General features: G+C 42.4%; 11 protein-coding genes and 3 long non-coding RNA genes across 15 annotated transcripts in view; 6 read left to right on the forward strand and 8 right to left on the reverse strand.

Annotated features, from left to right (window-relative positions):
• Positions 1-649, reverse strand: part of galnt14 (UDP-N-acetyl-alpha-D-galactosamine:polypeptide N-acetylgalactosaminyltransferase 14 (GalNAc-T14)) — a 141626-nt gene extending 140977 nt beyond the window's left edge. Inside the window, exon 1 of the mRNA XM_070849359.1 lies at positions 348-649. Coding sequence (XP_070705460.1) covers positions 348-515 — 168 coding nt within the window. The 5' untranslated portion in view covers positions 516-649. The remainder of the gene's footprint in view (positions 1-347) is intronic.
• Positions 650-8786: 8137 nt separating this feature from the next.
• On the reverse strand, positions 8787-19351 carry LOC139218055 (AN1-type zinc finger protein 3-like). The gene is made up of 6 exons (XM_070849589.1): positions 19188-19351; positions 13894-13934; positions 11428-11619; positions 10159-10224; positions 9896-10066; positions 8787-9010 (listed from the first exon to the last, which is right to left on the reverse strand). Exons 1-6 carry the CDS (start codon positions 19253-19255, stop codon positions 8856-8858), a joined length of 693 nt encoding a protein of 230 aa, XP_070705690.1. The 5' UTR covers positions 19256-19351; the 3' UTR covers positions 8787-8855.
• A 1773-nt stretch (positions 19352-21124) lies between these two features.
• Positions 21125-29161, reverse strand: btbd9 (BTB (POZ) domain containing 9). Its single transcript, XM_070849215.1, has 11 exons — positions 29058-29161; positions 28490-28698; positions 27561-27924; positions 26978-27245; positions 26623-26842; positions 26178-26297; positions 25156-25265; positions 24787-24976; positions 24398-24505; positions 23395-23473; positions 21125-23223 (listed from the first exon to the last, which is right to left on the reverse strand). Exons 2-11 carry the CDS (start codon positions 28672-28674, stop codon positions 23002-23004), a joined length of 1866 nt encoding a protein of 621 aa, XP_070705316.1. The 5' UTR covers positions 28675-28698; positions 29058-29161; the 3' UTR covers positions 21125-23001.
• Positions 29162-30750: 1589 nt separating this feature from the next.
• On the reverse strand, positions 30751-38108 carry LOC139217771 (uncharacterized). 2 transcript variants are annotated; one of them, XM_070849216.1, is made up of 9 exons: positions 37981-38108; positions 37382-37714; positions 36966-37253; positions 36769-36843; positions 31928-32017; positions 31811-31839; positions 31526-31582; positions 31114-31182; positions 30751-30951 (listed from the first exon to the last, which is right to left on the reverse strand). In XM_070849216.1, exons 1-9 carry the CDS (start codon positions 38039-38041, stop codon positions 30847-30849), a joined length of 1107 nt encoding a protein of 368 aa, XP_070705317.1. In that variant the 5' UTR covers positions 38042-38108; the 3' UTR covers positions 30751-30846. The 2 variants fall into 2 exon arrangements, with proteins under 2 accessions (XP_070705317.1, XP_070705318.1); XM_070849217.1 differs by lacking the exons at positions 30751-30951; positions 31114-31182; positions 31526-31582; positions 31811-31839; positions 31928-32017 and adding exons at positions 35315-35726; positions 36096-36124; positions 36220-36312.
• A 945-nt stretch (positions 38109-39053) lies between these two features.
• Positions 39054-41480, reverse strand: LOC139218218 (uncharacterized). The gene is made up of 7 exons (XM_070849779.1): positions 41403-41480; positions 40804-41136; positions 40391-40675; positions 40194-40268; positions 39645-39737; positions 39520-39548; positions 39054-39150 (listed from the first exon to the last, which is right to left on the reverse strand). The coding sequence occupies exons 1-7, from the start codon at positions 41461-41463 to the stop codon at positions 39085-39087; spliced, it is 942 nt and encodes a 313-aa protein (XP_070705880.1). The 5' UTR covers positions 41464-41480; the 3' UTR covers positions 39054-39084.
• A 9119-nt stretch (positions 41481-50599) lies between these two features.
• LOC139218247 (uncharacterized) lies at positions 50600-51718 on the reverse strand. The gene is made up of 3 exons (XR_011585650.1): positions 51616-51718; positions 51507-51535; positions 50600-51321 (listed from the first exon to the last, which is right to left on the reverse strand). It is a non-coding gene; the product is annotated as an uncharacterized lncRNA (long non-coding RNA).
• Positions 51719-53817: 2099 nt separating this feature from the next.
• On the reverse strand, positions 53818-59213 carry LOC139218382 (proline-rich nuclear receptor coactivator 1-like). Its single transcript, XM_070849943.1, has 2 exons — positions 58630-59213; positions 53818-56409 (listed from the first exon to the last, which is right to left on the reverse strand). The coding sequence occupies exons 1-2, from the start codon at positions 58960-58962 to the stop codon at positions 55939-55941; spliced, it is 804 nt and encodes a 267-aa protein (XP_070706044.1). The 5' UTR covers positions 58963-59213; the 3' UTR covers positions 53818-55938.
• Positions 59214-61383: 2170 nt separating this feature from the next.
• Positions 61384-70374, reverse strand: LOC139217837 (cysteine-rich protein 2-like). Its single transcript, XM_070849308.1, has 8 exons — positions 70298-70374; positions 66417-66511; positions 63735-63792; positions 63492-63623; positions 63092-63160; positions 62860-62954; positions 62704-62761; positions 61384-61886 (listed from the first exon to the last, which is right to left on the reverse strand). The coding sequence occupies exons 1-8, from the start codon at positions 70338-70340 to the stop codon at positions 61822-61824; spliced, it is 615 nt and encodes a 204-aa protein (XP_070705409.1). The 5' UTR covers positions 70341-70374; the 3' UTR covers positions 61384-61821.
• A 5643-nt stretch (positions 70375-76017) lies between these two features.
• On the forward strand, positions 76018-78003 carry LOC139218039 (uncharacterized). The gene is made up of 7 exons (XM_070849575.1): positions 76018-76122; positions 76247-76567; positions 76692-76952; positions 77093-77140; positions 77233-77334; positions 77415-77443; positions 77629-78003. Exons 1-7 carry the CDS (start codon positions 76059-76061, stop codon positions 77710-77712), a joined length of 909 nt encoding a protein of 302 aa, XP_070705676.1. The 5' UTR covers positions 76018-76058; the 3' UTR covers positions 77713-78003.
• A 2998-nt stretch (positions 78004-81001) lies between these two features.
• LOC139218380 (uncharacterized) lies at positions 81002-81377 on the forward strand. Its single transcript, XR_011585654.1, has 3 exons — positions 81002-81072; positions 81163-81264; positions 81345-81377. It is a non-coding gene; the product is annotated as an uncharacterized lncRNA (long non-coding RNA).
• Positions 81378-88267: 6890 nt separating this feature from the next.
• On the forward strand, positions 88268-101442 carry LOC139218292 (integumentary mucin C.1-like). The gene is made up of 6 exons (XM_070849856.1): positions 88268-88499; positions 95672-95749; positions 99963-100163; positions 100795-100896; positions 100977-101005; positions 101191-101442. Exons 1-6 carry the CDS (start codon positions 88268-88270, stop codon positions 101272-101274), a joined length of 726 nt encoding a protein of 241 aa, XP_070705957.1. The 3' UTR covers positions 101275-101442.
• Positions 96135-96717, forward strand: LOC139218041 (uncharacterized). The gene is made up of 3 exons (XR_011585644.1): positions 96135-96233; positions 96314-96342; positions 96528-96717. It is a non-coding gene; the product is annotated as an uncharacterized lncRNA (long non-coding RNA).
• Positions 101443-108419: 6977 nt separating the features above from the next.
• LOC139217517 (fatty acid-binding protein, brain) lies at positions 108420-112524 on the forward strand. Its single transcript, XM_070848841.1, has 6 exons — positions 108420-108686; positions 108785-108895; positions 110476-110749; positions 110946-111118; positions 111558-111659; positions 112289-112524. The coding sequence occupies exons 3-6, from the start codon at positions 110677-110679 to the stop codon at positions 112337-112339; spliced, it is 399 nt and encodes a 132-aa protein (XP_070704942.1). The 5' UTR covers positions 108420-108686; positions 108785-108895; positions 110476-110676; the 3' UTR covers positions 112340-112524.
• Positions 112525-114770: 2246 nt separating this feature from the next.
• On the forward strand, positions 114771-121691 carry smpdl3a (sphingomyelin phosphodiesterase acid like 3A). Its single transcript, XM_070849616.1, has 7 exons — positions 114771-114890; positions 117267-117411; positions 117532-117628; positions 118459-118622; positions 118756-118936; positions 119649-119773; positions 120310-121691. The coding sequence occupies exons 2-7, from the start codon at positions 117334-117336 to the stop codon at positions 120613-120615; spliced, it is 951 nt and encodes a 316-aa protein (XP_070705717.1). The 5' UTR covers positions 114771-114890; positions 117267-117333; the 3' UTR covers positions 120616-121691.
• Positions 121692-136072: the final 14381 nt, after the last annotated feature.

Consider the following 136072-nt stretch of genomic DNA (forward strand, 5'->3'; position numbering starts at 1 on the left):
TCCTCGACTTCTATGCAGCAGTTTTGTTTGTGTCTGTTGTTGGTGACTTTGGAGACTTTGTGAATCACAAACTATCCTGGAGGTTTGAGGAGAAAGTGCACACACACACACACACACACACACACACACACACACACACACACATGTAAGAACTCACTCTGAGGGCGCTTTAAGTGAAACTATTCAGGCTTAATAAAGAGTAGAAGTCAACAGTGTGACTGCTCTGAACTCCACAAACACCCTCAAGTCTCCAGGGGGGGTTCAAGCCCATTTTTCCGTAGGACAACAACACACACACACGCACACACACACACACAGTAGGAGAGGTGATGGTGTGTGTACTTCACCTGGTTGTGCACCGTCTCTCCCGCTGCTCCTCCTCCTGCTCCCGCTCCTCCTGCTCCGGTACCGAGCTCCGGCAGCCTCCTCCGGCTCAGCACCAGCAGGTAAACCAGCGCCCCCAGCCACACCAGCACCGCCACGGCCACCGCCAGCCTCCGACAGAGACGCTTCATTTTCCGGTCAGGAGGAGCCGGCGGCGCCCGCAGCCCGGCTGCTGTCAGAAGCCCATTTTTACGGAAACAAGCCAAACAGGCAACTCAGTCACTCACACACACTCTCACACACAAACACACACACACACAAGTCCGTCCGGAGCCGCTGGAGGTGAGACACTGACTACGGCGCGCGCTCTGCCTCCCTCTCAACTCACAGAGGCTCGAGCGCCTCTCTGACACGCCTGGCAGCCGTGTGCGCGTGCGTGTGAGTGCGTGCATGCGTGTGTGTGTGTGTGTGTGTGTGTGTGAATCGGTGTGTTTCTCTGAGGGAGTCCTGGACCCTCCTGAAGGTTTGGATGGGAGAGCATGGAGCTCCACCTGCCGACACCCACAACCACAACCACAACCACCACAACCACCACACCACGGCACAGCAGAGCAGAAATATAGTAGAGTAGAAGAGAATAGAGTAGAATAGAAATATAATAAAGTAGAATAGAATATAGTAGAATAGAATAGAAATATAATATAGTAGAATAGAATAGAAATATAATATAGTAGAGTAGAATAGAAATATAATATAGTAGAATAGAATAGAATAGAATAAAGCAGATGACTGGTCGGTCAACAGAAAACATATTCATCATGTTTTAAGCAAACTTGGCAGAAATTCACTTCACACAGATCTTGTAAAATCTCCCGAATCTGAATTTCAGCTGTTTTCTCAAACCAAAAATGATGAATCAAGAAAATAATCGGTGCATAAAAAAGGTCCAGAGTGTCCTCAGTGTCAAAAATAAACTGGTTAATGGCAATATGGTAATCAGAAATAAGATAGGATAAGAGAAAATAAGATAAGAGACTTTATTTATGCACTAGTTTTAGCAGCAGAGGGTCCAGAGATAATATAATGTAAAAAATATGAAATTAAATTTAAAAAAATACAATAAAAAATACAATATATGCATGCAAAATGCAGGTAGAGGCTGTGATACAGATTTATGTAACGCTGTTGTTTAACAGGCTGACAGCAGTGGGGATGATATATGGACAATATCTAATCTGAAGCACAGGTAAGTGTGCACGGCTGATTTAAAATCACTTCTGATGATCGCAATCCACAGAGAGACAGTAAATCCAGAGAGAAATGGATCGATACACAGTCATACTAGGTTAACTTGGGTTGTTTGGATCCAGTGTTAAGTGTTATTTTTATATTTCTGTTGCTGTTACTTGATCAAAACACGTGTACAGGGTCAAGTCTCGGAGCCATATTGACCCAAGGTGGGTCATTTTTTGTGTAGACTGAGAGGAAAAACAGCCAAAACAACAAAAAACAAAAATAGAGGAGGTGGAAAAGGTGTAGTGAGAAAAGATGGAAAGAAGAACGCAGAGGGAGAGAAAAGATGGAGAGAGGGGGGACGACAAGGAATGAGAGGAGGAGAAGAGGAAGAGGAGGAGGAGGGGAAGAGGAAGAGGAAGTCACAAGAACAAGACAAGCTGACAAGAGGAAAACCATCAGTTATCCCAAATTTTATTTCAATAAATGATCAGACACACCAGGGAGCACATGGCTCCATCTGAGCGTCATAAATAAAACATGTGGAGTGACGACCCAGAGGAGAAACTGTACTGTCTTAGTGCTCCACCTGGTGGTGGAGCACAGATGTTTACTTTGTCACAACATTCAAAGTCGAACAGAAGTACCAGCATCTATAAGAGCCCACAGGTGTCACACAGGTGTCACACAGGTGTCACACACCTTTTAAATATTCTGGAAATGTCCCTTTTTTCAGCTTTGTCCTTGAATTTAACTCCAGAAGTCCCTCAGTGACAGATACTAAACATCCTGATCTGCCTGACACAACTAGCTGATTTTAAATAACTTGTTTTTGTTTTGTTAAACAATTTAACAACTCTAATACGGTCCTAGATTACAGGTAACCTGTCCTGACTGTATTTTTATGGAGAAGTTAATATGAACATATGGACATTTAACATTTAACATTTCAGATCTTGGATAGTATCTCAAAAATGTGCTCCATCTAGTCTGTTTTATATCCCCCATAATTTTATTTAAAGGAGAAAAGGGTTCTTATGGGTTAAGAATCAATGTAGAAGTGCTCAGTGTGCAGAATAGTATATCTTAAATTAGTAGATTATAATAAGTTATGCATTGGTTGGTTGGTTAAAGGTCCTATATTGTGCAAAATGCAGTTTTAAATAGCTAGAGCGCATCAAACTATGATAAAAGACCGTCCTCTCTCTTTTTCTTCTGCTCCATCTTTCAGTAAATGTGTGAAAACACGCCGGCTCCCTTTCTGATGTCATAAGGCGATCTGTTGACCATGTGACCTTCGGCAGGTCGACCAACACCAGGTGTCGGTAGAGCGAAGATATGGAGAGCAAACACGTTTCTGTTCTTAATGATAATCAACAATGTGATTTTTAACATGAAACCACATTAACCTGCTCTAGTAGAGCCTCAGAATACTACTAAGAATATTAAGGAAGGGTAATTCACATTACGCTTATTATGCTGTTTGATATCTTAAATAAAGTCAATCTGCAAAGTAACTAAAGCAGTCAAATAAATGTAGTGGAGCAACAGTAGCACAGTAGAAGAAGAAAGTATTATAGATATAAATAAATACTTAAATAACATATAAAGTAAATGTAGTTAGTTAAATCCCACCAATGCAGCAGCAAATAAGCTCTTTAATATACTCATCATGGGGAATGTCCCATTTCAGAACAACATGTATAAATATTACTGTTCTAATACTAATTGTAGTAGAATATTTAGTGGAGTCCAAACTTTCCTATAAGTGGAGTAGAGGTAGAAAGTATTAGAATATGGAAATACTCCGGTAAAGTCAGAGTTTGTTAAAGTTGTACACGTCTACATCTACATGCAGTCAAAGTACACAAAGAGTGTCTGGGAACACGAGCCAAGTGTCTGAACACTGATTTTAATTAACAAGCCTTGATAAAAGGTGAGTTTGTGGACAACCTGGTGTGCTTTTATCATTTAGACTGTAATTAAGACGCTCCAGCTCCAGCCCAACGTGAACTCCACTCAGCTCATCTGAGTCTGCTTTAAAGACGCTACAAGTGTGACTGAGGCTTTCTGAATGATGGGACCGGGTCTTTCCTCTCTGCGTTATCAGAACGGGCAAACAGACTGAAACACCGAGGCCGGTTTGTTGCTGCCAGACCTGCCTGAGCTCCTAATGGGACTCTGCATCATGTCACTTCAGAGGCTCTGCAATGTAGAACATCCTGCACACACCAACCTGGAGATGTTTCCCTCTTTTCTTCTTTAAAAGGTGACTTTTCAGCAACTTCCTGCTCTTCTTCCTCTTTCTGGGTGTTCGAGTCCATCAGGTCTGCAGGTGGAGAAGCTGAGCGAGAAGATGAAGATGTGGGATCAGACAAAGTGGATGCGTTCACTGAAAACAGAACCAGATGAAACAAGGCCTCTAAAGCCCAGTTTAACTCTTGTTTGCAGCTTAGGAACATTTTTATTTGCCTTATATTCACACTTGTCTTTAATCATGTGGCCTTGTGTGTCTTTTATAGCTTGGCTTGTGTCTTATGAAGCCTTCCAGACTTGAAAATTGCTGCAGAACTAAACTCACCTCTGCTTGACATGCTTAAACCCACTTGGCTAACTGTCTCACATTTTTGCCAAATTTATGACTTAACTGCTGAGAATCGCTTCACTTTTCTTCCTGAGATGTTTAAGGAGCTGTTGACACTGTTTTAACAAGAGTTCATTCACATGTTCAGTGTTTTTTAGGAGGGAAAAGTCAAAGCTGCTCAGCAGAAATTGTTTGCTTTAGCTCCATGTGGCATGTTGGCGAGTTTACAGCGCCCCCAGTGGCCGGCGGTGGAAGTACACACACTGAAAAAAGTATAATCTGGAAAATGTGCTTAAAATATTAAAAATATCCTCCCATGACTCTACTATTATATATTCTATCATCAGCTTATTATTCTTCACGCTCTCATGTAAAAGCAGGATTTGACTGGAGATCATTTCGGGCTATTTTAAATTGAAATGATTATTGTCACTGTGGATTAATCTGCTGATTGTTTTCTCTGTTAATCGATTGTTTGGTTGTAAAAAAAAAGAAATATAGAGATTAGTGAGAAATGTCGCCACGATGACCAAAGAGACCAAAGTTAAACCTTCACAATGCTCATTTTGTCCGACCAACAGTCTAAAATATAATTAACCAAACCTAAAAAATAATTAAAAAAAAAAGCAGCAACTATTTTATATGAAAAATTATAATAGCTGCCAATTAATCAATTGTTTCAGGTGTACTTGTATGAACTGTTGAGCAAATAAATCTATTACAAAGCACCACATTTATTTATTTTATATTATTTATTTTAAGTTTTTTATATGTTTTGTGTGCAAAACATTTATGTATTGTAAAGTAACTAAAGCTGTCAGATAAACATAATGAAGGAAAAAGTTGAATATTTTCCTCTGAAATTCAGTGAAAAAGTAGAAAAAAAGAGAAAACTCAAGTGCTTCTTCCCCACAACATATTTCTATATTATAAATATTGTACTTTTCAAGTTATTTTTCAGAGTTCAGGTATCTTTACACAGACTGTGTTCATGAAGTGAGACACCAACAGAATATAAAACATCTTAAATGTAATCTGAACATTAACCTGATTATATATATCAGTTAATATATATCATGGTGTCCACTGCCTAATAAAGCTTCATATGAGCTTCATATCTCAAGGTCCACTTACTTACATTCTCTCAAGCTTTCGGCCGTATTACACCGTCCTCATCAGCAGAACAGGACTCAAACTCACAGATAGGTCATTACTGTCGCCCTACATATTCCCATAATGAATCCCTGAGCATCTATAAGTAGCTTTGTATTCTTAATGTGTTCATTAGTGTTATGGTGAAGCTAGTTTGCAGTGACTCGGCAAAGTAATATCCTCATGTCTCATTTTCTAGGTCTGGATTTTGATGGGAAAAGTTTAGCTTTGCAAGTTTAATGAACACGTGTTGGTCGTAACCTCCAACCACAACATACATCGATATTATGGCTCATCAGTAATTTAAGGATATCGGCTAAAGCTCCAAACTGTGACCTCTCATTACGAGCTGCACGCTTTAATCACATCCTTCTTAGGAAGCAGTTCATGTTAGGTCCTCCTCCTCCTCCTCTTGCACCAGCCAGGCAGATATAGAACATATACAGAACACATTAACATATATATTATGTTTTAATATCAAAACGGGATCACCTCCAACAAGATTACTGCAGGAAAAAACAAAAAAACAAAAATGGCAGCTTAAGATCATGCCCAGCTGAACATTTTAGCTGATAATGACAAAGTGGGAAGGATGTTATGGCATTTGTTCATTGTTTATTTCCAGAAAGAGAAAACCCTGTGTTGAACAAATGTTAATATGGGGGGGAAAAGAAACATATTAACACACACCACATCCTCTAATCCAGTTTATTTTCCTCAGCAGAAAATGGAACACGATAAAATTAAAGGAGAAAATAGGACAGAATTATGTTCTTGCTTTTTTTATACATTTAACTAAATATGCCACTCTATGCTAGGGTGTAAGTAACTCAAACTGATATAAGGTTAAATAATTTTTTTTCTCTAAAAAGGTACAGAAAGATATTCCATTTCTTCCATTTCTCATTAGCACTCAAAAAAAAAAAAAAAAAAAAAGGAACAAGTTTTTCAAAATATCAAAATAAGAACCAGCCGCGACGTTTCTCCAGGCGTCCTTTATCCTTCGCTGGGTTCTCATTGGGAAAGACGGGAGGGGTGAGGAGAGGTGAGGGGGAGAAGAAACGATAACTTGTGCATGAGGATTAGCATAGTTAAGTGGTGTCTGGTTATTAGGGCTCTCCACCTGAATCAACTTAACTGAAGTGAAGATTGCAAAAAGGGACACTATTCAAGGAAATCTACTGCTTCGTGTTTCTCACTTCTCCAAACTGAAAAACAGTGACATACGATTCAACATCATCAAACTGCCCTTCCTGTGATGCTGCAAAGTACTTTTCTTTTTAAAAAGAGATTCCGTACCTGTATTAAACAAATCACAACTTATGCTTTTAATGCACTTATAATGTGTGCTAAATGCCAAACAACAAATTTGAAGAAAAAAACAAAACAAAAACAAGTCATCTTCTGCAACATTGCAAACCCAAAAAGTTGATTTTGGTAGAACACCCCTTTAGGAGGAGGAGGAAAAGAGGTGTGCAACTGAACAATATGCACAGCACAAAGTCCAAGCAGTCAGACCGAGGAGGCTGATTAAGAGCAGGGGCCGGAGACGATGGCAAACAATGACAGAACAAAAAAAAAAAAACGGACGAGGAAAGGGGAAACCACTCAATTTAAGGATTCACATGTTGTTTCTGCAGGCAAAAGCAGCCGGAGCACCATTACACACAGCGTGAATCTGTGATGTCGACAGATGTACAACCTCCACAGGGCGTGAGGGGGAAACCCATGTTTGATCTTACACCTACAAACACCTGAATCATTTATAAAGAGACCTGAACAAACCGGAGCTGAGGAGAGCCCATCGTGGCTGTTGAGTTAAGAGTCCAGCAATGTTCAAAGCCCGTCAACATTTGGCATCCTCTCGTCTTTTTAACCTGTTTTTTTTTTCCCCCCTCTCTCCTTCGGGTGTAGAACGTCTCCATGTTAACCAGCTTTTGGTTAAATTTCTCCACCTTGAAACCAATATTCACTTGTGCTGTGAATCAATGTGACATCACTGATTTAAACTGTGCGACAAACCCATTTAGTGAAAGCTCACTAGCATCTGTGGCAAAAAGAAAAAAAGAAAATACAACATTTCAAGAATTGTGAGCCAAACAGATATCCCCGATGTGAAAATAAAATGACAGCTAATCTCACCCACAAACACAAAGTAAGAAATAAATTATAGAATGATTTAAAAAGGTTTGTAAGTAATCGGCAGATCGTCTACGACTATACAGACACTCAGTGATGAACTTCGGTTATTTGCCTTTATAAATGAATACATGGCGTTCTGGCGAAGACTTCTTCGTTTGAATACAAAAATTCAGTCGTATTCCCCTTTCTGTAAAACAACAGTACTACTCAGTAAATTGAAAAAGGGGAGGGAAAGAGGGAGAAGAGGATCTGCTACACAGAGGATTTATCCAGGTGACTCTTGTCCATTAGTGTGGTTTTTATTCTTTTTTTTTTTATATTTTTCTTTTTGTCAACAGTCCATGTGAGCAGAGGCAGGGATTGGCTGTATTGTCCTCCACGACACCGTGGTTAAGCAGTAAAAACAGAGCTATTCACCATGATGGCCACACCAAGAAAGAAAAAAAAAAAAAAAAAAAGGAGAGAGAGAGAGAAGACAATCAAACCATGACAGCATCCTTGGACTGCCTCACATTACCACACTCAAACCTGCACAAATACACTGCTGCTGGCACCATGCACGAGCAAAACACAGTTAGTGATGCTGCACGTGGACCTAAACGTTGGTGGAAGAAAAACAGAAGCAGTAGAAGAAGAAGAGGAAGGCGGGGCTACAGGTTTGATACTCCAACCCCTTGATGACGACCTGAGGAGTGGTCGTGGGACAGAGCTGGACCCGTCACCCGCGACCAAGAAATGAGAAGAAAAAAAAAAAACAAAAACACACACACGTTGCCAAATGACAATCCAAACGGATCAGTTCAGCCAAACGCTACGACAGTTCATCTTCCATAACTTCCTGCACTGACAACAAAGGAGCGCGAGCAAAGAGGAGGAAACCGTGGCGAGAAACATCAGAGCTGTGCGCGATGTACGACCGACTGGATCCGTCTCTGCGGCGTCCTTCCTCTGAAGACGGGTAAGGGAGGAGTGGTGGTGGTGGTGGTGGTGGTAGTGGTAAGGGGGGGGTTGGGTTAAGGCTGTGTATGTGTGTGTGTGTGTGAACATGCGATACTGAACGTGGCTCCGCAGATCAACCACCAGCTCCCCGATTGGCCCCCAGCGGCCTCGTCCAGAGCCGAGTCCAAACAGACGCTCCACGCAGGAAATCAGGACATCAACAGGGCGGCGTCAAGCTCAGATCCAGAACTGTCAGGTCAGATGCAGGATGTTACGACCGTGTTCCCTCCCCTCCACACCTTCCTCCTCCTCTTCCTTTCCCTCCCTCCCCTCCCTCCCCTCCCTCACACCCTCCCCTCCCTCACACCCATCCATCACCCCATTTGTCATTCCTCCTAGCTCTCCTTCCTCCTCCTCCTCCTCCTCCTCCTCTTCGTAAGCGCCTCATCTCTAACTGGAGGGCTGGTCACGGCGTGGCCAATCAGGAGCACTCCTCCCCGATGCGTTGGCACGAGCGGCCCACCTTGCGGTCCAGCTTCACCATCTTGAGGACGGCCTCCTCGCGCCCGCGGCCCAGATGGTCGAACAGACAGTCGTGCTGCTCGGGTAGACGGTGAAGCATGCAGAACACATAGCCTGGGAGGGAAACAGAGAGCGAGCGGTGAGGGAGGAAGTGACCCCAATAAAAGCTCTGCTGTTCCCGCTTTGCACGGGAGAAAACACCACAGCAATGGTTTTACCTCGCACAGCTTACTGCCAAACACAAAAATACTGAATAAATGCAGCATAATGCAGGCGCATAAGCATTTGAATTCTTTCTAAACATGATTCTGACATATTTGAGACTTAATCTATGAGAAAAATGGTGTTGTTAAGGTCAGTACTGGGGTTTGAGACACAGACACAAGTAGTTACATCTAGAATTAAAATATAATTAGTTGTACTTAACTGTAAACAGTATAATAAAGTCATTTACACTGAGCACTCTGAAGTAAACCATTCATATCTGATACATCCATATTTATTTAAGCTTTGGAGTGAGTTCTACATAATCATCGAGTTTAACTAAGACGTGAACAAATCTTTACCAAGTTTCTAAGATTTCATCACTAAAAATCTTCACTCATGTTTTTACTTGTGTGAGCAAACTTCTATCTGCATTATGAAACATTAAAAACTGTTAATCATCTTTACGTGTCAGCAGCTGATGGTTGTGCTCTCTCTTTGGGGCAAACTATTAATTTATACAATAGGATTACAGACTGTTCCCTTAAAAAGGTAAACTACTGATAAAAACTACTGCTAATTATCTCAAAGTGAGAATAAAACCAGGGGCTGACATACGTGCTTTGGTGGCTTCTGCAGTTTCAGTTTTTCTGGTCACACTAAAAACACTAGAGCAGCTGGCACAGTTTTAACCACAGTGGGGGAGCGAGTGGAACCAAAAGCAGCTGTTTAAAAGGTGGAAGTTAAAGGGGCCTTTAACGGTGACACGTGACTGAGAGATGGCTTGGTACCGACCACAGCGACAGGAGCCCAGTTCCTGCTGCACCAGCTCTAGTTTGGTTTGGCAGCGATAGCAGCGCCGGCGGTTCTTCTGCTTGGGCGTCCCGCGGGCCTCCTCGCCGCTCCCCTCCTTCACGTCTGTCCGTGGCCTCTTCTCTGGCGTCGCCTCGCTTTCCGAGCCCGATGCTGAAAACACACACAGTAGGATCACGAGTTAGTCGCTCGAAGCGGCGCAGGTCACACAGAGCTGCTGCCGGGAAGAGGAGTCAAGACCGTACCCGATTCTCGTGGACGTTTTGTGGGTGTGCAGAGTGTGCCTTGGGCTGTTTCTGTGGACGACACGCCTGCAACGGGAAAAGGAAAAGGCGCGTGAGAGCGGCGCTCTTCTCCGAACATAACAACATGTTGAGAAAAGACAACTACTATGAAATAATAAAATACAGCAAGTGTCAATGAACCACCTTTAAAAAGACAAAGAAACAAAATGTGGCGTTCCACTTGTAAGTGAAGACGAAGAGGTGAAATGATTTAGTATCAACTGTAAATGTCACATATATTAGGTTTCTTAATAATAATAATATCTGAGGGCAACACCTTCTCCTCCACAGCTTATTAAAAACATTAGATTACTCTTTAGATGTTCCTAAAATGTCTGAACTGTCCAGCTGAACAACATAATTCCACTACTTAATCTTTGAGAGCCCCATAAAATAACAAAATAAGTATATTTTTACAGCATTCATGGATTATTTATTGTTGTCAAAAAGTCAATTGTCTTCCCAAATTGTCATTTTTTTTCATTTGTAATTTCATATCTCAGAAAACAGACTAATAATCATGACTTTATATGGTGATTTCTGTACAGAGGCGTACAGGATAAACATACAAAGCGTTCAGATTTTCCAAAAACTGAACGCTTTGAGGGAGAAAAGCTCTCGACTGTATGTGAGCATCACTTGTCCCAGTACCATGTGTCACTTTGTACTGGGACATTACTGTTGTCGTGGCTGTGTGTCAAGAAGCACAATTCACACACTGATTCCTACGTCTTCATTGTGATTCCACCACCGAGGACAGAGAAGGCTGCACAGCGACGTTTGTGCTCGTGCTGCTGGTCCTTGAAGACGTCATGCGACTGATATCTACAAAGAAACACTGCTGATGCAGCCTTGAGCTCAGCAATCGGTGGGAGAATTGCAGCATGAAATAATGTCCCGACTTCGGCAACAAACTTCACGCTTGTACTTCACTCCCCACCAGCCTGTGAGTCAATCAGTCCGGATTTAACCTCCCGTTTCTCCTGCTTTACCTCACTCTGTGCTTTTCACTGGATGTAAAAAGACATCAAGCACAGACAGTCCTGTCTTCGTTAACAGCTTGTCGTGAACAAGAAGTGCTACGTTTATCAATTCTGTGATAAAACACTTTATTTTATAAACTGATATGACTTTTTTTTTTGTCTCTGTTGTAGGATGTTTTCATCAGAACATAAAATGGTTTGTTAAAAGTGGATATTATAAAAGAAAAAATCAGTTCTTCCATCTTACCTTCCCTCGTGTTGGGAAACGTGGGCGAGGGCTCTTCGGCTGAGGGCTGCTCGGAGCTCGAGGGCGCCGACGACAATAGGGATTGGCTACTGCTACTGCTCGTCTCGCTACTGAAAACTGGTGACTGGCTACTCCCAGTGCTTTGGATGGGCTTGGAGGTGCAGTCCTCCCCTGGCTGCTTCTTCTCAATGTCTGTGGTCAAGGACAGTAAGTAAGCAAGCAGAGGGGAAATGTAAAAATAGGACAGGGAAATGGACGGATACAGACAGAGAGGGAGGAAGAGAAGAACAGAGACGACACAGAAACTGAGTCAAAAAACACTCAAGTTTGGACTCCGGTGCCCAAATGTGGTGCGTCTAGTACAGAAATACAGCCACACACGCTAAACCTGCTAATGCTGCGTGTGTAATAGCAGGTTATAGGCAGCAGCAGAAGGTAACAAGTGCAAGAAAATGCACTACTTTAGCTACCAGGCCGCTTACGCCATCTACATTATGACAGGGCTTCTTGAACTTTTAGCAGAGATTTGGTCGATCCTGTGAACATTTAGCTGCCTCATAGACACAAGAGCTTTGCAAACTCCTCCTTGTTGGTGCATTCAGAGAAGCTACAGCACCAGTTGATAGTCCGCTGCTTTAAGTCAAACTATGCAAATTAGTTATAATATCTAACAATTAGTCAAATAACTGAAAATTAATTGGTAGCATTTTGATTAAAAGTTGCCAAAAACTGGTTTTAGCGTCTAGTTATTTTAGCCGTAACAGTAAATCAGATACTTCTGGGTGAGTGTTGGTCAGTGTGGTTGTGTTGGTTGGGCAGCTTCCAGCACTGTCTAATAAAGGCAGATCCAGTGACCCCATAAAATACCTTTACAGTATATTTTCAGGGGTCTTCCAAGTGCCAAGTGCAGAAACAGAAAAGTTTTAAAAACAGTTCCTGCTCTCCGCTGCATAACCACATGACTGTGACTTAACTTTGCCAACTGAAACACAATGTGGCAAGAGAAAGGCACGAGCAGTTTGGACAGCCGAGCCGCACTTCAGACCTCTCTATATTCGATGGTGATCTCAGACCATATCGATCCACGAGGATATTGTCTTTACTCTCTCGCCTCCGGGGAGGGTGAGGGAGGTCAGCCTAGATTTGAGTTTCTCCTCCACATGTGGACTAACCCACTTCTGCTCAGCCTCTATGCTCATGTGTATTGAGTCTATTCTGAGCGTTCCTGCTGTCTGTGATGCTAGACTCAAAGCCGGGCCCTTAGGTCCTCGCTGTCTGCCATGCTCGCTGGTTGCCATGACCACCGACAGGGCTGCAGCGCACCTTCAACTCGTTCTCCCAAACCAGACTGGAGGAGTCAGTGGGAAAACTTAATGCAGACCGTGACATTTTCAAACTTTAATTGGGCATTTTTCTTTGTCTGACACTTGTCACATTGTAGGGAAGAAAAAAAAAACTTTCTGCATTTAGAGAGGGTTTCACAACAAGATGCTGAATGAGGCAACCGGCCTGAGTTTGCTTGCGGCCTTAAAACAAAAACATAATGGAAACAAGCAATTACCTTTCAGCTAACATTTTTTCTCCAAATGCTGCATACATCATCTTGGAGTGACACTCCTCTACTTGTGCTTCCATTTTCCTAGAATGGCTTCTTAGCATTGTTGGCATTCCTGACTGAAATCAGCTGGCACACCTAGCCTCAAGCTGCCGCTCGCTGTGGCTGCGAGTGAGAATAGCTCCGCATGCCACGAAACCAATGTGGAGCCGTTTGGCTCATTTATACGCAACAAGTAACCAGTAACCCTCAAAGACAACATCAGAGAAGCGTTAATTCAGTACCCTCTTCTCATCGCTCCGTCTTATTCTCATGAGTGTGCATTAATGTGATTTGTTTGCATCAGTTGACAGAATAGCTGAGCGACAATTACACATTTTACAGGTTAACCACTCAAGGCAAAGTCATGCACAAACATGCTGATATAACGACAGCCATCTGAGCAGACAACCGCGTTTCTTTTTTTTTTTTTTGTTGCTTGCAGGCCTCAAATACTGCTGTATCTGTATCTTGTGCTGCGCAATTTTGGCAGACGACCTGAATTTCAGGACAGGAAAGAAAGAGACACCGAACGGCAGCTGGTCGCACGCCAGAGAAGAAGGGAGCAACTTTTCAGTCACAGTTACAACTTGGCATTTGTCAAGACATTTCATGACAACTGTGTGTACTTTAGCTGCATATCAGATTCATTGTGTGGGGGGGGGAGCCATCATTATAAGCCAAGTGGTTGTAATGATGGCTCTGATGTTGGTGGGAATTGTTTTATTAGCCAGTTTGAAGCACAGCTGCACAGTATAGAGGCATTTTGCCATTTCCCTTTAACCACTTGGTTTTCCGTCTCATGCCCACGTTATTGGCTCTGAACTCTTCGCTGCTGATGATCATGATAATGATATGCAGAAAAGACTTACCAGCATAACATTTGGAGCACAGATTCATGGTTTTACTGGACCTGAGGAGACAGGTGAGAAAATGAAATGTCAGTGACCTCCTCAGACACCCGAGCTTTGTCTCTACTTATCAAAACTGTTTCTACAACATAAACCTTGCAACCATAAACTGTCACGGAATAAAATTAATTCAGCAAAATGTAAAACAAAATTGTAACGAATGAAGCACATGATTAGAAGAAAATATCAGTGCGTAATATTCTGGCAAGATAATCTCTGTGTAATACCTGTATCAACATCATGCAGGGGGGCTAAACGTAAATGTGGAAAGCAAATGTCCTTCTGAATTGTGTTACTGCCTCCATAACAAGCACTCGGAGGACCGTACCCCATTTTCTGTGTTTCAAATGACAGTTGCATCACATCCTGAGTCAACCATGACATCTTTCATAAACACTCCTAATGTTTCAGCTCATCAACCCTTTTTTTTTGTTTTTGTTTGTCAGTCTGGAAACTGGGCCTTTGTGTCAATAAATTCAAGGCAGGATGACAGGAAGTCACAGAGGACGAGGAGGCAAAAGGCACTTATGGGGACACGCACACAAAAAATAATCACTTAGTGAAGGAGCATAAGGCTGCGATAAATTAGGTTATTTTTCAGTTTTACTATTGTTGTTCATTAATTTCCTGCCAACAGAATAATTAAGTCCTCCTGTTACATATTGTTGCAGATTACTGTGCTGCAGTGAAACGATGAGGGTTATGCTATAATTAGCGCTGCAACGATGAATCAATTAGTTGTGAGCTATTAAATTAATCAAATCGATGAAATCAGTAGCCCTCGGGGCACCTTAGGGCCCAAACCTCTGATCCCTGCTTCTTAAATGTGAATGTTTCCAGGTTTCTTTACTCCTCTAGGACAGCAAACTATCATCTTTTTTCTGATATTTTACAAGCCAAACAACTAATCAATTATTCAAGAAAATAGTCATTAGCTACACTGGGTTTAGATCAAAACAGCACTGGGTGTCCTGCCCAGTCTGCTCACAATGCTTCTATATAATTGATTAGTCTAAATCCATCAGTCGGCTACTGTCTCCATATCTTTCTAGCGCTGAGCTCAAAGTACAGCTGAGGCTGACATAGTGGTGCTGAGCGTGACAAAGGCCACTTAAAGATGACAGCACGCACAGCTCAGTCTGATCAAAGTAGAGCCAAGATTGACCAGGAAGAGGCGAGTCTGACAACCTGAGTGCGAGATGTCCTAAAATGGCCACCGTACCTTTGAGGTTTGGCTCGACTATACTCAACATGCTATTGGCCGCCTTGAGGGCGAAGGGGGTGGATGTGTAAAGGATGCGGGTTTCATTTGCAGAGTCGAGTCCAGCAACAGCCCCGAGTTCTTTGTCAGTCACCCGTTTCAGACATGGCTGCACAGTGAGCCAGCCTGCTTAGGCTATTTTCAACAAAAACAACAGTGACGTGAACTTTTCTGCCATGACAGGCAACGACCACGAGGACACAGGGAAAGCATCGTCATTACACAGTTCAGGAGAAATGATTAAGCAGACTGTAACACTTCCTGTGACTTTACAGTTCAACAACTCATTGTGAGACCGTCTACGGGACAGTGGGTGGTTTTTAAATCTGATCACTCTGGAAATGCACCTCTGTCTCCTTGCTTTCTTGGTGGTGCCTTTTTCTACAGGTATGTCATAACCTTCCCTCACCTTCTGGACTCGTCTTTAATGTTCACACCGCTACAATGCAGCCATTTCAGTCAGCTGTAAGCACAGTCAATGGTGCAGAGGCTGGAACTCCGTAGGGTGTTCAGATCATTGTTCCTACAGGAGGTGTGTGACTAATGCAGCAGGACGAGCCTGCACAGTTTCTGCCTCCACTGAGGAGGCCGTGTTTTTCACCTGTTACATTCATTGCATATGGGGTGCCAACAAGATATGTCATTATCTATAAATGGATTCCTCTGAAATTTGGTAGAAAGATGTGCCTCAGGCAAGGCAACAATTGATTAGACATTGGTGGTGACCCGGATCTGTCACCATCATATTTTTGCTATAATTATCCAGCTAGAGATACAGACACAGACACAGACAGGGGCTTCTACCATTTCGTCCATCCCCATTTACAAATGTAAGGCAGACAGAGTATGTAAGCTTCAAACACTGCCGGAGCTGAATTACTACGCTCTCTATTTCAACAAAAACTGAACAACGGAGGCTTCATGAGGATAGCATGTATGTAATCCTGGACTGTTGGATTTATTAGCCCGTGCAGGTGTGCCCAATGAACTGGAAACTCTGTAATTCTTGACGGATAATAAAGCCCGAAGAGCAGTGGCACTGTGGCGTTCTGCATGCCTTTCCCTACGAGGACCAAACCAAACCGATCATATCGACTCTCTGAGAAAAATGTGAAAATAAAAGCTGTATATTTTCACAGCTACTAAAAGGTCGTTAGTTTAAAAGTTTAAAAAGAAAACCAACATCCCAACATGAGGCCATGTTTAGTCAAAACCTCTCTTGCCCTGAACTACTGACTTAAAGGAACACGTTTAACGGTGTGTTATAGCAGCGTTATTATGGTTTAGTCCTATTATTTTGACAATGTTGCATAATAGAAAAAAAGAAAACACAAATATAGTAATTTTTCCAGTTGGCTCTCGTGCACCCTTGAGCAGTACAGAGGGGGAGAGCAGCACAGAGAGCCCGACTGTCTGCGCCGCCTTTCGAGCCAAGCTGACGCTCCATCCCACGAACAAGCTGCATTCACACACACACACACACACACACACACACAACGTAAAGTGAATTTTAAGCTCGCTGTGACTGCTGGAGTGTTTTTGCAGTCTGTGCCTTTTGGCCATAAACTGTCAATGGATGAGTTCCCAATGGACATTTGCTATGACAAGAAGAATGGAGTGTGTATGAGTGTGTATGAGTGTGTATGAGTGTGTATGAGTGTGTATGAGTGTGTAAGACAGCTCAGACTGACTTATTTCTTTCCAGTACTCTCCATCATGTACATTCATGGAATCATACAACCTGGGCTAACTGCATATTTTTGCTGCTTCTTTCCATTAATCTTGCATCCATGCTGCCTTCAAGTATCACCTCGTGTTGTAAAATGTAACTGAGCAGCAGAAGGTGCCCCATTTTCTTTGAATATTGAAGGTTGTGGCCAACAAAAGTGTTCAGAGGAGCTTAGTCCAATCAAGTTTAAGGCATTTTCACTCTTTCCTAATGAGGACAGCCTCACTTAATACTCTACTTTTAAGATACGGGTTGGCTGGAAAATACGGTGATTTATTTCTTCGGAGGAATTCATAACAAAAAACGTAAGGAAACATAAGGAAGTTTCTTCTTATTTCAGAGGCTTGGCTACTTTACAAATGAATCCATAAACAATACAAGAAGCTAAACTGATTTCTAGGGAGACAAAATCTCCTTTGTGTAGTTATAATAATACAAAAAGTATGGACTTCAGGGCAAGAAGGTTATAAAAACGAGTGACGGCAGAGTGCCCCCATACTCAATACAGATGGGGATATTAGCATAGATTAGGCCACAGCCAAGTCAAACAGCCTTGTTGAGGTGCTTAAAACACACCTGATTCATCAGATAGCAGCACGGGGAAAGAAACAAACACAGATAAGACGGCACTGAAAACAAGTCACTGACCTTGGACCCTGGAAAGGGATTGAAGTAGGGCTGCAATTGTTCTCAATATTTTCTCTCATTACTCCCTGATATATCATTTGATACTAGCAACTGCAGATAAATCTTTACCGGTATATGTCAGCTGATATACAGGTGCTAATACATTGGGATCGGGTATCAGTCAAGCTGTTGTGCTTACCCACCTGAACAGATCTCAAACTGATTCACAATGGAGAGTGTTAGATGATGGGTTAGTCAGTGGAATCACCATCTAGTGCTGTATTGTATTTGAAACTGACAAGAATTAATATCATTGAGGAAACTGTACTGAACTAAAACTGAGAGGTTGAACACTAAAAGCAAGTACTGGCATCCTTTATCAGCCAGACTTTACTTTAAATTAACCACAATGTTGTTCAAATCACAAAACCCCCCCACTGTATTTGCACGTCATTAACACTGCCAAGGTAAAGGGCTGCGATCCAGGCTTTAAACAAGCTCCAACACTGAATTCAATCCTTCAAAATCCTGAACTTAACCTTATTCCAGATCCTTTGAAGAGGCCTTGGGTTTCTGTGACATGTGTGGGGAGCCTGTGTGGGAAAGGACAGCCAGCAGCCCCAGGCCAGGTGTTATTCTGAGCGGAGGCAGGCAGGCAGGCAGGCAGGGCCGTAAACACACAACGCTGCCATTTGTGTCACCTGACATTGACAGGTGGGTTACTGGTACCAGTTAGCTTACTGGACACCACATAATGAAGGCAACTGGGGGATGGGGGGGGTCGGTAACCAAATGAAAAGTCATATGACAATGTTCTGTAATGATAATAGCTCCACACAGGGGGCCTATTGTCTTACTGATTGAATTTCACACAATAGTAGCAGGTTGTCACCCTAAAATCATTAATATTGCTGTAGTGTAAGTAGGTGTGTGTAGTGTGTCTATGTGAGCATTGATGAGCTGACAGTAATCTCATCCTAAAGTGCTTTTGCCCTGCAGTTTTCCACCAACTTGCATCCCTGTAAGGAGCAGCAGTCACCTAGTCAAGTTTGAGTGTCGTAGTTAAATCGATTAAAGGTTAGATGTGGTCATTTTTCCTGTGTGGTAACACGGGAGACATCAGTGAATCACATCCGGTATGCAACACACATCCACCACTTGACAAGCCCGAATGTAAAAGGGGTGTAAAATAAGTCAAAAGCAGCTCGATCGGTGCTGCTCAGCCCGAGGATTTGACGAAAGTAACGCGGTAATCGTTAAATTGTTGATTATCTTCGAGGGGATTCAAGAAAACTGGGCAGGTTTAAAAGGAACCTGCTGGCAATAAATCATGTTCTGTCTCGGGTACGTCATCTCCTGCTTTACAAATTGCCTTAAAACACGATTCAGCACGAATTAAAAATAACAGCCGACGTTGGGAACGACTAAAGTGGGGCTATAGACTTAAATATGGAGCTATATTTAGCTAGTTTTCAAGCTAGGAGGTTTATTTATTAGCCAACTTCCCAACCCCCCACCCTCGGCCTGTACAACAGAACAACAACAATGGGTTTGGACTAGTTGAACCCGTTGAGCATATTTTCCACCTTTCACTTCAAGATAACAGGTTTAATCTGGCTCGTACAAGGTTTATCTTACCCCCAAAACCCGCAGGGACACCGGGGAGGTAGACTCGGAGGTTTGCTTCGTTCACTAGTGTCCCCCATGACTTCCAACAAAAACCCGATGTGGAAACGCGAGGCTGGGGATGAGTCCGGGGCCTGGTCGCTCAATGGGGGAAAAAACGATCCAACATTCAAGTCAGACGGGGAAAAATAAATGTCCTTTTTGCTTTTAAAGTCCACAAGTCGGCGAAAAAGAGGGGTGGCGGGCGAACCGGGCCCGTTTGGACCGCAAAATGCTTCCGTTAAGTCAAACAAAACGGCTCAGTTTGAACTGGAATAATTGAACGGCACTCAAAGCAATCAGCTGGACGTTCGGACGTTACGATCGACTAGCGAAAAGAGAGGGGCGCCCCGGTGTTTTACTCGACACAAAAAAGCGTAGAAACCCCGCCAGCTGTCCACTAGTGCCGATAAAATGTAATTATTTCGATTTTAAATGCGTGGGAAGGTGCGAGAAAAGGCTAAATAAATACACCGAGGAAGGCCTTCCCCTCTTATCAGTTCATGACCACCCCTATTCACACGTCGCTCCTACCAAGTATGCTGGGCCGGAAGCGCGTCCATCAAACCAGAAATGTCAATATTGCCCAACGAAATGAAGGCAAAACAGTGCCACAACCTAACGTGTAAAAATGCACTGTTACGCGACTAAATGGCAATAAAAAGGCACAAATTCTCATTGCTGCATTCAGATAAAATGAGCACAAAGGCGAAATGTTTAAGGGTTTGCCTGGCTTTGATCACTGGCTTTACTGTAATCCGTTTTTATCTGATTACAGTGAGGATCTTCCTCTGTAATACATTTAGAGGAATAAAATCAACTTGAAACAGGATTCCATCACACCACTGTCAGTATTATCAAATGGGAGGGCTGGCGTGTAACACAGAAGTGTGGGGCTGTAGGTTGTGAAAGGAAACCTGTTGAGACACATGATTTACTTAGCATTGACATGTGTTCATCTAATGTTGATTTTACACAAGCACTGAACAGCATTTCCAGATCAATGATTTAGTGACCGGCCGGGTTGGATTAACCCTCTACACCATCTTGGGGCACCTATTAACATCCCTTCGTTTCCCAGTCTGGGTGCATTGTTGCTAAGTTCTACTTTTAATTAAATCAGCATTGATTGAGTTTTTTTTTTGTTTTTTTTACCACCACAAGCTGCAAACACTGTCTTGGCATATTATCACCTAATAAAGCTGATACGGCCACACATCAAACAAACACTGAGCTAGATTAAAATTCATTTGGAGACATGTTTCAGGCCACCCAATGAATGTAGGTTCAATATTTACTCTTCTTTTAACTCAAATTTGGTCTCCGCCAACTCCTAGAGGATATATCTGGCTGTTTAGCCGCTAAATGCTCCCCACTGTTTACCAGCTGGTCACTAACTTTGTTTGTCTGCTTTTTGCTGCTCGACAGGGAGCATTTAATGGGTTTATTGGAGTTTTTTCTCTGCAAACAGCTCCCTGCTGAAGCTGGAAACTTAAACAATGTGCTGAAAGATGCTGAAAAGCTCAGAAGAGAGGTTTCTCACCGTGAGTGACACCTTTCAGATGACTCATCGTCGTCTGATCCCTTGTGTATGTAAACGCATTAATTAGAGCAGATCTGCTGTGCATACAGACTCATTTAGGAATGCTTGCCACGTGAGCCCAAGATAAAGTGAAATAAAGGCATTAAAACGATCTCATCCCAGGGTCTCTACAGAGTGCCCCTGAGGGACCGGTGTCCAGGGGCAGTTCCAGCATTGCCCTTCAACTTTTGGGTAACAACTCTGCTTACAATCAGTGAACACTCCACAAAAAACACAGAACTTAACAGAAGTGACCATTTAACAGGTCAACTCTGCTATTCATACGTAGCAATAACTTGAGTGACAAAAACAAGACAAAAATGCTATATGACCTTCAAAATGGGATGTTTTTAAATGTTTCATGAAAATAAAACACCTCTGGCAGCATTACACATCAACATTTTCTAAAGAGCTGCCAGGGCGTCGCTGCCTGGACCTTGATGAATACATGTTCAGTGATCAATCACCACCCTTGGTCTGTAACAGAAGCTCTCAAGACTAAAAAGAAGATAGAGATCACTGTATTGCTTGTATCAAAGACCTCCACTGTGTTTAACAGCAGCGATTCAGGCAAGCAGACGGGCGCGACCCCTCACAGCAATGAGCATTAATAAACGTCTGATGTTTAAATGTCAGTTGTTTCCATAATCACATTTTTGACAGGCAATGTATTGAACAAGAGGCAGTGAAATGCAATCACACGTCAATGGTCAAAACCAATATATATATTAAGTAAAACTATACAACAAACATAAAGTTAGATGGGGAATAGGGAGTGTGTTCCTGAACAAAGCCCTATTTCACTTCTCTGGTTAGTTATTAAGGAAGACTTTATCCCACTATTTCAGCTAGGGGTGTTCTAAAATGTAGGAGGGGATGACTAAAGGATGCTTACAGAAAACATCGGTGGGTCACCCAGGGTAGTTAGGTATTTCAGGTTACTTCTAATCAAATAAAAGTATTGAAATAAAGGAGTTTTTCAAGACAAAACAACTCAAAAGTGCAACATCAGGACACAAAGGAAGCAATCAGGAACCACAGCACTGATAGCTTAATTTAAAAACAAACCTCCAAAAACACACAAAAGACAGCTTAAACCTGACAAATCCTGACAGAGCGAGGAAGTGTTTAAATTAATTTAACATACAAAACAGAAAGTTACCAAATCCAGCACTTCAGTACTGTACTTCAGTCAGGAGACCCAAGCTGCAACCTTTATTTCTGTGTACTTGAGTAAAATAAAGTGCCAGTAGCAGCTGCTCATGTATCTGCTGTATATAAACCTTCTTCCCTGCAGCCCTAGTGCATACATAATTTGGTCCGAGCCCCTCAGCCCCAATTTTTACAATCTAATTGATTCCCCAATCATTTGTGCTAAGCTATTCAAGTGCTTAAAATACTAAATTAAGACACTTTATTCAACCTAGGTTTTAATGAGGTTTCTCTTGAGGTATGGATTTTAGCTATCAAAAAGTCTCACCAGATGACCACCACAGGTTTCAGGTGTGACAGCCTGTCAACAAATACTCAACAGCTATTACTTAATATGCAAATGCATAATTTGATTAAGTGCAAATTGCATACAAATGCCACAGAATGCATTAGCTCCACAGCTTTGGCAAACTTTTGAAGAATCTAATTCCAAACTTTTGAAAAATATTGGACTGCTACTCTGTCTGATGGTATGAAAAGTGAGTAGAGTCGCTTTAAGACGGTTTCTTAAAAAAATAGCTTGTTTAAGGATAAAATCCATCTCTTTTGGAAATATGAACTCGTAAAATTCAGATAGCAACCCCCCCCTCCCCTCGCCCTGGTCTTACTGCTCTTTGGTGGTGCAGCATAACCGTTCAGTTCAGTGTGTGCCTCATCTTTAGAGAAGTAAAGATTCCACTTTGATGGTTTTTGAAGGAGAAAACTTGAGTCTTAGTAGCTAAAAAGTACCTTCACAAATTTGTATGAGCCAGTGGATGTAATTCCTAACTTTCTGTTTCATAACTGGGAAGACTGAAGCCCTAAATGCTGCTGCTACAGATATACCAGTCTCTAATGTTGCACTTATGACAGACGGACCATGGGTTACGACAGTGAGACGATCGCCTTTAGCAGCGTTGTAGCAGTGCAGTCTGGATGATGAAGGCTGTGCAAAAATGGCATTCTGAGGTCGTCCTTCCTCGCAACACCTTCAGTAAGGGGGCGCAGGGGCTCTTAATGATGGGACTGTGAGGAAGATGATGATGATGAGGAGGGCTGGGAGGGCTGAGTGGGCTGAGAGGGCTGAGAGGGCAGCAGGCTGTGTGTGCGCGAAGGCCGCTGGGGTCGCGGCTGCTGGGAGGCGGCCCCAGAATCCGAGGAGTCCAGGCCCGGGCTGCCTTCATCGACCTCTGTGTCCAGCTGGGCCGGACACTCAAAGTGAACGCAGTGGAACACCTGATGAAGAGCAAACAGGAGAAATCACCAACACACACACAACACTGGACACAATGCTAACAAACCATCACCATAAATTCAATGAAAAAAGGGGCCACAATCACACATTAACACAGAGTTTCTTACAGAAAGAAAAAGAAGGCTGATGACCATAATGAACTGTGTTTTCACCTCGTTAGCAGTGTTGTGAGTCCCAACTATACGGATGAAGGAGGCAGGCTGCTTATCAAACTTCAATGTCTGCCATGATCTGTAAGAGAGGGCGGTAAAAAACGTTAAGAACAAAATATAAAACACTCTCACTGTGTCTCATGTTTTTGTTTACAACATCTATGACTCTGTATACGCCTTGATTTTTCTGTGTTGTCTGCAGTACCTTCCTACCTAAAGGGACAACAGCTACATGAGTGCACGTCTGACAAAACTGAGGACTTTGGAGGTTTACACGTTTCCAGGTACACTTGGCCCCGAAGTCTAGTCCGTTTGACTAGTGTGAACACTGCATTGCACCCATGCATGGATGAATGACATGCACATGGATCTATTTGAAAACCAGATCTCCAGGTCTTATCAATCCTGCTACTTCGACAAAGTGATTTTCAAACAAGCCTGCTTCTGACTTAGTGAGGAACATGTGGCTCAAGGTTCCTTTATGATTACACAGGCTGTCAGAAGAGAAGTTCCTCTGTGTTTTTTAAGGTTCAAGGCTTAGTGGGATAATTCAACAATAAAATGTTTAAAACTTTGTACACAGGACAAAATATACTTTTTTTTAAAACAGGTTACCACAATGATGATGATGAAGAGTTACAAGTCGCTCTTGCACAACGTTATTAAACCGATATCACCGAAGCTCGCATGAAGTTGTGACTCCTTCTTGGAAAACTCTCATGCTGGTGTTGATCTGTTTTCTGACACACGATCGGTCAGAGTTGACCACTGACACTGAGTTGACCAATATACCGCTCCACTCCAGATAACATGCGCTTCTGTAATGTTATCAAATTATGGTTGCCTTCTTTATCAGTGCAAGTTGCTGTTTCGCATGTCGAAGAGGACAATGGAAATGACAACGCACAAACAGAGCGAGGGGAGCGGCAGGCTTTCATCCACAGCCTACGTCCTGTCAGTCAGACTCTAAAGGAAGTGACAGAAGAGGAAATGGGAGCCTCACCGACATGCCACCCTGGTGCGGTCGACCACTTTCGTCCACTGCTGCTGGTTGGAGGAGACTTCAATATAATAACTGTAGGAGCGTTCGTCACAGTCCCACAGCAGCAGCCTGAACACAGAGAGTGAAGGAAGTGAAGACAACACTGTTTGCCTTTTGAGCTTAACTGTAAAAATGTAATTTTATCTTTCAGTGCTACTTCAGACTGCAGGCTGAACGACCCTTAGAAAGTGTTTAGATGCCTAATTTTACTCTTACAAACTGTAATATCAGCTGAGTGAATGTCTGACTAATAAGCACAGACTAGATAATTACTTCACCACAAGTGGAGATTTCTGGTTTTTAACGCTCAGTTTTTGTACCGTACTCAGAGTTAATGACGCTGGATGTACCTCAGGGACCTAATGGAGTAGGGCTGCGCCAGCTGGATGACGATTGCTCCCGAGCCCAGCTGATGGCAGGTGTAGCCAGAGTCCCAGTCGTAGTTGCGCGTGTCACCGTTGAGCAGGGCGTTCCTGCTACGGCTCACGCCCTCGATGACACTGGCACAGGCTGCAATGGTTGCCACATTCTCGCTGGGCACTGCAGACGTTAGACGCAGGGTTAAACACTTGTTTAGCTGTGATCTTTAGTTTGAACAAGTTAAACAGAACAGGCAGGTATCCTGAATGTTTGAAACCTATTACCACAAGGGTGAAATGAACTACACATTTCATATGTACTCTAGGAGTAGAAGTTAGGAGTCCATTCGTGCAGCTTACCCAAAAGTCCGTTCTCCAGGGTAAACGAGCGGCTGGTGAACATGCACTCAAAAGCCACGAGGTGGAAGACCTTGTTGACTGTGTTGTGTGTTCCCACAATGCGAACATACCTGAGACACAAAGAGTGGCATTACATCGCTGAGAGTGAGCAGGTAAACCAAACAACTGTTATCCAATCTTTAACAACCAAAAGAAAACTGGTATGAAGGGACAACCCTTCATCTACTCTGTAATGGTAGAAACAGCTGTCAGTATAACACAATAAAATTCAATAGCACCACAAACTACAGCCTCCAAAATGATCATACAGTTGAATCAACATCTCTCTACAACAGCTGAATATAATCTACGCATGATAGCCTTCATAAAGATTGGATTTATTGTAGGACTGATGTATTAGTTTTAGCTAGATGTACCTAATAAACAGGTAACTGAGTGTGTGTATATTAATTTAGGGATTTTCCACTGAGCACAGTTCTTCAGAAGTACAACACTGGTTTGTTGTTGCCGCACCATTATTGCAGTCCTTAAGGCGAGCTTGAGTCATCCCTCTGGATGTTTACACATGGTTATCTCGAATCAGGCATGCCCACAACACATCATTCCAATTCTGTTGTGAGTGTTTGTAGCCTCTCCAAGTCATGAGGAACCAAAATACTGTATTGAAAAGCTTGAAAATGTGCTTCTCTGTCCTCTGCCAAACAAACATCAGTGTGGTGTGTAAACACTGAGAATATAATCCATATCAATTACAGAGAACAACTTCAAAACACACTGTAATTGGTATGTATTGCAGGTTATGGCAGAGACCACAGACAAGCCCTCATGCTGGCAAAATGAGAGAGATAAAAGAGTTTGTTTTGACTCATGCCATCTCCACTCTGGCAAGATGACAGAGGAAGACCAAAAAATGCTGAAGTACTTGGAAGTACAGGTGTTTCTTATTAAGGAGCCCTGGTTTTCTTGTAAATCGGCAGGAAGAACAAGTATAAAATGCTGCAAACTGGTTTAGCTTCATTTACCTGCAAACCCGCGGTGTGAAGTACAGATTCTGCCAAGAGCGGCAGAGATACTTTGAATGGTCCACAACACGCACCCAGTCCAGCTCATCCATAGACACCTCGATGTAGTAGGAGTAGGACCTTAAATAGTCAAGAATGGCATTTAAATTCAGTTGGAAAACTCAGACTCACTTTGTCATATAAAGTCAGAATAATGAGGCAAATAACTTTACACATATTTCTTAAGAAATATGCCTAGAAACTGAATAATGACAGGTCTAAAAAAAACATAGTAGATAATGAACTTTGCCCATAATGGGTTCTGTCAGCCAATCATTTTGTGAGAAGAGTGTTTATTTTTTCCACTGGTGGACTACGCCTTGTCTCAGCTGTCTGACATGCTTCAAGAAAACACTACTTGCAGCTGCATGTTCAATAAATGCACTGTAAATCATTACTGTCTCACCGACTGTCTCTGTCCCATAGCAGCAGGCGGATGTGGTTGATGATGAACGACTGGCCCAGTTTGACCTGGATCCCTGCACGGCCGTCCTCCTCGATGGGATGTCTGGAGAAGCCGTGGTCCAGGTCGTAGTTCTGCGTGTCTCCGTCCAGCAGCGCTGACTTCAGCTCCCCTTTCACCACCTGAGCTCCGTACTTCATGGTGGCTATGTTCTCTTCTGGGACTGAAACCCAAGAAGTGTTTGTGTAAATAAATACATGAAAAAATAAACACATGATATATGAAAAACTACATTTTTGATTAGATGTAAGATGTTATTCATAGCAGTAATGATAACAGTAAGGGTAAGAGCACTGACTGAGCATGCCACGGTAGTTAAGGTCCATGTTGCGGCTCTCAGAGCGCGTCTTGATGGCATCCAGCAGGTCGTCTGGACTCAGTAGGCCCGACGGTCGCACCACATTCAGCATCTCTGTCAGAGTCATGAGCGGCAGCCGCACTGCTGCCATCACCTCTTGGGTGTCGCTGCCATCCACGTGCTGCCGGCACCACCGAGACAAGGCCTGGAAGATCTCCTTCTCACTGGCAGCAAACGAGTCCCGTCTGACCACAGTCAGCAGGGCAGTCTGGAAACACAGGTATTAATCAAACAATTGTTTCACTCAGAAATGTAAAACACGCAGTGGTTAAAGCTCCTTAACTATGAGTACTTGCTTGTTTTCCTGCATTTTAAACCACTATGAGTCAAATACTGTTTTGACTGTTGGCAAGACAAAAAAACAAAAATAATGAAACTAGTGACAAACATTACTTTAGGCTCTGGAAGTGTTGGTTAAGAAGCTGTCATTACCTTTTTCAAGCATCATATAGCTTGATAAGATTGTCAGCGAACGATGTATGAAGAAATAAAGCCAAAAGGCTTTAATCCTGTGAACTCTTACCTTGGAGAGCATGAGGAAGCCGTCAGAATTTAACACTTCAGGTGCGTGTCTGTCCATATAGGAACAGCAGGCTGCACTGAGCGCGCTCAGAGAGTACAGACTGGCCACATCAAAAACCAGGCAGACGTTGTTGGTGTGCAGGATGGTGCGGAGGAACTCGGACGTCGAGTCCTCCAGTGGCTGGAGGCCGTAGCGGTGAGCCAAGCCCAGGAAGTCCAGCAGCACCTCTTCCCGCGCGGAGCTCAGGCTGGCCCGGCCCGTGTAAAGGTAGTGTAGCAGCATCGAGAAGGCTTCGGCACGCGTCTCCTCTAGACACACCTCCGCCTGAGGCTGGGACTCTTTCATCCCACCATACAGCAGGGCCCTAAAGGAGCCAAAAGAAGCAACTAGCGTTTATATTTTTTACTTTGCAGTGGCCACAAGTTTTCTAATTAACTTTGTCCACAGAAGTTTCAGAAAAACCTGGACAGACAAGCTTACAACTGTCTCAACCAGCTCACAAACATTCTGACAAGCACACTGAATAATAAAAACTGGCAGGGCATCAAGATTGTGTAGATAAAATGCTTAAGTGGGCTACTGGTAAATGCCCCTCATATACAAAACAACACAAACATTGTGTGCTTCTGGATACAACATTAAAACCAAATGTGAATAAATTCTGCAGTGTGAGCTTGTGTGTCACTTTGAAAGGAGCCGGTTGTGGAAAAAAATATAGAAATAAGCAGCCCACATGCACAAAACACAAAAAAAACACCTTATTTTGTGCCATTTACTGTGTTTTCAACCCAAAGACAAAACATATCTACTCTATTGTTGCATAAGATTGAGGAAATCGCCAAATCCCCATAGTTGCTCAAACGAGGAAATGTGTGCATTTGTTTGTGCTCTAGTCTGAATAAGGTTTACACCTTTACAGCTAATGTTACCTGAAGTAGTGACAGCGAGCAGCCAGGATGACCCGGTGCGCCGGGAAGCGCTTCCCCTCCACGATGAAGGTGACATCGCTGTACTCCTCACCCAGCACCAGAGCTCCCAGCTGCTCCGACAGCAGGTGGATGTGGTCGATCTCCGACACGGAGGCCAGTGGACGCAGAGGGTGGCTGTTACTCATGGTGGTCGGCTGCCAGAGTCACATCTGACACAGGAGGACACATGTGAAGCAGATATGCTCACAACACACACACAGCTAGCATGATGCTAACGCTAAATGCTAACTAGAATGCCATGAAACATACAGGCAGGCGTAAACTAAAGCAGTGAGCTAACGTTAAGATACAAAATCCACTGCTTCTCGGTGACTGTTGTTCATGTTTCAGCAAAACAACCCAATTAGCGGGTTAAAAATACCCTGACAGCGACAACTAGCTAAGATGTTTTCTTGTTTACAGCCGCTGCTGTCGCGGACATTTGACACCTGAACAACCGTTAGCTAACAGCTAGCTAACAGCTAGCTAACGGTTCCTTTGCTCCGCTCACTCTGCGCTTTAAACTTACCGAGCAGCTCTTATTCACTCCTGCGTTTAAATAAAGATGGGTTTAAAAAATACAGTCGGGAGTATTTCCAGAAAAATGTAGCACCAAACACACAATCCCACCGACATCACACCGACGGAAACCAATTCTGGGTCAAGGGGCAGGCACTTCCGGTTCGAGAAGCAGCTTTTCAAAATAAAGGCCACCCACTTTTCATCAAGCGTTTATTTATCTCTTCAGCGTAAACCACCCTGCGTCTTAAAAGGTTTGTGCAATTTCAGATAAAACACAACTCAAGGACTCAAGTAATGCACTGAAAGTATCAGTTTATTCACGTTTTTTGTTTTCACATCCAAGGAATTTGCTTTGGTATTTTGGTGCACAGCAATATGAGAAAATAAGAAAGTGAAAAGAAAGTAAAATAAGATTAATCCCACGGCAGGGAAATAAACATAGATATAAAATAGAAACATTTACAATAAAATATATGAAATATATGAATAATGTGTTCAATAATTACGTTCGTTTAAAAAAAAAAAGCTGTACAGTTTGTGTAGAAATGTGTAAAACATGAACCAAATGTTTGACAGTATGAAGTATAGAAATATGGGCAAAGATAATAGTCCAAGTACTATTCTGAAGCACTTGTTTTATACTTGCTATGGTTTCAAGCTGATCTTCAGATTAAGTTTTTAAAGACCTATAATGAGTATACAGATGCAATGCATTGTTATAAAATAGATTAAAACACCCACATAACATTATGTACAATAGATAGATCTAGCTCCACCACAACCTACATAAGTATGCTGCTTCATTACATGTTAATGCATCAGTAAAATACAGACTTTTAATTGTAAGCAAAACTTTTACTTGTAATGGAATACTTTTACCTTCATTAATCTAAATAAAGGATGTGAGTGCTTCCTCCACCACCAAATCTGTCTGACTGATACACTCATCGACCCTGAGATCGTTCTTTTGATTCTCACCAGTACACTTTCACAGCATTGCCCCAGTAGGTGGCGCTGCAGTGACATAACAGAGTGACATGAACAGAGCCATAAAGACATTTTAATCCACGTGTCCCTTCTCCTGCTCTTCTCAAACTTTTCAGAGTCTCTAAACTTGATGCCTCTTAAAGGCAAAGATCACCCACATCCTGTGGTCAGCAATGTGCCTCTTCTCTCATCCTTTTTTTGTTTTCTCATGTACTCTCATCTGCATAACTTCCTTCCCACTAACTCGGTGACAGCTGCACTTCGTCACCTGCAGTCTCTTCCCACTTCAGTGAGCTAGTTCTTGATTTCTAAATAAGATTATAATGCAGAAGACACGGTGGCGGGGCAGCTACTCTGTGATGTCTTCCACAGTTTAACATCACCTCATCAGTGTTGGTATGTGTCACTGGTGATGAAGATGTTAGGAGAGAGAGTTATTTATGGTCGTATGATTCAGAGTTACATCTGAATTTGCACAGTTCCACGTCTCACCTCCTTTGACTTTGACATCAGGATATTCAAACCTAATTAAGACAAACTATTGCATATTAAAACACGAGCAGGTAAAACTTCACAAAAGTGAATAGAAACAAAGAATAAAAACATTAAGAAACCAGTAAAAGATCAGGACATTAGCATGTACATCACTGAGCACAGTAAAGTGCAGAACAGCAAGTTCATCAAGCAAAATGTCTCCTATATTTAACTCATGTACATTTTAAACAGTCACCCATATAAACGTTGAGTTGCTACCTCTCCTTTTCCCCTTGTGTCTCCTGAAATTGATCTTAAGAAACACCAACAGAGATTCACTTGTTGACGGTTGCGTAGAGGCTGCAGGGATCAGTGGAGGGAGCTTTCACAGTGGTGTAGGTGACTGCATCACCTTCATCATCACCATGTTTCCTCTGAACCTGGGAGGACACAACACAATATAAATTACACAACAGGAAATGACAGCAGCAACTACACCCAGCAGTAAAACGCAGCACAACACAACAAAACAACACAAAGCACAAAGTGTTTTTCTGTTTTCATTCACTGCCATCACCACTATAACCAAACAGACAGCGCACCTGACTGTTACCGCTGGTCGTCTTGGTGTAGCTGACGGTGGCGTAGGAAACACCGTCTTCAGGATCAGCCTAACAGAGAAGACAACATCATGGCTGCTCAGTAACGTGTGCGTTCAAACTGACTCGTGCTTCTGATTCTATTCTTTTTTTCTCACAGTGAACATTATAAAGTCTGTCATGTCTTGTTACGTCTCTTTTAAATGATGCCTCAAGTTGAAAAGTAGTTTTTTTTTGGTGGTTTTTTGGTGTTTCCCTTCTGGTCTTGTTGCATCATCTAACTTCCCTTTTTATATTTCTTACACATTCTCACACTCTCAAGGCCGCACAGACTGTAAAACACAGTTATATTTCATAGAGCAAATGCAGCCAGCTGTGAGTGCGGCACTGCACCGGGTGTGGTGTATGATCTCACCATATCCGGACTGGTTTCTAGACCGGACTGAGTCCCTGCAGGGTTTGAGGTCAGCCTCTGGACAAACACAGTCTAGTTACATTTGTTACAGTTCAGTGAATGCAGATAATGTCTGGACACAATGCAAACAGCACCTGTGCAACACATGCAGTATATCTGTGCAGGTTTTAAGCTTATAGTGTGCAGCTCCTCGAGCTTTGCTGCTGCAACCGTCAACACTGTTTATCTCCTCACTTCTCAGCTTTAGAGTAAACTTTATAGTCAAGACCCGTTTTTTAAACTCACAACATTGTCATTCATCCGCGTTTTGTTCCCTGAAAAGACAGAAAAGGGGGTCGACAGTAAAAACAAAATCCAATTTTATCTTTATCGTGGGAAAGTTTGATCTGTGGTTTCTCTCACCTCTAGCTTTCTTCCATCTGGTGACTGCGACAACAGTTATTAAAAGAGCTACTAAAACCACAGCCACAAAGATGTACAACCAGGACCAATCTGGAGAGATGATGAAAACATTTAAAGTATTTTGGCGGCAGCTTTCTGTTCTGTTCTGTAAAAGTGATTTAGCTAAAAACAGAAGAGAATTACATGTGATTTTCAGAAGGGTTTAAACATTCATTTGACAGGTTCCTCACCAGATAGTAGAAACAGGTCAAAACACTGAGTCACTACCTTGTGGTTCTTTGGAAACCTCATTGGTTGTAGACGTCGTTGTGATGTTTCCTGTTTCTGTGCTGCTCTTCTGACCTGAACACATGAACACAACTTAAAGAATTATGTTGAGCTTTAAGATGAAAACTTCAAATCCGTAAAATAACCAAATGTTTCAGGTCATTGCAGCGACTTTAAACAGCTCATCATGATCTCACCTGGTTTCTCTCCTGCAGACTGAGGTCTGAGCAGAAACAGATGCTTTCTTCTAGTGTTACCATCAGTCACTTCACATTTAAAGGTGTTTTTATACCTTAATGAGTAACTGAAATGATCAGTCTGAAAGGTCACAGAGGCAGAGCAGGAAGACTGTGCTGTCTTCAGATGTGGGTGATTTGGATCCACATGGGTACCATGATACAGCCACTCTACCGAGTGTGTGCATCGTCCATATGTCGTTACAGAGCAGTTTAACGTCACCACATCAGCGTTCTCATGTTCTGTCACTGGTGCACAGGGAGATATTATGAGAGAGACAAAGGAGTAAAATTAACTTCATCCCTGTGATCATAATTATTGTAAAGGTTCAGTAAATTGTTCTGACAGTTTGAGCTGAAAACATGTTAATACTCACCGTTAATCAGAGACAGATAAACACGAGAGTCTGAACCTTGTTTATTTCCTGCTTTGTATTGTCGACAGGAGTAAATACCAACATCCTCGACTGTGACCTTCTTTATAACCAGAGAACAGTTCGCTGTCACACTCAGTCTGGCTGCTTTATTTTTTGCATGTCCACCAATCTGCCCAAGTGTAATCAGCTCGACTGTTGTGCCTCTTGAATGACTGTAGAGCCACGTGGTACCGTTACAGTTATCCTCATCACGCAGCACATTTTCACAAGACAAAGTGACTTCATCTCCAACTCTGACATACAAGGAGAGGTCTCCGGCTGCTACTTCAGCTGCTGAGAAGACGAGAGACAAAAACATAAAGAATAATAAAGAGAAATAAAAATGTTTTAGATTCAACAAAAGAAATGTTCATGATGTGAATCATTCTTCATCTCCAAGACTTCACTCAACTCATCATCTCCAAACAAACACAATACTTGGCTGTCTTTCTTAAATGAGCCCAGGTTAGGTAACAGACTAACATTACTGATGTCAATAGATGAGCTTGTCTAATGTCTCTGTCATGTATCCGTTATATATATGTTCTGTGTATCTTTACCTGGAAGCTGAAGCACCAGCATCAGAAACAAAGACATTTGAATCCGTCTGAATCCAACCATCACACCTCTGTCTCTCTTCTCTCTCTGTTTCTTGTGCTTGTGAGTCTCTAAAGCTGCTGCTTCTTAAGGACAAATGTTGTGTCTACTTCCTCTAATCAGTAAAGCATCACTTCCTCTTCATGACTGGCACCTCCTTTTTCTCTCACGCTGTCATGTATGGCCCACATGAGCTGGTGTTGTCGTGGAACCTGATGTTCACGGTTGTGTCGACACCAAATGATGAAGAGGCGGAGACGCAGTCTTTTCGTGCAGGTGAGGAGACATTTATCTGAACACAATCTGTCACAGCCACCGTTAATATTAGAAGCACTTGCCTCCAATCAGATGATGTTCAAACCACAAGTGATGCAGGAAGCTCCTCTTGTCTCTTGAGAACCACTGTGGTGAAAAACAAGAGCTGATATAACAGTCAGGCCTCTTTGTGTCTCCTGAGTTTAGACTCAGTGAGACTCAAGCAATGTTTCTCCCATGTTATTAGATGGAAACATAGAAAGAACCACTGCAGTGTGAGGGCCACACTGACTGAGATACTCAAGTTCAAATGACTGCATGTCCACTACGTTTGTCTGACGGCTTTAGTTACTAATCAGATTACATTCTTTCTTTTTGAATGTTTCTGATAAAGTGACGGATGAAATGTTTCTCGACTGTACTTTTTAAGCACGTGTAGTTGCGGTCTGGAGTATTTCCACAGTGCAGTATTAGGACTTAAACTATGTGAACACGTCTCCCATCACTGCTGATCACTTCTCCTCCTCACATTGTGCTGCAGGTTAACCTACGACTCCCCCTTCTGGACAAAAAGGCTTTTTGCAGCCACACGTCCTAATGATGACCACAAAATAATGATAATACTACTACTACTACTACTACTAATAATAATAATAATAACAATACTACTACTACTACTACTACTACTAATAATACTACTACTACTACTACTACTACTACTAATAATAATAACAATACTACTACTACTACTACTACTAATAATAATAATGATAATAACAATACTACTACTACTACTAATAATACTACTACTACTACTACTACTAATAATAATAATAATAATAATAGCAATACTACTACTACTACTACTACTAATAATAATAATAATAATGATAATAACAATACTACTACTACTAAAACTACTAATACTAATACTAATACTATTACTACTACTACTAATAATAATAATAATAAAAAGCACAGTCAAATGCGATCAGTGTCAGTTATCAATATAAAAACTGTAAGTTTAAGTGTACAACAATTATATTACAGCAGTCATTGGTGATGAAAATCTTAAATCTCAGGCTCCCTCCAACAACACTCAGACAATATACTGCATATAAAAAAGAGAAATTTGCAATTAAAAGTCAGAATACAAATCTGAGGCATAGTGTAGAAGTCAAAAAGGAGAAATAAGATGTGATGTAGATACAATAAAACAGTGAACTCCTGTGTTATAATGATAAAATGGGTCTCAGGATAGAAGGTGTCGTACTCTCACAGACTGTGAAGCTCCTGAAGTAAAGTTTGTGGTTTGTGATGCTGGGCTGTGTAAAACTGACTTGACTTGAGGAGGGTTTTTCTAAAAATACAGCAGCCGAAGGAAAAGTTGTGGTTCAGTTTGGAGTTAAAGGAGCCTGATGTGTTTTCAGAGGAGCACTGGGCCTGTTCAGAGACCAGCAGCATCCACCGGAAACCATCACACGCTGAGTGCACGAGGACGTCACAGAACTCAGAGGAGGATTGTTAAACACTTTTTTTATTCGCAGATTATATAACTGTCCCATAATGAAGACAGCGCTGTTAATGACGTCATTAAGACTCACCACGCACAGAAATATGCCAACAAAAATGCTAAATGTAGGTTAATTGAAACGAGTTCTTCCTTAAGCAGAGACATGAAACTAACGTCAAGCTGCTGCAGCTTTGATATTCATCACTTAATCTCAATATCAGGACAAAATGCTTTAATTATGTGAAGCCAGCTTAATGAAGTTAGAGAAGAATGAAAGGATCTTTCTGGTTGACTTCCATTAAAACTCAGCTGCTGTGTGTCTGAATTGACTGCACATGAGAAAAGTCTTTGTAACGGATGCAGGAGAAACACGTTGCACTGAAATAAGATCAGATGATCTCAAGAGTCATCTGTTTTTTGTTCTTTCTGATAGAAGCAGAAGGGTTTGGTCACACTCCATTTGAAGATGTGACGTTTTCATAGTTCACTGTATCATCATCTTCATCATTGGGCTCCTGTGAAAAACAGCAGTTGAAAGAGCAAAGTGAGAAAATGCTGTGTGATGTGATGTGAATTAGCTTCAGATCTACGGTCTCTGTGGAGGCTGATATCATCTGATATTTGCTTCATTAATGTGTTTTTATGTGGCTTTTCCCTGCAATGAATCCTTTACAGTACAGCACAGTGAGCCCTGTGTGTCTTTGTCTTCTTCTATGGTGGCAGGTCAATAGTCTGAACTGGTCTAACACCTTTCTAGTCGTTTCAGCCGCTCACCGTGCTTCTTCTGTCTGGTTTCTAATGAATAACAGACATCACTGACAGTGGTTTGCTGTGAAGAGTCTGGATTGTAAAAAGTATTTTATTTCTTTGTTGTAAAAACTCACCTTGTTTTCATCCATCTGAGTTTTCCTCCCTGAAATAATTCAGAAAAAAAAGCGGCGCCTTTAGTTTCCACAGTGAAATTCCAGATTAGTCAAAACTTTTCTTTTCGTCTGTGAGTGTTGTCACCTGTCGCTCTTGTCCATATGTTGACTCCCACGACAGTTATCATGAGCGCTGCTAGACCCACGGACACGATGATGAGCCTCCACACGCCTGCAGCTGAAGGAAAAACATGAGGAACATCTCAGCAGCAGCTTTGTGTTCAGTTTAAAACAGGTGACCGAAAGAGAGGAGAGATACACGTCGTTCATTTGTTATTGGAAGCACAAATGAGTAAAAAGCTGCTGAACACTGACTTTACCCATTTTAAATGACTGTTATTTCAGAGTAAGCTTATTAAATGTCATCTTTTATTATTTACTGCTTTTTTTTTGTTGCTCTTATCTTTATTTTTAGGGCTCTTATTGTAAAGTTGTCTGAATCTGACACTGTTCATCTGATGTGAGCACATCGTGCTCCTCGTAGGTGCTTTTGTCCAACTATTTGCTCTGATGTCACTGTAAGATCTCTAATCTTATCACACACACTTTTGCCTGCACGTCTTTACTAATTTAAAATATCTCCAACCACAACCAAGTGTCAGAGGGACAGACAGAAGAAACACTGAGTCACTACCTTGTGGTTCTGCTGAAGCCTCATTGGTTGTAGACGTCGTTGTGATGTTTCCTGTTTCTGTGCTGCTCTTCTCACCTGAACACATGAACACAACTTAAAGAATTATGTTGAGCTTTAAGATGAAAACTTCAAATCCATAAAATAACCAAATGTTTCAGGTCATTGCAGCGACTTTAAACAGCTCATCATGATCTCACCTGGTTTCTCTCCTGCAGACTGAGGTCTGAGCAGAAACAGATGCTTTCTTCTAGTGTTACCATCAGTCACTTCACATTTAAAGGTGTTTTTATACCTTAATGAGTAACTGAAATGATCAGTCTGAAAGGTCACAGAGGCAGAGCAGGAAGACTGTGCTGTCTTCAGATCTGGGTTATTTGGATCCACATGGGTACCCTGAAACAGCCACTCTACCGAGTGTGTGCATCGTCCATATGTGGTCACAGAGCAGCTTAACGTCACCACATCAGCGTTCTCATGTTCTGCCACTGGTGCACAGGGAGATATTATGAGAGAGACAAAGGAGTAAAATTAACTTCATCCCTGTGATCATAATGATTGTAAAGGTTCAGTAAATTGTTCTGACAGTTTGAGCTGAAAACATGTTAATACTCACCGTTAATCAGAGACAGATCAACACGAGAGTCTGAACCTTGATGTTTTCCTGCTTTGTATTGTTGACAGGAGTAAAGACCAACATCCTCGACTGTGACCTTCTTTATAACCACAGAACAGTTCGCTGTCACACTCAGTCTGGCTGCTTTATTTTTTGCATGTTCACCAATCTGCCCAAGTCTAATCAGCTCGACTGTTGTGCCTCTTGAATGACTGTAGAGCCACGTGGTACCGTCACAGTTATCCTCATCACGCAGCACATTTTCACAAGACAAAGTGACTTCATCTCCAACTCTGACATACGAGGAGAGGACTCCGGCTGCTACTTCAGCTGCTGAGAAGACGAGAGACAAAAACATAAAGAATAATAAAGAGAAATAAAAATGTTTTAGATTCAACAAAAGAAATGTTCATGATGTGAATCATTCTTCATCTCCAAGACTTCACTCAACTCATCATCTCCAAACAAACACAATACTTGGCTGTCTTTCTTAAATGAGCCCAGGTTAGGTAACAGACTAACATTACTGATGTCAATAGATGAGCTTGTCTAATGTCTCTGTCATGTATCCGTTATATATATGTTCTGTGTATCTTTACCTGGAAGCTGAAGCACCAGCATCAGAAACAAAGACATTTGAATCCGTCTGAATCCAACCATCACACCTCTGTCTCTCTTCTCTCTCTGTTTCTTGTGCTTGTGAGTCTCTAAAGCTGCTGCTTCTTAAGGACAAATGTTGTGTCTACTTCCTCTAATCAGTAAAGCATCACCTCCTCTTCATGACTGGCACCAGGATGTGACTCCTGACATCCACGGTGTGATGTGGTGGTGATGCTGCAGCTCAGAGAGATCACAGATAAGATCATGTCTTACTGGTCTGAGACCTGTTGGTTCATCGTTGTGTCTTTGCACTCGTTTTTCTCAGAAACCTGAAGGGGAAGTAGTTTGGTGAGAATTTAGTGAACAACAGCAGCAGAGTCCACACTTTATTAGGACATAAGACAAAGAGGTAAAATGAAATGTATTTACATTCATATTAGGTCAGAGGAAGTGGTCATGTGCATCCGAACCGTCTGTTCTCACAACTATTTGTGACAATTACACCATTTAGTGGTCTGTCTGTAGCCTGTAGTCTCTTTGTGGTCATTTTGTGTGTATTTGTGCTTGTCATTGTCCTGCTAGGCCTGTTCAGAGACCAGCAGCATCCACCTGAAACCATCACACGGTGAGTGCACGAGGAAGTCACAGAACTCAGAGGAGGATTGTTAAACACTTTTTTTATTCGCAGATTATATAACTGTCCCATAATGAAGACAGCGCTGTTAATGACGTCATTAAGACTCACCACGCACAGAAATATGCCAACAAAAATGCTAAATGTAGGTTAATTGAAACGAGTTCTTCCTTAAGCAGAGACATGAAACTAACGTCAAGCTGCTGCAGCTTTGATATTCATCACTTAATCTCAATATCAGGACAAAATGCTTTAATTATGTGAAGCCAGCTTAATGAAGTTAGAGAAGAATGAAAGGATCTTTCTGGTTGACTTCCATTAAAACTCAGCTGCTGTGTGTCTGAATTGACTGCACATGAGAAAAGTCTTTGTAACGGATGCAGGAGAAACACGTTGCACTGAAATAAGATCAGATGATCTCAAGAGTCATTTGTTTTTTGTTCTTTCTGATAGAAGCAGAAGGGTTTGGTCACACTCCATTTGAAGATGTGATGTTTTCATAGTTCACTGTATCATCATCTTCATCATTGGGCTCCTGTGAAAAACAGCAGTTGAAAGAGCAAAGTGAGAAAATGCTGTGTGATGTGATGTGAATTAGCTTCAGATCTACGGTCTCTGTGGAGGCTGATATCATCTGATATTTGCTTCATTAATGTGTTTTTATGTGGCTTTTCCCTGCAATGAATCCTTTACAGTACAGCACAGTGAGCCCTGTGTGTCTTTGTCTTCTTCTATGGTGGCAGGTCAATAGTCTGAACTGGTCTAACACCTTTCTAGTCGTTTCAGCCGCTCACCGTGCTTCTTCTGTCTGGTTTCTAATGAATAACAGACATCACTGACAGTGGTTTGCTGTGAAGAGTCTGGATTGTAAAAAGTATTTTATTTCTTTGTTGTAAAAACTCACCTTATTTTCATCCATCTGAGTTTTCCTCCCTGAAATAATTCAGAAAAAAAAGGCGGCGCCTTTAGTTTCCACAGTGAAATTCCAGATTAGTCAAAACTTTTCTTTTCGTCTGTGAGTGTTGTCACCTGTCGCTCTTGTCCATATGTTGACTCCCACGACAGTTATCATGAGCGCTGCTAGACCCACGGACACGATGATGAGCCTCCACACGCCTGCAGCTGAAGGAAAAACATGAGGAACATCTCAGCAGCAGCTTTGTGTTCAGTTTAAAACAGGTGACCGAAAGAGAGGAGAGATACACGTCGTTCATTTGTTATTGGAAGCACAAATGAGTAAAAAGCTGCTGAACACTGACTTTACCCATTTTAAATGACTGTTATTTCAGAGTAAGCTTATTAAATGTCATCTTTTATTATTTACTGCTTTTTTTTTGTTGCTCTTATCTTTATTTTTAGGGCTCTTATTGTAAAGTCGTCTGAATCTGACACTGTTCATCTGATGTGAGCACATCGTGCTCCTCGTAGGTGCTTTTGACCAACTATTTGCTCTGATGTCACTGTAAGATCTCTAATCTTATCACACACACTTTTGCCTGCACGTCTTTGCTAATTTAAAATATCTCCAACCACAACCAAGTGTCAGAGGGACAGACAGAAGAAACACTGAGTCACTACCTTGTGGTTCTGCTGAAGCCTCATTGGTTGTAGACGTCGTTGTGATGTTTCCTGTTTCTGTGCTGCTCTTCTCACCTGAACACATGAACACAACTTAAAGAATTATGTTGAGCTTTAAGATGAAAACTTCAAATCCGTAAAATAACCAAATGTTTCAGGTCATTGCAGCGACTTTAAACAGCTCATCATGATCTCACCTGGTTTCTCTCCTGCAGACTGAGGTCTGAGGGGAAACAGATGCTTTCTTCTAGTGTTACCATCAGTCACTTCACATTTAAAGGTGTTTTTATACCTTAATGAGTAACTGAAATGATCAGTCTGAAAGGTCACAGAGGCAGAGCAGGAAGACTGTGCTGTCTTCAGATCTGGGTGATTTGGATCCACATAGGTACCCTGAAACAGCCACTTTATCTCTTTACATCGTCCATCTGTCGTCACAGAGCAGCTTAACGTCACCACATCAGCGTTCTCATGTTCTGTCACTGGTGCACAGGGAGATATTATGAGAGAGACAAAGGAGTAAAATTAACTTCATCCCTGTGATCATAATTATTGTAAAGGTTCAGTAAATTGTTCTGACAGTTTGAGCTGAAAACATGTTAATACTCACAGTTAATCAGAGACAGATAAACATGAGAGTCTGAACCTTGTTTATTTCCTGCTTTGTACAGTCGACAGTAGTAAAGACCAACATCCTCGACTGTGACCTTCTTTATAACCAGAGAACAGTTCGCTGTCACACTCAGTCTGGCTGCTTTATTTTTGGCGTCTTCACCAATCTGCCCAAATCTAATCAGCTCGCCTGCTGTGCCTCTTGAACCAATGAAGGCCCACGTGGTACCGTCACAGTTATCCTCATCATGCGGCAAATTTTCACAAGACAAAGTGACTTCATCTCCAACTCTGACATACGAGGAGAGGTCTCCGGCTGCTACTTCAGCTGCTGAGAAGACGAGAGACAAAAACATAAAGAATAATAAAGAGAAATAAAAATGTTTTAGATTCAACAAAAGAAATGTTCATGATGTGAATCATTCTTCATCTCCAAGACTTCACTCAACTCATCATCTCCAAACAAACACAATACTTGGCTGTCTTTCTTAAATGAGCCCAGGTTAGGTAACAGACTAACATTACTGATGTCAATAGATGAGCTTGTCTAATGTCTCTGTCATGTATCCGTTATATATATGTTCTGTGTATCTTTACCTGGAAGCTGAAGCACCAGCATCAGAAACAAAGACATTTGAATCCGTCTGAATCCAACCATCACACCTCTGTCTCTCTTCTCTCTCTGTTTCTTGTGCTTGTGAGTCTCTAAAGCTGCTGCTTCTTAAGACAAATGTTGTGTCTACTTCCTCTAATCAATAAAGCATCACTTCCTCTTCACGAATGCTGTCATGTATGGCCGGCATGAGCTGGTGTTGTCGTGCAGGTGAGGAGACATTTATCTGAACACAATCTGTCACAGCCACCGTTAATATCAGAAGCACTTGCCTCCAATCAGATGATGTTCAAACCACAAGTGATGCAGGAAGCTCCTTTTGTCTCTTGAGAACCACTGTGGTGAAAAACAGGAGCTGATATAACAGTCAGGCCTCTTTGTGTCTCCTGAGTTTAGACTCAGTGAGACTCAAGCAATGTTTCTCCCACGTTATTAGATGGAAACATACACTATATGGAATATCGAAATGAATGCAAATATAACAAAAAATGTTGTGTCTACTTCATCTAATTAGTAAAACACCACGAACTGGTGCAAACTTCACACTGGCCTGAAGTAAGTAGAACTGAACATTTAATATGAACTTGTTAATATTAAAATTACAGAACAGGTGGTATGAAAATAAAAACAAGTTTAAAAAAAGGATACATATGCAACAACAACCCACCATTAAAGTGTCTGACCGCAACTTCATCCTGTAAAATATATCTTAATGTACACTGTTGCCCATAAAGTTGGAATAATTGTTCAATACCACCAATTTAGTTAAAGCCTGAATACACAGTTTGTGAAGGTTAATTGTGGTTTAAGTTTCACTGTGATGTGTTTGGAGGAGTTTGATCAATAAAGTTGAGAACATATACACTTTATTTATCAAGAATAAATCACATTGTCACAATCATTTCATGAGAAGAGGTAAAAAACATTTTAGTCCAACTAGTCCACCAGTGTATTATTGTATTTACATCACAAGCAGCCGCATAATGTTAGGACAACCTGCGACTCCCCCTTCTGGACAAAAAGGCTTTTTACAGCAGAAAATATTAGGGTTATATATGTGTGTGTGTATGTATATATATATATATATATATATATATATATATATATATACATATATATATATATATATACAGAAATAACTCCACTGTGGTCTCTTATGTGTTTGGTTTGTTCATGGTGGCGTAGAGGTTGTTGGGATCAAAAGAAGCTTCTGGGAGATGAAGAAGAAACTTTCACAGTGGTGTAGGTCACTTCATCATCATCATCATCATTATCATCATCAGCAGCAGCAGCAGCTTTACCCAGAACCTGTAAAACACCAGACAAGCAGCACAGCAACATGAATTACACAACGTTAAATGGCACAAAAGAATGCAAGTGAATGCAACACTATGATGTCCAGCAGCACCTGAACACAACACAGTGCTCAGTGCTGAAACAGAGAACAACAGTACACAATCCTTACATGCAGACGTGAACTTTAAAGGTTAAATAAAGAATCCGTCACGTGTTTTCATCGCTGTAACCGAGCAGACGGCGTACCTGACTGTTACTGCTGGTCTTGTTGGTGTAGCTGATGGAGGTGTAGGAAACACCTTCTTCAGGATCAGCCTATCAGAGAAGACATAATACATAATGGCTGCTCAGTAACATGTGAATCTCCTCAGTTCAGTTCAGTTCAAGGTGCATCATAACTAACACGTGTAACAGCTCAAATCCTCCACAAATAGTCTATTTACCGGTTAACATGCACGATAATCACCACTTATGATTGAATTTACAATGGTTGAAGAGGGTATTTCTATTTACTGAGCCTCACAATTCATTACATCGCACAAAAATCTCATATATTTACATTCAGTCATAAACATCTGCATAAATCTATCAAGCATCTTCGTGTTGATATTTCACAGAGCAAATAGCTTTTTTCATCTGGTCTCCCTATCAGGACAGTTTCAAAATGACTTGTCTTCGTCCATCTTTCAGCTGAACTCAGCAGTGATTGGCTGCAGCCAGAAAGGTCGGCGCAGCTCACATCAAAGTCCAGCAGATCTGAAACTGACTGAGGCTATGGTTTGTGGTGGAGTTCATCTTTGTAGCTCACATTTCAGCTGACTTTGGTTAGTACTGAACTTTTCTTTTCCTCACAATGAACCTGCTTAGACATAGTTCACATAACTCACAGTGTTTTCATCCGTCCGTGGTTTGTTCCCTGAAGAGAGAAACATGCTGCCTTTAGCTTCCACAGTGAAAATCCAGGTTTATCAAAACTTCTCATTTATAAAAGTCTTCACCTTTAGATTCCTTCCATCTGATGAGAACCGCAGCAGCTATGAGGAGCGCTGCTAAACCCACAGCCACGATAGGAAACCGCCACCAAGCTGGAGAGAGAATTAAGAAACATCAAACACTGGCAGTGGTTTTGTGACCATGAACTCTTTGGTAACATGCTCTCATGCTGCATATTTTCTTTCCTATATTTGAATTGGATCTTTTGGATGAAATATGAAATGTGAAGTCACCGTGTTGTGTTGTTGGACCGTGGTTTGTAGTCGCCGTGCTGTTCGTCCCTGCTTTTGTTCTCTTTCCCCCCGTTGTTGTCGATTTAGTTGTGGGAGCTCCAGTGGTTTTTGCTGTAGTTTCTCTCGTTGTTGGTGTTGCTGTCGGCCTATTCGCCGCTGTTTTTGTGTCCTCAACTAGAGGAAAGGAAACAAATAATCACCATCCATCGTCCGTGTTCCCATCTTCAGCAACTACATGCAAAATGTCATCTAAAAAGGTCAGATTTACAGAAGATAAAAGAATAATGTGAGGACTGAGGGTGAACTGCTGAGGACATTACAGCACTCTAACACTGACATGGTGGTAAAACTGTGGCATTTCATGTCTTTGCTCTTTGTATTCGCAGAATTTGACACCATTTATAGATGTCATCCCAGGATTAAAGCATCTCCATAACACGTAAAAGTAAATACTCACGGTCAACAACAGACAGCTGATACTCAGCATCTTTACTGTGTTTCTGTCTGCAGGTGTAAAGGCCAACATTCTTCGCAGCGACCTTCTTTACCGTCAGAGAACAGTCGGATGAAACACTCAGTGTGTTCGATTCACGGCCGGCAACGTCGACAATGTTCCCGTGTTCAAACAGCGTCACCATGTCGGCTGACTGGCTGAAGAACCAGGTTGCGCTGCTGCATTCATCCTGATCCTCCATCGTATTTTTCCCACAAGGCAGATCGACGTCAACTCCAACGGTGACGGTGAAAAGGTGCGGACTTTGGACAGTTACTGGTGAGAAAAACAAAATGAGACAGAAAGATCTTTAAAGAATACACTTCAAATTTGAGTAAGACTCTTCTGGTCATGACTGACTTAAGGTTCTGTCTCTAAATGTCTTCTCTTCTAACTCAGCATTCACTTCCCTTGGCTGTCTAAGTTAACTGAAGGTTATTTCCTAATATCAATCAAGCTTAAATTCATCGTTTTTATCCTCACCTTTAAACTGAAGCACCAGCATCGGAAACAAAAACATTTTAGTCCTTTCGAGGGCAACCATCGTTCTTCTCGGTGAGTCTCTGAACTTTAGTTGTGCACAGGTTCTCAGTGCTTCCTGTGAGCACCTAAGTGTGACTTCCTCCCAGCGTCCTCTTCAGCTTAGCTCTCTTCCTTTCTCTCCCTCTAGAAGCCTACAGCAGATAGCAGGTGCTGTGTGCTCGCTGCATGACTGGTCGGCCATATAGGATGTGTGAAATGTATTTGTGTCCGTATGAGGTCAGAGCAGGTGGTTTCTGAGCATTCACAGATCACTCTGAGTGCATTTCTATCCGCATTAACCCTTTAAGGTCCGCACCAAGAAAAAAGTGATGGAAAAATGTATTCTTTATATATTTTATATATTTATTTCCTTGGGGCACTAATTACAAAAATCTATGTTTTTTTATGAACAGACCCCACATTTTTTGAAATATTGGCCCCTACCAAACGGTTGAGATGTCGTAAGTAAAACATGTTTTCAATAAGATATAGTGAGTCAAAATGTGCTCTACCATATGGTTGAGCGGAAGGTTAAAGGGTTAAGATGCATTTGAGAGTTTGTACTACTAGTTAAGGCAGGACATTCATAGTCAAAAATATATTCACTTTCACAAAATAAAGTGGAAAACATGATTTCTTTATTTGCAGAATATATTGTTAGCAAATATAATGAAGAGAAATCAGTCACTGACTCCATTAAGGGTTAAAACCATTCAAGCCAAACACATGCACATCCCAAGGAATATGTAAAGTAAATTAAAGTGAGTTCTTCTGCAGACAGAGACATGAAACTCCAACTCTGATTCAGTCCAGCTTTACTTGACCCAAAGTGCCGTACGATCAGATTAGCAAAATAAGACGACAGAGTAGAAACACAACAGGTGAAACAGTCTCACACACTCAGTTCAAAGCCGAGGAATGAGAAAAGGAATTTAAAAACAGGCAGCGTAGGGGCAGCCGAACATGCAGAGGAAACTCACTCCACAGTTTAGAGGCTACAACTGCAAAATCACCATCTCCCCTCTGCTTCAACCGAGGCCTTGGGACAAACAGGGGCAGCCGGTCAGCAGATCTGAGAGACCTTGTAGAAGGTCAGAGAGAGAGGACGGAGCTAGGCCGCTTAGTGGTTTATAGACAAACAATAAAATCTTAAAATCAACCCTAATACGTAGCTGCTGCAGTCTGGACCAACTGCAAGCGTGAGACTGAGCTCAAACTTAAAAAAAAGAAGAGTAAATCTTAAAATCAGGTCTGAATTCCCTCCCAAAAAAAAACAATAATCTGGGCTGCTATATCAAGTGACTGGTGAGGAGAATGAGGAATAAGTGAAGACAAATTGCAAGGGTGGAAAAACCCACACAGGCCGAAAGTAAAAGAAAACGAGAGGAGAGGAGGCTATTACAACATTAAACAGGAAACAATGAATGTTTAACTAGACTACAAAACAAAGACGTGGCAGGGGAAGTGAAACATCAGAGCGGGAGGGGAGGACAGAAGCAGAGCATGACAGATAAAATCGAGGCTCTAAAGGTCCCATATTCTGCTCGTTTTGAAGTTCGTACTGGAGCAGGTTTACACGGTTTACTCCGTTTTAGAGGAACAGAACAGTTCAAACGACAGAACACACAACAGTGGACAGCGAGGTGGACTCCTTTTTAATGGCTAGAGGAGGTCACATGATCAACACATCCCCTTGTGACATCACAAGGGGAGCCAAACCTTTTCACACACATTTTCTGAAAGATGGAGGGGAAGAAGAGAGAGGACTCAGAGTTTGGCAGTTCTCTAAACACACATTCAAAAGTGCAAAATATGGAACCTTAAAATCTGGTTGAAAGTGAGAATCAGTTTAGCTCTAACTTCCTTTTTCTGCGTCAAGGCATTATCTCAGACCTCCGACTGAAAGCAGGTGTAAAATGATGCTGTGAAGAAATGTTGAACAGCTGTGGACTCATTTCTCTGCTCAGGTGATGCTGGTGTGGAAGCTGTTGATCAGTGGAGTCTGACAGAAGCTGAAGGTTCTCCCATGTTCTCATAGTTCACTGTGCCGTCATGTCCGTCTCCACCATGATGCACCTGTGAGAAACAGCAACACACCTGAGTTCCAATGGAACAAAGAAATGTTGAATTACTGCATCACAGAGACATCAGCAGTTACCAGCAGCAGCTGATAATCATTTACACTGACTTACAGTCCCTGATCATCCATCTACATTTGTGATTTTACTCATCACTTCACTTCACTTTGTGTTTTAACTCACAGTTTTGTCATCAGCTGCTCTCTGCTTCCCTGGAAAATAAACCACAGAGTCACTTTTCACCTCTAAACTCTTAATCAGTCTGAACAAATGTTGCTCTGAGTTTTCTCACCTCGAGCTCTGAAGAGAAGAACAGTGATCACAGTAATCAGGAGGATTTCAGCCACACGTATGACCAACATCATGTAGTCCAGAACAGAACAACCTGTACAAGCTGTGGGACAGAAAACATGTCAGAGAGGAAAGTTTTCAGCAGGAAATCAGAGGCACAACACGTGTGTTCAGCCTTGCTGGTGGTGCTGCTGAAGGGACGGGTGTTTCTCACCCTCTTGTGCTGCTGCTGGTGATAAGAAATGACCTCATGTTCACCATCTGCAGTAACTAAATGAGAATGAATGATGCCGTCTTAACACAGCTTGTCACAATCTCACCTGGTTTCTCTCCTGACGACTGAGGGCTGAAGGTGAACTGCTGATGATTAATATTATTGGTCACTTCACACTTGAATAACTGATGATACTTTGGCTTGTCAGACGTCAGAACAGTGATACTGGCTGAGCAGGCAGACGGAGATGTCGTCTTGTATCTGTTGTCTTTACCCTCATACAGCCACCTCACTGTGTATCTGCACTCTCCATGTGTCGACACAGAGCAGTTTAACATCACTTTGTTATTGTCTTCATGTTCGGTCACTGGTGAAGAGAAGGAGAGATGTGAGAGAAAAACAATCAATGTCATCACTGTGATCATAAATATTAAGTTTTAATAAATTGGTCCAACGAAACAGTTTGAGCTGAAATCATGATGATGTAAATACTCACTGTTAATAAGAAACAGATAAACGAGATGTGTTCTTGAGTTTGTCTGTTGGCAGATGTAACGACCAGCATCCTCAGCTGTGACCTTCTTTATAACCAGAGAACAGTTCGCTGCCACACTAAATCTGTCTGATTCAGCTTTTAGCTTTTCACCAATCCATCCAAATAAAAGCAGATCTACTACTCCTCCTGAGTCTGTTGAACCACTGTGGTACCAGGTAGCACTGACACATGTATCCTGATCCTTTGTCTCACTGTTACAAGGCAAAGTGACTCCATCTCCAGCTCTGACAGTGTAGTATTGTCCCTGTGTTGCTGTTGAGAAGATTAGTAGCACAAATATGAAAAATAAATCAGAATACAACTGTCATGCTCAGACTTAATGTTAAAGAAGCCTTATGGTGTTTATAGTATATTCATAGTACTTAACCTTATTTACTTAACATTTTTTAAATAGATGTGTACAGAAATGTATCCTTACCTGTAAACTGAAGCATCAGTGTCAGAAATACAAATATTCTAATCCATGTTAATTCAGCCATGTTTTCCTCTCTGCTGTCCTGATGATCTAAATGATCTGGTGTGTCTGACACAGGAATATAAAACCCTCTGTGTTTAAGAAAGAGTCACTTCCTCATCGTCTGTTCTTTTTTTTCTCATGTAGGTGGAGCATATCAGCGTTTCATCTCTGAGAGTCTCTAAAAAGCAAAAACATTTTGCTAATTGATTCCCAATGATCTTATCAGCAATATCAAAATAAATAAAGATTAAAGAGATCAGAGGAGATCATTGAAGAGATCCTGTGAAACCAGATTTAGCATGTGGGACATTTTACTAAATGTATTTGTATTTGTGACGTGTCTGAAAAGAAGAAGACGAGAGGACTGAGGAAGTTGGTGGTTGGTGTGAAGTTGATGGTTGAGCTAAAAATATGTGATGCTGTGACTTTCATCCTTCAGACAGTGTTTATCAGAGAGCAGACAGGAGTCATGGTGATGTTTGACAGCACACATGAACACACAGGTGAAGAGCCAAACTCCTCGTCCACCAGGATGTGACTCCTGACGTCCACGGTGTGATGTGGTGACGCTGCAGCAGCTCAGAGAGATCACGGATACGATGATGTCTTACTGGTCTGAGACCTGTTGGCTCATCGTTGTGTCTCTGCACTCGTTTTTCTCAGAGACCTGAAGGGGAAGTGGTCTGGTGAGAATGTGGTGAACAACAGCAGCAGAGCTCTGGAGGTTTTTAACCTCTAACCATGACCAGACGAACTTCACAAACACAAATGGTGTCTGACTGAACCGTCTTAGAATAACTGGACCATCAGGCCTCCACAGTCCCTTTGTGGACACAAAGTAGCATCTGTTTGTTACAGAGGTTTTCACAAAACGCTGCATTTGGCTGTGTTGTCTGACTTGGTTTGACGTCACTGCTTCTGGTATAGTTGAGGATGTTTCTCACTCTGTACTGTGTGCACACAGAAGAGGCCGGTCTGTGGTCACTGAACACGGTCTGACATGTGTTTGCACTGACATTATGCTACAGTAGGTATAGTCATGTTCATCCACGATGAGGATTTCTAAAAGGAGCTGGAGTGATTAGATTCCTGTGTATTCTAGTGTGATTTGGGGGGAATTTCTGTGTATTTGGACACATTTTAGCGCCCAGTGTGAACAGAGTTGTCAGCAGCAGCAGTGAGTCTTTGGGCAGATCTCCTCATCACACTTTTTCACACGTTCACTCCCCTTTGTGGTGTTTTTACAGCACATCGTTCATGCAGCACGTTTTCACACATCCATAACCTACTACTGACTTCACAGGCTGCTCCCATCTGCTTCTTTGTTTGTTTAGGATTATTTCATTTGAATTAAATTACTTTGTCATTAAGTCGACCTGCCTCTGTCCTGATTTCGTCCGACTGACTCAAAAGCTCAGACAGCAACAGGCTGCTGTTCATTGTGAATAGAAACTGGTGAGATCCAGGGCTGAGTGTTTTTGGGGGGACAGGGCCTTCTCTATTGGATTCCTCTTCCTTCCTCCATCCCGTTGTCCCCCACTACTGACATCTTCAAGACTAAAACACACTTTTAACGGACCCTAACCCAGGTCTGTGTCACTGTGGGCTCTGTGTGACCACGTGCCTTTACTGTCACTATCATTATCACAGCTATTTATCATCACTCTCATCTCTCTTCTCTTCTCTTACGTTTGTTTCCTTCTGTTGTTTTCCTCTGTGTCTGCTGTAAAGCACCTGGGATCAGCAGTGTTGGGTGTAAAGTGCCATGTAGATAAAGTTGATTGGATTTTATTTGATTCGGTGTTTAGCGGTACAACAGTGAACAGTTTAGAGAAGCTTCATTTTATGCAAATGCCCTCTGAAACTGAAGCACGGAGCTGTTTACTGCTCGGCTCCACTAAGGGATCACTTCCAGTGCAGATACAGGACTACAGTGTCCATTAGTCCCTGTTTGTGTTGTATTAGCTATTAAGAAGAAGAAAAAAGAAGAAGAAGCAGAATTACTTTATTATTTCCCTTTAAGGAAAAGTTCAATCTTTCCCGTCCAATGTACAGTTTTTACAAACACACACACACACACAGACACACACACACAGGCCCAAAATACAGACATGCACATGCAAGACCTTTAGACACACAACTGTGGGGAGAGATGGTGAAGTGATGTTCCTGCCACATAGCTGGAGCAGTCAGGGCGTCAGTGTCTTGCTCAAAGGCATCTCGGCAGTGCCCATGAGGCAAAATTAGCAAAACTACATGAGACCACAAACGAACAATTAAACATCAAAGTTACTAAAATGAGGTTCTCTGCTGAAAGAATGGTGAATATCATAGTAAGCTGCTAACAAAGTAAAAGGCAATCAGACAAATCTGCAGGTCTAAATTCACACAGATGAAATCCAAAGAAAGTTACTAAAAGTTATTTCATGTAAAAACTTCCAAACAACACCATGACGTGTGTTCTTACATGGACAGCATCTTAAAATGAGATGACATCAGTGCTTTGTGTCTGCTGGTAAGAACTGCTTCAGCACATTAACTTTAAAACCAAACGTTAACACGTTAACTACGACCTCCAAATGGAATCAGGACTGATGTTCTTCATGTAAAATGATGCTGTGAAGAAATGTTGAACAGCTGTGGACTCATTTCTCTGCTCAGGTGATGCTGGTGTGGAAGCTGTTGATCAGTGGAGTCTGACAGAAGCTGAAGGTTCTCCCATGTTCTCATAGTTCACTGTGCCGTCATGTCCGTCTCCACCATGATGCACCTGTGAGAAACAGCAACACACCTGAGTTCAAATGGAACAAAGAAATGTTGAATTACTGCATCACAGAGACATCAGCAGTTACCAGCAGCAGCTGATAATCATTTACACTGACTTACAGTCCCTGATCATCCATCTACATTTGTGATTTTACTCATCACTTCACTTCACTTTGTGTTTTAACTCACAGTTTTGTCATCAGCTGCTCTCTGCTTCCCTGGAAAATAAACCACAGAGTCACTTTTCACCTCTAAACTCTTAATCAGTCTGAACAAATGTTGCTCTGAGTTTTCTCACCTCGAGCTCTGAAGAGAAGAACAGTGATCACAGTAATCAGGAGGATTTCAGCCACACGTATGACCAACATCATGTAGTCCAGAACAGAACAACCTGCACGAGCTGTGGGACAGAAAACATGTCAGAGAGGAAAGTTTTCAGCAGGAAATCAGAGGCACAACACGTGTGTTCAGGGACGTCAGTGTCGGTCGGTCAACACTAAAACATCTCAACTACTAGTAAACGGCTTCACATGAAATTTCAGACATTCATGAAAATAAACGAAGCTTTATAACTACGTTCGGGATCAATGACTCACCTCAGTATTAAAACTCATCATATCCACTTCTTCCACCTCTGACTCAGTTTGCACCTGTTTTTTCTCTCTTTTGTTGAATTCAGGAAGCACTAAAGATCTTTGCTACACGATTTCAAGCAAGATTTCCCTTCATCCCTTCATCCCTTCATCCCTCCCCCAGACCCTCCATCCATCCTACCTCCTTCGACTCAGCTCCACTTCCTCACTGTAAAATAAACCATTGGAAGTCGATGACTTTCTTAGTGAATGTTTGCGTGTGAATTATCCTCCCAAGTCCTGATTTGCTTCGTGTTGAATAATGAAGGAGGGATTTTGTTCCTCACCTTCTTGTGCTGTTGTTGTTGTTGTTGTTGCCTCCTCACCTGACAAATTAAAAAACAAAAACTGTAAAATGAGAAAACTCCATAACTCAACACAGAGCAGTTTAACGTCACTTCATCCTCGTCCTTTTGTTCTGTCACTGGTGGAGATAGATATCATGTGAGAACAAGTAGAAGTATAAATGACACTGCATCATAATTGCTGTGTTTAAGATGTGAATACTCACTGACGACAAGAGACTCAGCTGCTGCACGTTTAATAAGCAGAGAGCAGTTCACAGTTACGCTCAGTCTGTCCGATTTAGCCGCGGCACCTTCACCGACGTGCCCGGACTGAACGAGCTCTGTTCCTGCTCTGTATCCCGAACGACCCCTGAAGAGCCAGGCGGTGTCGTTGCACCCGTACGGACTGTTTCTACTTCCACAAGGCAGCGTGACGTCAGCTCCATCTCTGACAACAGAGCGAGCCTCTGAAGAAGTGAATGCTAAATGAGGAAATCTACTTCCTGTGACACTTCCTCATTTTGCACCTTTTAGTCTCTTTTGTCAGTTTGTGAATTTATGTTGAAAAACTCTCTGACATCTTTTTCTTTCTTTTTTTAATCTCTCTGAATTTGAACAACCAAAAACTGTTCAACTTGTACAGTTTAGCCAATTAATTAACCCTTTAATCACACACTGATTTACACCAATGAAACAGAAGATTGATAATCCGTCTCCATATTTGTCAAAACTACTGTAAATCATAGTTTCCCAGACAAACTGACTTTAGGCTAAGCAGCAGTTTAACTGAGTCTAACTGAGAGTGCAGCCACTGAAATCGTCTAAACCTTCCTGTAATTTCTACCAAATGACATGTAGCTCTTTCCAGGGACCTTTTTGGGAAACTTCTGGACACACACAATAAAGCGTCACCAAGATCTCCTGATGATGATGATGATGATGATGATGGTCTACAGATGTGTTTTACTGCCAGAAACTGTTTGTTAATGCTTAATTTAAAAGTTGTAACATCAAAAAACATTGAAAAAAATGATGATGATGATGTAAAGGTGTGTCAGCGGTTTCCTTACTTAGGAAAGAATTGTGGTTTCTGTTGTTGCAACAAGTTTAGATCAGTAATTTCCCTTTTATGTTCCTCGTGCAAAAAAAAAGAGAAGCCACTTCTGTTCTTTTTCAGAGTTATGTGTTAAATTCATGTCTTAGAAAGAACAATACTCATTTTAAATGTTGACTTGAGTAACGAGGCGCGTTGAAGACCATCAACCTGAGTTAAAGTCTCGCCTGTCTCTTTTTAAAAAAGAATTATACACATGAAGTGTGTGAATTTCTACTTTTTTATACTTGCATGTAAATATGCAAACATAGATCAGTCTGTATAAAACATCTCATACACACCTGCCAAATTACATTCACCAAAATGCTAATTTAGTGTGAAAACCCAGTTTTACATTCAAACGGGGGGCATCTACATAAATAAATCTACATTCCCTTTTTCCTCTAAATGAAATCTTTTATTTTCAGCTGAAGCTTTATAACCGTGTCTGGATGTTGACTTGTAATGAAGACAAAAGCAACTTGTAATAGGGGTAACCAATATTTTAATAGAAGATTTTTTTTTATTTAGATATGAAAGGCTTCATAAAATAAACTTTTTTTTTTCCTCAAATTGTTACATGGAGGTGTGTTGTGAAGTATATTTTCAAAACTGGAATGAAATCATTTTAAAACACTGCAATGAAATGGGCAGCTTGTTTTTTTTTTGCCACAGTTATACAATTTTCCACTCACAGGACGTCACAGAGGTCAAGAAACAAGATCCAGCAGCTGCCTGCACCCAAAGGAACCATTCGAATAATAAAAAAAAAAAGAAAAACATGTGGTACATACTGTGATCACAAGACATTAATACATTACCGTGCTTTAAAGTATCCTGGAGTGGCGAAAAGGTGAAGAAGAGGTGTGTGAGATGAAGCTGTGTGTGACAACAAGAAAAAGAAAAAGAAAACTAAACATAATCGTCCAAAGAAAGACGACGTCCACGTGAAGCCGTCAAACAACGTTCGTCTACAGCAGCGTTCTCCGTCACCACGGAAGCACCTGATCGATAAGAAAACACACTCATCTCTTCATCTTTCTCCTCTTTTCTCTCAGTAAACAACAAAACCTGGGAGGGACAAACATTTAGCCCTTTACCCCTTCACTGCCCCGTCCTGCTCTGTGATCACCTGGAGTATTCAACGATGACCTGACCGCACCGATCAAGTCACACCAACATGAAAGCTGCAACTCAATATGTTCATTACTGACTGATCAGCTGTTTCATATCATTTTAAAGACACGTGACCTAAAACCCAAACATATTCTCTTTACAGAGATGTAGAACAGAGAAACTAATCCTAATATATTTTGGCTTTTTAATGCTCGGACGCCGACTCGTCATGAAAAGAGAGTCTGCAGGTTATTAAATCGACTGATTAACAGCTGGTTGGTGATCACAGAGAGACACACGTAGAAACACAGAGCCCACGTTTAAAGATTCACCTTACGCCTTAAGCATCTGTGGAAAAGCTGTGTTTTTGGCCGCGAAGAACGAAACTGAAGAGAAAAGGATGAGAAGATGCAGGTTTAAACTAAGCAGGCTGAATGTGAACGTTCTCCAAGTCAGTGCAATAAAGTTTTAAAAAATCCAAAGCACTCGGTCTGGATGCTGGGTACTGGCTCCTCTGCAGCAGCTGGTTGTGACACTTTTCACATTGTCGTCACTTCTGGAGGCTCCAGCAGCCTCACAGGCCCCGATTTCCACCGGCTGGACCCGTGTTCAGGGAACTTCAGCCGCTTTAAAAAAAAAAAGAAGAAGAAGAAGAAATCTGGCTTTTTGATTTGTCCGCTGTCGGAGCCGCTTTGAAAGGTGACCGGCCGGGATCCAGACGTCCTCTCCTGTGATCCACACTGGCTGGTGGATTCATCAAAGTGGCTGGTCAAGCTTTGGATCATCAAAAGCAGCTTTCCTGCCCTTTGAGATTTGAGTTTTCAGTGCAAATCAGTTAGAAAAGGCTTCCCTTCGTCCACTGTGCTTCACACTGAAGGAGCTGTAACAAAGTGCCTCAGTCCGCAGGGGACTTTTTTCTTTTCTTTTCTTGTTTTTGTTTTTTTTTTTTTTAGGAAAAAAACCTCAGTAACAAAACTAGAATCTCAGTTAAAATAACAAGGAAAAATATACACAAATATATGCTTACAATATATTATGTACATTTACACAATGCTCTTTAAAAAAAAAAGTCTGTCCACACAAGGCTGCCTTTTCCAAAACAAGTTCACAGAGAAAGTGCCGTCATCACTTGACATAATCTCAACACGAGGCGCCGATCGTGTTGCTGCTGGAAACGACGTCGACCTCCACCTCACGTTCGCCCCTTCAAAATAAACAGTTCGTTTTTTTTCTCACAAATTCAACCATGAAAACGTGTTATTTTCTCTTCCCTCTGCAGGAAATGTCTGAGTGTTGGTCCAGCAACAACACAACGGCTCCAAAATGTTCACAAAGGCAGGCAGCATGTTGAAGTTTGGGAAATTGTACTACAGTCACTAAAAACTCCCGACGTCGTATTGCAGTGTGTTAAAAGGCCAAATTTACCTCCATCCTAATTTTCCAGTTGTTGGCATTGGTTGTAAATCAGACATCAGGTCGGCTCCGGTCTGCGGTCATGATTTATCTTGAACCTTCAGCAGCGACTTCAGGTGAACAGTCATTTGCTCTCGGCTTCGGTCGCTCCGCTGGGGCTCGTTTTCTCCGACCCAGTGGCTCGGCGGTTTGGGCAAGACGCTGGGCGACGGCGGCTCGCTGAACTTAGCCCCGGCGTAGACCTTCTCGCCGTCTTTGAGGTATTCAGGCGCAGCTTCGGCAGGCGGCGTGGTCACGATCTTCACGTTGTTGGAGGCGTGGAGGGGCTTTTTCTGCTGTCTGGGTGGAGGCTGGTGGAGGGGCGAAGGCTTATTGGGGCTTTCTTTCTTCTTTGTGGGGTGAGCTGCACCGGCGGTTTGGCCCTGCTTGGGCTTGTGGCTCCGTGCGATCACGTTCTGGCTGATCTGGTCGTGCCTGGACAGGTTGCGGGAGGGCTGGCCCCCTGACTGCATGGCCCCTCGCTCCAATCTGCCGCCTTTGGATTTCAGCAGCTACGAAAACACAGAAACAAACTCTTATTAATCCGGAAGAATATAATCAATATACTGCAGGACAAAAAAGAAATAATATCTAAGTACGGCATGATTTGGTTTCTCCGTAATGACAGAGCAAACATCTTCACTGATGAAGACTGTGTGATGTGGTCAAAAGCTCTAGATACTAGTTGGTCGACCTTACGGTAAAAATTTAAGGTAGAAAAATCCTGCAAAAGATCACAAAAACCAAAAATATCATCATCATGATTTTTCATTTCTTTCTTTTCTATTCCAGATATGATATTACATATTGATGAGCACTTGGTAAAAATATCTATAACTATCTAATGTCTTATAACGAGATGTTAAAAATGGATTTCATTATTCTACTACTGCAGTAAATGCAATTATAAAATGTCTGTTTCTCTACAACAAAATGATTTAGATTATTAAAAGTTACATAAATAAAACACCATGGAAATGATGAGTAGAAATAAAACAGTACTGTTGTGTTTTTAATTGCTGTTTTCATATAACATTCATTCAATTCAAAAATCAACTGTTTTTATAGTAGGATTTTGTATTGTGTATAAACAGTGTGTGTGTGTGTGTGTGTGTGTGTGTGTGTGTGTGTGTGTGTGCACCAGTGTGAGGAAGTAATCTTAAACTTCTTCACACTTCCGACATCCCTCACCCCGACAGAGAAAAAGGGAACGACAGGAAACACCTGGCAGGAAACGCTGCTTTCAGATGTCGCAGTCGCGGTTCACCTTCTGTGTGTGTGTGTGTGTGTGTGTGTGTGTGTGTGTGTGTGTGTGTGTGTGTGTGTGTGTGTGTGTGTGTGTGTTTCAGGCAGCTTACACACTGAATTGTGCTCTCTCACATTCCTACACTGACAACCTCACCAGAGATTTATTTTATGGTTTAAATCGCAGTTGTATTTTCTTAAACAAAGTCCACAGCCCTTTGGTAAGAGTTCTGGTACTGAATGACATATTAAAGAAAAGATCAGCATTAAGACTAATATTTAATCAATAACAACACAACCTTTAGTCATCAATCCAAAGTGGTGGCCTGACTGTTGATCGTACTATGAAACATGTCCACTAAAGGCAGAAATCTCAGACCATATTCTCACTCTCATGTCTCTGCTGCTATGACTCACATCTACAAATCAGCCGATCAGGTTACGTCCCGATATGACGCAGAACACATCGCCCTGTGCGACATTTCGAAAGCACCATTTTTAAATGGGAGGCCTTCACTGTGTGTGTGTGTGTGTGACGGTGTGAGCGATGAAAACATTACTGCTTCATCACTGACGACATTCAGATGCTAGAACTTGTAAATAACAAACTTTTAGCAGGTGAAACAAGAAACATATGGAGGAGCTTTGGTTTGTTTTTAGTTTGTGAGTGAAAAGAGGACAGTACTGTAGGACTGTACCCGTCGACACACACACATTTTATCAAACATGTATTACAGAGGAGCTGCCCCACATTAACTGTTAAATTAACAGGGTTTACAAAGACAATAACCCATAACTATGTGATAAATGTGACTGATGTGAACCTGCTGCTTACATCCGCTCCTTCTCCTGTCTTATCTTACAGACGCTGCCTGCAGAAAGAGGAAGACGGGCTTGTTCACCACATGTTCTACTTTCGATTCCTTCACAGCAGTAATTACTGACTGCGTCACTTCAAACTGCCCCAGGCACTCCAGACACTTTACAGAAGACGACAGGGACATTTTATTAGTTTAATAGACGTCCTAACCTTCTTTAAGAGGAGTTAAGCCGCAGAAACATGCTAGCAGTGATGTAAAAAGAGCTGCAAACAGGCGCTTGGATATGTTAAGTTAGAAAATGGGGGGGGGGAAATATCCATGGCAATTTCACAGAGACAAAATGTGTCTTTCACTGTTTGGTTTCGTCCTCCCCAACAGTCCTAAATCTACAAATTTCAAATGTGTAAACCTGAAGGACAACAAAGAACAACAACTATTCACACTTTACAGGTGAAATGCTGCATTTTTCATTATGTTTTCTGTCAGTTCACTGATCAATTATAAGAAAGTGAGAGACATAAACATATATTTGTTCTTAAAATAGATTTCTGGGTGTTAACTGAGGCGATTTCACTGATAATATGAGCCATATTAGGTTTAAAGGGCCCTTTTTTTTACCTCCCTACACACAACAACAACAACAACAACAACAAACCAGGAAGTTACCTCTTTCTTGGCTCCCTGTTTGAGGTGATGGAGGCTCAGTGCAGTCTGAGCACCGACAGGGAGCTCGGTACCGGGCTGAGCTGCAGGTTTGTTGGCGGATGAAGCCGTCAGGGCGGTGTTGTTGTTGTTGTGGTCTGACAGCCGGATGTTGGGACTGTTTCTCGGGGGTTTCTGGTGATGCTGCAGCGGCGCCGTCGACCGCAGCTTCCTCCCTCCTTTCTTCAGCCTGGCTTTGTTGCCCCCATCGCCGCTGGAAATAAGCGGTAGCGGGTTGTTGTTTTCGACGTTGCCGATGTTGGCTTCATCGCTGTGAGCCGGTGATCCGTCCAACATGTCTTTGAACTGGCGAAAACATAAACAGGCAGTGAAATTCCTCCGCAGCTAAGATGGTTTAGCAAAGGACGTCACAAGCTAACAGCTAGCTAACTAATCTTCTTCTTCGCGGGTGGATAATTCGCTACTTTCACGCAGAAAAAACAATTATTCCACGGATTTATTGTCATCCGAGAACTTCCTGGAAATAAAGTTGTTGAGTTGTATTAATTTCTGCTGCTAAAAACATAGATAACCGCCCCTCAGCCCGAGATGGCGTCGTGTGATAGCGAGCTTGTGGAAGCAGAAGTACTGTTAGCATAAAAAGCTAAGCTAGCGACAATGAAACATATGAGTTGACTTCCGGTGATGGATTTCAAAATAAGACAGCGGAACAATAGCACATTCTTAAATCACGGGTTGTATGCAGGATTAGTAGGAATTTAAATGCATATTTTTAGTGATCTGTTCTACAGCAATAAAGGATGAAGGGTGTCTTGGGTAATATTACCATTAATAAGATAACACTGGTGTTAAAGCAGCACAAAAGGGACAGATAAGTAGAGAATCTGGAGAAAAATAAATTATTTTGAAAATGTAAAATAAAAACAATGATAGAATGAATAGAAACAATACTGTACAAGAGCAATCACATCTACATCACCCTCACCCAGTGTTTAACTTGTCTCCAGCGAAGTAGCTCAGCGATAAGCCTTTTAAAATACATTTTCAAAGATCCGCTGCATGTTTGTAGTGCTGTTAAAAATTCAATATAATGTTCAGCTTCACTATTGCAGGGCACAGTAAACACCACTGTTTCAGTATTTATCTGTTCTCAGTTATGGAAGAAGTACTTTTACTTTTACTTAATTAAAGGTGGTAATACTTTGTTAGAAGTGAAAATCTACACAGTACAAAAGTATTACCAGCAAAATGCACTCACAGTATCAAAGTGTTCACAGGCAGGACTGTGGCCAGGATTGTAGAAACACTGTTGATTACTTTGAATTTTAATTGTAAACTGTTCAATAACATTTTTTATGAAACATATTTCCCAACACAAAGGTTTAATGTCTGTTCCAAAGGCCTCTCCACACATAATAAATAAACTATTAGGTTAGAATACTGGAATCAGCACATAAAATACCTGCAGTGTTTACTGCCGTAGATGTTCAAGGTCGGGCTAATTTGAACCACTTTATACACGGTTTCCAATCATAGGATATAAGATCATCATATATTTGTAGCGTCGGTGTCCATTTTCAGCTTGTGATGATGCATCTTCCAGCCGATCCAAGACAGTTTGAAATAGATTATTTAGCTTAAGAAAGAGGAAAATCTTTCTTTCAACACATAAAGGAACACGTCATCCTCCAGTCTGTTACAAAATAAATATCAATACATAAATGCAGTGGAGTAAAAAGTATAAATTTCCGATGGAAATATTCATGTAAAGTGCAAACAACTTGGATTTGTACCTAAGTATTATTTTGTAAAAATTCTCCTCACTTCCGGTATTATTGTGTTTAACTTGAAAAAACTCCACTTCCGGGAACCCGTTTCCAGTAACTGACTGCGCCCCGTTCGTGACGTCATTACGTAGTATTTACTTTCACTTTTCGGGGGCGGAGCACAAAGGTCACGTGATGAAACCGGAAGTTTAGTTTGAGGTCCAAGAAGCATTAGAGGCTGAAACTGAAACAGGATTCCTGAGCACAGAACTATTGTGTATTTTTAAATATATTATATGTAATACACACGTTTTTATATTAGTATTTATTTCTATATTTGTTATATTCCTGGTTTTTGCACTACTTCTGTTACCAACACATTGTTTCTGCACCTTTTCTCCTCTGTTGCTGAATGCATGAATTTCCCTGGTGTGTGCTAAATAAAGTCTCTCTTATATTAATACTGACAGTTGCCTCCATGTTCTGTGGATAAATACAAATATAGAAATATATAATAAATGTAAATAAATTATAAATGAAACACATTGATTGTGTATATAACTTTCTCTGCTGTCAAACCTCATTACTTCATATTCTGCTTTTTATATTTATTTGTTCTATACATATAGATCTGACTATATCTTTATTTTATGAATATATGTATATATTTTTCCTTATGTAGATCTTTCTGTACATTGTACAGGTACAACTGGAGTGGCAATAAACCTTTTGAATCTTGAATTTGTTCCTTCCTCTATGTAAATGACTGTAAATGTAATAGTTTGGGCTTTGGGAATTTAAAAAAAAATCACAGACTTAAAGTAATGAGATGAAAATAACCATCAGCCCAAAACCTTTGTCCTTGTGATAAACTACAGGTATTGTTGCTGTTATAACAGACGGACAAACACACATGCACTGAACACTGAGCACAGGTTTGGTATCACACTCTTTTACTGTAGAAAATGTGATGCACAGTTGACCACTTTGTTTTCAAAAGACCCCAAACTTCATAACATTCAGTAAAATGCAGGTGTGTGTGTGTGTGTGTGAAGAGTAGCTGAGATACAGTACGTCTACACCTCATCCCTCATTCATCTGACCAGCCTGTTCAAGAAACACTGACAATAAACTGGTCTACTACGTCTTTGTAAGTGCACAAAAGTCCAAAAAGATCAATAACGAGTGAAAAAACACACACTGCATGTAGGCTAATTATTATTTGGCAAAGAGAACCAAGAAACTTAAAGGCAAATCTGAAACTCACGTGGGAGGACATGTTAAAGGTTTGTTTCAGTACAAAAAATAGATATATAAACAATATACAAATACAACAGAAACATGTAAATATCCATCCCTGTGAGAGCGGAGAGCATCGGGCCGATCAGAGGGACGGCGAGGGTCCCGGAGGTGACGGAGGCCTCAAGGCTCAGGGCTGCGCCTCCGCTTCGGGATTGTCGTAGATGTAGCTGCCGACGCCGCCGGTGTTCACGCCTGAGAGAGGGCAGATCACAGCCTTTACCTTTAAAGGGTCAGTTCACCCAAAAAATAAAAAAATCTTCACGACACTAAGATTCAGAGGTTTTGTTTCGTCCTCCAAACGGGTTCGTTACCCAACAGGAACATTTCTGAAGTGCAGCGTTTTGTTGACTTACCCAGAACTGCACTTATTCACTCACATATTTAACAGATTTTTGTGCTTCAGGTTTTTAAAAATAGTTTCTTTTTTGCCACCAGTTGTGAAGTAATAATGATGCAGCGATACAAGTTTTACTTTGAAAATTGCTTCACGCCATTCCTGTATCTGACTTCCTGTCCGGAGGAATCTTTGTGTCCTCGTCTGAAATAAGTTCTACAGGATTATGTTTCATGATGCATTCACAAGGATTCAGACAAACCGGATATCACTGTAGAGGACAAGAGCTGAGAGACGGTAAAATCAGGTGATGGAATTTATAACTGGATGTTACGTAGCTCCCTCACACAAGGAGAAAACATAATTAAAACGATAATTACACAAACATGCACGCTATAGCAACATGTTGTAATGCATGTTTCATCTTCCTTTCCTGTGTTTCCTCTCCTGTTGTGGTGTCAGCGACAGCACTGAGGCCATGACAATATTTTCCTGCTCTCCTCCTGCACTTCTTACTGACCTTCAGTCTGACACTTGAAGGCCACAAAGACAGTTCACCCTTCACCCTTCACCCACCAAGGCTTGAGTCACTGCTACGATAAATAAATAAATATTTGTAGATTTAAACGACCTTCTGCCGACTGTGACGCACTGAGGGGGTTTCAGACTTCGTACCTTTGGGCCCAAACAGCACAGCGTAGCACGGTTTGTGGCAGTACGGCTGTCCGTCATGCTGCAACAGAGAGAGAACAGCAGATTTCCTCTGAATTCCTCCGTTTGAGGACTAAACACAGCAGAGACGCTGGTTGTGTTGTAACATGTGTGTGTCACCTCGGCGTGGCTTCCTGGAGCCAGAGTCTTACTGCACCGCTCGCAGCGCAGACAGGGCCGGTGCCAGTTCTTCCCAAGAGACGACACCTTCTCAGCTGCACACACACACACACACACACACACACACACAAAACCATGGAGACAGTCGTCATGGCAACCAGCCACCTTAGTCACTTGAGCACATACCAACACTTGTGCGAATTGTGAGAGATAAAGACACCGATCTGCCTACCGAAATATACGGTCTTGTTGCAGCGGGGGCAGATGTTGGGTCCTCCAGAGAAAGAAGAGAAGCTCGCAGCTGAAAAGTCAGATTGCATTGAAATAATGTGTTTAATGTGTTTAATGCTGCAATAAGTGAACATTTTCATTCTGACAGATTTCCCACTTTTTAGGGGATTTAACTTGTGTGCAACGTGCAATCTATTCAAGTCTTGTTTTCTCAGTTTAATATACTTTCATCCTCTGTTTTTCTCTCCAGTGTCTTTTCTATATTAATTATCTAACGTGAGCTAAACTAAACCAAAGACGACCCCCCCGTCCCTCAGGAGAGGACACTCTCCCAGCAGACGCTGAATTTCTCTTCCCAGCATATGACAGTTTTTCTGTTCTTGCACCACATTATCTCTCACCCTTCACTGGTCCCCGTGCGGGGGCTTTTTTAACCTCCTCTGGTTTGGCATCTGTTTCCATGGAAACGGCAGCAGGGGCTTCGTTGACAGGAGCGTCGTAGACGTAGGAACCAGCTCCGCCGATGTTCACGCCTCCAAAAAAAACACACACACACGCAAATGTTATATTTAGACACCTGAAAATGACCAATATGGAGTTGTAGCAAATTGTTGTTTTTAAGTGTAAATACGAAGAGACGGCACCTTTGGGTCCAAAGAGGGCGGCGTAGCAGGGCTTGTGACAGTAAGGCGTCCCATCATGCTGCAAAATACAGTAAGCAGAGGCGTCCATCACTAAACAGATGATTAAAGCTGCAATTTCTCACTGTTCTGACCCAGAGAAGAACAGTTTAGTCTGTCTGGATTCACGTGGTGCCAAAAAACAAATGAAGCAGAACTTATTCACAGAAGTTTGAATGACCTGTCTGCTCTCTGTTAATATGAGCATCAGTCCATTCTCTGTTATTCTGCCTCGTTCTACTGTCTCATTCCCTGTGAAAGCCAGTCCTCTGGGAAATAACACAAAGCTCTCTCTCACTCTTTTTGCTAAGTGTGTTAGTGGAGGCTGCTGTGTCTTTTCCTGCAAAACGCCCACAGCTTGACGTTCCCCGTGTGACCTTTTCAGACATAAAATCAGCAGCAACGCTGGCTTCATCTAAACTCACTTCTTTGTCATTCACACATTGGTGTCCTTTATGTAAATGTGCCGTAATGGATTTATTCATGGTGGAGATCATCCACACAGGAGGCACTTAAAGACATTTCTCAGTCGTCTGACTTTTGTGTCTCCGACTGAACGTTCAGCTTCCTTTTAAAAAAAATAATAATAATTACAAAATAATAATAAAATCAGTAATGCAGGTTTTAGAAACATAAGAAGCAAAAGACATCAGAAGCCAAATGTACCAACAATTAAGAACAATGACAATAAAATACAAAAATATATTAATCAAAGACAAGAATTACTAAAGTAAGATTAATTAAATCATAAAAATTATTCCTGAACTGTTAATCAACAATAAAACAAGTAAAAACAATGAAATAAAAAAAAAAAAGGGAAATTTAAAATTAAAAAAAGATCACAAAGATCTTGCTAGAGATGTTCAGTGCATGCGAACGAATCTCCTCACTGGTGACTGAGCACCGTTATCGGCTCGGCTGTGACTCAGTACCCAACTTCCCCATTAACAACTTGTGAAAAACCCCAGAAGCCACAGAAACAGTCCGCTGTCTCTGTGGTGAATAATGGGCTGCTCAGTTATTGACCTCATGCCGAGTGCTTCTATGAGCTGGTTTTGCACTGAAGTAAAAGTAAAAGCTTGGACCACAAATGGACTGACTCACTAATGAAGTGAGGACAGTCAGAATCAGAATCTGTGATGCGTTCACTTACTGTTCTTGCTGCAGTGCATTTGAATGGTGGTGTAACCCACGTAGGAACTGAACTGAATGGAGTGAACTGAATCAGGGTTGAATCAGAAGTGTCACCTCCTCTGACTTGCACTCCACATACATAACCCCACATCAGTTTTCTTTAGTTAGTGATCTGAGCACTGCTAATGTGCAGGTGACCTACACTCAATACTGTGCCTGAATGCATCATGTGATGGAGGACTGCAGCTGCTCTGATAACATAAGCACTAGTTTTTTTCCAAGCATAACCTGTTCCTACTGCTTATTATTGCTATGGGAGGTTAATTAGTGACACTGTTGCCTAACAAGACGTTAAGTTGGGAATCTCTGGGTCTATTTTAACTATTCTAACTTTCTGTTTTACGATCAATCACTTCAGGAGCTTCAGGTTCAGTCATGCATCACATTAGGTATGAAAAAGAACAGATACTCTCCAATGTGTAACTATTTGATGCCGCTTGGCTTTAAATGACGGAGCTTTTACCTGGACGAAAGATAAGTGGACACAAAATTAATCAAATATTGCAACAGATCCTCAGACTCAAGCAGATAACTCAACTTTTTGGCCTTTGATAAGAGAGAACACAACCCCAACAGGAAGTACTTGTGGTTTCTTTGCGTCTGTTCTGCAGGCTCCCCGAGCGGTTAGATAGTCGGTAGAATGACTGCACAAGTCTGACCACGATGCAACCCCACAACTTCCTGCTGAGATTATGTTCTCTCTTGTCAAAGGCCAATAAAGTTTTTGGTGAACTTTCACACACAGAGAGTGTTTGGAACAGCCTGTGACTGCGAGACAATTTGCAGGGCTGTTGCTCTCACCTCTTTTTTGTCTAACCACAATCGAAAAGGAGGAATTTTATCTCACAGACCATAGAAGAGGCTGGTTTGCTGCTGGCTCGATCAGTTAGTTAGTATTATTGTGAGCTACACAAATATTAAGGTGGACCTGGACTAACCCTTTAAAACACCACAGTTGCACAACAACAAAAGCAACTTCCATGTGAAATCATGGTGTTTCTCACTGTAGTCTGACGGCTTTGAACTGAGCGATATCAACCCTTTCTGGTTAAACAAAAAGGATGCTACTGGTCAGTCTCTGTAGGGATCCTTTCTGTAATGTTGTCACTCAATCTGAGCCTGTTAATCTGGTGCAATTGCCATGAAGGATTACCTCACAGCCACATTGTAGCTTTTGGTGATCTACTGGACCAATTCCAAAGGTTTCTGTACCTTCCTGTTATTTAGCACAGGGCCGAGGTTTAAAAATACCGGAGTAATCCTTTAAAAATGTGTCAATACTGGGCCACTACACCATAAAGATGACACATATGAGGGAATAATGAATCAATTCCAAACATATTCCATTGTTATTCTTTCCAAATCAGTCTTGATTGAAGCATTATTTTAAAATCTAAATTATACTCTATGATCTCTCCAGTCTGACGCCTCCTTCAGGTCACCTCCTCTCACCTCAGCGTGGCCTCCTGGATTCAGCGTCTTGTTGCAGCGCTCGCACTTCAGACAGAACTTGTGCCAGTCTTTCCCTAAAGAGGACACCTTCTCCGCTGCAGAAGAAGAACAAGAAGAAGAAGAAGAAGATGATAATGATGATGATGATGATGATGAGGAAGTTATATTAACATGCACTGTAGAGCTGTGGCGTGACCTGCTTATGTTTATAGTGTTCATGGTACATTCAAGCACCTTCAAAACCAGTATAATGACCCAGCTAAGATGAGCGGACCAGATACTGAATAAGCAGACGATGAGGTAGACAGATAAAAATACTGGTTAAAAAATGTGCGTGCTCTTATTGTGATAAGCTCAAGGTTGAATGTTAAAAGGGGGAACGGCATCTCGTAAAAGCTGCATTTTAGGAAAGTGAAGTCCGAATAATCGGCTTCTCTTCTCGGGAATAAATACTACTGTGCTGAATTAGTGCATGAATGCAGGCACAGAGACGCAGACAGCTGCTCAGACAGCAAACCTTTTGCCTCTGATTTGAACAGCTCCACTTGCAAATGTGATTAATTTACATCATGTTATTTAAGCGGCAGAGACACACAAATAAAGCTTCACATATGGATTCAACAACAGGCAGCAGGCAGCTTAGACTAGAGTCAGTGTGCACAGTACCAAGACAGAAATAAAACTATTCTGGATTACAGCCTGATAAAGATGGCCGTTATCCATTAAAGCCATATTAGACTCTTGACAGGAACTGTCAGTTCAACCTGAAGCACGTTCTGTCCCCGGCATCTGGGAGGAGAGCAGAGCGACGGCGAGTGATTCCCATTTCGTTCTCGGAGCCGTATTAATGAAGCTCCTGCATGTTCCACCACTAAGACTACGCCTAACTTTAACTCAGGCTACTCTACCTCATCCTAAACCAGTTTCTAAGCTGAACCAAGGCTTCCAAATAAGTGAAAATACAGCAAACAGGGTTTCATTAATACGACTTTGATCGTGCACTTCAATATAAAGCTCTGATACAAAAACAGGACTGTTGTCCTCCGCATACAGCAAAGAGCAGTAACTAAGTACATTTACTCAACTACAGCAAATACAGTTTTGAGATACATGTAGTTATTTACTTTGAAGACTCAATTTCATGATACAAAATATGATCAACCAATCAAAGTATCACTGTGGCTTAAGATGAGGCTTGAGCTCAACATAAACATGATGAACACATGAATGCATCAATAATCATAATATAGCAATATGAAGTGGGCCAATCAGCATGATGAGTACTTCTACTAAAGATGGATGTAATACTTTAGGGTGCAGGACTTTCATATGGAAGACAGTATTTCTCACAAACACCATGTAACTATTTAGGAAGCTACTCGTCGTAAAGGAAGGCTGATTTTTGTACAGTCCCCATAAAAAGCCTTTGTTCACACAACCCAACGGTTTCAGTCACAGGATGGACAGAATGAGCGAGAGGTTCATTTATCTGTTTGTCCTCCTCCCAGAATATCCCAGCGGACACACTGAGGCCCTGACACAGCGTGACACTTCCTGTTTAGACTCAGCGGCCGGCCTGTCACTGTGATATGTGACAGCGAGCCACCTTGGCGCACAGCGAGCACTTTGCATTGACGGTGGAGGGGGGCGAGTGTATGTGGAACAAGCGTGTTAGTGTCCTCATCGTGCCATAAACTATGAACTGTCAGAGAATAACAATAACCTGGTGTTATCTTTTAAAGCAATGAGTCTCTAACTTCTAGAACAACGTCTCCATTAAGATTAAAATGTCTTAATTTGTGCATTTAATGATGAAACTTTGTACTTGTTGCCAATATTAATTGATAAAATAATAATTAACAATACAAATTGCGCAAAAAATGGATGCTGGCAACTTCGAAGCTCCCAAAAATATTTAAAAAAATCAGATCTTAAAATGATCACAATGCGTTTCCACTACAATAAATTCCCTGTGCGACTAAAAAACAACTCACACTGCTGGAGGAAACAGAATTCTTGCTAATTTACTGCAGAGTTCCAAGTAGGAAAGAGACAACAGCATGTTTGGGTTGCGCGTGCAGGGCGGGGCTGCTGATCTCCAGACACACGAAGAGAAAAGAACAAGAAGAAAATCAATCCATATGATGAGTGTGCGATCGATAAATTATTTACGATGCCATGTGGTGCGGCTCCAAAATGAAAAGAGATATATATATAGTCCCTGAACTCACTCCTCAGCGAGATCATATCACCCCTTTTTTTTTTTTCTCTCATGACTATTCAGCAACGTTTAATGTCAGACACAAGTGTGCGTCCACATGCGGGTAAATATAAAGATGGAGGACAGCCGTGAACGGTCAGAGGTTAATGGTTCCCTGCACCAGTCAGTTACCAGTTTGAGTCTGGGAGTCACCATCTGAGGCAGTTTTCAGACAAACTCACATCCTTTTCACATTTCGCTGGTAAAAAAATCCCCCAAAAAACCGAGGCAAGCTGCAGACCAGACTTCAGATAATTAGATCAGGATACTGGCTGTAATATTCAGCCTCCTGCTGTCTGTCTGTCTGTCTGTCTGTCTGCCTGTCTGTCTGAGCCACTCAGCAGTTTTGCTCAATTCAAGTTCATGTTCAATATTATCATCCAAAGTGTAATTACTGGTGTTTCCAGAGGGAGCCATTAACTTCCTACCGAGGCTGAGCAGACGGAGCAGGCCGCAGCAGACTGTGATGGGGGCCTGGTTATGATGGGAACCCAGTTAGCTGTGGTACATCTGGCCGTGATGCTCACAGCATCAACATCTGATAACCGATTAAACATTCTTTTAATGAAAAATTCACACATTCTGGCCTCTCTCTTCTTCTATGATAGTAAATAAAATGTCTTTGGCTGAAGTTATGATGGACAAAATGAGCTGTCTGAATATCTAAACTTGAGCTTTAGGAGATTGCGATTGGAAGTTTTCTCCATTTTGTTTTTTTTTTTTGACATTTTATAGACCGAACCATTAGCAGCAGCCCTAATCTAGACTGCAGGACTTAACAGGCTTTTAACTTCCAGGACAAAACACACATTTCTAAATGTAATATCCAGCCTGTGAGCGCAATCTGATTCACTCTGATGAAGATATTTCTATGACAGTCACACTTTTTTTTTATAGTCGTATCAGCAGCTAGCTTTTAGCTCGTCTTCCTGGGCCTTCTGTCTTGGAGGTTATAGTGACAAAATCCTCAAATTAACGTCTTTCTGGCCACTTCTTGTGTTTTATCTTGGTTTTTCCCCATTGTGGACGATGTTGTAAATCAACAAGCAGGACTGCTTTATGTTAAACATACAAAAACTATACAACAAGACAAGTTTTTAACCTAAATGACAAAACAGAAAAACATCACTTCAAGATTTGGCAACGAGAAGTCTGAAATACTTGATAACATGCTGTGTATTTTATAGTATTTTGACTGTAGCACATTTCACTGCAGGTAAGTGTTTTACAGTAAAAGGCAAAATATTAATGTTGTCAAGCGTATTAAATAATAATAATAAGATTGTGCACATATTCCTTTAAAAAGACAGGGATATATTTCAAGCATTATTCCAGGTGGCGTCTTAAAAAGTTTCTGGATGTGAATGTATTACATTTGTGAAATAATCCAATAATGAAAATGAATTATAAAATTATTTCACAAAATGTCACTCATGTGTTTTTGTCAATGGCTGCACGTCCTCTCAGCTCCTCTACGCGTGCATGGCCTGTAAATAAACCAGGTGTGGCTGAAACACAAACCAGACCTGATGCATTACAAGGCACCGCTCCCACCCAGCAGCCAGAGCCCGTCATCAGCCCCCCACCACAGTCTAGACACACTCAGACCAACAGCTCTTACCGAAATACACCGTCTTGTCGCATTTGGGACATTTAGACGCCATGTTCAGAGCCAACAAAGAGAAGGAGAAGTCCTCAGTCGTCTGTCCGCCGTCTGTCTGCAGCTCCAGCGGCGCAGACACACCTCAGAGGGATGGTGGCCGGTGATGGTGATGGTGGTGGTGGTGGTGATGATGATGATGATGGGAGAAAGACGCGCTCAGCCTCCCTCTGCTTTGTCTGCCTCATTTGCATAACTCCGCCCACGCGATGACCTCATGCAGTCAGTACATTTACTCCAATACTGCGCTGCTTCTCTTTTTGTGGCACTACTTCTGCTCCACTGCATCTCAGAGTCCTTTTTACAGCACTATATTTATCGGACAGCTTCAGCTCCTGGTACCTTCACAGAATCTGATTTTTCATGCAAAACATGTGATCATCTTGTGAAATATAATGCATTGTTATGGACTGAAATGTCCCTAAATCCAACACAACCTGCAGCACCTCTAAAATGCTGCTCACAGTGTATGTTAATGCTCAGTATAATAATATGATAATGTGAAATATACTATAAGTATTAAAGTTTTAAAGTTATAGTTATCAAATTGTGCTGATTATTTTGTAAGACACTGATGAAAACTGTGAAAGTGAACCAAAACAGTAAAGTTTTGGGCTGTAAAACCAAAACAATGAACCGAAAGACGCTAAAATATTCTGTATAGAGCTAAAGGACATCGGGTTTATCTCCTCCACATTGTTATTCCATCAGTTTTTATCATAAAAAGATTGATTAAGTTCTTGTTATTTTGTCCTGTTAACAGCACGATGACATGATCTGCTCACACGTCTTTGGTCAAGAACAGGAAATCTCAACAGCTGTACCACATTCATGACGAGGATATCACCCCTGAGGGATAACTGCTAATGGTTTTGGTGCCACTCTAGTTTTCCTGCCTGTACCAACAATAAAATTAAAAAATAGGTAATTCTGCATCGGCATGAAATCTACACTAACAAACATCTATTTTTAGGTCAAGAAGGAACTTCCTGTCGGCTTTCCACTCCAGAAACTGATCTCATTAATCATCATACAGACTTCCTGTAGTACAGAAGGTTCACATCAGTGAGGAACTCGTTGCCGGTGGCTCTATTTTGGAAATGTGGTTAATCCTAAATCCTAGCAATGTCGACCTCCCTGCATTCGTCAGCGTCACCCCTCAGCTCTGTTTGTTTCCTCTGTGTGGTTGTTAGGCTACGCTGCCTGACAGCGCAGCTCTTCACTGGGAATGTTAAGTGATGCTCTGCAGCTCCTGCTCTGTACATTCTTGGCACCAAGATAGTAGAAGAGCTGACGCGAGGTGGCCTTAGTGTGAATTAAAATACATTAGAATCTAAATATGGCTTCTTTTTTTTTTTTTTGAGGCCAAAGTTTAAACAGGAACTGTGATGTTCTCTCTGAGGCTCCAGTTATTGGCTGAGCTGCAACGAGACAAAACAGAGTCGGTGTGAAAATTGAAACAGGTGAACAATTTAAATAGTGAATCTCCCAAACCAGGAGCCACGTTAGCAAAGCTGCACTGTCCCCATTGACCCCCATTAAACCTCCACTCTCTGTGAATGTATTGCTAATAACTTGTTAGTTTGTGGTGACTTTATTGAACACAGATGTGTAGACTAGGTTACTGGTCCTGACCATGAAAAAGTCACATAACCCAGTGTAAAATGGAGGTTTGTCATTTTTCTAAGGTTTTTGTGCAGATTACAGTCGTACAACAACATATGCGTTAATTAATGAATTTTAGATGCTGATTTGAGTGGATTTGTTAGATCCAAACCAGCTGATTTCCTCTGTGTCCAGTCTTTGTGCGGAGCTAAGCTAAGACAACCAGCTGCTGGAAATATAGTGTCATAGTTAGCGTACGCTTTTGAGGGAGTTTTCAATATTTTTATCCAACTCTTGGCAAGTAAGGGAAGTATTTTTCAGACTTTCAGACATTTCCTCTAAAGATTTTAGCTCAGCTGAAATGTAAAATTGGGTCTAAAGGTCAGATAACAGGTGTTGTCTTCAGGGTTGCATACACAAAATAAATACAAATCAGCGGCATTACCACAATCTGATTGCTTCATATTGAACCCTTGAGGGTGCAGGTCAACAAAAACAAAAACTATGTGACAAATGATTTAATTTGCGGATGTCTTAAAGCATCTGTTTGCTCTTTGTGTGTCCCTTTCCGAAGGTTTAATGGACGCAGCATGTCCAGCGTTTTTCTTAAACGTACCCTTTAAACTTTTTTTATGAGTGTCTCCCCATTTTCTCTGTATCGTGCATGACATGACACACACTCCCTCCTCTGGTTTTATGCGGATGCTAACAGTTGTGCACTGCAAGCTAACAAACATGGATGCTGACATGGTTAAGATATACAAAATCTTGTGACAAAGTGGGTGAGAACACTCATTTCTCCTCATCACTTGTCCCTGGACACTTTCATGCCACATGCTTTCCCTATGTGTGTTTTGCTTTAATCTAACCAGGCCACAGAGCAACACTGAAGCAGATACTATCCTGGGTTTGTTTGTGTTATTATGTGACAGTTTACATCCATCAGGATTAAAGTAAAACGGTCATTAATAAGCTCAGTTATCCTTTATTAAGTTACAGGTAAAATGTGGTTCAGTTGTTTGTTCCTCACCTTTCTGTGTTTGTTCTGGCTCACCATGCCGTAGTAGATGTTTGAGAGGAGGCCGGCCCAGCACTTCCCCAGTTTATGGTGTTGGTGATGTCAGAGTGACATCATTGGGTCAGACCAAGTGGAGGAGGGTTTTTTTTCCTCTTGATAAATGTTTCTTTTGGTATCAAAACGTATAAACTAGAATTGATTTCACTTGTTTAGCTTGTGGGGAAATGGTTAGAAATGCCTAGAAGTCTGTAGTGTGTACAATGATGATATTTTGCAGGTTGTTTGCGTTCAGGGTGCAGACTAGGTCACCGTGCTGCAGAATGGTAGAGCTGAAGTGGGCCAGGTGTGAATTGAATGCCCTATATAAGGAGTAGAGATGTGGCTGCCTCCTTAGACACAGAGAGGTGAGGGCTCTGCTGCCACAGTGAGACGGTTTCCTTTTTTTTTTTTTTTTTTTAAGTAGCTACAGTTTAGTTTTTAAATTGTTTCTTTGTAAGTAATTTTAGTATTGTTTTGTAGTTTAAGTTGCACTCAATGGAGAAGCACTGTAAAATAAAAATCAGTCTGCCTGCCTACCCCCTTCCTTGACCTCTTTGGCCGGACTACTCCACAAATATCCACTTTGAAAATGTGTTATATGGAAGAAAATTCATTCAAAGTGATTCATTCAAAGAAACGCCGTCTGATTCTCGTGATCAAGATCCTGAGACGTGTGTGTGGTGGATTTATGTGAGTGAGACTTTCCTTTCTACAGACGAGTGCATGCTGTATCTTTAAATGAGATAAACACACATAAACAGATTCAGCAAAGATGGAAACTGTGGCATTTTTTTCCACAGTTAGTGCTCTTGGTCTTGAGCCATCTAGGGTCTGGGAATGCACTAATCTTTAAATAAACACATCCAGATTGTGTCTCTATGTAATTTTGGCACACACATCAACAGTGAGTGGATGTCTGGGGTGTAGGTGGGGTCCACGCTCCTGTCTCATATCTGCCTCCGCTCTTTATTTCCCTGCTCCTCATATTTGTTATATATTATTGTATTGTTATATATTATTGTTGGTAGTAGTGGTATTATTTGTATCATTATTATTTTTTATTATTATATAATACAGCTCCTCACTCTGAGTCTACATGCTGTTATATATTATTATTATTATTATTATATAATATAGCTCACTCTGAGCCTACATGTTGTCATATATTATTGTTAGTAGTAGTGGTATTATTTGTATTATTATTATTATTATATAATACAGCTCCTCACTCTGAATGTACATGTTGTTGTATATTATTGTTAGTAGTAGTGGTATTATTTGTATCATTATTATTATTATTATTATCATTATTATTACTTTCGTGTTTGAAGTTTATTCTTATTCTTTTGGAGCTGTGTGTAACAAAAAGCAATTTCCCCCTGGGGATTATTAAAGTAATTCTGATTCTGATTCTGATTCTGATTCGGATTGTTATGTCTTGATGAATTTATATAGACATCCAGATCCTCACATATCTTGTTCCTCTGCACCACAGAGCTCCAGGTGAATGAACACACACTGTAGTTTGTCTTTAAGATGTACCAGCAGATATTCAGAGGTGGTGTTTGTCTAGATATTCCATTCATATACAACTAATTTGAAAGAAAATATCCTCTGGGAACCATGAAATTTCATGCAGATCCATGTAGTTGCTGTGATATTCTATCTAAGTGGTGGACTGACTAACACTGCAGAGCTTGGTGATGACCGTCAGTCGTTCCAAACTCAGATATCTCAATTATTCCATGGATTGCCATGGAATAATGTACAAACATTCAAGTTCCCCAGAGGATGAACCTGACTTTTTACGCCACCAGCAGGTTAAAATGACTGTAGACTGTAGGCTTGGTAGAAATTCTATGAATAAATCCTAAAACGTTGTTTGAAAGTTGTTAGATTCAACATTTAAAAGAACACGTATTCTAAAAGAGGAATTATTACACAGACAAATGTTTAACATTTGCATCTTAGTTAACATTAATTCTTAACAAACTAAAAAAATACCGGTACCGGTGAAGTATGTGCGTGTTATGAATAGGCCTTCTGTTACATTACTCATCAGAGGAATTTAGTGAAAAGAGCATTGAAAAATGGGACTGTCCGGAGGATTTGGAGAGTTGTCAAGTAGCTTCACCTACACATAGTAAAACTGCATGAAAAGTAAATGAAGCAGAAAAGCACATTCATTTTGTCCAGAATATAAACAAGCTACATTTTAGTAAACTAAAAACCGGCCTAGAAATGGAAAAACAGTGAGAGAGTTGTTAGCTAAACTATTTACTTTGGATTTGTCATTTTTTCCTTATTATGTCAGAGTTGTTATCATTAAGAAAAATGCAGACGTTGCCTCCAGTAGGGGGTGTAGTTTAGGGTGACCAGAAGGTGTCAGCAGAGCTGTTGAATGAACTATGAATCGTCACTGAGTGTAGAGGAGGCCTCAGGCTCTTCATATATGGATGAATGGGATGTGTGGCGGTGGCCCCGACAGTGTGGATGTGCTGATATCGCTCATGGAGTCAACATCAGTGAATGCACACAGGAGGACTGACAAATGTATTTCAGTTTTTAAATATCAATGCATGTAAATGTAAAACGAAATAAGGTTCTCAAATGTGTTTCTGATGCAGTAATCCACAAATATATGCCTTCAAACGCAGAGAGAAGTGGGTGTTGTTACATTTCTATACAAACTGTTGAACCTGCCTTCACAAACTGCTTGTTTGTGGAGACTATGATTTCACCATATTACAACTATCTGATCCCCGACTTCTTTACTGATGTTTAACGATAACTATTATTGCTGATGGATTATTCATCTACTGTTTAATTAGTTTAAATCTGGGCAGATGAAAGGCTACAATGCAAAAACCAAACACTAAACTGGCTGTTCAAATTCAGAGGTTAAGGAAAATGCACAAGAAACTTACAAAAGAGATAAAAAAAAGTCACAATGAGGAAGTGTAACTTTACTAAACACGGGAAGTAGATTCACTATTTCTTCATTTAACAGACACTTCTTCACAGGCTTGGACACTTAACAAAGAAAAACAAGACTCAAGCATGATGGTTGGATTCAGACGGATTAAATTGTCTTTATTTCTGATGCTGCTGCCTCAGTTCACAGGTGAGGACACATACGACAAACAGGAATACCAGACAAACCACAAGCTTCCGTCTTCTTTACCGCAAATATCAACAAGAAAAACATTCTAATATTTCATCCTATTTCTCTCTCGTCTTTACAACAGCAGTGATCGGACAGTTTCCGCCCCACTTTGTTGTCAGAGATGGAGGTGAAGTCACTTTGTCTTGTCAAAATGCGATAAATGATCAGGACGGATGTAACATGATTGACTGGATCTTCATCGCACAAAACAAAGTGGTGACAGAGCTGGTTGAATCTGGGCAGATTATTCAACAGGCCAGAGCTAAATCAGACAGACTGAGCGTTACGGAGACCTGTTCTCTGGTTATAAAGAAGGTCACAGCTGAGGATGTTGGGTTCTACATCTGCAGAGAAAAGAAACCAGAACTCCAGTCTAGTGTGGCTCATCTGTCTCTTATTACCTGTGAGTATTTACATCTTAATGTTTTCAGCTCAAACTGTCTTCTTAGAACAATATCCTGAGACATAATGATATGATAACATTAACTTTTATTTTCTTTGTGTGATAATATCTTCATCTGCACCAGTGACTGAACAAACGGACGGCGATATGGTGACGTTAAACTGCTCTGTATCAACATACGGAGGATGCGAACACACAGTGAAGTGGCTGTATGAGGACAAAAATATAGACACGGAGACATCACAGTCTGACTGCTCAGTTACTCTGACATTTCCCGCGACTCGCCTCAAACAGAAGCCGAAGGATCGTGAGTTGTTCAAGTGTGAAGTGAATGGTACATACAATAGACAAACACAGCAGTTCACCTACAGCCCTCTGTCTTCAGGTGAGAAACCAGCTGAGATCAAGATCCTGATAAACTACATCTGATTATTTGATGGATTTTAAGTTTTAAGATGACGCCATTCTTTCTCATTTAGTTACTGCAGATGGTCTTTTCTTATTTTACAGTTTTTAATTTGTCAGGTGAGGAGGCCTCAACAACAAGATCACCACCAGCAGCAGCACAAGAGGGTGAGAAACACCAGCAAGGCTGAACACACACGTGTTGTGCCTCTGATTTCCTGCTGAAAACTTTCCTCTCTGACATGTTTTCTGTCCCACAGCTCGTGCAGGTTGTTCTGTTCTGGACTACATGATGTTGGTCATACGTGTGGCTGAAATCCTCCTGATTACTGTGATCACTGTTCTTCTCTTCAGAGCTCGAGGTGAGAAAACTCAGAGCAACATTTGTTCAGACTGATTAAGAGTTTAGAGGTGAAAAGTGACTCTGTGGTTTATTTTCCAGGGAAGCAGAGAGCAGCTGATGACAAAACTGTGAGTTCAAACACAAAGTGAAGTGAAGTGATGAGTAAAATCACAAATGTAGATGGATGATCAGGGACTGTAAGTCAGTGTAAATGATTATCAGCTGCTGCTGGTAACTGCTGATGTCTCTGTGATGCAGTAATTCAACATTTCTTTGTTCCATTTGAACTCAGGTGTGTTGCTGTTTCTCACAGGTGCATCATGGTGGAGACGGACATGACGGCACAGTGAACTATGAGAACATGGGAGAACCTTCAGCTTCTGTCAGACTCCACTGATCAACAGCTTCCACACCAGCATCACCTGAGCAGAGAAATGAGTCCACAGCTGTTCAACATTTCTTCACAGCAACATTAAATAAAATCCACTCAACTTTATTTACATGGCACTTCATACCCAACTCAGAGCTTAGTAGCAAAGCAGGCTATTTTATGCTGTTTCATAGCTCTGAATAACCTTAGAAGCAGAAGCTGAGGTATCTGACTCTGCTATCAGTCTCAACTTTGACTTCTTTCTTTTGACCATAACCGCCATCTCTTGCTACATCTTTGCTGTCACCAAGTGAAGTTCATGCCTGCAAAACTTACTCAAATAAAAAAAAAAAAAAGGCAAAGTCACTGTGTGGTTGACCTTTCTTAATCAGTAGACACATGCAACTTGTAAAAAGTTGACCTTGCTTTGCCAAAAAAACCAGAACCTGCACTAAAGCACACTGGAGACATATCGTATAGTTTCAGGCTACTCGATATAAGTATGTTGCAGGCAATTTAGATGCTTATAAGTGTAGATGCTTAGACGTTTATACTCCACAGATCACTGACAATTTCATTTAGTATTTTCTTCACAAACTACATCTTTTGTTTCGCTGTACAAGAAGAAATACTTGACACAAAATGAATTTCACCCTCAAGGATAACCTCACACACTTTAATAAAACAAGTATATTCAATAGTGATGCTGGAGGAATAACAAGCTTATTGCTATATCTCTGTCTGGCAAAAAAGGGACAAGCGACCCATGTGTTTTTACAACAAACAGTACATGGTCTTTTTTTCTAGGGTTCAACCAGGTAAAAGAGGTAAAAGGGACTTGAATGTTTTTGTCGTTGAGTCGCAAACAATTCAGGTGTTTAGGGTCAAGTTGTAGAGCAGTCAAGTTCATGTCAAGTCTCAAGTCTTCATCTATGCAGCCTCGCGTGAAGTCAGAGGCAGGTCGGCTTAATGACAAAGTAATTTAATTCAAATGAAATAATCCTAAACAAACAAAGAAACAGATGGGAGCAGCCTGTGAAGTCAGTAGTAGGTTATGGATGTGTGAAAACGTGCTGCATGAACGATGTGCTGTAAAAACACCACAAAGGGGAGTGAACGTGTGAAAAAGTGTGATGAGGAGATCTGCTCAAAGACTCACTGCTGCTGCTGACAACTCTGTTCACACTGGGCGCTAAAATGTGTCCAAATACACAGAAATTCCCCCCAAATCACACTAGAATACACAGGAATCTAATCACTCCAGCTCCTTTTAGAAATCCTCATCGTGGATGAACATGACTATACCTACTGTAGCATAATGTCAGTGCAAACACATGTCAGACCGTGTTCAGTGACCACAGACCGGCCTCTTCTGTGTGCACACAGTACAGAGTGAGAAACATCCTCAACTATACCAGAAGCAGTGACGTTAAACCAAGTCCGACAACACAGCCAAATGCAGCGTTTTGTGAAAACCTCTGTAACAAACAGATGCTACTTTGTGTCCACAAAGGGACTGTGGAGGCCTGATGGTCCAGTTATTCTAAGACGGTTCAGTCAGACACCATTTGTGTTTGTGATGTTCGTCTGGTCATGGTTAGAGGTTAAAAACCTCCAGAGCTCTGCTGCTGTTGTTCACCACATTCTCAGAAAACTACTTCCCCTTTAGGTCTCTGAGAAAAACGAGTGCAGAGACACAACGATGAGCCAACAGGTCTCAGACCAGTAAGACATCATCGTATCCATGATCTCTCTGAGCTGCTGCAGCGTCACCACATCACACCGTGGACGTCAGGAGTCACATCCTGGTGGACGAGGAGTTTCGCTCTTCACCTGTGTGTTCATGTGTGCTGTCAAACATCACCATGACTCCTGTCTGCTCTCTGATAAACACTGTGTGAAGGATGAAAGTCACAGTATCACATATTTTAAGCTCAACCAACAACCTGCACACCAACCACCAACTTCCTCAGTCCTCTCGTCTTCTTCTTTTCAGACACGTCACAAATACAAATACATTTAGTAAAATGTCTCTCTTTTTTCCCGACATACTAAATCTGGTTTTACAGGATCTCTTCAATGATCTCCTCTGATCTCTTTAATCTTTATTTATTTTGATATTGCTGATAAGATCATTGGGAATCAATTAGCAAAATGTTTTTGCTTTTTAGAGACTCTCAGAGATGAAACGCTGATATGCTCCACCTACATGAGAAAAAAAAGAACAGACGATGAGGAAGTGACTCTTTCTTAAACACAGAGGGTTTTATATTCCTGTGTCAGACACACCAGATCATTTAGATCATCAGGACAGCAGAGAGGAAAACATGGCTGAATTAACATGGATTAGAATATTTGTATTTCTGACACTGATGCTTCAGTTTACAGGTAAGAATACATTTCTGTACACATCTATTTAAAAAATGTTAAGTAAATAAGGTTAAGTACTATGAATACTGTAAACACCATAAGGCTTCTTTAACATTAAGTCTGAGCATGACAGTTGTATTCTGATTTATTTTTTATATTTGTCTATAATCTTCTCAACAGCAACACGGGGACAATACTTCTCCTTCACTGTCAGAGCTGGAGATGGAGTCACTTTGCCTTGTAACAGTGAGACAAAGGATCAGGATACATGTGTCAGTGCTACCTGGAGCCACAGTGGTTCAAAACACTCAGGAGCAGTACAGCTGTTTTTATTTGGAAAACTAAAAGCTGAATCAGACAGATTTAGTGTGGCAGCGAACTGTTCTCTGGTTATAAAGAAGGTCACAGCTGAGGATGCTGGTCGTTACATCTGCCAACAGACAAACTCAGGAACACATCTTGTTTATCTGTTTCTTATTGACAGTGAGTATTTACATCATCATGATTTCAGCTCAAACTGTTTTGTTGGACCAATTTATTAAAACTTAATATTTATGATCACAGTGATGACGTTGATTGTTTTTCTCTCACATCTCTCCTTCTCTTCACCAGTGACCGAACATGAAGACAAAAACAAAGTGATGCTGAAGTGCTCTGTGTCGACACATGGACGGTGCAAACACACAGTGAGGTGGCTGTATGAGGGTAAAGACAACAGATACAAGGTGACATCTCGGTCTGACTGCTCAGCCAGTATCACTGTTCTGACCTCTGACAAGCCAAAGTATCATCAGTTATTCAAGTGTGAAGTGACCGATGTTATCAGTGGTCAGCAGTTCACCTTCAGCCCTCAGTCGTCAGGAGAGAAAACATGTGAGATTGTGACAAGCTGTGTTAAGACGGCATCATTCATTCTCATATAGTTACTGCAGATGGTCTTTTCATATTTTACAGTTTTTAATTTGTCAGGTGAGGAGGCCTCAACAACAAGATCACCACCAGCAGCAGCACAAGAGGGTGAGAAACACCAGCAAGGCTGAACACACGTGTTGTGCCTCTGATTTCCTGCTGAAAACTTTCCTCTCTGACATGTTTTCTGTCCCACAGCTCGTGCAGGTTGTTCTGTTCTGGACTACATGATGTTGGTCATACGTGTGGCTGAAATCCTCCTGATTACTGTGATCACTGTTCTTCTCTTCAGAGCTCGAGGTGAGAAAACTCAGAGCAACATTTGTTCAGACTGATTAAGAGTTTAGAGGTGAAAAGTGACTCTGTGGTTTATTTTCCAGGGAAGCAGAGAGCAGCTGATGACAAAACTGTGAGTTAAAACACAAAGTGAAGTGAAGTGATGAGTAAAATCACAAATGTAGATGGATGATCAGGGACTGTAAGTCAGTGTAAATGATTATCAGCTGCTGCTGGTAACTGCTGATGTCTCTGTGATGCAGTAATTCAACATTTCTTTGTTCCATTGGAACTCAGGTGTGTTGCTGTTTCTCACAGGTGCATCATGGTTGAGACGGACATGACGGCACAGTGAACTATGAGAACATGGGAGAACCTTCAGCTTCTGTCAGACTCCACTGATCAACAGCTTCCACACCAGCATCACCTGAGCAGAGAAATGAGTCCACAGCTGTTCAACATTTCTTCACAGCAACTGATGTCATCTCATTTTAAGATGCTGTCCATGTAAGAACACACGTCATGGTGTTGTTTGGAAGTTTTTACATGAAGTAACTTTCTTTGGATTTCATCTGTGTGAATTTAGACCTGCAGATTTGTCTGATTGCCTTTTACTTTGTTAGCAGCTTACTATGATATTCACCATTCTTTCAGCAGAGAACCTCATTTTAGTAACTTTGATGTTTAATTGTTCGTTTGTGGTCTCATGTAATTTTGCCTCATGGGCACTGCCGAGATGCCTTTGAGCAAGACACTGACGCCCTGACTGCTCCAGCTATGTGGCAGGAACATCACTTCACCATCTCTCCCCACAGTTGTGTGTCTAAAGGCCTTGCATGTGCATGTCTGTATTTTGGGCCTGTGTGTGTTTGTAAAAACTGTACATTGGACGGGAAAGATTGAACTTTTCCTTAAAGGGAAATAATAAAGTAATTCTACTTCTCCTGCTTTTTTCTTCTTCTTAATAGCTAATACAACACAAACAGGGACTAATGGACACTGTAGTCCTGTATCTGCACTGGAAGTGATCCCTTAGTGGAGCCGAGCAGTAAACAGCTCCGTGCTTCAGTTTCAGAGGGCATTTGCATAAAATGAAGCTTCTCTAAACTGTTCACTGTTGTACCGCTAAACACCGAATTAAATAAAATCCAATCAACTTTATCTACATGGCACTTTACACCCAACACTGCTGATCCCAGGTGCTTTACAGCAGACACAGAGGAAAACAACAGAAGGAAACAAATGTAAGAGAGATGAGTGATGATAAATAGCTGTGATAATGATCCATCCATTTTCAACCACTTATCCGGGGTCGAGTCGCGGGGGCAGCAGTTTTAGCAGAGATGCCCAAACTTCCCGGGCCCCAGACACCTCCTCCAGCTCATCCGGTGGGACCCCGAGGCGTTCCCAAGCCAGCCGAGAGACGTAGTCCCTCCAGCATGTCCTGGGTCTTCCCCGGGGCCTCCTTCCAGTGGGACATGCCCGGAAAACCTCCCCAGGGAGGCGTCCAGGAGGCATCCGAAGCAGATGCCCGAGCCACCTCAGCTGGCTCCTCTCGATGTGGAGGAGCAGCGGCTCTACTCCGAGCCCCTCCCGGATGGTCGAACTCCTCACCCTATCTCTAAGGGTGAGTCCGGCCACCCTGCGGAGGAAACTCATTTCGGCCGCTTGTATCCGAGATCTCGTTCTTTCGGTCATGACCCAAAGTTCATGACCATAGGTGAGGGTAGGAACGTAGATCGACCGGTAAATCGAGAGCTTTGCCTTTTGGCTCAGCTCCCTCTTCACCACGACGGACCGATACAGCGGCCACATTACTGCAGACGCTGCCCCGATCCGCCTGTCGATCTCACGCTCCATCCTTCCCCCACTCGTGAACAAGACCCCGAGATACTTGAACTCCTCCACTTGAGGCAAGGACTCTCCACCGACCCGGAGATGGCAAACCACCTTTTTCCGGTCGAGAACCATGGCCTCGGACTTGGAGGTGCTGATTCTCATCCCAGCCGTTTCGCACTCGGCTGCAAACCGCCCCAGTGCACACTGGAGGTCTCGGCCCGACGAAGTCAACATGACAACAGAACAGAAATTCTGTCCATAAAAATAATGAACAGAACCGGTGACAAAGGGCAGCCCTGCCGGAGTCCAACATGCACCGGGAACAGGTCTGACTTACTGCCGGCAATGCGAACCAGACTCCTACTCCGGTCGTACAGGGACCGGACAGCCCTTAGCAAAGGGCCCCGGACCCCATACTCCCGAAGCACCCCCCACAAGATGCCACGAGGGACACGGTCGAATGCCTTCTCCAAGTCCACAAAGCACATGTGGACAGGTTGGGCAAACTCCCATGAACCCTCGAGCACCCGATGGATAGTGTGGAGCTGGTCCAGTGTTCCGCGACCAGGACGGAACCCGCATTGCTCCTCCTGAATCCGAGGTTCGACTATCGGCCGTATCCTCCTCTCCAGTACCCTGGAACAAACTTTCCCGGGGAGGCTGAGGAGTGTGATCCCCCTATAGTTGGAACACATCCTCCGGTCCCCCTTCTTAAAAAGAGGGACCACCACCCCGGTCTGCCATTCCAGAGGCACTGTCCCCGACCGCCAGGCGATGTTACAGAGACGTGTCAACCAAGACAGTCCCTGTACATCCAGAGACTTGAGGTATTCAGGGCGGATCTCGTCCACCCCTGGTGCCTTGCCACCGAGGAGCTTTCTGACCACCTCGGCAACTTCGGCTTGGGTGATGAACGAGTCCACTTCTGAATCCCCAGCCTCTGCCTCCTCAATGGAAGACCTGGCGGTGGGATTGAGGAGATCCTCGAAGTATTCCTTCCACCGCCCGACGACATCCCCAGTCGAGGTCAACAGCTCCCCACCCTCACTGTAAACAGTGTTGGTGGAGTACTGCTTCCCCCCCCTGAGGCGCCGGACGGTTTGCCAGAATTTCCTGGAGGCCGACCGGTAGTCCTCCTCCATGGCCTCCCCGAACTCCTCCCAGGCCAGAGTTTTTGCCTCCACATCCGCCCGGGCTGCAGCACGCTTGGCCTGCCGGTACCTGTCAGCTGCCTCAGGAGTTCCACGAGCCAACAAGGCCCGGTAGGACTCCTTCTTCAGCTTGACGGCATCCCTTACTTCCAGTGTCCACCACCGGGTTTGGGGATTGCCACCACGACAGGCACCAGAGACCTTACGGCCACAGCTCCGAGCGGCCGCGCCAACAATGGAGGTGGAGAACATGGTCTACTCGGACTCAATATCTCCAGCCTCCCCCGGGATCTGTGAGAAGCTCTCCCGGAGGTGGGAGTTGAAAACCGCAGCGACAGCGGGTTCCGCCAGACGTTACGTTCCCAACAGACCCTCACGATATGCTTGGGCCTGCCGAGTCTCTCCGGCTTCCTCCCCTGCCAGCGGATCCAACTCACCACCAGGTGGTGATCAGTTGACAGCTCAGCCCCTCTCTTCACCCGAGTGTCCAGAACACACGGACAGAGGTCAGATGACACGACAACGAAGTCGATCATCGACCAATCTGTGACTAGCACAGAAGTCCAACAACAGAACACCACTCGGGTTCAGATCGGGGAGGCCGTTCCTCCCAATCACGCCCCTCCAGGTCTCACTGTCGCTGCCCACGTGGGCGTTGAAGTCCCCCAGTAGAACAATGGAGTCCCCAGTCGGCGCACCATCCAGCACCCCTCCCAGGGACTCCAAGAAGGCCGGGTACTCTGCACTGCTGTTCGGCCCATAGGCTGAAACCACAGTAAGAGACCTGTCCCCGACCCGAAGGCGCAGGGACGCGACCCTCTCGTTCACCGGGGTAAACTCCAGCACATGGCGGCTGAGCTGTGGAGCTATAAGCAAGCCCACACCAGCCCGCCTCCGCACACCGCGGGCAACACCAGAGAAATGGAGAGTCCAGCCCCTCTCGAGGAGCTGGGTTCCAGAGCCCAAGCTGTGAGTGGAGGTGAGCCCGACTATATCTAGCCGGTACCTCTCAACCTCCCGCACAAGCTCCGGCTCCTTCCCCCCCAGCGAGGTGACATTCCATGTCCCTACAGCCAGAGGCTGTCTCCGAGGCCCAGGTCGTCGGGGCACTCCGCCTCGACCGCCACCCGTGCCACATAGCACCCGACCCCTACGACTCCCTCTGCGGGTGGTGGGCCCACAGGAGATAATGATAGTGACAGTAAAGGCACGTGGTCACACATAGCCCATAGTGACACAGACCTGGGTTAGGGTCCGTTAAAAGTGTGTTTTAGTCTTGAAGATGTCAGTAGTGGGGGACAACGGGATGGAGGAAGGAAGAGGAATCCAATAGAGAAGGCCCTGTCCCCCCAAAAACACTCAGCCCTGGATCTCACCAGTTTCTATTCACAATGAACAGCAGCCTGTTGCTGTCTGAGCTTTTGAGTCAGTTGGACGAAATCAGGACAGAGGCAGGTCGACTTAATGACAAAGTAATTTAATTCAAATGAAATAATCCTAAACAAACAAAGAAACAGATGGGAGCAGCCTGTGAAGTCAGTAGTAGGTTATGGATGTGTGAAAACGTGCTGCATGAACGATGTGCTGTAAAAACACCACAAAGGGGAGTGAACGTGTGAAAAAGTGTGATGAGGAGATCTGCCCAAAGACTCACTGCTGCTGCTGACAACTCTGTTCACACTGGGCGCTAAAATGTGTCCAAATACACAGAAATTCCCCCCAAATCACACTAGAATACACAGGAATCTAATCACTCCAGCTCCTTTTAGAAATCCTCTTCGTGGATGAACATGACTATACCTACTGTAGCATAATGTCAGTGCAAACACATGTCAGACCGTGTTCAGTGACCACAGACCGGCCTCTTCTGTGTGCACACAGTACAGAGTGAGAAACATCCTCAACTATACCAGAAGCAGTGACGTTAAACCAAGTCGGACAACACAGCCAAATGCAGCGTTTTGTGAAAACCTCTGTAACAAACAGATGCTACTTTGTGTCCACAAAGGGACTGTGGAGGCCTGATGGTCCAGTTATTCTAAGACGGTTCAGTCAGACACCATTTGTGTCTGTGATGTTCTTCTGGTCATGGTTAGAGGTTAAAAACCTCCAGAGCTCTGCTGCTGTTGTTCACCACATTCTCAGAAAACTACTTCCCCTTCAGGTCTCTGAGAAAAACGAGTGCAGAGACACAACGATGAGCCAACAGGTCTCAGACCAGTAAGACATCATCGTATCCGTGATCTCTCTGAGCTGCTGCAGCGTCACCACATCACACCGTGGACGTCAGGAGTCACATCCTGGTGGACGAGGAGTTTGGCTCTTCACCTGTGTGTTCATGTGTGCTGTCAAACATCACCATGACTCCTGTCTGCTCTCTGATAAACACTGTGTGAAGGATGAAAGTCACAGCATCACATATTTTTAGCTCAACCATCAACCTGCACACCAACCACCAACTTCCTCAGTCCTCTCGTCTTCTTCTTTTCAGACACGTCACAAATACAAATACATTTAGTAAAATGTCCCACATACTAAATCTGGTTTTACAGGATCTCTTTAATGATCTCCTCTGACCTCTTTAATCTTTATTTATTTTGATATTGCTGATAAGATCATTGGGAATCAATTAGCAAAATGTTTTTGCTTTTTAGAGACTCTCAGAGATGAAACGCTGATATGCTCCACCTACATGAGAAAAAAAAGAACAGACGATGAGGAAGTGACTCTTTCTTAAACACAGAGGGTTTTATATTCCTGTGTCAGACACACCAGATCATTTAGATCATCAGGACAGCAGAGAGGAAAACATGGCTGAATTAACATGGATTAGAATATTTGTATTTCTGACACTGATGCTTCAGTTTACAGGTAAGGATACATTTCTATACACATCTATTTAAAAAATGTTAAGTAAATAAGGTTAAGTACTATGAATATACTGTAAACACCATAAGGCTTCTTTAACATTAAGTCTGAGCATGACAGTTGTATTCTGATTTATTTTTCATATTATCTCTCTAATCTTCTCAACAGCAACACAGGGACAATACTCCTCCTTCATTGTCAGAGCTGGAGATGGAGTCACTTTGCCTTGTAACAGTGAGACAAAGGATCAGGATACATGTGTCAGTGCTACCTGGAGCCACAGTGGTTCAAAACACCCAGGAGGAGTAGATCTGTTTTCATTTGGAGAGCTAAAGGCTGAATCAGACAGATTTAGTGTGACAGCGAACTGTTCTCTGGTTATAAAGAAGGTCACAGCTGAGGATGCTGGTCGTTACATCTGCCAACAGCCAAACTCAGGAGCACGTCGCGTTTATCTGTTTCTTATTGACAGTGAGTATTTACATCATCATGATTTCAGCTCAAACTGTTTTGTTGGACCAATTTATTAAAACTTAATATTTATGATCACAGTGATGTCGTTGATTGTTTTTCTCGCACATCTCTCTGTTATGATCTTGAGTTTAGTTATTGTCTCGTCTCTTGTCTCTTGTCACTTCCGGTTTTATTTTGAAATTCCCTGTCCTCCTCTCGTTTTAGATATTGGTACTTTCTTTCCTCCTGTGTCTGTCCTCTGTGATTGTCTGGCCCCGCCTTGATTGTTTCCACCTGTTCCCCATTAGCTCGTGTATTTTAGTCTCCATCTCCCCTTTGTCCTGTGCCAGTTCGTCAAGTACCTTCGTCTTGTCAACCAGCGGTCCTGTTTCCTTGGACCTTATCTTGAATCCGTGTCTGTGAATTTTGTCTTTGTGTTGATACTTTTGTTGTTACTTTTTTTGTATAGATTGCCTTTGGCCTGACTATTTCTGTTTATTGTATTTTGTTTTGTTTTTTGCTCCTGCTTTTACGGAGTTGTTTTTGTTTCCATAGTCTTAGCTTTTTGCCACCGTGCTTGATTGTTTTGTCTTTTCTTAATAAAGTTTATTTTGATACTTTTTAGTCGTGCGTGTGGGTTCTGGTTCTGTTCGCCTCCGGGCTTAACACTCTCCTTCTCTTCACCAGTGACCGAACATGAAGACAAAAGCAAAGTGATGTTAAACTGCTCTGTGTCGACATATGGAGAGTGCAGACACACAGTGAGGTGGCTGTATGAGGGTAAAGACAACAGATACAAGACGACATCTCGGTCTGACTGCTCAGCCAGTATCACTGTTCTGACGTCTGACAAGCCAAAGTATCATCAGTTATTCAAGTGTGAAGTGACTGATGTTATCAGTGGTCAGCAGTTCACCTTCAGCCCTCAGTCGTCAGGAGAGAAACCAGGTGAGATTGTGACAAGCTGTGTTAAGACGGCATCATTCATTCTCATTTAGTTACTGCAGATGGTGAACATGAGGTCATTTCTTATCACCAGCAGCAGCACAAGAGGGTGAGAAACACCCGTCCCTTCAGCAGAACCACCAGCAAGGCTGAACACACGTGTTGTGCCTCTGATTTCCTGCTGAAAACTTTCCTCTCTGACATGTTTTCTGTCCCACAGCTCGTGCAGGTTGTTCTGTTCTGGACTACATGATGTTGGTCACACGTGTGGCTGAAATCCTCCTGATTACTGTGATCACTGTTCTTCTCTTCAGAGCTCGAGGTGAGAAAATTCAGAGCAACATTTGTTCAGACTGATTAAGAGTTTAGAGGTGAAAAGTGACTCTGTGGTTTATTTTCCAGGGAAGCAGAGAGCAGCTGATGACAAAACTGTGAGTTCAAACACAAAGTGAAGTGAAGTGATGAGTAAAATCACAAATGTAGATGGATGATCAGGGACTGTAAGTCAGTGTAAATGATTATCAGCTGCTGCTGGTAACTGCTGATGTCTCTGTGATGCAGTAATTCAACATTTCTTTGTTCCATTGGAACTCAGGTGTGTTGCTGTTTCTCACAGGTGCATCATGGTTGAGACAGACATGACGGCACAGTGAACTATGAGAACATGGGAGAACCTTCAGCTTCTGTCAGACTCCACTGATCAACAGCTTCCACACCAGCATCACCTGAGCAGAGAAATGAGTCCACAGCTGTTCAACATTTCTTCACAGCAACTGATGTCATCTCATTTTAAGATGCTGTCCATGTAAGAACACACGTCATGGTGTTGTTTGGATGTTTTTACATGAAATAACTTTTAGTAACTTTCTTTGGATTTCATCTGTGTGAATTTAGACCTGCAGATTTGTCTGATTGCCTTTTACTTTGTTAGCAGCTTACTATGATATTCACCATTCTTTCAGCAGAGAACCTCATTTTAGTAACTTTGATGTTTAATTGTTCGTTTGTGGTCTCATGTAGTTTTGCTAATTTTGCCTCATGGGCACTGCTGAGATGCCTTTGAGCAAGACACTGACGCCCTGACTGCTCCAGCTATGTGGCAGGAACATCACTTCACCATCTCTCCCCACAGTTGTGTGTCTAAAGGCCTTGCATATGCATGTCTGTATTTTGGGCCTGTGTGTGTTTGTAAAAACTGTACATTGGACGGGAAAGATTGAACTTTTCCTTAAAGGGAAATAATAAAGTAATTCTATTTCTCCTGCTTTTTTCTTCTTCTTAATAGCTAATACAACACAAACAGGGACTAATGGACACTGTAGTCCTGTATCTGCACTGGAAGTGATCCCTTAGTGGAGCCGAGCAGTAAACAGCTCCGTGCTTCAGTTTCAGAGGGCATTTGCATAAAATGAAGCTTCTCTAAACTGTTCACTATTGTACCGCTAAACACCGAATCAAATAAAATCCAATCAACTTTATCTACATGGCACTTTACACCCAACACTGCTGATCCCAGGTGCTTTACAGCAGACACAGAGGAAAACAACAGAAGGAAACAAATGTAAGAGAGATGAGTGATGATAAATAGCTGTGATAATGATCCATCCATTTTCAACCACTTATCCGGGGTCGGGTCGCGGGGGCAGCAGTTTTAGCAGAGATGCCCAAACTTCCCGGGCCCCAGACACCTCCTCCAGCTCATCCGGTGGGACCCCGAGGCGTTCCCAAGCCAGCCGAGAGACGTAGTCCCTCCAGCATGTCCTGGGTCTTCCCCGGGGCCTCCTTCCAGTGGGACATGCCCGGAAAACCTCCCCAGGGAGGCGTCCAGGAGGCATCCGAAACAGATGCCCGAGCCACCTCAGCTGGCTCCTCTCGATGTGGAGGAGCAGCGGCTCTACTCCGAGCCCCTCCCGGATGGTCGAACTCCTCACCCTATCTCTAAGGGTGAGTCCGGCCACCCTGCGGAGGAAACTCATTTCGGCCGCTTGTATCCGAGATCTCGTTCTTTCGGTCATGACCCAAAGTTCATGACCATAGGTGAGGGTAGGAACGTAGATCGACCGGTAAATCGAGAGCTTTGCCTTTTGGCTCAGCTCCCTCTTCACCACGACGGACCGATACAGCGACCGCATTACTGCAGACGCTGCCCCGATCCGCCTGTCGATCTCACGCTCCATCCTTCCCCCACTCGTGAACAAGACCCCGAGATACTTGAACTCCTCCACTTGAGGCAAGGACTCTCCACCGACCCGGAGATGGCAAACCACCTTTTTCCGGTCGAGAACCATGGCCTCGGACTTGGAGGTGCTGATTCTCATCCCAGCCGTTTCGCACTCGGCTGCAAACCGCCCCAGTGCACACTGGAGGTCTCGGCCCGACGAAGTCAACATGACAACAGAACAGAAATTCTGTCCATAAAAATAATGAACAGAACCGGTGACAAAGGGCAGCCCTGCCGGAGTCCAACATGCACCGGGAACAGGTCTGACTTACTGCCGGCAATGCGAACCAGACTCCTACTCCGGTCGTACAGGGACCGGACAGCCCTTAGCAAAGGGCCCCGGACCCCATACTCCCGAAGCACCCCCCACAAGATGCCACGAGGGACACGGTCGAATGCCTTCTCCAAGTCCACAAAGCACATGTGGACAGGTTGGGCAAACTCCCATGAACCCTCGAGCACCCGATGGATAGTGTGGAGCTGGTCCAGTGTTCCGCGACCAGGACGGAACCCGCATTGCTCCTCCTGAATCCGAGGTTCGACTATCGGCCGTATCCTCCTCTCCAGTACCCTGGAATAAACTTTCCCGGGGAGGCTGAGGAGTGTGATCCCCCTATAGTTGGAACACATCCTCCGGTCCCCCTTCTTAAAAAGAGGGACCACCACCCCGGTCTGCCATTCCAGAGGCACTGTCCCCGACCGCCAGGCGATGTTACAGAGACGTGTCAACCAAGACAGTCCCTGTACATCCAGAGACTTGAGGTATTCAGGGCGGATCTCGTCCACCCCTGGTGCCTTGCCACCGAGGAGCTTTCTGACCACCTCGGCAACTTCGGCTTGGGTGATGAACGAGTCCACTTCTGAATCCCCAGCCTCTGCCTCCTCAATGGAAGACCTGGCGGTGGGATTGAGGAGATCCTCGAAGTATTCCTTCCACCGCCCGACGACATCCCCAGTCGAGGTCAACAGCTCCCCACCCTCACTGTAAACAGTGTTGGTGGGGTACTGCTTCCCCCCCCTGAGGCGCCGGACGGTTTGCCAGAATTTCCTGGAGGCCGACCGGTAGTCCTCCTCCATGGCCTCCCCGAACTCCTCCCAGGCCAGAGTTTTTGCCTCCACAACCGCCCGGGCTGCAGCACGCTTGGCCTGCCGGTACCTGTCAGCTGCCTCAGGAGTTCCACGAGCCAACAAGGCCCGGTAGGACTCCTTCTTCAGCTTGACGGCATCCCTTACTTCCAGTGTCCACCACCGGGTTTGGGGATTGCCACCACGACAGGCACCAGAGACCTTATGGCCACAGCTCCGAGCGGCCGCGCCAACAATGGAGGTGGAGAACATGGTCTACTCGGACTCAATATCTCCAGCCTCCCCCGGGATCTGTGAGAAGCTCTCCCGGAGGTGGGAGTTGAAAACCGCAGCGACAGCGGGTTCCGCCAGACGTTCCCAACAGACCCTCACGATATGCTTGGGCCTGCCGAGTCTCTCCGGCTTCCTCCCCTGCCAGCGGATCCAACTCACCACCAGGTGGTGATCAGTTGACAGCTCAGCCCCTCTCTTCACCCGAGTGTCCAGAACACACGGACAGAGGTCAGATGACACGACAACGAAGTCGATCATCGACCAATCTGTGACTAGCACAGAAGTCCAACAACAGAACACCACTCGGGTTCAGATCGGGGAGGCCGTTCCTCCCAATCACGCCCCTCCAGGTCTCACTGTCGCTGCCCGCGTGGGCGTTGAAGTCCCCCAGTAGAACAATGGAGTCCCCAGTCGGCGCACCATCCAGCACCCCTCCCAGGGACTCCAAGAAGGCCGGGTACTCTGCACTGCTGTTCGGCCCATAGGCTGAAACCACAGTAAGAGACCTGTCCCCGACCCGAAGGCGCAGGGACGCGACCCTCTCATTCACCGGGGTAAACTCCAACACATGGCGGCTGAGCTGTGGGGCTATAAGCAAGCCCACACCAGCCCGCCTCCGCACACCGCGGGCAACACCAGAGAAATGGAGAGTCCAGCCCCTCTCGAGGAGCTGGGTTCCAGAGCCCAAGCTGTGAGTGGAGGTGAGCCCGACTATATCTAGCCGGTACCTCTCAACCTCCCGCACAAGCTCCGGCTCCTTCCCCCCCAGCGAGGTGACATTCCATGTCCCTACAGCCAGAGGCTGTCTCCGAGGCCCAGGCCGTCGGGGCACTCCGCCTCGACCGCCACCCGTGCCACATAGCACCCGACCCCTACGACTCCCTCTGCGGGTGGTGGGCCCACAGGAGATAATGATAGTGACAGTAAAGGCACGTGGTCACACAGAGCCCATAGTGACACAGACCTGGGTTAGGGTCCGTTAAAAGTGTGTTTTAGTCTTGAAGATGTCAGTAGTGGGGGACAACGGGATGGAGGAAGGAAGAGAAATCCAATAGAGAAGGCCCTGTCCCCCCAAAAACACTCAGCCCTGGACCTCACCAGTTTCTATTCACAATGAACAGCAGCCTGTTGCTGTCTGAGCTTTTGAGTCAGTCGGACGAAATCAGGACAGAGGCAGGTCGACTTAATGACAAAGTAATTTAATTCAAATGAAATAATCCTAAACAAACAAAGAAACAGATGGGAGCAGCCTGTGAAGTCAGTAGTAGGTTATGAATGTGTGAAAACGTGCTGCATGAACGATGTGCTGTAAAAACACCACAAAGGGGAGTGAACGTGTGAAAAAGTGTGATGAGGAGATCTGCCCAAAGACTCACTGCTGCTGCTGACAACTCTGTTCACACTGGGCGCTAAAATGTGTCCAAATACACAGAAATTCCCCCCAAATCACACTAGAATACACAGGAATCTAATCACTCCAGCTCCTTTTAGAAATCCTCTTCGTGGATGAACATGACTATACCTACTGTAGCATAATGTCAGTGCAAACACATGTCAGACCGTGTTCAGTGACCACAGAACGGCCTCTTCTGTGTGCACACAGTACAGAGTGAGAAACATCCTCAACTATACCAGAAGCAGTGACGTTAAACCAAGTCAGACAACACAGCCAAATGCAGCGTTTTGTGAAAACCTCTGTAACAAACAGATGCTACTTTGTGTCCACAAAGGGACTGTGGAGGCCTGATGGTCCAGTTATTCTAAGACGGTTCAGTCAGACACCATTTGTGTCTGTGATGTTCTTCTGGTCATGGTTAGAGGTTAAAAACCTCCAGAGCTCTGCTGCTGTTGTTCACCACATTCTCAGAAAACTACTTCCCCTTCAGGTCTCTGAGAAAAACGAGTGCAGAGACACAACGATGAGCCAACAGGTCTCAGACCAGTAAGACATCATCGTATCCGTGATCTCTCTGAGCTGCTGCAGCGTCACCACATCACACCGTGGACGTCAGGAGTCACATCCTGGTGGACGAGGAGTTTGGCTCTTCACCTGTGTGTTCATGTGTGCTGTCAAACATCACCATGACTCCTGTCTGCTCTCTGATAAACACTGTGTGAAGGATGAAAGTCACAGCATCACATATTTTTAGCTCAACCATCAACTTCACACCAACCACCAACTTCCTCAGTCCTCTCTTCTTCTTCTTTTCAGACACGTCACAAATACAAATACATTTAGTAAAATGTCCACATACTAAATCTGGTTTTACAGGATCTCTTCAATGATCTCCTCTGACCTCTTTAATCTTTATTTATTTTGATATTGCTGATGAGATCATTGGGAATCAATTAGCAACATTTTTTTTGCTTTTTAGAGACTCTCAGAGATGAAACGCTGATATGCTCCACCTACATGAGAAAAAAAAGAACAGACGATGAGGAAGTGACTCTTTCTTAAACACAGAGGGTTTTATATTCCTGTGTCAGACACACCAGATCATTTAGATCATCAGGACAGCAGAGAGGAAAACATGGCTGAATTAACATGGATTAGAATATTTGTGTTTCTGACACTGATGCCTCAGGTTACAGGTAAGGATACATTTCTGTACACATCTATTTAAAAAAAGAAAAACATTACAAGTGTTAATCTTTTTTGAAAATACTGCCTGATTTAATTAAGGTTAAGTACTATGAATATACTGTAAACACCATAAGGCTTCTTTAACATTAAGTCTGAGCATGACAGTTGTATTCTGATTTATTTTTTATATTTGTCTATAATCTTCTCAACAGCAACACGGGGACAATACTCCTCCTTCACTGTCAGAGCTGGAGATGGAGTCACTTTGCCTTGTAACAGTGAGACAAAGGATCAGGATACATGTGTCAGTGCTACCTGGAGCCACAGTGGTTCAAAACACTCAGAAGGAGCAGAAGAGCTGTTTGTATTTGGAAAGATTGTTGAAAAGCTAAAAGCTGAATCAGACAGATTTAGTGTGGCAGCGAACTGTTCTCTGGTTATAAAGAAGGTCACAGCTGAGGATGCTGGTCGTTACATCTGCCAACAGACAAACTCAAGAAGACATCTCGTTTATCTGTTTCTTATTGACAGTGAGTATTTACATCATCATGATTTCAGCTCAAACTGTTTCGTTGGACCAATTTATTAAAACTTAATATTTATGATCACAGTGATGACGTTGATTGTTTTTCTCTCACATCTCTCCTTCTCTTCACCAGTGACCGAACATGAAGACAAAAACAAAGTGATGTTAAACTGCTCTGTGTCGACACATGGATGGTGCAGATACACAGTGAGGTGGCTGTATGAGGGTAAAGACAACAGATACAAGACGACATCTCCGTCTGCCTGCTCAGCCAGTATCACTGTTCTGACCTCTGACAAGCCAAAGTATCATCAGTTATTCAAGTGTGAAGTGACCAATAATATTAATCATCAGAAGTTCACCTTCAGCCCTCAGTCGTCAGGAGAGAAACCAGGTGAGATTGTGACAAGCTGTGTTAAGACGGCATCATTCATTCTCATTTAGTTACTGCAGATGGTGAACACGTGTTTTTTTTCTCACTGCAGAGTTTGTTACTTCCGTTCCAGGTAAGGATCCAAAAGCAGCAACTGAATCAACAGCACCAACGTCACCAACACCAGCAGGTAAAAACAAAAGCACATCTACAAACAATAAAGAAAGGACGAGATAACATAATGTCTCACATATCACATTAGACATTTAGTGAAGTGACCAATAATATTAGTCATCAGCAGTTCACCTTCAGCCCTCAGCCGTCAGGAGAGAAACCAGGTGAGATTGTGACAAGCTGTGTTAAGACGGCATCATTCATTCTCATTTAATTACTGCAGATGGTCTTTTCTTATTTTACAGTTTTTAATTTGTCAGGTGAGGAGGCCACAACGACAAGATCACCACCACCAGCAGCACAAGAGGGTGAGAAACACCAGCAAGGCTGAACACACGTGTTGTGCCTCTGATTTCCTGCTGAAAACTTTCCTCTCTGACATGTTTTCTGTCCCACAGCTCGTGCAGGTTGTTCTGTTCTGGACTACATGATGTTGGTCACACGTGTGGCTGAAATCCTCCTGATTACTGTGATCACTGTTCTTCTCTTCAGAGCTCGAGGTGAGAAAACTCAGAGCAACATTTGTTCAGACTGATTAAGAGTTTAGAGGTGAAAAGTGACTCTGTGGTTTATTTTCCAGGGAAGCAGAGAGCAGCTGATGACAAAACTGTGAGTTAAAACACAAAGTGAAGTGAAGTGATGAGTAAAATCACAAATGTAGATGGATGATCAGGGACTGTAAGTCAGTGTAAATGATTATCAGCTGCTGCTGGTAACTGCTGATGTCTCTGTGATGCAGTAATTCAACATTTCTTTGTTCCATTTGAACTCAGGTGTGTTGCTGTTTCTCACAGGTGCATCATGGTGGAGACGGACATGACGGCACAGTGAACTATGAGAACATGGGAGAACCTTCAGCTTCTGTCAGACTCCACTGATCAACAGCTTCCACACCAGCATCACCTGAGCAGAGAAATGAGTCCACAGCTGTTCAACATTTCTTCACGGCATCATTTTACATGAAGAACATCAGTCCTGATTCCATTTGGAGGTCGTAGTTAACGTGTTAACGTTTGGTTTTAAAGTTAATGTGCTGAAGCAGTTCTTACCAGCAGACACAAAGCACTGATGTCATCTCATTTTAAGATGCTGTCCATGTAAGAACACACGTCATGGTGTTGTTTGGTAGTTTTTGGAAGTTTTTACATGAAAGAACTTTTAACAACTTTCTTTGGATTTCATCTGTGTGAATTTAGACCTGCAGATTTGTCTGATTGCCTTTTACTTTGTTAGCAGCTTACTATGATATTCACCATTCTTTCAGCAGAGAACCTAATTTTAGTAACTTTGATGTTTAATTGTTCATTTGTGGTCTCATGTGGTTTGATAAGTTTGCCCAGTAGATTTGAATGAGCTTTGATTCTTAATGGAGTCAGTAACAGGGCTGTCTCTGTCATGATATGCTGAGAAAACAATGTTAAATCCTCAACTATATGTTAACATGTAGTTAACTCACATCCCATGTCTTCTGCAGTAAATAATGGATAACCACATTAGTTTTAGGGAGAGAAAAAACAATTACTGATGTCACCCTAGTAACTGTAGCGTTTTAGAATTGCTGTTTGAGTCTAAAACTCTTGAAAAAATGTGTCCAAGAAATATTTTGCTGTTGTGGAAAACAAAAGTACTTTGTAAAAGTTTTGCAATGATGCCCGTCAGCATCACAGCACTGAGGCTGCCCTTTGTAAAGTTACCAATGACCTTTGATGATTGCTGATGCAGCTTAATTCTTGTGCTACTTGACATACATATAATAAATAATCTGTATAATAATATATTCATAAGACCCAAAACTAATAAAACCCATTTTTTGTGAATGCAGTTTGGCTAAAGATACCATATTGTTACGGTTGCGTTTGTACTGAACCCAAAAAGCTGGACTGAGCCGGTGGTTGTGGTAAAAAAGTAAAGGCTTTATTAAATGAGCAAAAAGCAGAAGACGAGGAGACGAGTCACTGGCAGGCAGGTGGACTGTAGACAAGCTGGGAGACAACACATGGGAGGGTGGACCGTAGAATGGCTGACTGGAAGGGTAGACAGTGGAGTGGAGACGGAGACGGCACTGGAGGGCTGATCAACGAGGAGAATGGGATCTGTACAAAGTCAGGAAGAGACCAAATGTTCAGGCCTCAAAGAGATAAAGAGATATCAGAAGAGTACTGAGTGGTGCTGTTGTCTTCACCGAGTTGACGGAACAATCTGGCACCGCAGTGAAGACACAGGTCCGCTTATACGGCAGAGTAGATGAGGATGATGAGCAGCAGGTGTGCCTCGCTGATGAAGACACACATCAGAACACACACACAGACACAGAGTGGGGGAAGGGAGTGAAGGCAGGGGAAGACACAGACAAGAAAAGTGAAAAAAAAACAAAAACATCCAGTATATGACAGTCACTGTTCACACTGTGACACCATATATGCACAAGAAAATACATGTTGACCTGGTGATGGTGCCAGATGAAGAGGGAAAGAAGTGAATAAAGTGATAAAAGCTCAGAGTAGTTGTAAGAGCAGCAGTTGTCAAGATCACTCAGTAAAAAACAAGCAAACGCATGTCAGACAGTGTTGAGTGACCACAGACTGGCCTCTTCTGTGTGCACACAGTCTCAGACCAGTAAGACATCATCGTATCCGTGATCTCTCTGAGCTGCTGCAGCGTCACCACATCACACCGTGGACGTCAGGAGTCACATCCTGGTGGACGAGGAGTTTGGCTCTTCACCTGTGTGTTCATGTGTGCTGTCAAACATCACCATGACTCCTGTCTGCTCTCTGATAAACACTGTCTGAAGGATGAAAGTCACAGCATCACATATTTTTAGCTCAACCATCAACTTCACACCAACCACCAACTTCCTCAGTCCTCTCGTCTTCTTCTTTTCAGACACGTCACAAATACAAATACATTTAGTAAAATGTCCCACATACTAAATCTGGTTTTACAGGATCTCTTCAATGATCTCCTCTGACCTCTTTAATCTTTATTTATTTTGATATTGCTGATAAGATCATTGGGAATCAATTAGCAAAATGTTTTTGCTTTTTAGAGACTCAGAGATGAAACGCTGATATGCTCCACCTACATGAGAAAAAAAAGAACAGACGATGAGGAAGTGACTCTTTCTTAAACACAGAGGGTTTTATATTCCTGTGTCAGACACACCAGATCATTTAGATCATCAGGACAGCAGAGAGGAAAACATGGCTGAATTAACATGGATTAGAATATTTGTATTTCTGACACTGATGCTTCAGTTTACAGGTAAGAATACATTTCTTTTTTTAAATCTTTTGAAAATACTGCCTGATTTAATTAAGGTTAAGTACTATGAATATACTGTAAACACCATAAGGCTTCTTTAACATTAAGTCTGAGCATGACAGTTGTGTTCTGATTTATTTTTTATATTTGTCTATAATCTTGTCAACAGCAACACGGGGACAATACTCCTCCTTCATTATCAGAGCTGGAGATGGAGTCACTTTGCCTTGTAACAGTGAGACAAAGGATCAGGATACATGTGTCAATGCTACCTGGAGCCACAGTGGTTCAACAGACTCAGGAGGAGCAGATCTGTTTGTATTTGGAAAGATTGTTGAAAAGCTAAAAGCTGAATCAGACAGATTTAGTGTGGCAGTGAACTGTTCTCTGGTTATAAAGAAGGTCACAGCTGAGGATGCTGGTTTTTACATCTGCCAACAGACAAACTCAAGAAGACATCTCGGTTATCTGTTTCTTATTGACAGTGAGTATTTACATCATCATGATTTCAGCTCAAACTGTTTCGTTGGACCAATTTATTAAAACTTAATATTTATGATCACAGTGATGACGTTGATTGTTTTTCTCTCACATCTCTCCTTCTCTTCACCAGTGACCGAACATGAAGACAAAAGCAAAGTGATGTTAAACTGCTCTGTGTCGACATATGGAGAGTGCAGACACACAGTGAGGTGGCTGTATGAGGGTAAAGACAACAGATACAAGACGACATCTCGGTCTGCCTGCTCAGCCAGTATCACTGTTCTGACGTCTGACAAGCCAAAGTATCATCAGTTATTCAAGTGTGAAGTGACCGATGATATCAGTGGTCAGAAGTTCACCTTCAGCCCTCAGTCACCAGGAGAGAAACCAGGTGAGATTGTGACAAGCTGTGTTAAGACGGCATCATTCATTCTCATTTAGTTACTGCAGATGGTGAACACACGTTTTTTTTCTCACTGCAGAGTTTGTTACTTCCGTTCCAGGTAAGGATCCAAAAGCAGCAAGTGAATCAACAGCACCAACAACAAAACCAGCAACAACAACGTCACTAACAGAAATGTCACCCGCAAAACCAGCACTAACAAAAACTTCACCAACAACAAAGTCACTAACAGAAACATCACCACCAACAACTGATTCAACAACAAAACCAACATTCGCAGGTACAAACTAAACCACATCTCCAAACAATAAGGCTCTAACGAAAGGATGAGATGACATAATGTCTCACATATCACATTACACATTTAGACTTCAGTGGAGTTTTGGAAACCACAGATGACATCAAGGCAAAGACAATCGTCTTTAATACACTCTTTCAACTCAGCGACACATTAGAAACAGACAGTGTTTTTGTTTTTACATCCTTCATTTGCAAGTTCAGCACTTAGTGTTTAGTGTGGCCATGGTGTCTAACTGTGGACATGTCCAAAATGTCCCTCATCAAATGTGTTATCAGTGCATGTTGTATTGTTCTGACAAGCCAAAGTATCATCAGTTATTTAAATGTGAAGTGACCGATATTATCAGTGGTTAGAAGTTCACCTTCAGCCCTCAGTCGTCAGGAGAGAAACCAGGTGAGATTGTGACAAGCTGTGTTAAGACGGCATCATTCATTCTCATTTAGTTACTGCAGATGGTGAACATGAGGTCATTTCTTATCACCAGCAGCAGCACAAGAGGGAGAGAAACACCCGTCCCTTCAGCAGCACCACCAGCAAGGCTGAACACACGTGTTGTGCCTCTGATTTCCTGCTGAAAACTTTCCTCTCTGACATGTTTTCTGTCCCACAGCTCGTGCAGGTTGTTCTGTTCTGGACTACATGATGTTGGTCATACGTGTGGCTGAAATCCTCCTGATTACTGTGATCACTGTTCTTCTCTTCAGAGCTCGAGGTGAGAAAACTCAGAGCAACATTTGTTCAGACTGATTAAGAGTTTAGAGGTGAAAAGTGACTCTGTGGTTTATTTTCCAGGGAAGCAGAGAGCAGCTGATGACAAAACTGTGAGTTAAAACACAAGGTGAAGTGAAGTGATGAGTAAAATCACAAATGTAGATGGATGATCAGGGACTGTAAGTCAGTGTAAATGATTATCAGCTGCTGCTGGTAACTGCTGATGTCTCTGTGATGCAGTAATTCAACATTTCTTTGTTCCATTGGAACTCAGGTGTGTTGCTGTTTCTCACAGGTGCATCATGGTGGAGACGGACATGACGGCACAGTGAACTATGAGAACATGGGAGAACCTTCAGCTTCTGTCAGACTCCACTGATCAACAGCTTCCACACCAGCATCACCTGAGCAGAGAAATGAGTCCACAGCTGTTCAACATTTCTTCACAGCATCATTTTACATGAAGAACATCAGTCCTGATTCCATTTGGAGGTCGTAGTTAACGTGTTAACGTTTGGTTTTAAAGTTAATGTGCTGAAGCAGTTCTTACCAGCAGACACAAAGCACTGATGTCATCTCATTTTAAGATGCTGTCCATGTAAGGACACACGTCATGGTGTTGTTTGGTAGTTTTTGGAAGTTTTTACATGAAATAACTTTTAACAACTTTCTTTGGATTTCATCTGTGTGAATTTAGACCTGCAGATTTGTCTGATTGCCTTTTACTTTGTTAGCAGCTTACTATGATATTCACCATTCTTTCAGCAGAGAACCTCATTTTAGTAACTTTGATGTTTAATTGTTCATTTGTGGTCTCATGTGGTTTGATAAGTTTGCCCAGTAGATTTGAATGAGCTTTGATTCTTAATGGAGTCAGTAACAGGGCTGTCTCTGTCATGATCTGCTGAGAAAACAATGTTAAATCCTCAACTATATGTTAACATGTAGTTAACTCACATCCCATGTCTTCTGCAGTAAATAATGGATAACCACATTAGTTTTAGGGAGAGAAAAAGCAATTACTGATGTCACCCTAGTAACTGTAGCGTTTTAGAATTGCTGTTTGAGTCTAAAACTCTTGAAAAAATATGTCCAAGAAATATTTTGCTGTTGTGGAAAACAAAAGTACTTTGTAAAAGTTTTGCAATGATGTCCGTCAGCATCACAGCACTGAGGCTGCCCTTTGTAAAGTTACCAATGACCTTTGATGATTGCTGATGCAGCTTAATTCTTGTGCTACTTGACATACATATAATAAATAATCTGTATAATAATATATTCACAAGACCCAAAACTAATAAAACCCATTTTTTGTGAATGCAGTTTGGCTAAAGATACCATATTGTTACGGTTGCGTTTGTACTGAACCCAAAAAGCTGGACTGAGCCGGTGGTTGTGGTAAAAAAGTAAAGGCTTTATTAAATGAGCAAAAAGCAGAAGACGAGGAGACGAGTCACTGGCAGGCAGGTGGACTGTAGACAAGCTGGGAGACAACACATGGGAGGGTGGACCGTAGAATGGCTGACTGGAAGGGTAGACAGTGGAGTGGAGACGGAGACGGCACTGGAGGGCTGATCAACGAGGAGAATGGGATCTGCACAAAGTCAGGAAGAGACCAAATGTTCAGGCCTCAAAGAGATAAAGAGATATCAGAAGAGTACTGAGTGGTGCTGTTGTCTTCACCGAGTTGACGGAACAATCTGGCACCGCAGTGAAGACACAGGTCCGCTTATACGGCAGAGTAGATGAGGATGATGAGCAGCAGGTGTGCCTCGCTGATGAAGACACACATCAGAACACACACACAGACACAGAGTGGGGGAAGGGAGTGAAGGCAGGGGAAGACACAGACAAGAAAAGTGAAGAAAAAAAAAAAACATCCAGTATATGACAGTCACTGTTCACACTGTGACACCATATATGCACAAGAAAATACATGTTGACCTGGTGATGGTGCCAGATGAAGAGGGAAAGAAGTGAATAAAGTGATAAAAGCTCAGAGTAGTTGTAAGAGCAGCAGTTGTCAAGATCACTCAGTAAAAAACAAGCAAACGCATGTCAGACAGTGTTGAGTGACCACAGACTGGCCTCTTCTGTGTGCACACAGTCTCAGACCAGTAAGACATCATCGTATCCGTGATCTCTCTGAGCTGCTGCAGCGTCACCACATCACACCGTGGACGTCAGGAGTCACATCCTGGTGGACGAGGAGTTTGGCTCTTCACCTGTGTGTTCATGTGTGCTGTCAAACATCACCATGACTCCTGTCTGCTCTCTGATAAACACTGTGTGAAGGATGAAAGTCACAGCATCACATATTTTTAGCTCAACCATCAACTTCACACCAACCACCAACTTCCTCAGTCCTCTCTTCTTCTTCTTTTCAGACACGTCACAAATACAAATACATTTAGTAAAATGTCCCACATACTAAATCTGGTTTTACAGGATCTCTTTAATGATCTCCTCTGACCTCTTTAATCTTTATTTATTTTGATATTGCTGATAAGATCATTGGGAATCAATTAGCAAAATGTTTTTGCTTTTTAGAGACTCTCAGAGATGAAACGCTGATATGCTCCACCTACATGAGAAAAAAAAGAACAGACGATGAGGAAGTGACTCTTTCTTAAACACAGAGGGTTTTATATTCCTGTGTCAGACACACCAGATCATTTAGATCATCAGGACAGCAGAGAGGAAAACATGGCTGAATTAACATGGATTAGAATATTTGTATTTCTGACACTGATGCTTCAGTTTACAGGTAAGAATACATTTCTGTACACATCTATTTAAAAAATGTTAAGTAATTAAGGTTAAGTACTATGAATATACTGTAAACACCATAAGGCTTCTTTAACATTAAGTCTGAGCATGACAGTTGTATTCTGATTTATTTTTCATATTATCTCTCTAATCTTCTCAACAGCAACACAGGGACAATACTCCTTCTTCACTGTCAGAGCTGGAGATGGAGTCACTTTGCCTTGTAACAGTGAGACAAAGGATCAGGATACATGTGTCAGTGCTACCTGGAGCCACAGTGGTTCAAAACACTCAGGAGGAGCAGTAGATCTGTTTGTATTTGGAAAGATTGTTGAAAAGCTAAAAGCTGAATCAGACAGATTTAGTGTGGCAGCGAACTGTTCTCTGGTTATAAAGAAGGTCACAGCTGAGGATGCTGGTCTTTACATCTGCCAACAGACAAACTCAAGAAGACATCAGGTTTATCTGTTTCTTATTAACAGTGAGTATTTACATCATCATGATTTCAGCTCAAACTGTTTCGTTGGACCAATTTACTAAAACTTAATATTTATGATCACAGTGATGACGTTGATTGTTTTTCTCTCACATCTCTCCTTCTCTTCACCAGTGACCGAACATGAAGACAAAAACAAAGTGATGTTAAACTGCTCTGTGTCGACATATGGAGAGTGGAAACACACAGTGAGGTGGCTGTATGAGGGTAAAGACAACAGATACAAGACGACATCTCCGTCTGCCTGCTCAGCCAGTATCACTGTTCTGACGTCTGACAGGCCAAAGTATCATCAGTTATTCAAGTGTGAAGTGACCAATAATATTAATTATCAGAAGCTCACCTTCAGCCCTCAGTCGTCAGGAGAGAAACCAGGTGAGATTGTGACAAGCTGTGTTAAGACGGCATCATTCATTCTCATTTAATTACTGCAGATGGTGAACACGTGTTTTTTTTTCTCACTGCAGAGTTTGTTACTTCCGTTCCAGGTAAGGATCCAAAAGCAGCAAGTGAATCAACAGCACCAACAACAAAACCAGCAACAACAACGTCACTAACAAAAATGTCACCCGCAAAACCAGCACTAACAAAAACTTCACCAACAACAAAGTCACTAACAGAAACATCACCACCAACAACTGATTCAACAACAAAACCAACATTCGCAGGTACAAACTAAACCACATCTCCAAACAATGAGGCTCTAACGAAAGGACACTACGACAAAACGTCTCACATATCTCTGTCACTGAAAGTCCTTTGCCTCTTTGTCTCTCTCTTCCTGCTGTTGTCTTTATGTCTAGGTTTCTAAACTCATACCTTCTTTTAGCCACAGGAAGAGAGCTGCAGGAAGTTGGTTTTTTAACATTTTCAGTCTCTTTCCAGGTTGGTGGTGGTTCATTCTTTTGGCCGTGGTTTTAGCAGCAGTGTTTGTTGTGGCGTTCATCGGATGGAAGAGAACTAAAAGTGAGAGTTATTCACTGACTTCCCACAAGTTCTGATAAACCTGCTTCATCACTGAGACGCTAAATTCCTGAGCGACTCCCTCTTTTTTGTCTTCACAGGGAACAAACTGCAGACGGATGTCAGCACTGTAAGTGTTAAAAACATTTTTATTCACTTCCCCTTCCACCAAACCTGAGCCACTTTTGCTGCAAGCTTTCCAAATGTAGCAAGTATTTAGTTTAAAATGACAACAGTGACAGATTTACTACATGAAATGTCTGTCTGTCTGTCCTGAACCACAGATTCTTAATTGTAGTTGTCAAGCATCAATTTCTCTGGCAGATTTGAATGCAAAATAACACTGACTCCATTGTGTGGCATTGCTGGGTTACTGCTGGCTGTAAGAGTTAAAAAACTGCCATGCTGGTGAGCCTTTTTTATCAATAATTTTCTCACCACATGCATTCATTTCCCCACTCCACACTGCTTCTGTTGCTGTGTCACATGTCAGTGATGCAACCAAACAATTCACCTCAGCAGCATCCAGGCTTGAACTCACTCCCCTCCCCTTTCTGTGCTGGGTTTGCATGCTTTCCTCATGCTTACATGTGTTGTCTGTGGCTTCTTCCCACTAGCCAGGTGAGGTCTAGTCTAGGTTTACTGACACTCTGAATCAGCTGTGGGTGTGAGTGGTTGCTGTCTCTATGTGTCGGCACAATAGTGTGCACTAGTCAGTGTTGTATATATACAGTGCACGTCAGGATGAATCCACATGTTACTGAGCAGCCAGTATGTTGTCTCCTCTCTGTAGGCTGATCCTGAGGATGGTGTTCCCTACGCCTCCATCAGCTACACCAACAAAAAACCCCGGGTAAGCTCTCTGATGGACGTCTGTCCGACGAGATGGTGTTACTGGTGACGTTAGTGAGAAAACTTCTCAGACTGAAAGGCAACTTGTAATGAATATTCATATTGATGAGTATTCTTATCAGCAGAAGAAACAAAGCGCTCCATTACAGTACATATAGGTGCTCCATTGTGAGGTGTATGTCCTTCATCCCCAGGTTCAGGGTGAGGATGGTGATGGTGATGAAGATGACGCAGTGACCTACAGCACTGTGAAAGCCCCCTCCTCCTCTTCTGCTGCGGCCTCCACTGATCCCAGCAACCTCTATTCCACCGTCAACAAGTCGAACGAATGAATCTGAAACAGGATTTTCCTGAAATGGGGTCACAGAGAGATGCTTGTGTTACTGCTGCTTTTACTTTTGCATGTACAATTTGTATATGTGTTTGTTCCTTCTCCGTAGCTCAGATCAAACAATCAGATTCCTTGACGTGCAGCTCTTGATGCTGCTGAGATTTAGATGGATGCGTGTCGGTTCTTCTGACTGCGTCTGTGACGACAGTTTGCAGAAGCTAATCTTTGGAATAAGGGCAATTTAAAGGCCAGTGAATGCCATTGCACTGGATACTCATATTCATGCTTCCAGTGTTGTCAAAATGCTTATTATAGTGGACTATAGGAGTGAATATAGCTAAAAGGGGCTGTTCAGCTCAGCTGGTCTGCAGGTCTATGTGATCACTCACTCTCTCCCTTCCTACACTCTGCATCATTGTCTTGTAGATTTTTTTTGATTTGATTCAATAAATGACTCCTCGTTTGTGTAAAACCTCTTGTGTGGACTCCTGAGCGAGTACTTTATGTTCTAAAAGTGTGTTATTGAGTCAACATGTGTTAGTATTCCTGCTTAAAACGTGGTATTCCAGTTTACTCTTCACCTGTGTGTTCATGTGTGCTGTCAAACATCACCATGACTCCTGTCTGCTCTCTGATAAACACTGTCTGGAGAAAACAAGCTGCATTGTTTCAATCTGAAAATAGAATTTCTTCACACCTTCAACTTCCTCATTCCGCTACTTCTTTTTATCAGGTGGTTCACATCAGTATCATGCAGCATCTCTTGACAAAAGCACACTGCAAACTGTAATAAGTTGACGTATAAAATCTCAAGAAACAGATTGCCTCAAAATTTCCAAGTAAAGTAGATCATTATGTTGTTAAAGCAGAAAAGGACTGTGTTTAGGCATCTTATGTCATGGCAGTTAACGTGAGTATGGTTGTCTGTGTAATCTGAGTTAAATGATCCTTTCTAAACATGGGGGGGGGGGTCACATTATCTATCATTTTATTTTTCCCCGTGTGAAGTGTGTCCCGTGTGACCGTCTGTACCAGTGGGCCTCGTGTGTCTGTGACGTCTATCCGCTCGTCATTAGAGGGTAAAAACCTCCAGAGCTCTGCTGCTGCTGTTCACCACATTCTCACCAGACCACTTCCCCTTCAGGTCTCTGAGAAAGACGAGCGTGCAAAGGCACAACGAGGAACCAACAGGTCTCGGACCAGTAACACCTCGTCTTATCTGTGATCTCAGCTGTGTCACGACCAGAAACTCACACAAGACGATGGACGCTGGGTCGTGTAATGGAAGATTACTGTTTGTGTTTCATTTGCAGGTGCATGCACGTGATGTGACGTCTAAAATACTGAAGAAAGGTACGTAAAAGTGCCGTGTGTGCAACAGGATGTGCTCAGGTCGGCTCGAACCAGTTCTGCAGATGCCCCCCCACATCGTCCTACTGCCACGAAAGGACACCAGGAGTCAGCTTCTGGTGGGCGAGGAGTTCGACTGTGCTGTCGAACAACAACATGACTCCTGTCAGTTTTCTTTTTCTTTTATCTGAAGAAACAAGATGCATTATTGCAACCATTTATCTTAACCAATAATCTTACCACAATAAAACTTCCTCAGTCCTCTTCTTCTTTTTCTTTCCGTGTCACAAATGCACCGTGGGACCGGACACGGTGTGAACTCGAGACTCAGTGTGAGAGTTTTTCTTGTTCCAGTGTTAGATTGGCTCAATGAATGTAGAAACTTCACACATGGAGGTCTAGTTTACATGTGACGTGATAGATGCTAATAAAGTGCAGCAAGGAAAGAAACCAGGTCAAAAATATGTTTCTAGGATAACTGCCTAAAATGTTTCTTCATCTTATGGATTTGAAGTTAGGATCCAACAGGACTGCAAGGTAGTGACTCAACATTGTTATGTATCTCTCTCCTTCAAAAAACTGCAGCCACATATCTTTTTAATGTTTTTATTCTCTTTTCTTCCTCGGACTGACTGAGTCTGCTTCCTTGTCTCAACTTCTGTGTGTATTTTGGCAAAGAGAAGCCTCATTTAGCTGCCAGAGAGGGCAGTGATGGGCCATTTATTCACTAGAAGTAGTAAATCATTGTACGACAAAGTAAATCAGAGTCCGAAAAATTTATTCTAAATAACGATGTTGTTTTATTAACTTAAAACTCAAAATCGAACCCATTTAAACCACTGCCGGTAAATCACTGCTGTTTGCCTCTAGTTGTTTGTCGTTTCATGCTTCAAAGATGACTGAACCACCTTCTTTTTTCTATGAGTTCTTAATGTTTATTTAGATCAGAAAGAGAGGGAACAGAGGTTAAAAGAGCAGGGGTGTGAGCAGGTAGAGGCCCCAAGAGCAAAAACAAAGAAGCAACTTAAGAGTGAGTTGTTTTATACATTTCTGTTCCCATATTCTGCAAACTGCACTTCTTAATGTCTTTAAAGCTTAAAAGACAATGAACTGAAAACATGCTGACAGAGTTAGCAGACCTCATCTGTTCGGGGGAACTCTCCAGAGAGCAGGACGTCCTGACGAGGAGTTCACCAGAAACCTGGGAACAAACATCAGCAGCTGCAGGAAACACAGACAGTAAGTGATGGCAGCTTTTTTTTCATTTTCAACATACTTGTATTTCCCACCAGAAAGTGGCGCCAGAGATCCTTCACAACATGTCTGCTCTCCACCCACAATGAACCACATGGCCAAAAGTATGCGGTCACCCAAACAAACCCTCTCATATGTGACTGTTGGGCCCTTTTACTCCAGAGCCGAAGCTGAAACTGCCCCAGCACACCGAGCTCCTGCCCTGAAAGTTTCAAGGAAATTAAGATTAAACAAAACATATCAGAATAAAACAAAAAAAAAAGCAGGCTCAGATTCACATTGTGGACAATCTGCATCCTTATCACGTCCTTATGATCAGTCTGTATGTAGATAAAACTGGATAATAATAATTAATTACAGAATCACAGAGTAAATCTTCAGTTATTCGTTTTCAGATGAGATGTAGACGGACAGGAAGGGAAAAGAAAGAAAGAACACTGAAGAAAGGGGGAAGTGAAAAGAGAAACAAGCATATGGAAGACAAACGGAGAGAATGAACAACTGTATAACTTATATTTTGCATTTTTTATCTAACTATGCCCCAGTGCACCATGGGATGCATCTCAGAGCTGAAACTACAGCTACCTGATCAGTAAACTGAGTAATTTGTACATTTCATCTCTCTAATGGAACAAAAAAACACCCAGTGAGCACTTTATAAAAACCAAATGAAACTTATCAGACAGGAAACGCACGCTGGCTCATGTGTTAGTTAATGTACTTGAGCAGATTCCCTTTAACTTGGTGTCTCACTGATGCTGCGGGGACATGAGGACGGTGGTGACGGTGTCGGCGGTGACTTCTCTGATGGGACGACACACAGTCCGCCTCCTTTAATCACTGCGGCGACGAGAAAAACAAACTTCCTTCCTGGAGCAGACATGACACTAACATACATGTACTTTGTGTGAGAAAGCAGATCCTGCATCCTCACTGTCTCTCTCTCTCACACACACACACACACACACATGTAAAAAACGTTCATACACAGTAATTAGTGTGTGTGTTGAGCATGAAGAAATTGCAGTTGGGGGGGGGTCGTTAATGCAGTTCAGGACAAAGGGCTGTCAAACAAACTGATTCTGCTCCACTGACGCTTCCCTACAGGACACATTCCAGACACAAGAAGGCCTGTGTCTCATACGAGGCTAACAGGGGATTAAGATGAGGAAATTAATTAAAACATATACATGGATTAGCTCCTAAAGCTCGCCAACTGATTGACAAACTCTGCCTAACTCTCTGAATCCCAGTTTCCGGCAATTTCTGACTGACAACACACAAGAAACTCATTTTCAGACAAGCTTAGAGGCTGTTGAATGTTTCCCTTTGAGGTTTTATGTATTTATTCATTTATTTTTTTTTTGCTGAATGCAAATAATTATCTAGGTTTTTGGCCCTTTAATCTTTAATACTCTTAAATGTGGATTTCCTGAGGTATGGCATGCACCACACCACACCACACCACACCACACCACACCACACCAACTGACACCCATGAGTGAGAGTAATTACATCATTAGGCACACAAATGGGCTAATTCTTTCCTTTTTTTTTTTGTCTAGGGGTTCGTAAGACCGTGACCCATTTTAAATATCCAATAACGACCCAGAGAACATCTCCTGAGCCAATGGGGTGCGTGGTGCCACCCACCTGCGCGCATAATAATAAGGAGCAGAATAATAACACGAGGGGGGACACTTGGAAAAGCTGCAGCTTGCTCAGTGTGCTTTGGAGATTACTTTGCCTCTCAGAAAACCTTCACCATGGTCGACGCCTTCTGTGCCACTTGGAAACTGGTTGACAGTGACAATTTTGATGAGTACATGAAAGCACTTGGTGAGTAACAGTCTTTTTTTCTTAGAATATGTGCTGTTTTGTTTAATATCACTTAAATGAAGGCAGGAAAAATCTCTGTGCCTCATGTCAGACCCCTTCGGATAACCTCTTTAGTCCTGATAACATGTGAAATGTTCAGAGGTTGTTGTAAAACAGGCCGTTAACAGCCATATTTCTCCCCTGTCTGCCCGGTCAGGCGTGGGCTTTGCCACCCGGCAGGTCGGGAATGTGACCAAGCCGACCGTCATCATCAGCCAGGAGGGCGACAAGGTGGTGATTCGCACCCAGAGCACCTTCAAAAACACAGAGATCTCCTTCAAGCTGGGAGAGGAGTTCGAAGAAACCACCGCCGATGACAGAAACTGCAAAGTAAGTCTGAGAAAAGGCCCAAAAATACATTCACATACAAGCTGTGGTTAGATCCAAATACACAAACATCTCTAGTGTTGAACAACCCAGTTAATCACCAACTTTTCCTCCAGAGGCCCCAAGAAGTGTCTTTCAACATCGGAAGTTCATACATTTCTAGTGTTTTTACAGACTTACAGCTCTTATTTACCGTAATCCAACATTTCCTGCTTGCCTCAACTCTCTTTGCATGCGTAGAGTAGATAATAAGTTAGAGAAAGATGTTTTCTGGAAGCAGCTCTGATCAAACTTTTGTCTCTATTTGTGAGTCAGTGACAAGAATGGAAAGCTGGAGACCTCCGGAAACAGGCCGACATTTGGCAGCATCTTAATGCACGCATTTATTCCGCCTAACCTGTTGAAAAAAAACAACAACTCTTTCTTCTCTTCGGTCTTTCAGTCCACGGTGACTCTGGAGGGGGACAAGTTGGCCCACGTCCAGAAGTGGGACGGCAAAGAGACCAAGTTCGTCAGAGAAATCAAGGACGGCAAACTGATCATGGTGAGACGAACGGACCCAGATCACACTCAGTCCTTCTACATGACCTTTAGCAAAACACATTTAATAAGAAAGTAGAAAAGGGAACTCAAGGCGCCTAATTTTGCTTCATTATCAACATCATCGTCATCACTTCGGGGACTTTTTTTTTGGAATAAAACACCAAGAAATAAATGGTTTTATGAAATGTTTCAGATGATCAGTCTGATATCAGCAGACAGTAGATCAAGTCTCACATCAAACTCCGTCCTCGGGAACTTCTTTTGCCCCCCCCAGCCCTCCCAGTCGGACACGACACTCACTCCTCTGTGTGCTCTCAAACGATGATGAATCTAGAAAATGTTGATGCACAGTAGACTTTGTTAGAGAGTTTTAGGAATCATTTTTGTGTGGAAAACTTCTGCAGGCACAAAAATAGCAAATAAATAAGTTTAGTTTCTGTTTTATTGTCTTTCTGCATCAGATTTTTGCTGTTTGTTTGTCTGCGTTTTTCTTTTCTTTGCCTTTTCATGCATTCATAGAGTCAGTCAGCTTGAACTACGGCACTGGCCTGTTTAAACATTTTCTTTTTTGTTGGTGAAATGGGTGCATTCAGTTCCCTGTCATGGTAACGGTCTTCTCTCCCCCTGCAGAATTTGACCTTTGAGGATATCCATGCGGTGCGTACCTATGAGAAGGCATGAGTGCTCCCACCGACGCCATCCCGTCCCGGCCAAGAAGTGCTGATTGTCTAATTATTATTGACTGTATGCTTCTCTTTGCACTTCATCTTCCTCCACATGTACGCGGCCTGCAGGCTGCACATGTTTTGTAAGAATTTTTTTTTATATGAGAAAACATTTCTGTCGAGATGGATGGATCATCTTTGCAACCCTGTGTGAAAAATGAAATAAAGAAACACAGAGAGTAAATGTTTGACTCGTCTCTGGTGTGTTTATATATCTGACTTTGTAGAGGAGGAACAGAGAGTCACTCTGACATGACTAAAATAATTCATTCTCTAGTTGCACAATAATAAAAACATAACTGCGGTCTGTGATTTCCACAGACTGTTCGTGTTTTGGAGCATTTCAGAAAAACAGATGACTCAGTTTACTGGAAATCCAACAAAAATTCCTGCTCCGGAGTTGAACTCGACGGCAGAATGAGACATTAAGTGCAGCAATATGCCAAATATCCCCTCAGAGAGAACAATTTGTGCCTGATTACTCCCCCGATGTGATTTTAAGGCCTCAAATGACTATTAAATCCCTGCTTCAGAGGTACGCTCTGACTACTGTACTTGAAGGCTCAGTGCACCCAAACATGTTTCATGTTTGTGTTTTAGCTGCTTTTTAAGAGCTATCGGTCTCTCCAGGAACAGATACTCTGGATAAGACCTGACCGTGAGTGACACTTTCCACCAAAGAAATAGTCCCTAATTACATTTCATCCACCCTTACTGTATGGAAACTCCCTGTGTGACTACATACCACTAAATGTAAGCAGGAAAATGTGTTTTTCAACATTAAATTTGAGGGTTATATGACATTTAAAAGGACAGGACGGAAAGGATGATTTGCTTTGCACAAAGTTATTTAGTGTGTGTGTGTGTGTGTGTGTGTGAGAGAGAGAAAAACTGGATAGTTTAACGTCTTCTTCTACAAAATAATCCTTAAAATCAAACAATCTAAGAAGGAAAAATCCCTCCTCCTGTGGTCACATGAAAGCGTGGCCTCATATAAAGGGGACATACGCCCCAAAAAAATTGCTTTTAACTACAATTTCGGGTTTTTTAAAATGTTGTGAGATTAAATATCCACTTCTTTACATTCATGGGTGGATCTATGGACCACATGGAGTACGCAGGAGCTGCTCCTATGTTCATTTAATATTAAAGAAGAACATATTAGTGTATAATTAGACAGTATTCAGATCATTTACCTAAGTAAAAGTAGTAATATAACACTGTAAAAAAAGGCAGCTGTGGTGGAGTAGCATTATACTGTGGTAGTTTAAAGTTTAAAATGTTATTTATAATATTTAATAAGACCAACAGCTTTGTATGTAAAGTCTGACTTTGCACCCTGCAGCTGTCAAATCAATGTGTTGCAGTAAAAAGTTCTAGGTGGTAATAAATGGAAATATTCAAGCAGAGTACTTGAGTGCAGGACTTGGTACACCACAGATCACTTCAGCTCAATATCCTGCAGATTATTTTCACCACTTCCTCCCCTCAGCTCCAAAACACGTGACCAGCACTCCACTTCCTGTTTACATCAGACGTGACTGGCCAGCTGTGGTTGGCGCTTTAGTTTATATGCAGGCAGAGTGATGCTCCGTGCTGTCACTCTCTGACAGCCACCATGGTGTGTTTGCTGTGTTTGGTGCTGCTGTCGCTGTGCAGCGCGTCTCCTGCTGCGGCGGCGCCCGCTGGGAGCAGCCACCTGTCGGCCACAGGTGAGTGGAAACCCCGGGGGTGGTCGCTCAGGTGAAAACCTCGCGGGTTTATTTGTGGTTTATGTCACCATCCACAGACCTACACGGGTTTAAAAAGTGCAGCGTGAGAGGGCTTCACTTAACAACGTGAAGAATCAGCTGTAACAGTAAATATTTTCCTAAATTCAGGTCTGACTGGTGGGTGACATGCTCGCCGAATTCATCCAAAGACATTGTGGATTAATCTTAACTGGTCAACTTTGCTGTGAATGTTAGGTTTTCTTTGCTGTTTGGTAAAAAGCTATTAATTGACTGATTTTTAAACGGAGTTTGGCGAGAAACTCCTCAGAAAATGGGGAGACTGATGGTTTTATGGCTTTTTCACGTGGTTTGCTCAAGTTTCAAGTTTGTTTTGCAATTTAGCTTAAATTTAGACTTAAATAATCATAAAATGAACTTTAAGATAAGATTATAAAAAGTCGGATTGTGATAAGCCTATTGTCTTACCACATATCTGAGTTTCACAAACTACATTTTTGTTTTCTGTCTCTCTGTCTCGATCGTACGTTCTTCCTCTCTTCACTTCCCCTTCATCTCTCCAGGCAGGTTCTGGCACATCACCGACCTCCACCTGGACCCCACCTACCACCTGTCCTCAGATCCCACCAAGGTGTGCTACTCCTCCAAAGGAGCCCCCGCCAACCACGCCGGCCTGTACGGGGACTTCCTGTGTGACTCCCCCTACCGCCTCATCCAGTCGGCCTTCACTCACATCGGCGCGCTCTCGCAGCCGGAGGACTTCATCATATGGACCGGGTCGGTATACTGATGAGGGAGAGGGATGGTGGTGGGGGGAGAGGTGGAGGTTTGTGGTCTTTCTCTGACTTTCAAGGCCGCCTCAATGAACGAAACCATCTCTGATACAAACCAGCTCATAGAAACCGTATCAGTGGCTTTAGCTTAGTTTCACATCCCGTCCTTTTAGTGGTAAAGTTATTTACCTTGTGGACGTCTCTGTGTATAAGAGTGTGTTCTATTCTTTCATATCCAACCAACCAACTTTGAGGAAGTTACAGTTGAAGAATAAGGATGTTTCTGTGGAGTGAAATGACTCTAGGTGCAAATGTCTTAGAATTAGTCCAGTGGATCTAAAAGAGCTTGTTTGATCCACTGACAGGCTCAGAGTGTTATTCTAAGTGTCTGACAGCATTATGGAAAGGATCCCTACAGAGAGAGACCTGGAAGATCCTTTTGGTTTAACCACAAACAGCCGTTAAATCTCTCTCTGCACACACACCAGACTACATTGACAAAACCAGTGATTTTGTTGCTAGTCTCCTCGCTGTTGCTACTTAGGCGTTAGGATCCAAACCAACTGTTTAAACCACCATAGTTACGCAGTGACACAAACAAACCAACCGATCGAGGCAGCGATTCCCGTTTTTTTCAGGGTTTGGTTGACACGCTGGTTCCTGTAAGAGGGGCAGTACACTGTGTGTGCTTTTGAGCAAGCAGGACTTTCGCTTCCTCCTGGTATTTGTGGTCGCTGCTGAGTATGAAAACCCACAAGTTCCTTTTGCTTAATAACCTCCCTTGTTGGTTTTGGGTGAGCACCCAATGGACCTTATTCGCCAAATGTCCATAATAACAGAACATGTTTGTAGAACTCAGTTTGATTAAGGCTGCAACAACCGGTTATTTTACTCTCTCGCTTCTCTGCGTGTCTTGTCTTGTACCTTCTCTGAGAAGGTACACTGTGACTGCCTGTGTGGTATGTAATTAAAGGCCCATTGGAGCACTGAGACACCACCTCTTTACATTCTCTCTGGAAACTAATGTTCACTGCAGTGTAAAGAAAAACACTTGTAGGCATCGGTCTCGCAGCCCCTCGATACAGCTCTCTATTAATCAGCAGCTAATCAGCTAAGCCAGGAATTCACTGGCTTATTAAACATGCTTAAGAGAACGCCTTGCCACTTAATCCTCCACCCAAGGGAGTCGTTTCCAATTTTTAAGCTACTGTACAAGCAGATTTTTTTGCTTTATTCTATTGTTATTGGGCTTTGTAGCATGAGTTTGCCTTTTTACTTAAAGAGGAAATCCATTGTACAGTGGAATTATTCCTCCAACCTGAGCACAGTGCTGCTGAGCCAACCACGTTTGGAAAGACAGTTTACAACTCTGCTGTGATGGACAGGAAGTTTGGGTTTTCTTTGATTTCTACAGGTGGTGCTGCGTAATAACTCATCACTTACTGCAGTTACTTCACTCTCGTGTTTATCTCACTGTGCTGGACGTCTTTTACTGTGAACAGCAGCTGCACAACATGCTGAGTGTGCTGTAATAGCAGACATTGCACAACCTGGGCCTTTTTTCATGCATTTTCCATGAGTCATAACAACACTGCACTCCGCACTGCACAAATTAGTCACTGCAATCTGGGAACAGAGATGTTTACAACAAAGTCTGACTGAAAGAGAAACTTAAAACTCGCTCAGACAATCAAACAGGTTGTAAATAGCCAACAATGTTTATTTATTTAGATTATTTAGACAACTTTTAAGGTGGATACCAAAGTGAGCACTACTGAAATGTTGGTTATAATCACTCATCACACAGTAAAACTGTGCACTCAACTATTAAAATAATAATAATCTAATAATTATGACTCTATTTGTACAGCACCTTTAAAAAAACAGAGCAAAAACAGGATTCAGAGAGCTGAACAGTGAGGCCAAAGTAAAGCAAGGACTACAATGAATTTAAAATAAGGAAGAAAGAACAAGGCAAAAGCAGAAGAAACAAAAACAAAGGAATCAGCCCTTATACTGACTGATATTTACGATCAAATGGACTCTGAGTAATAATGATTTCATTCATCTTCATGTTTTTATCAATGTTGCATGTTGCCAGGTGACAAAATTACAAAAATAAAACCCCAAACTGTAATAAATTCTCCTTGATGCAGCTCTTTGTTTCCGTCCTTGTCGGTCAGATTCAAACAAAACCTGTTCAGATCTTCATGTGTGTATAAATAACAACTGGGAAAACTCTCAGCTCAGTGGCATTGTGATCTAAGTGACTCCCACCTGTCTTGTGTCTGAAAGGATGGAAGTAAACGCTCTTTAGCTTCTGTGCGGCTCATTTGACTTTGGGATAATGATGCTGGATCTTGGTTTGTCTCTCCACCAGGGACAGTCCACCTCACGTGCCTGCAGAAGAGCTCACTACAGACTTAGTGATCGAGGTGATCGGTAATATGACCAAGACCATCAGCCAGCACTTCCCCAACCTGACGGTCTACCCTGCCCTGGGAAACCACGACTACTGGCCTCAGGTAACTTTGCGTCAGCGCCTCAAGGTCTGCTCACAGAAAAGACTCACGATTGTCGTATGTAATAATAGTTTATGGTGGCATGTTTTTGATAAAGTGTTTTCTTCTTCTTCTTCTTCTTAGGACCAGATGCCGGCCTTCACTAATCTAGTCTACAAAGCTGCAGCCCAGCTGTGGAAGCCCTGGCTGGAGACTGAAGCTCTGCTCACACTCTCACAAGGTAACACGTTAGTTCATCAGCTGCTGTGAGGGTGTTTCTGTCATGATGCTGCAGGTAAAGTCTCCCAGACATACACAAGATGTTTTAGAAACATTAAATCCATTTTTTATTGAGCTTCGTCATAATGCAAGTTCTTTAAAGTGGCTCAGGTCTCATTTTTGTTGTCCTTGCTGTTGATCATCACTCTAACAGAAATCCAAACAGTGTCCTCACAGATGGTTTTCACTATTCGTCTACATCAGGGGTGTCAAACATTTGGCCTGCGTCCCGCTAGAAGGTCCAATCTGGCGGGATGACTTTGCAAAGTGTAAAAATGACAAAGAAGACAAATTTCAGGTTGTTCATAATGTTTTGTAAAAAGATAGTTCATTAAATGTGAACATTTTCAGAATGTACTTGTACTTTTTTTGCACTAAAACAAAAGGAACAATTTGGAGTTGTCGTTATTTATTTAGAGGTTATTATGCTGTGATTTTACTGGTCCGGCCCACTTGAGATCATATTGGGCTGCATGTGGCCCCTGAACTAAAATGAGTTTGACACCCCTGATCTACATGAACATTGAATTTGTACATTTGCACGTTTCATTTACGTTTCTTTAGTCATCGATGTTTTCTTTGTTTGTTCAGCCATACGAACCGTTTAGTCAGCAGACACTAGAGAAAACTTCCTCCTACCCTCTCTGGTGGACGCTGCACCCAATGTGTTTGTTCGAGATGTAGCATTTAGCGTATTGGTGTAATACTCTAATAAAGCTACATGCTATGCTAACGCTCTGTTCTTAGCATCAAGTAAAAGTGAGGTTTTACTTTGTGCCTCTGCTCCTGCAGGTGGTTTCTACTCCCAGCTAGTAAAGCCTGGTTTGCGGGTGGTTAGCCTCAACACGATCCTCTACTACGGCCCCAATAACGTCACAGCAAACGAGACCGACCCCGCTGGACAGTTCAAGTGGCTGAAGAAAACTCTAGAGAAAGCTGCTCAGAGCCTGGAGAAGGTCTGACTTTTTTTTAATTTGACCTTTGACCTGCTTTACAGTACTGCATGTTGAATCACGTGTGAATCAAAAAACCCAACATGTGAAAAAAGTTCAAATAAAGAGTTGAAATGTTTTTCTCTTGTTGCTGCAGGTGTACATCATAGCTCATGTGCCAGTGGGGTACCTGCCCTTTGCTAGGAACACCACTGCTATAAGAGATAGCCACAACGAGAGGCTGGTCGCCATCTTCAGGGAGCACAGTCACGTCATTGCAGGGCATTTCTATGGCCACACCCACCGGGACAGCATCATGGTGCTGATGGACAATCAAGGTAAAAAAAAATTAATCAGCACAAATACAAACATGTGGTTAAACATTCCCTATAATTGAAGTGAGGTTATTTGAAGGTGACTTGAAATGAAAGTTAGAAGCTTTACATTCAGACCTCCACTATCTGTCATCTTTCTCCTGAGTAACACTTTCCAGCTGCAGCATCCCCAGTTGTTTCCGGGCCAGATAGGATATATAAAAAGCTCCCTCTTCACCACAAAGGTCCAGTACAGTGCCAGCGCTTCTGATGACGCCGCTCCAATCCCTCCTTTCCTTTTTTCCCCTCACACATGAACAAGACCCTGAGACACTTGAGCTCCCTTGTTTGTAGCAGCAACTCAGTCTTAACTCTGAGGCAGTAATCCATTGTTGTCCTACAGAGAACCACTGACTCTGACTTCAAAGTGCTGACTCTCATTTTCTCACTTTTAGTAATCTATGTTTCTCAAAAACCAGACTGGAACTTCTGTAAATGGTGTATTTGTGGAGGTAATCTGTAAATTGCACTTAGATTAGCTTTCCACACTTTTGCTCTTGAAGCAGGCTGGAATCTGCTCTAACTAGTCAAGTGCAGATGACTTTTTTCCTGGTTTGGTCATCCAGTATGAAGTATCCACCCCTCAAGGAATGATTTAAAAACACAACCGGGGTCCATTCACCTTTTTCTGCAACTGAATTAAGTCGTATTTGTGTTTGGCTTTCTTGGTCTGTAGGTAAACCAGTGAACTCTGTTTTCGTGTCGCCGGCTGTCACACCAATCAAACATATTCGGGACCCTTACTCCAACAACCCAGCTTTCCGCATGTACTTGTACAAATCCAAGGAATACACTCTGATGGTAAGAAGCTCTGTGCTGCACAACCAGCTCACGCTTAGCATTAAGATGTTGGATCTAAGGGGCCAAAGCAGCCTGAAGCATAGAAAAATCTGTGGATATCATCATGCACATATAGGGAATTTTAAAACGTTGCATTCAAGCAGTCAATAGATCATAAATACCCGTCTCAAATGGCCGCCTCACCTCTAGTAGACTAATTAAACAAAATAATTCAACTTTGGTAGTGAGATCCCTGCTTGTTATTTCCCAATAAATCCTTAAAAAGTAAAAAATAAAGAAATAAGATGTGAATGAGAGCTGCATGAGTTGCTAAACATATTGACAAATTCAGATCAAAATAAAATGATCCTGTATTGAAATACCTACTCCTGGCTTTTATCTGCCTGATCACAGACAGAAGAAAGAAGTCCCTCTTTTTGATTAATCACGGTGTCAATCAGCACACAGAACCAGCCTCTGGCATTCAAAAGGACTCAAAGACTTGTTTCTTTCTCCTCTCTTTCTCCCCTTTTTGGTGCTTTTCTCCCTCTCTGAAGGATATCTGGCAGTACTATTTGAATCTGACGGAAGCCAACGAGAATGAAAGATCTGACTGGAGACTTGAATATATCATGACTGAGGCTTTTGGACTGACTGACCTGCGGCCACAAAGCCTGCTCCAGCTGGGCCTGAGCCTCAGCCTGCCGCAGACCGAAGCCTTTGACAAGTATTTCAGCCACTACATGGTCGGCTACAACAGCAGCATCACCTGTGAGGGAGACTGCAGGGTCAGCCAGGTGTGCTCTGTGCTCCACCTGGACCAGCAGTCCTACTCCACCTGCGTCGCAAAGGGAGAACTGTAGTGCAAATCAGAAATGAGGGATTTATCTCAGGAGTCGCATTTAACTTTTGATTTTTCAAATTATATTTTTCTATTCTACTGCTGCTGCTACATTTTAATCCATCTATTTACTCTAACATGATTTTTCTTCGTCTGAGAATTAACTTTCTGGTAATAACTTTGGATAAATTATCCAGATTACAAATTCCACAATAAATCAGTAGTTTGATAAATAGAAATTAAGATGAAAAAATATCATGAATCTGATGAAAAAGTATTTTAAAAAGTCTTCATTTTACAGAATGGCAGCATCAAAAATGAAGCATCCTCAAGGGATTTATTTCACAAGTCTTTGATTTTTAACATGATTTTTTTTTGAACAATTGTGTTTTTCTTTTTTATTAAATGATGGAATCATGAAAAAGGGCACGCCATACACTGGGAATAAGTTGGGGGGGCAGCAGAAGCAAAGTCCCAAATATTAATACTAGTGTACTATTCATCAAGGGATATTTGATTGAAGATAATATTTTGTTGGTATCCACTGTAGATGGGGAATACATATTGTGAAAATATACTCAAAAGAATCAGATGTTTTGATTGCATTGGGTTGCGGATGTGATCCAGCACTAGAAAAGTCATTGGAAATACAGAAAATACACTGATACAATGCAGACAGACATTTTGATGGTACTGAGTTTCAGTGTACGTCATTAAAAAAAATCTGTTCCATACAATGAGTCCAAGCTCCTCAGTTCATCACAGCAGTGTATTCTCCGTATCCCTTCCTGCATCGATGGATTACACCTAATCTCTGCAAGTAATCTTATTGCTGCCAAATGTCGCCATCACTTGAGCTGAAGGCGTTTGTTGATTGTGACAGTTAGAGCATCTTTACCTTCGGTAACGTGATGTAATTTGTCACAAAAAGGATTCAGATCAGATCCTGTAGACTATAAACAAGATTTTTGCTGACTTATATTGATTTTAATATTGGTATTGTTCTGCTAGTTACAGCCTGATGTTCAAGTGTGGTTTCATGTGGTTTTTACAGGTGGAGAAAAGATGCATTTTGATCAATAAAAACCCCCCAAATGATTTTATTCACACATATTTGTCATTAGATACCTGAACATTTAGCATACACGTAAGGATGCAGGTTTAGGTTTTTTTTATTTCACCTTGTTTTTACACTTTCTCTGGCAAACGTAACTACCTCCAGGACCTTCTCAACTTTCATAGTATCTCAGTGAAATGTACCTTTTATACATTTGACACGTGTTATTTTTTTCTATTAAGGTCTTATTTCAAAGATTTGTTTAAACCACCTTGTCTGTTTCTGAGGCAGGTTCATAGAGCAAGTGCTGCCTTTGTCTGCTCAAGATTATATAAAAAGAAACTTGACTGCAGGGCTGCAGAGTGTCGCTAGCTTGAAACAGTAAAGAACTTGTGCAGGCTAGTTTGTCTCTGCAGGGGAGGCAAAGGAACAGCGACTAACCTCATCTGACCCTCTCACTTCAATTTCACTCCCTCCCACCATCAGCCCCCTGATCTTATTCTTCTCCTGTTCAAACTTTCCAGAAACTCCTCTTGTTTCTCAGCCACCACCTCAAGCATGCGCCCCTCTCCTCTTCCCCTCCACCCTCCCAACTCTTTTGTCCCCTTTGCCTCCCTCCCCACATGTTGATTACGCCTCTTTTAAAGCTCCACTGGCAGCTTTTTGATGTAAAAGAAAAAAAAATACACCGACACAAATCACCAAAAGTTAGGCTGCAACGGAAATGAGCCAAACGATTTATTTTAATTGATTAATACAAGCTCTTGGGGAGCCACACAAGGGCTTGAAGGATAAATCTAAGTAGTCGCGAGATGGCCAACAAGATATAAAGTAGGAAAAAGTCCACAAATTCAACATTTTTAGATGTATTTCTCATTTTCACTGTATTGGTTGTGAATTACTGGACAGTTTTATCTCCTCAGACCCCTAAAAGTTATTCAAATAAATTAAAGATAAAGTAAGAATCATTTCTCTTTGGTGAAAGTGGTTATGATGTATCAGGCATGAAAACCTCCTGTTTGAGAGGTCACACGCCCAAAAACACCACAGACCTAAAGAGGAAGTGATGGAACAAACCTGAGAAAGCTGTGCTAACCAACCATCCCACACAAGAAAGAAATTGGTATTTACACAACATGAAAAGTTTTTAAACTCCTCAGAATTTATCTGGTTCACTAATTATTCGAAACTTCAGAGGGAGAAAAGAAGGACAGAGTTTAGAAAGAAGTTCCTTTCAGAGCCTCGAGCAGTGAATTCTTACTCTGTGTGTGCGTTTGTTAAAATCTTTCCCCCCATGCGCCCCCTTTGCCATCATTATTCCCGACTAAAGCCTGGCCTCCGATCCACTCAGAACGTAACCGTGGAGACGGAGTCGGTGGTGAGCGTGGCGATGGAGAGGACTCCATTGCCACGGTAACGGCAGTAGAGCTCCCAAACCTCCGAATCCATCTCTTAGGTCACTGTTAGCTGCTTTTATTTAACCAGTGACCTGCCAGTCAGACACAGCAAACAAAGGTGTGTGTGTGTGTGTGTGTGTGTGTGTGTGTGTGTGTGTGTGTGTGTGTGTGTGTGTGTGTGTGTGTGTGTGTGTGTGTGTGTGTGTGTGTGTGTGTGTGTGTGTGTGTGTGTGTGTGGTTATTTCAGGCTTTCAACCAAACCTTTTTCACCACTGTCCTTCCTAAGATGTTATTGATTTTCATGTTTTACTGGTTGGAAATAATACAAAACAGCTGTGGTGGATAAAATAACTAAAATAACTAAAAATAAACTAAATAACTAAAGTACTCAAGTCTCAAATCTGCTAGTTTATATTCTACTCATCACTTTATTTTGTGAACTTTAGTTACTAGTTACTCTGCAGATTCAGATCATAGGTTAAGAGAAGACTATTGATCCCTGGGGGGGTCTTTACCAGCTGCAACATAAGAGTGATGAACACATTAATGCATCAACAATAATGATCCGGTAATATTAAATACATTATTCTGACATGAGTACTTTTGTACTTTTACTCAAGTATAAGATCCCAATACTTAAAACAGGACCCACAAAAGAATTCACCCCCTTTGGAAGTTTTTATGTTTTACAATTTTGAATCAGAGTAGATTTAATGTGATTTTTTGGAAAACAGATCTCCATAATTTACAAATATACAAAGTCAGTGTTTGTTCAAAGTGTTTTAGGAGTCACCTAATCAGTTAAACTGATATCACCTGTGTGGGGTCAAGGGGTTTGTGCTCATTGTGGTTTAAGCACAGCCGCATCTGGAAGGTTCAACTTTTGGTGAGTCCATTTTTTGGTTAAACTGGTGAAAAGTCAGCATTCAGCATCTTATGCAGTTTGTATTGTGGTCAGTCTGGTTCGTAATGGTAGTAAGATTATGGAAACATGTTTTTGCTGCAGGACAGACTGAGGGACCAGACAGGCCTACACCTGGGCGGCCCTGCAGAACTCCTTCTGCCTCTAAACAGCCTGAATTTTTCATGAGGTGGTTTCTTCGTGCAGGGAGAAGAACATCCTGGAAGTTTCACAGGTTACAGTGGAGCTTCAGCTGAGAATAGTTGGAATATCTACCACCAATGTTTTAGGAGCAAAGTAATTAGTATTGAATGGCATCACATGAAACTCCAGTGACAGAAGCTTAGTAAACTTAATTTCCACCTCTTCAAAATAAAAGCGCGTAGCTGCATCACTAAGGAGACGGTTGCTGACGGGTCAGAAAGAGAAGATCCAGCGACTAAAGAAACCTTTAGAAACATGTCTATAAGCCGGTTGTCTGGCTGCTAGACTGTCTGTCTCACTAAATGACTGTCTGTCTGACTGGCTGGCTCTCTGTTTGGCTGACTGACCCACATGCTCAGGTTTGCATACATTTCTGCTTTTGTTCCAGTTGGCCGGCTGTCTGTCTGTCTGTCTGTCTGTCTGACTGTTGGCTGACTGGTGGTGCCCCACAACCAGTTAATCTGAGGATTACTGTCAGGACAGTATAGCCATCCAACTGCCCTCTCCTGGGGAGCTGGAATCTGTGTGTGTGTGTGTGCTATTACCCTTCATGCTTCCAGCTCACTTAATCCCTTTTAACATCTTCAAGGTTTAAACACTGTCGCTCTCTTATGTTTCAATAGCCAGTCATCTCCCATTTGTTTCATTCCTGCAGTAGTTGAGCACTCCAGCTCCTACCTGGGCAAGTCCGGTGGCGCCTGGTGACTTCACACCGAGAGCAGGAGGATAGAGGTATAATATGAACATATTCATGACACGTCTTCCTGTTTTCACACTAAGTTAATCACTTTAAAGGAGATAAACACCACCTACCATAGCAATGTAGAGTAAATGCTGGAAGTAAAGCTGATTCTTTTCAAGCCTCTTTACAGCACAAGAGATCTAAGTGGCCACATGAATGAATGAATGAATGAATGAATTAAACCTTTATTGCCCGGAGAGGAAATTGCTTTGCACAGAGAGTATAAATAACAACCATACGTGACAGCACATAATAAATCATATAAATAACATTATGAAAAGCACCATTTTGTGAAATGATAAGAGGCATCAAGTGCCACGTTCAGACCATGTGATGAGCGCTTTTTAAGCCGCTGAATGCTTCGTGCAACACACGATGTGATGCCTCACAGCGTTTGCATAATTAGGACCTCTCTTGAAGCTTTGCTAAGTAGATGGTCGCGCATCGCTTCCTTTCAGAATCGACTCTTGTACCGTCAGTGAAACGTCGGGAAGCTTTGTGCGGTGGTTTGCAGGTCAAATGTCAACGTTAACTTGGTTAAAAAGTCAGATTGTCTTTTGTTGATTTAATCGTGTTCACAATGACTGTTTCAATCCCCAACACCGCCCCTACACCCTCGCTGCATCAACTACAGTATTTCTGGACTCCTGTTCACAAGGCCTTCAGGGTTGCAGCATTAATGCACACAACAAGCAGTTTTGAGCATCTTTTTACCTCAAATGCAAGGTCAGCAGTGGTCTGTGACCGCAGGTGACCTCCTCCTTCTGGACCATGGCTAATCCCTTTGTGTAAAAAAAAAAAAAAAGCCTTTGTCTGGTCTGGATTGGACTAAAAGTGATTAGTGCTGTTAGCTGCTGAGTCGCCATCATTCTTCCTGGCTACAGGTGTCGTTCAGCATTTTACAGCTTCATCAGCTTCCCCTTCAAGTGCAGGTGAATTTGTTGATACTGTAGTTTTACCGATGCTCTCTGAATACCACGTTTAACTGTTGCCTTCTTGTGTTTCAAACAAAACACCCTCCTAAAACACACTCCCCTCACCACCCTGCATCATGTGTGAGCATAGCTGGCTAATCACTGAGCAGCTGATCTCATTAAAAGATCTAGAAAGGCAAAGAAAAAGCTTAATCTATCCTCTTTGTTAGTATAAAGGTAGGCGGGAGAAGTACTGGGAGACTGAAAAATGAGGCCATTATTGTTACCTACTTCTATTAATTATTTTTACTCTTTACCAGTCTTATGTCTCTCTTTTACAGAGTTACTAACTTATTGTGAAAAATGACATAGAAATCAATAGCGTGGAACTTTACCGTATGTTTACTTATTTTCAGTTTACACGATTGCCGTTGTTGGTTGTTGGTCCGAATAGCTTAACATAATGCTTCTTTCATAACTCTGGTCCCCGTGTGATATTCTCTCACACCCAAGTCTCACACAGTCTATTATGGAGAGAGAGACACAGAGACACAGGGGTGGGGGGTCTCTTTAGTCTCATGCTTCAGTAGTAATTTGTCAGCGGGCATGAATGGGCTCCTTCATCAGCGAGTGGAGACAGCAACAAGCAATCTGAGTCAGTGTGTGTGTGTGTGTGTGTGTGTACTAGTGGTCTCAGATTTGAGTTTGCTCTAAGCCCCTAGTAGCCCAGATCGCGCTCCTTTGTATGGGCCCACCATATGCAGTTCACCGACAGCCAATCAGACTCCGCAGAGCCCATTACTTCACTCTCTGAAGGTGGCCGTGCCAAGCTGGACCAGCATTCAGCCACAAAAAATGCTAATTTGGAGAGAGAGCAGGAAAGCAGCACAAAAAGAAGAAAAGTACCATTCTGTAAAAAAAAGAAAAGAAAAAAAATGAATTAACAACTTTATAAATATTCCCAGGTGATTCTTGGGAAGTGCAAAATTAAATGTATGTGTTTCTAAGCTGGATTAATGCTTTAACAGTATATATATATATATATACAGTGCAGCATAAAAAAAGTCACTTTTGATTGGTTGAGACACAAAAAAGAAATCAGATGAACAGATGATACTTTGAATTTGGTGCACATTCATCTTAATTTCCTGACATTTTACAAACAATATTGAATGTTGGTGTTGTTTACTCTTTACTGAGGAAATCTTTGATATCCTGTTGATCCCTTTTTTTTTTATTTTATAAGCTTTTACTGTGTATTTCAAATGATTTGCCCAAACTGGCTGCCTCACTAAATCAAGAGAATAATCATTTTCAAAAGAAAATCCATTAGTTGGCAGTTAAAAAATGACTTCAAATAACGCGCTTAAGTGATAATTACACAAACCGGACAGCAGCGATCGTCGGTGTTAAAAGTGTGAGGCGGTTAACAGTATTACATAAGCACAGATGCAGAAGTTACATGACCATCAGTCAGACTGACATGGATGATTCGTAGCTATTTTAATGGCTCCCTGACCTTTTCTCTGGTGCCACTGTAAGATGAAAATGCCTTCTTGATCAATGCTGGTCCATGACAGAGCATCTCAAACACTAATAGTCAGATTTCCATGACATTTGTGGATATTAATGCTTCCCAAGAGGAGGATCGGACACCCCACGAGGGACAACCCAAGCCACCGTCATTGTCTTGATAACAGCTGCTCTGTCGGCGTAACAATCAGACAGACCATCAACAACCGTCCCCTGATGTTCAGTGTGGACATTTCTGGTCCCCCGAGGTGATCCTTAATTATCTTGGTGACTCCTGACCTTTCTGCTAGTGCCATTGTCAGCTCATACTTTCCACTTGGCCAGCATCTTGACCCATGAGAAAGTATCTCGAAGACTAAGAGTCATTTGGTGCACATTGTTTCCAAGAGGATGAACCCTGGCATGAAATCTAGTATGGATATCGATCTCCTTTCCCCCTGTGGACGAGTCCTATTTTGATTAGTTTTAAAAATAAGGCCCATTTCTATGAAATTTGCAGAGGATGCTCATGGTCCCCAGAGGTTAAATCTTTGCTGGTTTGTATGTTTTAATTGACCCCCTGACCTTTTCTCTGCCCCCTCCATCAGGCTGAAATCCCCTTTTGTACACGAGAAACATCCAAGTCTAACGGCCGTGAAAGTCATTGAGCACATTCATGCTCCCCAGAAGATGAGCCACCTCAATGATGGAGACTCTTCTGAATGCAAAGTCGACTTTGCATTCAAAATATTTCATAATCTAATTGTCAGATTGCTAAAAAAAAAAGTGGAGGATTAAACATTTTAATGATGCCGTGACCTTTCCTCCAGCATTAACGATACCAGTAAGAATAACTAAATCATGAGCATGTGTGCTTCCTATGATCTCCTTGACTTCGGAGGGTACTTCCCCTGCATGTTTAACACAGTTCATCCACAGTGTGTACTGTATGCATGAATGGGTGAACAAGAGGAAAGTTGTAAAGTCCTTTTGAAACAAGCAACATATTAAAGTAGATAATCAAAGTTCCATTGGGACAGAATTTGAAAATATGTAAAACTTAAAGGGTTAAATTATGTACAATTATTTACTTACAGTTTTATTTATTAAAAACCAAATTGGCACCATAAAGAGCTGAACAGCCAAAAGATACAAAAGACATGAGAGGATACATGAATTACTTAACAGCCCTTTCTAGAGAGCTGCTGTCTAGGAAGGTAAAAACTGGTGCGTGAGTGTGTGTGTGTGTGTGCGTGAGTGTGTGTGCATGCTTTTGCTTTCGGTATGAATGAGTTGGACGGACGCCAGCTACTGACATCCCGTCTGCACGGTTGAGTCTCCTCTTCCAATTAAAATTTCACCCAGAAACGGGAGCTGCACATTTCCCACTGGAGTAAAGCTATTGTATGAGAGCACAAAGCTCTGATTATTGTGGCGGTGATGAATTTATGAATGGGCACAAAAGATGGCTGCCACTGGAAAAGGTGTCTCATTGTACTGGAGTGTTATGGAATTTGTCTCTCGTGTGTGACAGAGTGTTATGAAACAGTGTCGGAGAGGTGAAACATAATTCATATTAAGAAAAATGGAAGTTCAAGGAGGATGTGTTCATTTTGTCCAGTTCAATATCATTGAATAGATTCCTCTGATAAAAGGTAGATACTGAGTGCACTGATACAGTAGTTTGACAAAACAAGCTTAACTTAATGTCTGTTATCTGTCTTTTTCTGGAGCTTTCGACCACATCTCACTGTCCTCTGTTGTGCCTGCGGACTGACTGTGTAATCACTTTTTTAAATCACTTTTAACAATGACATCTTCTCAGCAATTTCAAAACTGGGACCAGTAACTTGCTCAAAACCTCCTATAAAGTGGTGAACTTACTTACTTACTGTATTTTGTACGGATCAATCAAAGGAGATATTTAGTGGTAATTAATGAGCTTCACGCCTGCTTGTGGGCAGATCCAGGTTAGCTGTTCTCCCCTGTTACCAGTCTGTATGCTAAGCTAAGCTAAGCTAACTGACTGCTGACATGTTTAATGGATATACATGAGAGTGGTATCAGTCTGCTCCTCATCTACGTCTCCAACAGCCAAAACTCTGAACTATTCCTTTAATGATGGTTTTGGTGATTGGCAGGTGAGATGTCTTTGCCACTTCTATATCTATATTGTCCTATATTGTTAATAAATCCCATTCGAGGCTGCTGCTTGTTTCTACAACAGTTTGTTTTGCTTGATTTGGACATCGGTTCATCAGAGCGAGTAACAAACCACGAGAGAAAGCTCCTTTGTCCCCAAACATACCAAACTCCCACACTTCAGTTTGTTTCTCCCTTTACTCATTCGACTCTTTCTCTCTCTCTCCTGGATCCGATCGCAAGTGAATCCAGGAGGTCAAACTGACTGATGATGCTTTATCTCTCTGCTCATTCCACAGTTTATCCCTCCATCCCTCCATCCATCCATCCCTCCATCCCACAGGACCCTCCAGCCCCCCCTCAGCCTCCTCTCTGGTTGCAGGGTCAGTGAGTTTGCCCTTGGGGAGGTTTGTACAGGAAGAGAGGGGTAGAGGGGTGTGGCATGTTGACCAGTGTCTTTGATCACTATGGGGGTTACAACCCCTTTTATTCCACCTGATCAACACTGCGCTGACCTCGTGGTCCGACCCCCAGTGGAGAAACAACTGCATCTGGGGCTCGCTGGAGGTGCACGGGGGAAAGTTTTGCAGAAATTCTCCGTCTTTCCCAACTTTTTTTTTCCTCATCTCTTCGTTCCTCTTCTCCTTGAAATTCCACATTGGCATTTTTTACATTTTCCTGAAGCTGCAACATGTTTTCTGACGCAGTTGCAACCAACTGAGTGCATCAAACAGAAAACTTTAACAAACTCTTTAATTGAATCGTATCATGCTGTTGAAACATTTTTAGAGCTGTTGCAAGACAACAGTATTCAAAACGTGAGAAATAAAAGGTGGGAAAAAACATTAAAACCTTTTTAGAGAAGGAAAAAATCCAAAAATGAAGAGCTCCTATAGTTGCTGACCTTTGGAAGACAGTCTGACATCTTTATGTTTCTGCTAACAGCTCAGTGTTGAGACCTGTTATAAGTTACCTTTCTCATTTTTCCCACCTCTTTACCTGAAAACACTTCAAAACTATTGTGTATTTATGCAAAGGATGAGCAAATGTGTTAAGGACAAGTAGATGCATCAAATCACATGAAATAACTCTTGATTTACAAAACGTAATAATCAGAGAAATCGTTAATCGAGTGTCATTTGGGTGAAATCATGGACAAGGTTTTGCACGTTGTGTTATTAACTGCGTCAATGCCGCCATCTGCTGTTCCTCCATGTTTTCAATCAGATATGCTGCTGCTGGAGATTCATGCCAAAGCTTCGAACAGGGAGGTTTAAATTATTACAATTATTACAAGACAAGAAAAAAAGAGCTTCTTTTCTTCTGCATACAGTTAAAAGTAGAATATAACTCAAACATTTTACAACAAAAGACAAAACATGTAATGTGCTTTTCACTGAAAATCATTATTTTGAACCTTTTTAAGTGGCGCACATAAACTACACATACACTCCAGAGGTGGAAAGTAAATAAGTAAATGTACTGTGTAAGTACTCTACTTGAGTATTTCCATTTTGTTAATATCAAATTGCTGCTTACACATTAAAACACACCTGATAAATATTCAATAGTACGTTACATTAAAGCACTCTGAAGAGAGCATAGTGAGCACTTTTGATACTTCAATTACAGTTTTCTAATAATACTTCTGCTACTTTAGCAACGTTTAAACTGAGTATTTTTACACTGTGATGTTGGTATTTGCAGTAAAGGACCTAAATACTTACAGATAGATTACAGTTCATATATAACTATGATTGTTTTTTGATTTCCTGTCAGTTATATAATAATAATCAAGTGAAAATGATCAGATAGGAAACATTTTCAGGCTCTTAAACGTTCAAAAACCCAAAATCACCCAGACCCTCATGCCTGCAGACACAGTTGGAGTAGATGATATTTATGCCAGCAGAGGGCGTCATGGTGCTTCAGGGTTTGATTCTGTACCCTCACACAAAGAAGTGACTATGATCTGAAGGAAGATGATCTCTCTATGAGCAGGGGTGTTCACAGTGGGTGTTTTTGCCCCATCACCTACAGCTACAGGCCCCCACACCTCTGTGGACACGCTGAATACTAGAAAGGATAAGCTGTGTAGGCTATACTCATGTTTGAGTATTAATCACCAGTTTTGTTGACTTAAACATGTTGTGATTTGTCTTCCTGACTGGGGTTTGTAGGATTTACACTCAGCTGCCAGTTTATTAGGTACAATTAGCTAAAACAGTCCTGCAAGAAATGCAAACTTCATGAAGGTCATAACGTTCTAACTCCTAAAACAGCTTCAACAAAAACTGAACAATATAACCTCCATGCAGGACTTGTATTACAATGCATTGGCTTTAGCTGGGTGTACTTAATAAACTGGCATTTATGATAATGATGGGGGACACAGTGGGATCGGTATTTGTGAATGACCGAATGAAACACACATTTGGGGTAAAAGGTGTGGATTGTTTATGTTCAGCTGTGGAGCGAACGGAGCCTCAGACTCCCTGAATCCACCAGACGTCCACAAGTCTGGTCGTCATTTACTAATCAGCCACTCTGCCCTCAGAGACAAGAAGCCAAATCAACGAAGCACTCCAGAAAATGACAGCTGTGCCATTGAAAACCAGAGGTAATTTCCATTGCATGTCCACGATTCATTTTAATTCACTCCAACACGGGCCCATCAGAGCTGAGGGCAGGCAGTGCAGCTCCCCTTCTCCCCCCGGGAGGCCGTCACTCTCTCTGCACCCCCTCCGTTCAGGATTTGCCCTTTTTCCAAGCCCACTGACGAGGTACCATCCAAACCTGGTCCACAGACAGAGGGTGTATGGGTAACGTGACATTATAGTACATCATGTGTTAAGAAATATACAGGCGTTCATTTCAGAAATGTCCTGCAGCACTAAAGCATCTCTCTGCATACATTAGATGTGTGTAAAGGTTGTATGGATCATTGAATTATTGAAAGAAGTGTATCAGAATGTAAGAAAAATCTTCACAGTTGCGCTTTAGAGGCCTGCAGCAGCAGCAGAGCATCGTAATGTGCTTGGATCTGTTTCGTTGTGAGTGGGAGGTCATTTCTTTTGTGTTTAATTCAGTAGGAAATGTGCCCAGTGAAAAATGCACTCCTCATTTAAAGCCACATGTCTTAAAAAGACATTTGTAAGAGTCCTCCTGGGTTCTGCATCCTGAATTTAATATTAATTCACTGATCACGTGTTCGCAGTCGTGGATCCTAAACCAACAAATTAAGATCAAGTTTTCACTTTCTAGTTTAACAAGTGCTCAGCAAAGATATTTTCTTTGTCCTCTTTGTCCCTTTTGCCTTCTTTTATGATGCTGATTTTACAAGAAAAAGACACAAAAGACATTTTTCATCGTATGACAGCAGTTAAATTAAAACGAGAATAAATCAAAAGGGACAAAAGGCCTCTTGTTCTTCCTCCTCGTCCTCCATAAATACCATTACTGTGGTCGTATTCCTACTAAGAACTAATACCACTAGATATAACACATGATATCTTATTATATAGTCTACTAGATATTACTTCTACTATACTTGATTGTATTTTACATCATGTACTATATCAGACTGTATTACATGATGTGCTACCTGATTATATTACACACTACTCTGCTGTGGTCTGTTATAGCTGATGGTATCACAATACTTTGCTGCTACTAATCACTGAAATGCTGCGTTGTTTGATTAATTGCTGTTGTTTCTATTTCTATTTCAGTTCTTATTGTTATTTTGAATACTTCTAATTAGTTATTTTCTCTCTATCTGTTGTTAGTTCAGTCCATACCTTACCTTACCTTTACCTTTACCTTTACCAGTGTAGGAAAAGAAGATAAGTGCCTTTGTCGACAGGATGTTTTGTCCCTCTTTTATGTGGCCAAAACCTCTTTGCATTCCTTCCACTTGTTTTATTTGTTTGTCACAGGTTTGTCGGTACTGATTCAGCCGACGGCGGTGAAGGCAGGCGAGCGTGCACGTGAAGCTCAGCCCTCGGCCAAGTGCAGCGACACATTAAACCAGACGAGAGATAAGTGGGCAGATACAATAGAGATTAATTCAGTGTGTTTAAGTGCAGCTGTCTGGTCACCACTGAGCAGGTGTCACCCCTCCACGCCTCCACCCCTCCCTCCCTCTCCATCCATCCATTCATCCACCCACCCCCCACCCCCCTCATTTCTCATTTCATTTGAGTGTCTATTGCTGCTATATGCCCTGTTTCGCTCTCTGAATTATGATCTAACTGGGCCAAGTAGCAGCGACGGTGGACAGAAAATCTCCTTCCCTGATTGTCCATCCCTGCAGCTTCCCATCTGAGGCCGCAACCTGCACTCAAACCTCCTCTTTCACTTGATCCCTCCTCCTCACTTTATCCCTCCATCTCCAGCCACGGCCAGACTTTACTACCGGACATAGACCCCCAAAAGCATATGCTAAAAATATCTATCAAAAATAGATTAATGTGCACCTGCAAGAGACAGTTTAAAGAAGGTTAATGAGGCAGCTGGTGGCTGATAATCTTATAAAAGCTTGTGCCCGAATAACTCGACACATTTATGATCTGAGAAGGCAGAGAAAGTAAGAAAAAGATCAGGAAAACAGGAAGGAAATCTCTTAAATTAACATCTTTTCTCTCAACAGATGATTCTGCTGCTTAAGAACAAGCACTTTAGCACTGATAACTCTAAAACTAAAGGTTGTATAGTTAACCCAGCACCATTCTTTTCTCATGCTAGTCACCAGAGAGTGCAGAAAAATATGTTTCATGCTACAAAAACAACCAAATCAGCGATGAGTTCATGATTTATAGGTTGAAAGACATTTCAGATGTTTATGTGAACACTTTTCAGTGAGATTTTGAACACAGCGGTTGTGTGTATGCAACCATATGTTGTTGTTGGGTTGTATAAGAAGGCAGAACAATAGCTTCAGTCATTTTCTTCTGATAATATGGAACTCAAACTTAAATATTAAACAGAGATTCAATTTTCCTAAAGAAAAGTGTGATTTCAAACAGCATTAAGGGCGACATGCATGTAAACAATGTACAGACATTGTGATTGAACAGTTAAACTTAGTGGTCTTAAGTTGTGTGTTTGTGATGGGACATTTAACCTTTTGCTCTTTTAACCCTTAAAATCACTAGAAATCAATCACACATCGACAGGAGGTCATTTCCTAGATAAATAATGTTTAAATTTAGATGTTTAATTTAATTTTTGACCTGTAAATCATCAAATCGGTGCTTAACAGGAGGAGTTGAAACTGTCTGTGTGTCTTAAAGAGTGAAAAGTGAAAGATGTGACGCATTAATTCAGCTCATATTTCTCTATTTACAGATAAATACCAGAAAAGTTGAGAAAAAATACACACAAAGATCTAAAACTCTGCTGCATGCAACTGACAAAAAGTCCACAAACATGTTGGAAATGAAAGTATAAATGATTTAAGAGACAGAAACCTGCAAACACATGGTCCTTTATGGGGAAGAAAAGGTTGATGGGCCCCTAATTTTGCCTCAGGCCTTCAGTCCACCCCCACCTTCATCCCTCCACCCTTTTTGGGTTCTTTACCTTCATCTTAAAGCCTTCCTCCCTCCCTCCTCACCCCTCGGCGTCCTCTCTCCATCCTTCCCTCCCTCCCTCCCCTGCTACACTTTCATTTTTCTCCTGCATCCACGGCTCCATCTCTGAATCATTCTGCCACCTTGCCCTCTCTTCCTTCATCTGTTTTTTCTTCATATATCTGTTGCCTTTTCATCTCACTCTCCACCCCCTCCACCACCACCACCACCACCACCACCACCCTCACCCTACCTCCCTCCCTTCCCCCAGCCGGTGGCGTCCATACACCGACCGGAGCCCAGACTCTCTTGTTGTCAGTCACTTTCTCGGCGAACAGACGGCAGCAGCAGGAGGAGCGGAGACGGTAATCCCCCCCTCCCATCCTCCCACCCACCACCCAACCCACAACCCCCCCAGTCCGCCCCACCCCTTTCCCAAAAAGCCAGAAACCGGTGGCCAGAGGGGAACAAAACCTCGCGGGACACCTGTGCTGCTGGAGACTGCCTTTTGGGCTTTATGAGACTTGAATTCACACCCAAACCGATGATGATGAGGATGGTGATGAGGAGGAGGGGCAGTGATAGTTGAGATGAGGATATAGACGCGGAAACAAGCAGCCAAATCTGCCTCGACTGACGGTGACGGAGCGGAGCGGCACCAGCAGCAGCAGCAGCAGCAGCAGCATCAGTCGGTCGGCGGATGGAGATGCGTTGTGAAGGCGGAGGGATGATGATGATGATGATGATGATGATGGTGGTGGTGATGATGATGATATAGCAGGTGCTGCAGGGTCGTGCCGCATTGCCTGGCCGCCGCGAGCGACGCCGGGGAGACGGTGATGCTGTCGTCGTCATTGTGCCACAGAAAGAGAGAGAAAGAGAGGAGAGGCTTTGACATGGAGGGAAGCGGCTGTTTGTCGGCTCCGAGCTCAGGCCGCCCGGATCAGCAGGTTGGATGTACCGCCTGAAGCCTGGAGGACCTGAGCTGTGATATACATGGTGGAAAAATTACAATAAAGTTGAATTCTTGGAGGGAG

Source organism: Pempheris klunzingeri, chromosome 18 (assembly GCF_042242105.1).
Source record: "Pempheris klunzingeri isolate RE-2024b chromosome 18, fPemKlu1.hap1, whole genome shotgun sequence".
Classification (NCBI taxonomy): Eukaryota; Metazoa; Chordata; class Actinopteri; order Acropomatiformes; family Pempheridae; genus Pempheris; species Pempheris klunzingeri.

Bases quoted from the DNA above. Each gene is read 5' to 3' on its own strand.
- LOC139218055 (XM_070849589.1), bottom strand. From the start codon at position 19,255: ATGGGGGACACTAGTGAACGAAGCAAACCTCCGAGTCTACCTCCCCGG. The intron at 13,935-19,187 runs GTAAGATAAACC...CTGTCTCCTCAG, and splicing joins TGTCCCTGCGGGTTTTGGGG to GTCCAGTAAAACCATGAATC. The intron at 11,620-13,893 runs GTAAGTCTTTTC...CCTTGACCACAG, and splicing joins GTGCTCCAAATGTTATGCTG to ACATTGAGAAGAAGCAGCCA.
- btbd9 (XM_070849215.1), bottom strand. From the start codon at position 28,674: ATGAGTAACAGCCACCCTCTGCGTCCACTGGCCTCCGTGTCGGAGATC. The intron at 24,977-25,155 runs GTAAGCTGCACG...TAACGTCTGCAG, and splicing joins CCTGGAGAACGGACTTTTGG to TGCCCAGCGAGAATGTGGCA. The intron at 23,474-24,397 runs GTGAGGCTCCCA...CCTCTCTTACAG, and splicing joins CGCACCAGGGTGGCATGTCG to ATCATGGCAGACATTGAAGT.
- LOC139217771 (XM_070849216.1), bottom strand. From the start codon at position 38,041: ATGGTTGGATTCAGACGGATTCAAATGTCTTTGTTTCTGATGCTGGTG. The intron at 36,844-36,965 runs GTGAGATCATGA...TCATGTGTTCAG, and splicing joins GTCTGCAGGAGAGAAACCAG to GTGAGAAGAGCAGCACAGAA. The intron at 30,952-31,113 runs GTGCGCTGTCTG...GTGTCCTCCCAG, and splicing joins CGACCAGCGGTAACAGTCAG to GTTCAGAGGAAACATGGTGA.
- LOC139218218 (XM_070849779.1), bottom strand. From the start codon at position 41,463: ATGGTTGGATTCAGACGGATTCAAATGTCTTTGTTTCTGATGCTGGTG. The intron at 41,137-41,402 runs GTAAAGATACAC...TCGTCTTCTCAG, and splicing joins GCTGGTGCTTCAGCTTCCAG to CAGCTGAAGTAGCAGCCGGA. The intron at 39,738-40,193 runs GTAGTGACTCAG...TTTTTCCTTCAG, and splicing joins GGCTTCAGCAGAACCACAAG to CTGCAGGCGTGTGGAGGCTC.
- LOC139218382 (XM_070849943.1), bottom strand. From the start codon at position 58,962: ATGTTGGACGGATCACCGGCTCACAGCGATGAAGCCAACATCGGCAAC. The intron at 56,410-58,629 runs GTAACTTCCTGG...GTGTTTTCGTAG, and splicing joins AACAGGGAGCCAAGAAAGAG to CTGCTGAAATCCAAAGGCGG.
- LOC139217837 (XM_070849308.1), bottom strand. From the start codon at position 70,340: ATGGCGTCTAAATGTCCCAAATGCGACAAGACGGTGTATTTCG. The intron at 62,955-63,091 runs GTAGGCAGATCG...GTGTGTGTGCAG, and splicing joins CAACAAGACCGTATATTTCG to CTGAGAAGGTGTCGTCTCTT. The intron at 61,887-62,703 runs GTACGAAGTCTG...GCCCTCTCTCAG, and splicing joins TGTGCTGTTTGGGCCCAAAG to GCGTGAACACCGGCGGCGTC.
- LOC139218039 (XM_070849575.1), top strand. From the start codon at position 76,059: ATGATGGTTGGATTCAGACGGATTAAATTGTCTTTATTTCTGATGCTG. The intron at 77,141-77,232 runs GTGAGAAACACC...TCTGTCCCACAG, and splicing joins ACCAGCAGCAGCACAAGAGG to CTCGTGCAGGTTGTTCTGTT. The intron at 77,444-77,628 runs GTGAGTTCAAAC...TGTTTCTCACAG, and splicing joins GAGCAGCTGATGACAAAACT to GTGCATCATGGTGGAGACGG.
- LOC139218292 (XM_070849856.1), top strand. From the start codon at position 88,268: ATGTTAAACTGCTCTGTGTCGACATATGGAGAGTGCAGACACACAGTG. The intron at 88,500-95,671 runs GTGAGATTGTGA...TTCTCACTGCAG, and splicing joins GTCGTCAGGAGAGAAACCAG to AGTTTGTTACTTCCGTTCCA. The intron at 100,164-100,794 runs GTACAAACTAAA...TCTGTCCCACAG, and splicing joins AACAAAACCAACATTCGCAG to CTCGTGCAGGTTGTTCTGTT.
- LOC139217517 (XM_070848841.1), top strand. From the start codon at position 110,677: ATGGTCGACGCCTTCTGTGCCACTTGGAAACTGGTTGACAGTGACAAT. The intron at 110,750-110,945 runs GTGAGTAACAGT...CTGCCCGGTCAG, and splicing joins TGAGTACATGAAAGCACTTG to GCGTGGGCTTTGCCACCCGG. The intron at 111,119-111,557 runs GTAAGTCTGAGA...TCGGTCTTTCAG, and splicing joins CCGATGACAGAAACTGCAAA to TCCACGGTGACTCTGGAGGG.
- smpdl3a (XM_070849616.1), top strand. From the start codon at position 117,334: ATGACCAAGACCATCAGCCAGCACTTCCCCAACCTGACGGTCTACCCT. The intron at 117,412-117,531 runs GTAACTTTGCGT...TCTTCTTCTTAG, and splicing joins ACCACGACTACTGGCCTCAG to GACCAGATGCCGGCCTTCAC. The intron at 117,629-118,458 runs GTAACACGTTAG...CTGCTCCTGCAG, and splicing joins TCTGCTCACACTCTCACAAG to GTGGTTTCTACTCCCAGCTA.